Source organism: Columba livia, chromosome 3 (genome assembly GCF_036013475.1).
Source record: "Columba livia isolate bColLiv1 breed racing homer chromosome 3, bColLiv1.pat.W.v2, whole genome shotgun sequence".
NCBI lineage: Eukaryota > Metazoa > Chordata > Aves > Columbiformes > Columbidae > Columba > Columba livia.
The window spans coordinates 17,216,115-17,350,200 of record NC_088604.1 but is presented as its reverse complement, the minus strand read 5'-3'; the positions used below and the strand labels follow the sequence as shown (position 1 = coordinate 17,350,200).

Here is a 134,086-nt window from a genome sequence, read left to right as displayed (position 1 = left end):
TGTAGTAAAGCATTATAGGCAGAGACATAAAATTGTGATCTGACCATTTGTGGTCATTAGAGATTCCATGGTACTCTTTGTAAGATTAGGGGTTTTAATCTCAGTGTGCTGGCCAAATTCCAGCATGGGTAATTACATTCTCTCTACCTAAATTCTCTGCATTTTACCCAAGGTAGTTGCATTTCCATGGTGCATGAAGTATTCCTTGCACATGGATTTTAAAATTCTGTAATACCCGTTAGCATGAAAGGTGTTATACAAGATGTGATATCCTTGTTACAATTAAGTTAGAGCGCATTCATTCCAGAAAATAGAAAAAGCCATCTGTCAATCAACTACAACATTTAGTGTACTGATTAAAAACATCATTTCAGCTCAAGAGGCACTCCTGTATTGTGGTATGTTATAGTCTTTGCAGTCATAAATTCCATACCCACGTTAGCTACCACAGATGGAACATATTGAGAAGTTAAACATACAGCACTGGTGACTGAAGAGGATGTATACAACCACACTGCAAATCCACCCAGCTTGTCAGCCCCCAAACAGCACTACTACCACTCAAGCCAAAGCATCTGTCTTGCTTGAGACTAACAAAGAGATCTCCTCGAAGGAGTGCAGTCATCTAGCAGAGGGAGTTCTGAGACTGAAAACAAAGCCAGACAAAAGAAATGCATTTCTCCACACACAGCCACCGAAGCACCTCACAAGCGGGGTACCTGTCTACCTGCAGGTAGGCCGGAGGCCGAGTGCCTACCCAAGCGATATATGTCTTCCTAGGATGATTCAGGTAGTGCCTCCTACTTCAACACCTACTCATCCTCACTAGTAGGCAAAGACATATGGAAAGAGGGATGATGTACTGTGCAGCACTGAAAGATGGTTTTCCAGCCCAGAATGTCACCTCATGTATGCCTTGTGCCTATGATTTTGTCAGCCATTTGGGTTCGTCTTTCACAAAAATAAATGGACTGGAAGCAAAATTACAAAAGCAGTCATGAAAAATACTTCCAAGCTTTCCTTTCACCAGCATCTCTTTGCCACATTTTTGACACAGTCAGCTTTTCCAATAAGAGGTTTGATATTCCTCAAGCACAGAATGAAAACATTAAAGTAGATTTGAGTTTCATATACTTAATTCATCTGCTATGGAGTTAAAAAAAACCTTTCAGGATTGTTCTAATCATTGATCCAGTAAGTCATGGGCCAGGTCCAGAGATGCTCGCTCCAGCAGAATGGCATCTCCATTTGGACTGTCGCACTGAGACTAGTCATGTACAATTCAACATAACATCTCAGAGTCTAGCCTGGGGAAACCAGACTTAAATATATATATATGTTAAGTGCTTAATAGACAAATAACTTGCGTTGAGCAGTGCCATGTGCAATGACTGACACTAAGTGCAGCTGGAATCAGGAAAGCATTGATTTTCAATTGATATTTAAGGAGGAACTCATTTGCTATTGATGGTTATTAAGCACAGTTGTACTGAATTAGTCCAAAATAATCTGATAAAAAAAAAAGCCCCTTCCATTAATCGCGGTAATATTAAGTGAATTTAACTGCATAGTTTAAACACTTCCTTCTCATTTGTTTAAGCCTTCCACATCAATCTACACAGCCTCCTTACACAAGATACAGTTTGCTGCTAAGATTAATGTTGCTTTCTATGTTTACAAAAAGCTCATGTGTGGGCCCTCACATCAGAAAAAGACTTTATACAGAGGTTTCTGCTAAGAGGTTGATTGACAACTGACACCATGCAACTGCCACGGCCAACCCTTTTTCTCTCTAGAGAAAAGTAGAGGTATTTCAGACACAACATGTGATAATGATTTCAACAGCCTGCCTTTTTAATTTTGCTCTTCAGATTACCATACTATATCAATATCATTTTTGTTTTGATGTGGAATAGTACTCAACCTGGATATGGCTAACTTAGATACCACAACCAGTGCAGTGTCCAAGGTCAAGAGAATAGCTTCACCTTCAGATCACCCACAACCCAGATCTTTCAGACCTGACTCCAAATGCAGGCAACAAAGAGAAGTTAAATTAGGGTTGTGGAACTTGAACACTCCAAGACTGTATTCCCACTTATGCTTTCCATTGCACAGACACATTAAGATGTAACACAGGCATTTCTGTGAGGTATCCAGCTGGAATACAGTCACCCTTTGATCAGTGTCAATGAGGACGGAAAGACACCTCATGAGCACCACTCCAATTGCTTCAGACCTAAATCAAGTCTGAAGCTGCCAATCGCTTGATGAGGTAAGCCACATCCAAGACAAAAATCTCCTGGGGCTCATACACTGAACACATTAAAAGATGAATGAAATCAGAAATAAACTCTTCTGTCCACTGAGTATGAAGAAATGATACAGAAATGGTGAGTTGCCCAAAACCCCAATAGACACCTAAGGAAAACCAGCAGTGGTTCTCAGTTCTACTGAACACTGGTCTGGTATCTTACTTTTAAGATGCCTTCTTACCACGTGTGCTTGCAAAGATGCAGGATGCTCAATGTCTTGTTTATCTGGGGCTTCAATTTTAACAACACATTTGAGCAACAGAGGGAAAAAATATTTTTGATCTAGAATTTTAAACGAAAATATTCAGTAGGAGATTTTGCCTATTTTACTTCTGAGGAAAATGCTTGGCTGGATCTTCTAGCTTCAGAGAAAGGTCTGAGTTTAAAGCCAACTGATAAATTAGTTAATTAATGAATTGGCAGCTCCTGAAATGGCTGCCACATTTTCAGTTACCCACATCCAAACCCTGTCTTTTATCTCAGTTCTTCTTCCCCTTTCAGTGAAATTTCACATCACCTGTTCCTACCATATCATAGTATCAACCTCTGAATTTCCTTTATCTCAAGCAGTTCTCTTTTCTCAAAAAGGATATCCAATCTACTGTATTACAGACTCTCGAAACTACACCTTATGCAGTTTTATTCTTAACCAACTCGTCTTCACCTCTCCATCTTTTCTCCATCCCCAGATATTAGTCATCATTTTCCCTGGTTAAGCAACCCTCCTTTCCCAATACAAATCAGAGCACTAAAATCACTGCTCTGCTTGTTCTGTACCCGCTTATCTTCTTTTACAACTCCCCTCCCTCCCTCTATCATATCAGTCAAACAGCACAAGTTTCCCAACCTCTCCTCCCTCGTTCCAAGTTATCTCTAAAATGCCCCACGTGGATCCTCCTCCCATTCTCATCTTTCTGCCCCCTCTTTTGGGTTTTGCTCTCTCTTTTATTATTCACCAAGTTACTCTTCTCCTCATTTGTCATTCACTTGCATTGCATTTGTCCCACAAAGCTTCTTGATCACAATGCTACGGACATATTTTTAAATCTCCGTTAATAAGAAATGTGAATATTCAACCCATGTATTTCAAACAGCTCAGTATCTGTTGTGCCAAGGTTATTGTAGGCTCCATGGGGCAGCAGCACTTTCTCCCTCTCTTTCTGTATAATACCAAATTCTCTCACGGAGCTCAGCATATAATAAAACAGTTGTGTATCTTAAAGGAATGAGAAAACGCCATAATAATGACCATACGCATATGCAGTAACTTCTCCAGATGGACCCTAAAGCACTCTATACCATTTGCCAATTAACGGTACAAAATGAAGTATTTACATAGAAATCGTTTCACCCACGAACAATGGCATAACGCCAGCCATGCCTTAATTGCACGGAGTTACACAATACAAATTTAAGACAGGAAGTGAAGACTCACGTCATATTTCCAGAGAGAACTAAGGCTGGTGTATTACAACTACCAGAACTGCTTGTAAAATGAAAATAAATTCTCAATTAAAAATGTCACTTTTTGCCAGAATTTTGGAAACATTTGAATCATTTTTATCTGGTCAATGAAGAGAGCAGTGAAACACACCCCACACTGAACGCTTCCAAAGATTGACACATTTTAAAACAAACAAACAAACAAACAAAATAGGTTGGTGTACTCCTGAATAGCTTTAAAAATATTCAAAACTGGAAAGTAGCCAGGACCTGAGTTCCCTCTTTGACAATTGTCATAGGATTTTACTCATCATAAACTGGGACATCAGATGACAGGAGATACCATGTTGTGGAACTCTTAAAAAAAGCAGTTTAACTGAGCATGCACATATCCAGATTCAAATTACAGCTTAAATGAATTATATTAATAAAAGCTGAAGTAATTCCTGCTCATTGTTTTCTACACATCAACAAATTCACAGGCAAGCTTACCACTAATATTTAAACTGAAGCGCCATAAGTAAAAGCAACACTTAGTTCTCAAAACAGTTTTAATTAGCTGAAGTCTTGGCATCAGTCAAGTCATTCAGAACTTTTTCAGTAACTTAGTCAGTGTTTCACCCACCGTCCATGGGATGGAGGACTGAATAATGAAAAAATGTTTTGAATAAATTATTCACCAATTGCTCAAAATTTATGAATAATTTATCTGGAGAAAACTATCCAACTATACATAAAGCTGGTCAGAGAGGGGCAAATGTGTTTCTGAGTCAATTATTCAACAATTAATGGAAAAAACACTATTCACAAATGTCATTCAAATAGCTCTAGACTAGAGTAACTTGGTTTCCAGTTGACTCAGCATGTCTTTTAGAAAAGTGCCAGGTTTTCATGCACACTAAGCTTTCTTTCATTATTTGAGATGCTCTTGTTTCTATTTTTCCCTTTAGCCTAGCAAAATAACCTCTTTTTCCAGTACCACGGCTACCGTTGCAGGCCTGACTTGCTTTGACTGCAAGCCCAGTATGCAACTGCGGTCCTGGGCTTGAAACAACCTCTCCCATCGCCAAGAAGCCTGAAGCAAAGAAAAACGAGCATATATACGTTTGAATTTCCGAATATATACTAGGTGGGGAGCGGAGAGGAAATCCACCTCAGAACAACAGCATGAGTCAGAGGAAACGCAGAAGAGGTGAGACAAGAGTAGGTGGCCACATTCCTCCACAGCCCTTCTTCCACCCGCGTCCTGGAGGGACCCCGAGCACCAGCGCGCAGCCCCGGCGAACAACGTGATTCACCACAGCCACCGGCCAACTAGGTTGCTGTTGGAAAGAAATCCTGGCATTCAGTGTAATTACGCTTTATTAACTAATGTTAAGTGCAGGAAATCCATGTTGTTATCATGGTTTTTCCAACATGCATTTCAAATGTGGCATTGTGAACGCTGGCTGGTGTCGCTGCCTCTGTGGGATCTTCTCGGTGCCTTGAGCACAGCATCATGGAGTGCACCCGTCTTTCAACACCTTGACGCTCTTTTTTTCAAATGCAACTTAAACAATAAACGTCAGATTTAAAGACACAACAAGACAAACAGCTCAGGTTTACTTTTTTTTTCACTAGCATTTAATGAAGATTTCCAGGGTACTGTAAATCATCGACATTAAACAGAAATGAACTGCTAGATAGAATTTACCTGAAAAGGAGTGAGAGGTGGAAGAAGGGCTGTATGGTGCTCTGATAAATATGGAATCAATCCTCTTTGTATGCAAGGTGTGCAGAAATCAGTGACTTATTTCTTGTTTTCTGAATGAGAATAAAGGCAAAGTGAAGTGAGAGAAGCAGAAAAGACCAGAGTGCAAGGCTGTATAATAGATATTCTAAAGAAAAAAAAAAAAGCACCAGTATTTTTCATCCAAATCTGCTTTAAAATAATGACACATAGAACTAGGTACAATATTTTCTTAATTTAGAATTTTATAATACAATTTGATTTGGCATCTAGAATACATAATCATCACCAGAATATAAATGCTGTAATCCTCGTGACAACCTCTATTCTACCCACTCTTTCTGCTGCTATTTTGGCTTGAATCTAAGAAATTGTAACACATCAAGTATTACTTTCATTAATAAAGGTTAAGCATAGCTGAATACTGCTTAGCAAAATCTTGTTTACCTGAGTAAATAACTCCCTAGCAATGACGAAAACACACAGTAATGTGCACGCTTTCATTTCCACACAATATACATCTATCAACACCCACTGTGCAATATAAGTTATCAAAGAGCTATGTGCCCTGTATCAATTGAAAAAGATTTATTTAGCAGAGCATGATTTTAAAGGTAAGTACTTTTTGGATCCTTGGACTGTTGTTGGCTGTATCAGAGAAATGAGGTCTGGAGCTGGAAGGAAAATAAAAAGTGGGTGGTGTGGTTAATGGTGCAAGTCACTCCTCCGGTGGCATTTATCCATCTGAGCCACACCTGGAGCTGCACGGTGCCAAGGACAAGATACCACTGGAGGTGCTGCCTTGCGGAGGAGATGTACAGCCCGGTGTCAACCTACAAACCAGCAGAAGGATGAGGTCACGGCTGGAAAGGAAAGGTGGCAATTCGGGGAAGCCACCGATCACTGAACAGCCCCAGGGCTTCGCACGGGCTTGGCAGGATCTCTGATAGTCTGACTGCAAGATGAGAGAAGGGAGAAGACAGAAGGGGTTTGTAAGGAAGATAAAACAGCAACTGAATGCTGACAAAATCAACCTTCCTGAGACCCCTGTGTCTGATGTCAGCACTTAGTTTGTATTTTCACATTTAATTTGGACATTTCCGGACCAAAGTGTCCCGGGCACAACCAGTCACCACGCTGATTTCCAGAGTGTTGAAGCGGGATACAGTTGTCCTGCTGATTACGTTTTAAATTGCCATCATCTCCTCTTTATGCTTGTAGCATTACACCAAAATTACTTCTCAGCATTCATTTCAAGCAGCAGCCTCGCTACACGGAGCATCCAAGTTACTGACCATTTAACCACCCAACACTCTGAAAGAAAAAAAAGCCTTTTTGTTTTTCCCTCCCCTCCCCACTAGGTCAATGTGCAGGTCCCATCCACTCCCTATGGAAACGACCCCTCTGTAAATAACCTAATATTTACCACAGTGGTGCAGAGTCCAAAAGGTAAATTTGGAAAGAGGTGGTTTCAGCCCTCATAAACAACTAACCAAGAAATGCTTCGGGAACAGCAGCCACGTAGGATTCATTACCTGTAGCAATGCTACAACAGCCATCCACAACACCCTTGTTGACACTGCTTTACTTCTTCGGGACTTCATTTGCTAATAAAGCTGCAAAAGGAGTAACTAAGGAGTTTCACAGAAATCGCCACAAAATGCCTTAGCGTTTATAACCGTACTCTTGCTGCCCTGACACAGTCATATGCCTTTTCAAATCACCAGTTATTTGGAGCACATAAAGTTTCTTCCTAAAAAAGAAGAAAGGGGCAGAAGACAGAACGAATACACAGCAACCAACAAACCAATAACAAGAAATTGAATTTAAAACTTTCATAGAAAAATTAGAAAAGAATAATGGAAATTAATATACACATCAACAAAATAAACCATCCCTCTCAGGTGAGAAATTCCTGATGCTACCTTGCCCTTGTAAGCAGGGAGCAGGACGGCATCACGACCAGCTGGTTCGTAAAGTACCGAAACGCTTCCAGAACAGCAGTTTTTGTGTCATGACAGCTGCTGCAGCCTTCTATGTTCAAGTAGCAGAGTAAAACCAGATCTACTAAAATAAAGTTTGCATTTATCCTTCCATGGTAATGTATTTAAACTACAGTTCTTCCAAAAGAAGGCAGAAGCAGGGGTAATACCTCTAACCAGGGTACCTCGCAAGAACGTAACGGAGAAGAACCCTCACAATGGGCAGACACGTGATAAGTGCCAGGAATGAGCATCAAGTTTAGTCCCCACATTTCAGAGGGTTCCCCCTTTTCAGACTGGGGGTTATTCAGCCCATTGTTGCAGTAATGCGAAGGTATTTTGTAAGAGTTAAAGTCATCTGCAAGTGAAGAGTTTGCCTGAGCGAGGAGGCCAGGACTGGGCTCCCCTTTATATCCTCTGCTCCCGCTTCAAGCAAGCATTTTAGTGCATGATCCTACTACATTACACACCTCATTAAAAAAAAAAATAAAAATAAATAAATAAAAAACCCCTCTGTTTCATTTTGCTTTCATGAGCAATTTACATTTCATTTGTGATTTTTAAGCAAAAAACCTTTGGCAGTGAGTTTACAGACGACATACTGAAAAGGTTGAGGTTTTTTGTTGCCTTTTTTTTTAATCTTAAGGAAAACAGGATTAGAGGTAGAGGCTTTTATATTCCACCACTTCTGAGACATATGTTCTGCTCTCCCACCAGTTATGAAGTGATTACTGGAGTGGCACAAACAGATTTTTTTTAACAAAGTGAAGGTGTGATTTTCTCAGGTTCTGTGAGAACATGCACACTTATTTTTACCAACCCAATCTGTTTTCCAGTAGTTTAATGTCCGCAGGGTTTAGAAGGCTATCTTAGGTGTCAGATTCAGCGCAGCTTGCAGGGTGCTACCTGACTATGGAAGTTTAAAGAAAAAGACACAGAGAAAGCAGAAATGATGCAAGACTCAAAGTAATTTGGAGACCGATTTAAATATACAAAAAGACTGACCTTTTTTGCCACTTGCCCATATACAGTTCTCTAAAGCCTGAAGGCCCTCGTATCATAAATACTTTCTTCATTTTAGAAACCTCACTGAAGATCTATCCCTAAATAATTTACATATGCAGCCTGACTTTTAAAAGTATTATTTTTACTCTACAAAAAGGAATTTGATCTTATAAACACTTACTGCCAGGGACAGCGATTCCAATGGGGGAAATGGGACTTGATTTCTTGCACCTTGCCTATTTAAGCTGGCTGTAAAATGTCACCAAAGGAACAAGTGAAGAGATCTGATTTTATATCAGTTCACACCCATTTTTCAGGTATATAAAAATGAGACAAAGAGATTTCTCTACAAAGCAGTGTAGGGAAGGCGTTCGCACCTGAATTGGACTGCTCACCCATTCCAGATTCTCAGCCAAAAATCTATAAACACACCGACAGAAGAAAACACTTTGCCAAGAGACTCTTAGAGCTCAATTTTGGTCTGTTACACTGGGACAAATTTAGAATAACCACTTCAAATGCAGCGAAGTTACTCAGGACCAGAGGAAGTGAGAACGAAATTTGGCAAGGACTGTACAGGGAAGTAGTCAGTTAACATTTAATCCTTGGTGAAAATCCTCAGGTCTAGTGTCCGTACACAGAATTTACACTGGTTTAAAAAACAGTTTATCTGAAAACCCCTTCCTGGATGTATTCAAACTACTGATATATCATTTTAGCTCATAATTTAGCTACATAAGCTGAACTGTAGATTTCTAGTCTGGTTAAAATCCATACATTTGATCTCCTGCAAAGTTTTGAAGCAATTTTAACTATAGTACTTCTAAAAAAAATGCCTTTTGTTAAATTTTATAGGCAGACAAAAGCCTTACATAGGGCAATATGCTTTCAATATGTTTGTGCTCAGTGGCTCAGTGCTATTAAGACAAGAGGTCTGTAGGGTATTTTCTTGATGCAAGATTTTTCCAAGAACAGTCTTATCCTTACCTCTACGCTGAGGATCTCAGACAGTGAGGTCAAAGTCATTAGTCCCTGACAAAAGCCTTAGCAGGTCCCACTAAGCACGCTTGGTAGGATTTTTTATTATTGTTGCCTGTTATTTTGGATGAACAGTACCCACCTCCTTGCAAACCGGGATTTTCAGTGCAGCCTCATAGGATTTAATGTGGCCACACTTCCAGGAGCAGCACAGTCCTGTGTCCACAGCAGAGGTGGTGGAGACCCTTTGGGACAGGGGTCCAGGCACTTTGGACCCCCCAGAAACACAGCTTCCATGAAATCAGAGCTTTAACTGTAAAGCTGAAAGGAAAATGGAGACTGTGAAAAATTTGACACATCAAAACTTAGAGAAGGGATAATCCTTTTGTAGGAAGTATCTCAAGATAGCCTTGGTCATTTCATCTATAGACCTCTCACAATGCCAAAGGCACTTCTGACTTCAAAGTTGTTCTTACAGCTTTGTTTTTCCCTGCTTGCCTGGTGCAGTACTTCCTACTACTGAAACAGCTCCTTAGTGATGGAATCAGTGATGTTTCACTTTTTTTTTTCACATAAGCTCCCCATCCCCTCTTATCCCATTCCTTTCTTTCCTGTTGGCTTAACCAAAGTTGTATCAGACAAAGCTATGAACAAACAAACATTCTCCTTTTAAATTTACTATGTATTACTATTTATTTACTGTATTATCCTGTAACTATAAGATGGTCATCTCAAACATCTTGCATGAATTATAGCTAGTTATTCTTATTTATTTTTACTATCTGCTTATTACCATCTTTAAAAAATCACACAATAGAAATTAAAGTGCAATAATCTATGGCAATGCAAAATGTTAAGTATCTGCCTTAGATCCACAGAGGCAAGGAAATTAAAAGAGGCTTAAACTCTGAGCTAATGCTTCATCCCTAATTCATTCTCTTGTGCTCATATATTGAAGTCTCAGCACAATGAATCTGTGAAAGGACACATTAATGTGTTGTGGAACTGGTGTACAATAAATTGATAGGGAATTTAATGTAACTCTGATTGGAGACTGGGCCAGAGATTTCAGGGATGAGTAATACCAGGCGAAGAATTTGCATTTTAATTCAGGCTTTCCTTGAATTTTTGGCTTTAATTCATACTCCAAATATTTTGGGAAAGAAGGCTTCTGCTGAGGCATCCTAAACAAGGCAAGGAATTTCTGACAGCAGTTAGTACTTCATGATTTAATGGCATTGGTATTTCTTAGAAATAAGAGGTCATACGTCACAAAGCAACATCAGGGTCTGAAACTGTTCTCTTAAAGACTGCTAAATATTATTACGTTCCATTTACAACAGGAGGAGCATAAAAGTCCTAATATTGCAGAGTACATTTGCGTTCTCAAAAGGCTCCCAAGATCCATAATCCTATGTTCTAACAAAGCAAAAATATCTTACATGGTATTAACATCAAACCAAACAGAAACTCATGCTCCATGATAGATTTTTTCCAGAAGAAAAGCTTGCTTTTTAAAGTTCTTTCTGCCCCAAGCTTGCTTTTAAAAGCTGCTATGAAATGAAACAAGATTTTAAAGAGTGGAGATTCAAAAAAAAATACAGAACCAGTGTAATCTTTCCACTGTAAGTATCCATGCTGAAATGACAAAGGAAAGTAGAAGGTCTATGCAAAATCACTGCAAATAAATTGCTACATGTGCCGTATCTCGCAGAACTGCTGAACAGTTTTTATTACATTTTTGTTCGCTGGAGATTGCTACAGAGATCTCTGCATTGCAAGTAGCCACACCATTTCAGTGCGCTGCTGTTTCAGAAGAGCAGATTTTCTTGATTAATAACAAAAGGTTTTGTTGGGATCAGAGCTGTTTCCCACCATCTCTATGCAAACCCGGCAACACAAACTGTGTACATTAGCATTTCAAGGAGCCTCCTATTAATGATGGCAAGAAAAGCCCCTCTCGGTGGGTAAAATCCATTTTGTCCTCTCTTGTGACATCTGTTCTAACTTTTAAAGCCAGAAAGGAAACTAGATAATGCCAGAGAGTCTTTTGATTTACTGTATTGGCACTTGTGATGATGCTTCAGACTATAAAAGCATGTAACCCTAGTGGACATACATGACTGTGTAAATGTGAACATCTGCATATTCCCACAACATAGAGGGAACTGAAGAAGTAATTCCAAAGTTCTTTGTTAAACTTTTAACTAGCCTTTTTTTTTTTATTGAGAATTCATAATTATGCTTTCAATTGCTTCTATACCATACAAAATTCAACATTTTAAATTGTATTTTTATGTAAATGTTTACTGCTACATATGTTTTTTTTTTATTTAATTTCATTTCCCGAAAGCTTTTCCATTTTTTTTTTTACATTTTTTTGTGAGTAAAGACATTTAAGCAAATAGAGTTGGAGAAGCTGAAATATGGCTAAAAAAATAAAACCCCAAACAGTGTAGGATAAGAAAAAGTAAACTAAACCCTGCAGATTTCTTACCTCTTTACACCATCTGTGCAGTATTGCTCTTAGGCCTTTTACATTGGTCATCCTGGGAACAAAGCTGAAGGCAGATTCCAGCAGTTTTTCCATTCACTATTCATTCAGAGGTTCATCAGCTCCATATGGATCCAGCCAACTGCTGTGTTAAATCAGAGCCTTTTCCCAGAATTGACATGGTAATGAAGTCATGGTATTGCTCACAGAAAAGGCCTCCATAGGTATTTTCCTCTCTAACAAATCCAGCCTTTTCACCCCATTCACTCCCTAAAATTATCTCATAACGTTACAACATCTGTGAACTGGGTTTTCGCCTTTTAATGTCTAGCATGTTTTATTACATGACTATGCGTTACATACTGGTTAACAAGACTCCTACACAACCAAGGAAATAAACTTGCACTCTTCTCTTTCAACCTGAGATTGTTTTGTCCTCTTTTCTTTAAATTTATATCTACTATATTTATTTTTCTCCGGATAGAGCTGTCCAAAGTAGTGACGTACAAGATGAACTTCAATTTTTCTGATTTCTATCAGAAAGTGGTTTTAGGAATATTCCAGGACGAAAACTTGTTTTACCACAAAATGGTAAATCCATCAACACAATAATTTGCTAAAGAGAGATGATGTTAATGGCAACTATGTCGTAACAGTTTCCTTCAGTTCACCAGGTGTATGGACCTGAACACTGTTTTAACACAAATGGTTCAATATTTGTTAAAGAATAAATATGATACAGTTTATTTCTGTAATAGGCCATCTGCAATTAATCTTGATATGACATTACATTACGCTTTGATACGACAACACAAGGTAGCTTTATTGCAAAACTACGGCTTTCTCATAATAATAATAATAATGTACCTGAAGAAATATAATCTATAAAAACAGGTATCATTCTAAATGCATATGTCCAAGGTTAGTCATATACTGGCTAAGGAGAAGAGAATAGTAGGTCGTTTACAGCTAGTGTAGGTTTTTGAGATGGTTTGTGAATATATATTACACTTCTAGTCTGCATGATTCAACACCGTGTCCTGGTGGACTCTGTCGCTTTGGACTGGAAAGCGGGAAGAGATCTGGCACACACGACCTCCTCCTACACCCTCGCGTAACATCCACCCAACTCCGCACCTCAGAGGGAAGCGCTATGGCTTACAAATGGATCAGAGCTACAGCGGCTTTATGGGGCAAGTGACTTAAGCGTCTTCTTAGAGAAACTGTACGCCAAGTCTTGAGCGTTCTTTACAGTGCTGGTCCCGGCATCTCACAACAGAGTTATTGCATTTCCAGAGAATGGCAACTAAAACAATCCAAGGGATTGAGCAGTTGCTCTAAGAAAGAATGAGCAACTAAAAAAATATTAGGGCTCCTATTTGGAGAGGAGGTAGCTGAGAAAGGGAATGTAAGTGAGGTGTATAGAATCACAAAGGTGGTAGAAAAGCTGAAAGCAGAACTCTACAACAACTTTTGCAATACTAGAACTAAGGGTTACTTGATGAAACCAGCAGGAGATTGATTTAAAAGAGGTAAAAGTACTTCTTTACGCAGCACCTAGTCAATTCCTGGAACTTGATGATGCAGAAGGCTGTGGAGGGAGACTACATCTGCAGGATCATAAAAAGAAACAACTTGACGGACCAAGAGTCTATAAGCAGATACTGAAAGAGCTAAGCAGGGCTACAGTCTAACATCCCTAATAAAACTGTTCCGGGTGTCAGGGAAGTCAAGGTGAATGGACCGCAGAAAGCAGCCAGGCTAGAATGGCCTTCCTACCTCACATCTCCTGTTCCTGATCTTGCAGCCAGAACACCTAGGCTGCTGGACATTGGTTTGACACAGACAGTGCCATTCCCAAGATCTTTTTTACATCCTGTGAATGTCACTCAGCTATCACTCAGATCCTGGAGCTCAGTGTTCATTCTAGTTAAACAATGCCTGCAGGACTGCTCTGCCAAAACTGGTATCAAACTTGGACCTGCTGTTCAAACTAAAGCTGAGGGAGCATAAGTCCATGTCGTAGAGAATCAGGAACAGCTTTGGGGCAGAAACTGAGATTTCTTATTCTTCAAAGCAAATATTTCACAGTGTCTGCAGCAATAGGAGACACACTCTACCAGTGACTAACTACGGTTGTCTTATAGGAGTGCTCCAACTCGATAGAAGACAACCCCCTGGGAGATGTGGGACCACATATAGTCACTGATACCTCAACTACACGCTGCAATGTAACTAGTTGACAGCATCTGTGCTGTATTAGCTCCCAGGGAAAATTGTTCTTGTCTGTGCTTAGTGCGGTAAGGCACACCATCATGATTCTCGAGACGTATTTGTTACTCTTTTGGAAAAGGAGCAACAAAAAATACTGATAGGAGATGTGCTTCCCAAGGGCGAATTAACTCAGAAGTATCCATTATTAGTGGGGCCAGGCAAACAAACGTCTTTAATCCTAACATCTTTAAGTCTGTCATATTTAAGTACACAAAGGCTCATGTTTGAGGATGTTCATTCTTTTAATTCCAGAGGGCTAGACAGCTATAAGACACAGTGACAGCTCCACCAGCACGGTTATTCAGAAAAATTACCCTGGCTGCACCCAAGCCTGTCCTGGGATGCATGACAACAATCCTATGAAGAAAAAAGAGGCACTTGATGAGCATGTACAACATCCTAAAATACTTACAGCAATTTGGGGAAGAAAAAATCTATTTGTATAGAAATAGAGAGAAATGCAAGAAGAAGTAACATCTGCAAAGAAACATTGTGAAGAAAAAACATCTGGAACATCTATAGTGGATTATGCAAAAGAATACCCTTCCCACAATGACTTTGTTTTACCTATCCATGAAAAACAGCTGCTGAGTCAGTTAGAAGCAGCCCACTCCTTTTGTCCATGCTTTAGCTTTCAAGTTAACTAAAGCTTCTACCACACAACACAATGTCAACTGTTCAAGCAGGACGGACAGAGCAAAGACAAACACCACACTGCCTATGGGCCTCTCTGGTCTCTCTGAATTCAGAGAGGACCCCATCCTCTGAAGTGATACCGGGCCTTGACGCAATGACTGCTGCAGCAAAAATGTGGAACTGAGAGCAAAGCCCAGGCGAGTTTCAAGCCCTGCTTAGCAAGTCCTGCCATGGCAGGCCGTGGTGGCAGCCTCACACACCAGAGGGATGGTTTCTACCATGGTTTTCTGCGTGCCCTTTGGCACCCAGCAGTTACGAAGAGGAAATGTGATCACAGTTCTCAAGAAATCACACATGCCATCTCCACAGCATAGTCTGTCTCCTTCAGGCAGTGGTTTAAAGCCAAGCTCTCCTGCACAACAAAGAGCTGAGGTGCTGACTCGCCCCTCCGACAGTAGCAGAGGGCCAGGGGGTGGGGGGAAGGCAAATCCTCAGCTGGTGAGGAAGCTGCACTTGCTCCAAGAGTCTCTGAGGACAGATGCTAAAGAAGCTGGGCATTCTCTGTGTCTGGGACACCTACTGACAACCGATCTCATCCTTTCTTGGAAAGAGCTTTTTACCTATTCAAAGCACTTCAGACCTCTTTATTACCAACTCAGGCAGAATAGCTGGTTAAATACAGCCTGGGGCATGGATGTATGGCATTGTGTTGCAATTGCTTCCCCAATATTTGCAAAGAGATTGCTTATCTATTATCCAGGTATTAGGCATCTCCCCCGCTTGCTTCTTCCTATAGACTACTATGAAGAACAATGCAGTCGCACTCAAAAGTCTTTTAACCCACTATACAAATATTCACCTTCATGAGCAGCTCAAGGAAAGTATTTACAAAACCACTACACCTCATATTCTGAGATTGCAACGCAGCATCTCCCTGCCTGCCTCCCAGCTATCAGCCCTGGGAGATGTGTGCCAAAGGTAATGCTGATGGAGGGAAAATTCTGCCGGTATGAAATGGGATGCTGGCACCTGGTCAGCACGGTGTTTACTCCTTGGTCAGAGCAGCTCAGCCCTGCTCGCACGTAGCACTGCTGTAACCACGAGAGGGTGAGGAGGAACTAAAGAGGTAACTCTCTCTCCTCAGCCAACCAGACCAATACTTGCAGGTGGAAACCTGTATTCCAGCTTCTTGCATTCCTGTAGCAGTGCTTTTACTGCAACTTCTGTACTTGGGGTACGGGCTGTTTGATTTAATGACACCACACGAGATGGGAAAGAAGTCCCTCCCCCTTCTCCCAGGAGTTAGAGACACTTTGCTCCTCTATTACAGTTATTAGAGTTCTAATAAATGAAAGCAAATGAAAACATAATTTTGGTTGGAATCAGACTCAAAGGAATTTGTAAAGGAAGGCAGAATCCTTTACAGCCTTGCTGAGGGCATCCCACCCAGGGTGAAACGGCATCTACTTCACGTCTACTCAGGGATTTCGTACAAGTTACTCAGTTAATTCCAGTTCTACTAATGAGCCAGAAGAAAGTCTCCAACATGAAGAACAGTTTCACTAGCTCCTCAGAAGAGGACACAAGCTAACACTCACAGAGGTTAGAACATTTTCCCAGCTAGAAGTCACTGGGGTTTGAGGCACAAAAGCATGAAGTACAGAGACTATGCTGCTACTACCAATGAAGGAACAAGGAAAGTCCTGAAAATTTTCATAAGTATAAACACTCAGTTTAGAGAATGTAAAACATCATATAAATCACCTGTGTGAATGTAGGATCTCAAGACAGAAACATTGATTTTTTTTCTCTGTAGGTCTCAGAGGGTTTGGTTCTGCTCTGATTAAAACAGCAGAAATCTTTGTTTTTCAAAGGGCAGACACATTCTTTTACTTTCCCCTCAAAGAACCCTCTGACTTTCACCTCCATTGTTTTTAGTCCAGCTTTCAACAATAGTCACTTAGTGATTCTTGGAAATCAGCAGTAAGTGTACAGCACTTCTATTTTTTTATCTCATTTTAATCTGTCCTGCCTACTGCTAGTGGGTATTTTTCATTTCTAGGCAAGTGTTTCCAGCTTCCCCTCATCTGTTCCATTCTGGAGTTGCTGTCCTTGCTGCTTCTTCACATTCGTGCCTTCCACTTGACATTTGTGTTGAGGTACACCTCATCCACATCACTGTCTCAAATCCAACTACTACCTGAAGCTTTTGTTTGCACAGACCAACAGTTCCCTAACATTTGCTGTCTCTTCATTAAATCCATCACAGGCCACGAGAGACCTCTTTTTCCCTTGGTTGCCCAACCCTTGAAATGAAGATTGCAGATAATTTGTAGAATTATGATCAACGGATACATAAATCAATAAAGAAATTTAGCTCAATGACCACCAATACTTTCCAAGCTAAAAACCAAAACAAACCAAAACAAAGTAGTAAAATATTTCACTGTTTATTTCAGTGTTTATCTTCTAGGTGTCTTTTTTGGCTCTCCATAAGAGCACAAACAGTTCAGATAACCATTAGTGCACAGAACAAGAACGCATCCATAAAATAAGGTACTCATTAACAGTAAATTTCAGAGTCCAGATTCCTTACCAATATGCCAAGAAAATCGAGATGAAGGACTGGCAGGAATTTCAGGCCTGCTGTATATATTCTTTTGTAATTTCTTTAAAGACGAGGTGGGAGAAAATATGCTTAGTTGTTTCTAAGACTCTTCAGAAAAAAGCAAAGTTTGCTTTGAAGTTCACAAACTTGCGAAGATTTTAGCTTGTGGCTGTTATACTGAACTGCTTGTTAAGTGCAGCAGGAACAATCTGTTGCACTATTAATTTAAAATATCTATATACCTGCACTGCTAATGATGCTGCCATTAAGAGGGAGTGCTTCCTTTAAAAGTCCTGATCCTGCAGTGATCTTCGTGTTGGCAAGTTAGGCACCAATCTGGAACTCGCAGCTGATCAGGCACCAAGCCTCTGCCTTCCCTCTTCCTTACAGTTTGTTTCCATCTTTTGCAACTTGTGAATTTCATGTCACCTTAGACAGTTCAGTTGGTCTCCAACCGATCACCCAGCTAATAGTAAAGCACGTTAATGAGAAGATGGTTGAGTTCACTCCCGTTTAGCTGATTTAGCCACATTAACCGCAACCACAGCAGAGCCCAGGCACCTCTGCCAGGGCTGCTTACAAACAGCAGCAACACCAGAAGCAGATATACAGACAAAATGCTCCAAGTAAGCAAAATATTTGAGAGTCACGTGGCACAGGAGAGGGTGCACAGTTGGGTGTGCGCTGTTCTGTCTGCAGACCCAGGTCACAGATCTTCAGTTCAGTTCAGCACTTTCTCCTCGTGCTGGGTTCACAGGCCATTCCAGAGAGGCATGGTATAGCAAAGAAACCATCTGTAGGGTGGTAATTAGCTCCTGGAATAAGAGACATAATTTTAGTGTCTATCTGTAGGTGTCAATTTGTGAGTTAATGGTCAAAGGCTACAAGCCATTCAACTGGCTCAAAAGTAGACACGTGTTTGGGCAGCTGGTCAGAGGCTCCCTGGAGACTCCTCTGAGGGTACAGATCAGATGTCCACTGACTACAGCTGGTGCAGTTTGAGGTGCAGTTGGCTGTCTAAGAAATCCATGCAGACCTGCCAAGGATGGCATACCAAGTTTGGAACTTCTTTACTGACATGGAACAGCAGTTCAAGTCCGGATGGGAAACCTGAGCACTTCAGATAGTGCTGGACACTTACATGTGGGGCAATCAAATCAAGCCTCTGGTGACTTAATCTGTGAGCTGAATCCCATGCTTACTTACAATAAAATATATAAGAAGTTTTAGGGCACATTAAGTTTTGTGGGGCACAGCAGACCTCAGAAAGACAGCAGAAGAGTGACCATAAGTTTAGTGGGTTTGAGAGGGGTGAATGCTCAGTGTACAATTAACCTTTATGATTGTTTTATATTTTCAAGGGTCACTTTAGTAGGAAAAGAACTGGAAATATCTTTAAAAGAATCTGGAAAGCTTAAACACTTTGAGAAGCACACAAACACAGGGAGCTGACACATCTGCGTGATGTGTCTCATATGAACTCCAAAAGCATTGTTTCTGAACAAGTAACTCTGGAAGATTCCATTACAGTAATTCGGACTTTGTGAGAATGAAATATAAAAACACACTTCCTACCACTGACAAAGAGACACCCTGTGCAACCGTGTTGCAGGGGATGTTGCTGCAGAAGGTCTTATGAGTGTTTATGGAGCAGAGAAAGGTGCATTCTGGAAAATCAGACAAAAGCTGCAAACCAAATTTGCTGGTCTGTAAAGCCTACAACCCTGCCAGAGATACTCAGAAGTAAAAGCAACTTTTGAACTGTATGTTATATGCAAGGTTGGTGCTGACAAGACTCAAATGGGACGGCAGAGACAGATCAGGCAGCTTCTCTTCTAGCTAGAAAGGTACCTCAACTGCTTTTGGGCGAAAGAGATCCCCAGTTCTGTTTCTCATTGGAACTGACTCCTCACAATTAAGGCTGGTCCTTTATTTGATGTTTACTCAGTTTACTGCCTTTCTGCATTCAGCATTGTCCACATCTGGCTTTGCACTTTGTATTTATTCTAGCCAATGTACGTTTATTCATCAGCTGTGTTTGTTCTAGCTATGGTTGAGACGGCAATTTCATTCTAAGTCTCCGCATGCCTTGATGGATACCGTACCTTTCAGCTGAACTTTCTCAGGCTTGTTCTCAGGCCAGAACTTACATTTTTTTCTGCAAGTTAGAAGAAAACACATAGTTCTTTTCAAACCCCCTCAAATTTAGATGTGAGAACACAGTTTTTTAACAAAAACACCTTTTGATACGAAGTGCTCTTTTTTTTTCTGTTTTTGAGTCCTTCCATTTTAAAGCAACTTAAATTATAGGCACAAGTATTTCTTCTAATGTTATCACAAATGTGAAAAGGGCACAAGACTGTAAGGAAAGGTAAGGTTTGTAAGGAGGAGGAACACCACCACTCCTGTTTGTGCATGAACTCCAATGGGAGGGTAAAGCGTGTGACTGTGAGAATGTTTAATGAGTCACATTTGCATACAAATGGTTACAAAGCACTCAGATGAGTCATGAAAATTCACATCGTTTCTAAAAATGAGTGGATATGTTAATGCAATGGTAAGGTTGAGATTTCAACTGAAGATAAGCAAAAATATTTACTGTTCTGATTTCAAAAGAGACTTTAGCTTCTGCCCATTATTCCTACTTACTACAACAGTGGATCAGATCTTGCCAGTATTTATCTAGCTAGAGCTTTGAATTTTATTTTGTGAAGGGAGGGTGGATTTTTCTAGTGCAATCCAACATTATTTTTCTTGCATTAATAGCAAAGTGCATTACATCTATATCACTTTTTATTTTGTGGCCACGATATCTGCTGACTTTCTTATCCTCCCTTCTAGACACAACGCTTAAAACAGAACAATGCAGCATCCTGAAGGTTATCAGAAGTAGGGCATGGAGCAGTGTTAACCCACTGACTGCAGAAGGCACTGCAGAGACAAGACCCTTCTCTTGAAGCTTTACCTCCTGCCTGCAGGAACCACTGAGGTGATAAAGCTTTTCATCACAAGCACGCAGGCAGCCTGAAGCAAGCGCTCAGTCGGTATCGGTGTCAGCTGAAGGAGTAACCGGACAGGATTTCTGGAAGTAAAAAAATCAGATGGGCAAACAGAAAGCTGGAGCAGTCTGGGGCCTGGAGTAGACAGGACATATATTCATGAAGGACATGTGGCAAAGAGGTAATAGCGATAGCTTATCAACAAGTCATAAACTTAAATTCTGTGTCCTAGTAAAAACAGGCACTTAGACTAGGATGGTCTAATGTGCTTTTCAGGCAAGTAAGGAAGGTGTCAGAGAGCTGGGCTTTGTGCAAAGAGGAAGACAGGAAGGAGAAAGAGCTACCGTTTTTTGGAAGAAGGCTTGGGTGGTGTCTACCTGAAGAGCTGTGTCAGGCAGTATTAGAGGGTGCTTGAAAATGACTTAGGGTGAGTACAGTCATCTGTGGCTATAATGACAAGAATTAAAAATAATAAATTACAAAAGTCAGTGCTGTTCATGTCCAGGACCCAGGAGACAAAGCAGCGGGCTTACTACAGCTTGCAGAGCTCACTCTCCATTACAAAATGCTTTATAAAAGCTAAGGTAATGTAACAAACAGCAGAAAGGACGAAGGATTTTTCTTTCTCTAGTACTAAATGCAGCAGCTAAACAACTCAGAAAGATGATTCTCATTGACAACTCTGCTCCCAAAGCAGCTGCCATAAGCACCTATCCATGCCACGCAAAACACTTTTATTGCTCTGGGAGAAGACATCACGTGAGGATGACAGGAACTAAGTACTGCCCGACTTTTGCATCTGTCATCCTCGCAAACTGCCTGATTTTAAAGCACGAGCAAAAATGGGAAGATAACAGCTTGTGTTTGTTCTGTCATCCCCCCACTTCAAGACCCCTGACGCACTGAGAGACAGACTGCGGGTCAGGTTCTGCTCTGCCCTGTTCTTTCTGTAGTCATTTACACCTGTACAAACTGAGTGGAAAACATGCAAAATGGTACCATTTTGTTTTGATAGTGTTTTACCCTCACTTCACAGGGGTGAGAATGAATAGACAGGGTGCAAGGCAGTGGAGAATCAGGGATTCTGTATATTAAAAAACAGCGCAGGCAGCCACAGAAAGTGTCAAACACCATACAAAAGGACTGTTCATGCATTCATGCTCAGCATCTGTGATCCGGGCAGTACAAACAGAAGTCAGTATCTTTGTGCTATGTGGGGCTTATAGGGTTTTGTTTATATAATTTAAAAATCAGCAGACCTGCAAGGCTGAATGTTGCAGGGTGCTTCGCAAACAGCAATCTCACAGCATTTCAGAAGCCTCCAGAGCATACGCTGAGGAATTCCCTTATTGTTGGAAGATGGTGAAGGCTATTGTCAGATGACTGATACTGGCTCTCTGCCACATGATGCTGGAGCTTACAGTTTTAATTAAAAACCCTAAAACAATTTGAAGAATTGCCTGTCTGAAGCTCTGATTAGCCAGGATGCCTGCCCCTTCCATACACAGTCAGGCAAGGAATAGCAACTGGGAAGGAAACCTTTTTGCTACTCCGAAGGGTTAAGATCTGTGGCTACATATGCAAGAAAGCCACCCCCCCAAAAACGGACCTCTGAAGCTGGGAGCCAAGATGTGTTAACACACTCTGCATCAGTCCCTTGGCGAAGCAGGAGACCTAAAGTCACAGATGTTTAAGAGTCATGAAGAATGAAGCATGGTGGCTGAAAGAGAGGGAAGGTAAGAGCCAGTGGAGCTGAGAGCTGCTCTTATCTTTGTCAGCTTCCAATGACAGCTGGTGATTACTGAAACGGCATTATGGCCTTGTCCTCCGCAGCAGGAAAGGGCTTGATAGTAAAACCACAGCAGAAATCATGTGAGCGTGTTTCCACATAGGCTGCCTAGAAAACAATTTAACTTCCACTCTGCCTGGCTATTATCAGCAGTGCCCCGTAGGCACCAGGGTCGAAGTGCATCTTAAGGAGTGATTTGAAGGCGAACAGCTGGAGAGAATTTTCCAGACCTTTGTTTCACGCACGGAGGACAGGAGGCAGGAAAGCATGAAGATAGCTGGGTGGGAAAAGGACTCACGCACGGCAGAGGCCAGCACGGCTGCCAGAGCAAAGGTCATGTGCAGCAACGCGCTAAGTTAATAGAGCTGGAAAGAATGGCTAAAGAGAGTCCTAGGAAAGAGCAAGGTTGTTTTTTGCCTGGAGCACAGAGGATGTAACGTGAGGTTAGTGGCTCCAGGTGCAGGTTTTCCTCTCTTAACTATCCGGTTTGAGAATTGATGGCATTTTTTGTTGTCTGGAAGAAAATCCCATGAATTCTGGGATTTTGTTCTGGTCTCCTCATACTGTAAGTATGCTTGAGAGATACTAAGCCGAACAGCCACTAGTTAAGCAGTTAAAGTTGGGCTCTGACAGGCTTCCCAAGCTGCTTCTGAATGTATTTGGCAAATAAATTCCTCCTCGTCTGCTAATTTCAGACTTTTAAAATAATTTAGCTCTCAAGTACATAACATAAAGTGATTATCTTGTTCTTCTTCACAGTCTGAGGGCAGAATCTATTTAGAACCTGAGCAGGCTGGCTACGTGCAAGTGGAAAGCTTTAGATAAAATTCACTTGCCAACCCAGAGCAGTGAAACAAATTCTGCTCTCATGGGCAACTGCTGTATTAGCCAAACACCAGTTACGACCCTCGTATACATTCACAGACACACCTGAAGCTGGATCCAAAGCTGAGAAGCGGATAGAGTCATGCTGGGTTTCACTGGATTTGCATCAGGCCCTATGTGCATAAAGCATCAAGACTGTTGAGTCTTCATCAAAGGAGCTTCCACGGCCTGTTTCATGTCTTACCCACAGCCACCCCCATAACAGCTGATCCACGCAGACAGCCTGCTTATTCTATACACAAATGTACATTTGCAGCTTATACATATGTACTTAACTCCACAAAACACTAGCAAAACAGCAGAAAAGAGAGCAATTGGCATACTGCAGATTGCTCCCTAAGACAATCTGCAAGGTGTGTTGCTGCTCTCAGTACAGAGCAGAGAGTATCATCTCCCCAAATGGCAATGCCGGTGCCAGGTTTCAAAAAGGAACATCTACATTATGGCAAAAAACACCCAGACAACAAAAAAATTACCAAAAACTTTCCCATGACATTTGTTTTTCCTTGACAGAATCTATACGAACACTATTGAAAATAAAGCAGAAGCTCACATTAAAAAAAAAAAAAAAAGACAAAACCATAGAAACAGAACATGGCCACTCTGTACCATATAATTTCTGTAAACATATCCCCAAATATTCCACAGAATTTTAACATCAGATATGTCTTTAAAGTGATGCTGCATCCTGTGTAAAGATCCTGTACCCCACAAGACACGGAATGGATACAGGAAGAATTCTTTTTCCCACCTTGTGAAACTTTTGAGGATTTCAGCAGTCTTACTATCATGCTTCAGAAGAAAACCAAGAGTATTCTCATGAATATTTTCTCAGGAAATTCTCAGAAAAGTGGTCTGATGTTTAAAAAGGCTGTTGAAACCAAAGGCTTCATAACCCGTTCTTCTCAGTTCAGACTGCAACTCCAAATTTCCGTTGCACCAGGGGAATCTCCCAAATGACCACTTCTGGAGTCTCTCTTACGTGAGTGTTATAAGGACCTCATCACACCAGTCTTGAACCTCTATCTCCCATAAGCTAGGAAATATATCTAGTTAGGGCTAAAATCACTGCAGTTTACTTCACAAGTTGCCCTGTCTGCAACAGGAGACAGAACTAAAGGAAACTTCTTCAGAAGCATTCACTTTCTGGACAGCGTTGCTTATTTTGGTTTGTCATTTCAAATGAAAGAAACCTAAAGCAACAAACAGAGATCTGAAACTTGAATTCTCCCTCTCCCCTGTTCCCCTTTAATCCTTAGACTTCCTTGTTCCAGGGCTCCAAGTGCTCATCCAGCTGTAACTGGTACTTTCTCTGGTCCTCCAGCCCCATCATGCTCAAGCCAACCAAGCCAGCATTGCCTTTCTTCTTCCCCTCTCCCTCAGCAGCACCTGGTCCCTGACAGTCACCACTGGCTCTGCACCACCCTGCGAGTTCCCAGCTGGAGAGCAGCAGCTATAAGCAACCTATGGGTGCTGAAAAGTTTACTGGATAGGAGACTGGAATGTCCCTGATTACAATGAACTTCTGCCACCCAGAATAATTTCCCACACTTACTAGCATATACTCTGTCCTACCGTCAAAAGGGATATTCCCTTTTCAAGGAAAAGAAAAAATAAAATGATATTCACTTTAAACTAATGGTCATTTGTGAAGCAGCTGACCAGAAAATGTACTGGTTAATAACTCCAGTTCTAGCTGCCAAGCTTGTGATAGATGGGACCTGTTACTTCAGAGTGCTTGGCATTTTCATTACACTTTAGATATTTAAGAACAACTCCCATTGACTTCCCATGTGGTAAACAGCCTTCTGACGAAAAGTCTGCTTTAAATGACTTGTCCATCATCTCACAAAAACACTTTGTGGCAGAGGCAGGGCTTGAATTAAGTCCTCCACAGCAGAATTCAGCTGTTTTGTGGGGGCGCCTTGCCTCTTTCACAACCCTTGGCGTATCTTCTACAACAACTGAGGCCGGGCTCCCGCAGAGAGCAACCTCCCTCACTAGGTTAAGTCGCACCTGCGCAGCAAACGAGTAAGAGGTCCTGCAACCAAAGATTACCACTGAACTATAGCATAGAAATGCACAAAGCTTACAACTACGAGCCTAGCAGTGACACACTGCGGCCTGAAAATCCCCAGTACTCCACAAGACCACAGCCAGAACAACTTCTTGGTGAAAGTGTATTAGTCACTGCTCATTTCCTCACTGTTGTCAAGTGTTTTAATTAAAATGTGTCGAGTCACACAGAAAAAAAGCTTGAAGAATTGTTGAGAAAGTCTGATAACCAACCCTGCCAAAGACCATCCACACAGACGTCAGGATGTCCAGCTAAACCACATGCTGGCTGAGCTGAGGACAGATGGACTCACAAGTCAAGGGAGCATCAGCGTGGAGTTAGAGTCTGTCAGACATCTGTACCAGGAAGAAATAAGTCACCACAGAAGCAAAGATTTTTTTCAATTGGCTGTAAATGGAGTTTTGAAAGACAGGCCTAGCTGCAGACATCAAGCAGACACGTGCCTTAAGTCAAGTGAGGTGAACCCCATTTCCATAGCCAAGAGACCTGTAGAGCTGTGACACGGAAGTCTCACAAAACTATTGCTACTGAAGTGAAAACAAAGTGGAGTGAGAAGGCAGGAAATTAAGCAACTGCAAAAACTCCAAATTTGACTGTTCAATGGAGAACAACTGAGATCCTCAGCTAGGTATAAACCAGCTGTTTCGTTCTGGCCCAAAGTATCCTAAAAAGTTTGCACGTTCTTTCCATGTTTTCAGACCTCTTGTCTCTGCTGGAAACAATAGCTTAAGGCCTTAGGTAATTTAATTTTGAGTCCATTCCCAACTACTTTTATATTGCCAAATTTAAACATCTTGGGTGCACAAATAGTTTCAGTAAATTGATAAAATAAGTAGAAGGGTTTTTCTACCATGTGTTTTGGAATCATTGAAGGCATTCAGCTGTATGGAGCAACTGACGTGAACAATGTGGTGGAACAGTCTCCAATTGTATTTGTAGCTAATAACCCATCAGGAGAACATATTACTTTAATTTTGCCAAACTGGAGACTTACTGCCCACCACTGCCTCCACAATCTAAATTTTGCAAAACGACTGGACGCAAATCTTTGATGAACCTTGATGAATTTAACATTATAAAAACACACAGCGTGCCTTTTCTTGCAATTTGCAAAGAATATATGTGCACCAAACTCAGAGAAGCACAAAAAAGCCACTTGCACTCCTGTAATCTGATAAGAAGGCTGGGTGACCTTTTGCTAATCTCTGATGAAACAATGAGGTACATATTTAGGATTAATCATGTAGTACACCTCAGCACTACTCCCTGTCATAAAAAATGAAAAACCGTAGCTTTTTGAAACTGAAAATTACATGCTCATCTCTTCAGGGCTAGGATTAAAGATAACATTTTTAAAGGCATCCAACCCCCATTTTTAGAAGTTAGAGACAGGTTTTTCTGAGTATGCAAGTGCATAAAATGCAATGTACACTTCATTATATTTTCCACAGTACATAACTTGCATTGATTTAAATAAGGAGCCTTTCAGCTTTACGAAAATCCTAGTTGCAGCCTCTTCTCATCTTCAGACATTTTAATACATATTTTTATGCAACTGTCTCCTTTCTTAAAAATAGTTTGTAGTGCCTGTAGTGACCAAGACTATCCACAAATGAAGTTTGCATGATAACATGTAATAGTTCCACACTTTCAACTTTGAGACACCCAGTGCCAGGATTCACAAATTAGGAGCACACATGAGCTTTAGGCGGTGCAGGCTCAGAGAAAGAGACACAACATCCAAGGACAATTCACCCAGCTCTCCATCTCCAGTCTCCCGACAGAGGGAATGGGACATGGAGCACGGTACAGAGACAGAACTCAAATTGCAAACTTTGATTACACACCTGATTTTTTAAGGCTAAAATCGGGTATAATGAATGAGAAAAATTAGTCATCTACAGTGGAGTTCACCTCAGTTGGCATCTACAAGTCAGGCTTCTGGTCGAAATTCATTGTCTAGCTTCTGTCAAGAATTGATGGGAAGCGACCGCCCCCAGTGAAAAGATTGGTTCCATCCAGAGAGAGGTGTCAAACAGGGACAGAATGAGTCACCCTCTGCAGGTGTCCCGTGTTCTCCCTTCCCACTGACTACAGAGAGACCAAACCTCTAAATAGCCAAGATAAGGTGAGATGAACTTCACCCTCAAGAATGGGTGAGTCTGCCAGGCCCAGCGTTCAGGCTTCTTGCCATCCAGGAATGCCTTTACCCCTGAGCTACAGTGTCAGGCTCCCTCTTGTTCGTAATCACTCTGGCCCTCGGAAATTTGCATCTGTTTCTTTACCATGGCAAGCTTGAACAGGATGGGTGTGTGTCCTCCACCAGCCTTATCTTTACTCTGGTTGTTAGGAGTGCTTTGTGAGCAGGAGGGAGTTTATATCACCTCTGATGAGGAGAACATTGAATCTGAGTCTCTCACTTCCAGGGCAAGTGCTCTCACGAGAAAAATTGCTTATAAAAAAGCTGCACTTTTTTTTCCTTCTCTCCTCCTGAACTTTCCAGCAGCTACAGCTGCTGCACTTTGTGCTAAACTCCGTGCTGTCAATGTGCATTTAAGCATCATCTGAGCACACCTCCTGGACCAGGCCTCTCAGGAGATTTAGACACATACCTATTTTCTGATTCCCAGGTGGGTTTATGCAGGCGACGCTCACTAAAAAAGTCAGTTTAACCTAGATAACGCTCATCCGAGGCCTATAAAGAAGCAGTTTTAACAGCCTAGGAAACTTCACTGGAACTCATGTGGTTCAGCAAGACCTCTGAGGGTCCACTTGCCTTTGGGACGCAGTGCAGACATTTTACTAAGCTGCACTTTCAGTATCCAAACTCCAACTAGAATTAGGCGCTCCTGACCACTGAAAATTTTGCTCTATATATTAATTATTATTAAAAGGACTGAGAATGTTCTGGGTCCCGTCCTAATATAACCAATAACAATGGTTTTGGTAAGGCACTAGATCAGTATTGCCCATTTAACATTACAAGGCTTTCCATGACATAACTGAAGTATTCTGACTGAAGTGAACAGGAAGGTGAGATTATAGATTCACCAACAATTAGACACTAGTTTCAGTACAGACTCAATTTCTCCTCTGTGTTCACGGAACACTATCACTAGGCAAGAACACACAGAACATACTATAAAAACACATCTGTACTTGAAATTATCATAATTTCACAATTTAAAAGGGAAGAGTGTGTTTAAAACCATACCTGGAATAGATTTCCAAAATCTTCTCCTACCAAGACAATTCCCAATCCTGCCTTTCTCCAGAAAAATTAAGCCAAGCATTTTGCTATTATATTCCCACAAATCCATACCTAAAAATCAAAGTTTTGCCAAGCTGAGAGGCTGAGGGGAGCTGGGCCAGCCAGCCAGATAACTAACAAAAGAACAAGCCCTCAGTTTATTCCCTACCGCATGCCAGATATGGTCAGTAACCTCCTGCCTGGGCCCTCTCTGTTTTCTATTCTAAATGGATTTTCCACAGAATTGTTGGGAAGTGCAAAATTTGCAACATTTTAGACCTATACTAATTTAAAGGTATCACTAGAAAAGCTACGGCAGATAAAAACCATCTGCTACATAACCCATGCACTAAGAAGGGAACTTGTTTGATCCCAGGTTTTAGCACAACCATGTAAGTTAGAGAGCCACCTTACTGGTTCACTGTAAGTACTTCTAGAAGACATGCTACGTAATCTAATTAAAACACAGACATTACATTCGTAGCAATTATCCCATAGTTAAAGTTTTTTTAAAAAAAAAAAACAAACAACAAACATGTCTTTGCATTTGAGTAGAGAGGTAAGAGTTAATACATGGATTTAATACACCTCACACCAGTAACACTTACTATGCCTGAGAGATGCTGCGTTCAGGAAGATTTCATGGCAGTATTGTTCAAGTAGCATCAGGTACGCAACAGCCCTTTGCAGGTGGCAGTTTATGTAGAAAAGCCTTCAGGGCACTGGTCCTACTTACAGAAGTGAGAAATCCTGCAAAACAGTAGAAAACATTGGAACGGAAATGTCTGAATTTGGAGTTGATATAAATGTCCTGGCAAAATCACACAATTCATGTAGAAACACCCCTCTTTGCAGGGTGGTGCTGGAAAATATAGTTTGAGCAAAAGACATTCCTGTAGAAGAGCGGAGTTTGGGAGTGTGACCATAAAATGATAAGCATGTCAAAACTGAACCAGAACAAAGGCCTGTCAAACCTGTAGTCCAACACTTCTGGCCAAAAAGCAGAGTTTAGGAAAATGAGAAAATATATATGTTTCATCATAATACTTCCCAAGCCTCCAACAACACACAGCTTGGGAATCAAACAGCAGCAGATGAGGGGTGTTTAGAAGTGGGGATCGAGGGAACGATAACTGCACAAAAGTAGCGTTATTCAAAAGCATAGTGGGGGGAGAGAGATGAAAATGAGATCTTGCAGTTGGCAGATCTGTGGCATTTGAAGATAAGGCCCAGAAAAGAATGGGGTTTGGAAATGGGACTGGGAGAAGGTGCATCCATGTGTTCCTTGAAGAACACAGAGGGGTTCACAGTGTGGTGGGTTCAAAGCAACACTTATCCTCTTGGCCAAGTGAGGTACCTGGAAGTGGGGGGAGAAGTGCTGCCAGCCCTGCTGCCCTGAGAGGTGCCCCGAGAACCCTGCCATGGGCAGCACGGGGCGCTGGGAAGCAGGACTCCCAGCAGCACGGCTGTTCACAAAGAGCCCCGGGAGCACGGAGATGACGCCTTGCTGCTGCTCTGGGGCTGCCCACGCCTACAGGGCACTTCCCAGCACAGCAGTGGTGTCCCACGGCGGCTCCGTGCCACCAGGACCAGGCCAAACCATGGTTAGTGGTCACACACAGCCATATGCGACGGGCATGTGGCAGAGGGCCACAGCCATGTCCCTGTGAGCCTGTACTGCAGCAGCGGGGACAGGGGCAATAAGGAGGGCCTGCAGGGCACAGAGCTGAGCACTGAAGCAAGGGCAAGTGGAAATAAAATTAAAAAACAAAAAAAATCCCTTCCCCCAAGGCAGCTGCAGAGTGCGATGAAACCCCCTTTTAGGCACAATCAGCCCTGAGCATCTAGGCAAGGATGAGGTGGGTGCAAAGTGCACCGGGAGGAAATGTGTCAGCTGCAGCATCTGAGAGCAGCAGAGCAAACTCAGACGGGAAATGAGCTTGCAAAGTGCACCCAACAAGATGATCGCGGGGATAAGTTGCTTCTATGGAAACTGCAGCCCGATGAACCAAAAAACATTTTGATGGCAAAGTTTTAGCAGGAGCCGGCTCATGGCTGGTTTCAGCTACATTCCCCACCCCCTAAAGAAAAAAAAAGGAGAAAAAGCTGCACAATGTGTTTCTTGTTATGGACAAAAAAAAAAAAAAAAAAGGGACACAGGTTTTTTCCTGTATGGGCTACATCATATTAAGCTGTAAGTTTAGTTCTGGACAAACAATCTCTTGTTGCATCTCTGGGATGGAGGTTAATGAATTCCCACAGATGATGTTGGCCAAACAGTGGTCGGCTTGTGACTTGATTTCCAGCATCATGATGTGAGGGGATCAGTATAGAAAAGCACTTTGAAGGGAAGAGGCTGCCTACAGCAGGATTGTTTCTACAAGCTAATTGTACTGAGTGCAGCTGCACAAAGCTGGATCAACAGTAATAGAAGGCGGCGCAGACTTCCTGACGCCAGCCCCGCAGAGCTCCCACCAACAGCCTGGCAATTCCAGATTGTTTTCCAGACCTTATCTCTCCCCCAAGTTTTTTTTTTTTTTTTTTTGCTTCTCTTTCGCCCTTTTTTTTTTTTAATTTTGTGACCGGAACAAAAGTAACAGGAAAATCCTTTGTGAAAGTAGAAAATGCTGTTACAGATCGGTGCCTTTCGCAGAAGTTGTAACTAAATATTTTGCATGCATTACTCTCCCTCCCGCTCAAAAGAAAGAAAGAAAAAAAACCCACCACACCACCCAAACCCCAAACTTCTAAAACTTCTTTCTTTGAATGAATTGGAAACGTGAGGCAAACAAAAGGGGCCGACTAGTTAAAAACAACCGGGTTTAGCAAGGTATTTCACCTGGTACATTGAAAACTCCTGTATCTGAGCATATTCGGACACCCCACTCGGATAGGTTGGATGGTGTCAATGACTTGGAAACGGGCCAATTTTAACAGATTTTTTTTTTTTTTTAAAGTCGGGTTTGATGGCTTAAATACACGGCAATTAAAACCATTTACATTATTACTAGATGGTTTAGATAAATAAATTTAACTAGAGGCACGGGATAGGGCGCGCGTAGGAACTCGCCGGTCCCTGACGGTGGCGGGGGGGAACACAGCCCCCGGGCCCGGCCCGGAGCCCTGTTGGTCCCCCGTTTGTCACGCACCGGGAGCCCCGGCCCCAGGGACGGCTGCGTGGCCCCGGGACTGCTCTCAGGAGACCTCAAAAAGCCAGAGCGCAGGCAACCCCCATAAAAAGGGTGCTTTTTCCTATTTTTTTTTTTCTTTTGGGGGGGGAGGGTGAACACAGGACAGAAATTCCCCCTTTCTCTCCGCAGCGCACCCGGGGCAGCCCGGCGCGCTCATTCCCGCCCGGGTCGCGGCTCTCGGCCCCGCGGAGCAGCCCGGCGCGGGGCGAGCGGCGCTGGGATCTCTCCCGCGGACGCGCTCCCCCCCAGGTCCCGTTTTACTCTTTTGCCCGTTTCACTCTTTTCCTCCCCCCTTTCCCCGGGCGCCGTCACCACCACCCCCCCGCAAGCGGAGCGTCCGGCGGCGGCCCCCGCTGCAGGTGCGCCCGGGAGGGGGAAGCGGGGCCGGGCCGCCGCCTGCCGCCGCCGCGGGCGCAGCCCCGGTCGCCATGGCAGCCGCCTGAGCGGCGCCGCCGGGCCCGGGCGGCGCGGGCGGGGGGGGCGGCGGCGAGGGGCTGATGTCACGGGGCTGGCGCCGCGCAGTCCGGGCCGGCCCCGGGCGCGGGGCGGGGCGGGGCGCGGCGCCCGGGGCGCGGGGAGGGGGAGCGGGGGCGGCCGCGCACCCGCCGCCGCGCACCCGAGCGCTGCCGCGGGCTGGCGCCGGGGGCCCCCCACGGCGGGACGGCCCGCACCCCCCCGGAGCGGAGCCCTGGGTTTGTGGTTGGCGGCGGAGCTGGGGGTGTGTGGGGGTGCGGAGGAGAAAGCGGCACTTTGTGCATGGCGAGCGGCGACGGGTTCCGAGCAGATGTTTGCGCGGCGTTTCGGGGTTGGGAACCGGCTGTAAAATCCCGGCTGAAAACAAGAGGCGGACGCGGCTCCCTGAAGCACCCGCCATCCCGGGGGCCCGTCCCGCCTGGGACGAGCCCTGAGATCCCGGGGAAGAGCCCCGAGGAGCCGCTCGCAGCCCCGCTGATTTCGGGGGTCTCCCCAGCTGCCCGCGCGTCTCCCCGCCGGGGCGCGGGCAGCCGGGCTGCCGAGCCGGAGCAGTGGCATGTGTGAGAGCGGGGAGCCTGCAGAACCGGCGGGCCGCTGCCAAGGGTTCAAAGAGCAGAACCGAGGGAATGCCATGTCAGAAAAGACTCTTCGCCCCTTGCCGGGGGGAGCGGAGCTTGCTTACTCGCAGGCTATACTCTTCGTGAAAAACGCGCACATGACAACCGTTTGGTTACAGAAAAATAACCAGTTTAGCCTCTCCTCGCACAACTTCTCAGTGTCCTAAAAAGCATGTTAAGCCCTTAGTACGGAAAACCGAAACCACTTGCAAAGGGGTCCTCTGCAAAACCGGGACGGACGTTACTGTAAGCCTGCTGCGCTGTCCAAGAATGACAAATAATGACAGGAGAAGTCTCAACGTACTTGTTTACGTTGGCTATTATTATACCAAAAACAGTGTCAAAATTTCTTCCACTGGTGTATTCATGAGCCAGAAACCCAAGCTCGGTGAAGGACTAAAACCTGTGGCAGCAGACCAAGTACCAGTTGAGATTTTAATGATGTGAAGGACTTAAGTCGCTCTAAGTGATGATTTTAATCGAGTCATTAATTGACAGGGTGGGATTTTTTTTAATTATTTACTCTTTTTAACTGCACTTGAACAATGTGTTTGTCTTCCTATCAGACTGAATGTCGAGATTCACCCTTCGCATTTCAAACGCGTTGAATTGTGTTCCGGCCAGCCTGCCCACCGCCTACAGTCATCCCCCCTCCCCGAGAAAAGCCCCGGGGCAAACACCCCGGGGTGACAGTCGCCAAAATGTCCTGCTAGAGAATAGCCAACCACCAGCTCAGGAATGCCACGTTAATTGGAAAAAAATATTGATCCAGCTCTCCGCAGCTTTGTCTCCAAGTGTCTGCAACGTTCCTCCCCCACAGCCCCAGCTCCTTCAGTGTAGCTATGCAACAGCAGCGCAGATAAACCCAGTGTTGGTCTGCTTTTAATAGGTATGACTGACAGCACAGCCCTCACTGATTTTGTGGATCTATGCCGTTACTACGTTTTTGTTTGCAGTGAACACTGAAGTAGTTTAAGCATCCAGGTGGTTATTACAGAATTGCTGCGTTTTGTGTAGAATTCCATACATATCAATTGCATATGTAAGTCCACACTTCTCTAACTTTCCTCAAGGTAATATGTGAAAAGACGGGTGGAAGTTATGTCGGTATGTTATACAGCATAAGCAAACTATGGAAAAATATAATGGGGTTAAAGTTTAAAAAAATCCAAGTTGCTTCTCCAGCTAAATAAAAAAACCTCAACTTTTTCCTCTGGAGTGTTTCTGGAAGAGGTTTAATTGGCTGCAACCAAAAGCTGCAAAAAGTACAGCGGGTAGTAAGTATTTGCATTTGTCACCAGAAACAATCTATGCATAATTAATGACAGTACTGTGTCACAAGCACTGATAGGGTGCAGATGAGCAGCCGTTCAAGGGTAATACATGTAAATGCACTTCCAATATGCACATTTGCTTAATGATCTCCAATTAATAGCATCATCTAAAATAGCCCTGTCCTCGGGAAGCCGGGAGCGAACAGTGACGCCTGACTCCGGCAGGGCTCTGGGTGTCCTGTGCTCGGCAGGGCAGAAAGCTGCAGTTGGTTTTACAGTTTTATTTTATCGTTATTTTTGATGCTTACACGCCCTTGCTCACATCTGCAGCCCGAAGTGCTCCGCCGCTGACCCGGCCGTCCCCTTGCACTGCCGGTTTTTATTTTGAAAACCCGCTCGATGCTCTGCCTCACAGTGAGTTTTAGGAAGGCTCAGCCCCTCGCTACAGCCCGACCCGGTTGCCCCGCACTCCGCGCCCCTGGCTCCGGCACCGCCGGCCCTCACAGCTGCTGTGCGGGCTTTCAGCCGGCGGCGCTCCGTGCCCCTACAGAGAGGCGAGCAGCGGAGGGACACCCACCGCTCCATAGGAGAACGAGCGCGGACTAAAGCGCCAGAGCCGCGCTCCGGTCCCCGCACAGCGCTGCCCCCGAGGCCGCAGCCCCGCTCCCTCCCGGCAGACCCGACTCCACCGGGGCGGGGGGGGGGGCGGGGGCCGCCGACTATTTACTCCCTCAGCTGTGCGGCGCGGCCACGCCCCCAGTCGGGATTGGCTCTCCAGGCGGAAGGCCCGCGCAGCCCCCGCGCTGTCCGCCCCACCAGTGAGGGCGCCCCGGGGTGATGGACGTGCCGGCGGCCGCCAATGGCAGCGAGCGCGGGCCGGGCTCGGCGGCGGCGGCCGTATAAGAGGAGGCCGCGCAGCCCCGCGCCTCAGTGCGAGCTCCGGCAGTGCGCAGAGGGGAGGCAGCGCCAGCGCTCCGCAGGCTCCGCTCCCGTCCGTGGAACCGCGCTCTCCGCCCGCCTGCCAGCATGAAAGCCTTCAGCCCCGTGCGGTCCGTCCGGAAAAGCGGCCTCTCGGAGCACAACCTGGGCATCTCCCGCAGCAAAACGCCGGTGGATGACCCCATGAGCCTGCTTTACAACATGAACGACTGCTACTCCAAGCTGAAGGAGCTGGTGCCCAGCATCCCGCAGAACAAGAAAGTGAGCAAGATGGAAATCCTGCAGCACGTTATCGACTACATCCTGGACCTGCAGATCGCCTTGGACTCGCACCCCAGCATCGTTAGCCTCCACCACCAGAGACCCGGGCAGAACCCTTCCTCCAGAACTCCTCTGACCACCCTCAACACAGACATCAGCATCCTCTCGCTACAGGTAACCGCCGGCCCCTCTGCCCCCGGCGCTCCGCCGACCTCCAGCGTGGGGTTACAACTAGAAATAAATGTCTTTCCTCACGGCAGAGCGCGGTGGCCGCGGCGGGGACGGGGCGGGATGGGATGGGATGACCCGGCTCTGCAGACGCCGTGCGGCAGGGGGGAAGCGCCCCGGACGGTTCTGTCCCGCTTCCCCCGGTCCCGGGCCCCTCTCCTCACACCTGTGCTGTTTTTTCCTCGCAGGCGTCCGAGTTCCCCTCAGAGCTCATGTCAAGCGACAGCAAAGCACTTTGTGGCTGAATCGAACGGTGAGTGCAGTGCCTCTTCTTTCGAAACTTCGGAGGGAAAAATAATAAGTGTCTCCCTGGGGAAATGGGAGGCGTGATGGTCATTTCTAAAAATCGTCTTAAATTCATTAGGAGATGTCTTTATAATAAGAAACTAAACTAGTAATTAAGTCTTGCAGTCCAACGTGTATTTTGTTGCTAAGGTTCATTAGGCAGCACAGGCTGCTCTGATACTGCTCGCTCCTTAATGCAAATTCTCTTGTTATCTGTTCTTAGAGTCTTAACTTCCCAGGCCAAAGTAACTGATTAAGTTGGGAATCTTGGCACAATTCCTCAGATTCTGTGATGTGGGATTGTCTGCGCTATCAGTTAAATAAGTGACTGCTTTTAATCAAGTAATTTGCTGTAAGAGGCAGACTGGCGCCTCTGAGCATTGCGTTTACAGAGATCTAAATAGAGATTGGACTGAGAATCCTCTTTTTACCCTTTCCCTTGAGTGTAAGTTATTTTAATGTTCAGTTTGTGCTCTGGAGAGCGAGTGTGTGAGCGTGTATGTGTTGCATCTGGACGCCAGGGTTTGCCCAATCTCTGAGTGTTTGGTTAAATGTTCAAACTGTGGCTTCCTCTCTGGCGCCAGTCTGTCCGGATCTCTGCCCTGTTAGCATTCTCCTAAATATGCCTCTTTTCAATCTCTTGCAGGTGTTCCACTGATGAGATTTTTTTTTTTTTTTTTTTGCACAAGAAAATGGCTACATGATCTCTTTTTTTTTTGAGGTGCTGAATTTATTTTTCAGCTGTATCTGGAGGGGAAAATCCACATCTAACTAAAAGGACCTTTTAAAATTAATGAAGAAGAAAATATCAAGATTGATCTTTATCCTCTCCCCATTCTGCAACTTGGACTGAACCTAGTTATTTATGAAGAGACTCTTAAATACCCTTTCCCTAGTTGGAAGGCTTCCTTTATATACTATTCCCAACGTGGGGAGCGAAACAAAAATCTCACAAGGAGTTGCCCATTTTAAAGCAGACTTTGCCTTTTTTCCAAAGGTGGAGCGTGAGTACCAGAAGGATCCAGTGTTCAGTTTTTTTAGGAAAGTCTGTGGTCAAAATTACCTTTTTGACACAAACCTAGGACTGAATGCTGTGTATATATTTATATATAAATATATATATATATGAGTGAAACGTTGTGAACTCTTTAATTAGAGTTTTCTTGTATAGTGGCAGAAATTTACATTTCTGCAAAAAGTGTAATGATGTACTTAATCATGCTAAACTTTTTATAAAAGTTTAGTTGTAAACTTAACCCTTTTTATACAAAATAAATCAAGTGTGTTTATTGAACTGATTGCTTGCTTTATTCTTTGGGGACCAACTGTTTGCTGGCTTTGATTTATGTTGTGTTCTGTGGGTTGTTTTTTAAATACTTATTCATTCTGTTATGACTACAAAGTAAAAATTCAAGTATGTAGAGAACATAAAGAATAAAATTACCTGAATAATAACTCTTGTAACTTGCAAAATCTTATTTGAGTGTATATTCCAAACAAAGTGCTATGTCTGTGAACACTGTGAAAAGGAACAAGAAAAGTAATTTATGACAGAGGGGATGCTACTGACAAAGTGTTTGGAAACATACAGAAAAGCAGTTAATCCTGAGACATTTCCCATGGGCTGCTGACTTTCCCCCCCACCCTTATAGATTATTTTGTTCTCAGTAGTAACAGCTCAGATCTGTTAATTTGGTTTTAGAATAATCACTCAGAATTAAGGGCTGTGGGTGGTTATTAGTCCCCCAACTATTTTCTGTAGAAAGGCTTTGAATGTGAGAGTTGGTGATGCGTTAACATGGGATCTAGAATGATGAAGTGACTGTTGCCTTTCCACACTGGAATGTTCATGCTTCCATGCAATATTTCAATGAAATGGGGTTTCTAATCAGTTGCAGCTTCTCTAAGATACTGAGAACTGAGTTAAATCGCTGTTGTGTTACTGATTAAACTTTGGCTGCTCCTAAAGGGACTCTTTCTCCATAAGAATTAAATCAAGTTTGAAATAGGAGTCTAAATTCCTGAAAGCCAGTAACAGTCTCTTAATTCTCTTTTGCCCCCAGAAGCTCTGCAATATCACTTATTCAAGGGACACTCACCCTAGGAATGTACCCTATGAATCCACTGTAAGTACCACTGTTCATTAGCTCTGTTTAGTTGTCATAAGACAGTGGATGCAGGAACTATGCCTTATCAGATGATGTTCTAATTTAAGCTCACTTATGAACTTGCCTAAAATGGGAAGTTAAGCTTTGAGTCCTACATATGAATTGAAGAGAATCACTTGGAATGGGAATGAAGCGTCCTGATGCTGCGGGTGAGTGCAGGTCTCTGGCAGGCACTACGCTTTGGGCCTGAGAGCGCACATTCTGGGTTTCTGTGCTCTGGAGACTCTTAGAGTGAAAGGCAGGAGCCTCACCTGGGGCCACTAACACTTTCACCAGCAAACAGGTGCGTGGGTGGTGCTCTGGGGCAGCAGCAGCTGCCTTTCCTTGCCCTTGACACCAAATCCATCCATGTAGGCTGGGAGAAAGCCAGCTCTGATCTCTTAATACAGAAGCTGCCCTGCCCAAGCAGCAGCGCACCCTCACAGAGGATCAATGCGATCATAAGGCAAGAAGGGTTAGCGAAAGCGGGGGGAGGGTGGGACACAGGGCCAAGCTGATCTCCTGCTTCTCCCCGTGCCCCCAGCCCCGCAGAGATGAGAGAAATCTCTCCATGGAGCAGCACTGGCGGGGCCTCCTGCGGCCAAACCTTGCTACTGTCCCAACACCCAGCGCACAGGGGCTGTTCCAGCTCAGTGCGATGAACATTTAACCCTGACAGCCCAGTAGTAAAATATTTCATCGCTACAAATCAGTACACCTCGGTCCCTCAAGTACTCCTTTTTGCGTATATTTTACCTAATTCTGAACTGCAGCACACGCAGGGTTTTAATCACAGAATTGAGATCTTTGCTCTTCCAAACCAGTAATGATCTAATGTAATCGTTACCCCAGTTCTCCCCCAGAACTAACTTTTCATCCTGTTGTTGATTTTAGGGTGAGACCACAGTAAGCATCACTTTAAACCCCCAGTTTACTTTAAGACATTAAAGAACTGCAACAGTCAGATCATTGTAACTATTTTAGGATCAACCCCTTTAGAAACTAAAGCATCTGCACACTGATATTTCTTAGCTACAGGATGATTAACGCACTTGTAGAATGAAAACAATTTCCTTATCATACATAGCCAAAAGAGAAATTCACAATTTACAAGGCGTGGGGAGCTGAGCAGGAAAACAAACAAACATGTTTTAAAAAATGTAAATTAAGAAAAAAAAAAAATTTCCTCTTTCAGGATTAACTAATTCATTGTCTTGACAATGCATTCCTATGATTAGAACTAGGGGCTTAAGCTGGGTGCTCTACTTAGAGATTCACTCTGGTTTTGTTCTTAAGATTTTGCCATTCAAAGATAAACAGCAAGGTCAAAGCTGAATGGCCAAAGTCTTAATATTAATTCTTTAAGTTTCCTTGAAGATGTGTGATTTCTTGATTCGATAGCATTGTCTTTTTCTCTCCAGAATACACTAGAAAAATGTGTGGAGTTTTCACCACTTTCCCTGGCTCATTTACTCTGCCTCTGAACACCGTTGTTGCCAACAGTCCCGTTAACTGACTAGCTGAACACCGTATATCGAGAGGACCCATACTCAGCTACATGGTAATAAAATAGTTCTGGCAACAATCATATTTAAACACTGTAAAAATCTTATCAAGTAGTCGCAGCATGAAAGTTGCAAATGCACCTATAGACAACTCCCCACAGGAAAAATAAATAAATAAGAGATCGAAGGGGACTTTCCCCTCCAGAAGAGCCGTTTCCAAACCTGGCTTTGCACATGTATTGCCCTTAACAACACACAGACCTGCCCGAGCCGTGAATGTGCACCAAAATGTCTCATTTGGATTTTCAGGGAACACTTTTGTATCACAAAGCATGTGATGCACACGCAGTGCTGGTGACCTGTCCCACAGCAGCTCACACACCCGGGTGGTACAAGTCCCTCCGGTCCACCCCCAGCTACGGGAAACGCAGCGAGCAGACGCCTTGGTTTTGTTTACCCTCCCCTGGGAAAACAGCATTGTGTCTATTGCACTGAAAATATTCATAACCCACTTGAAGAGCCGGAGCCAATATTGTGACAGCCGCGCTCCGGGGCCGCTGCGGCAGCAGGTACCGGAGCCGCCCCCCGCCGGCGCCCCAGCGGCTGCGTGGAGAGCGACCGCCCCCTGCCGGCCCGGCCCCGAGCAGCACCCGCCGCTCCCCCGCGGGAGCGGCGCCCAGACGCGCTTTTAAAAGGGTAAATCGCTCGATTCTTTACGTTTTATGCATAACAATCAGGGCACGGGTCTTCCGCGGATTATTTAAAATCACATTGCACAGCTACATCTGGGAAATGATGTTTTAGCTAATTCAGCTCTGCTATAGAATTTCACTCAAGAAGTGAAGTGGTTTGTAAAAATCTGAAGAGAAAGTTGTATTGAAATAATAAATGCTTTGCTTGTACTGTTACGGGAAAAGCACCTCTTGATTAGCACTGGTTTGTATTTGACTCTGGAAAGTAAAACATGTTCACTAAACAATCTCGTATGTGCTTAGGATTCCCCTGTAAAACAGTTCTCTCTCTGGATCGATTCACACAATGTGGAAAAGATAAAATAACTTACTAATGAGAATTTTATTATTTGTGAGTAAGCATCTCATCTTGTTTACCACTGTCCTTGGTTACTTATGTGCAACAAGAACTGATTTGCAGAGCTTCTTCTGGCAGCTGTCAAGAAGAGGGATAACCGAATGCAACTGTCGCGTGACAAAAGACTAAGTGAACTATATAAATGATGGTATTGAATTTTGTTCAGAAAATGTTTTCGCAAATGTACTCTTTAAAACTATTGTTTTGCAAAAGGATCAGTATTTTCTGATTCTACAGATAAATGAGGATGTTTGATCTTTGAAATCCAATTTGTTTTATCCAGATTACCATTTTCCTCTCTATAGCAGCCATCTAAGTTATCGTCATTCTGAGGTGTAAGAGCCAAATACAAACACTATTTCAATAAAACAAAGCACAGCAATAGTCACTGATTGTGTGAGCCACTTGCTAGAGTAAATTGAAGGCGGAAACAAAACAGGAAACAAACAAATGCAATTACTTTTGGAGTCAATCATAGTAACTGAGACTACAATCAACTCCAAAAGTAGTGTTCCAGTTGGTTGCTTACCTTGAAAAAAACATTAAAAATGAGGGGACACGGAGCAAAGACTGTAAATAAGGGCAAACTGAGAAAAGTTAATTGCACAGAAAGTGCTGCAGTGGACTTACTGCTGCTAGCTGCCCTAGAAGACGGCCCTTTATTTGCTGTCTATACTCACAGGAATGTGATTAATGAGTAGATAATATGACATTATATGAACTTACAGGACCTATCCAGATTTGAAACAATTTAACTAACTACATTACTTGCCAAAAAGGAGTACATCGTTATAATTTCCAGTAAATATCCCCACAAATTACACCATGTCTGTGGCAAACAGTTTTATGAATAGGTCAGGTATTTCTACTTAAAACTAAGAGCCTGAGCCAGCTCTTAAGTTTTAGTACTGATGGCAGAACTTCAAAAGCTCACACAAAGCTTCTTTTTTTTTTCTTTTTTAATAGAACCGGATTGTAAATCCGCTGATTTTCTCTTTCATTTGGAAGAGAACAAAATATTTTGATACTTACCATCTTGTGTTTGACCAGCCACAGGACCAGCAGCATCTCCTCACGGAAGCCACCTCGAGCAGACTTCTGGCTGCAGCAGCTGCTGCCTGGGGAAGGGTGTGAGACCAGAGTTAGGTGGTGCTTCCTCCATGTACTCCCAGCATCTCCCCTTCTCCGAGAACAGCCTTCCTGATATTTTTTGCATGCAGATTCACTTTGTTGTACTGTTTTGTCAATACAGAACTTGAATATCCTGTAGGATATCCTATACCTGTCATCTGATTTTTTTTCTCATCCTGAGGAGAGGTGTAGTGCCCTGAAGGGGGAGAGAGAGGGCACGAAGAAAAGGTGAAGACAGAGACAATACAAGACTAAATATCTCCTGCATATTAGGCCAAGATCAAAGCAGCATATCTTGCCTTAGAAAGGCAATGAGGTTGAAGTTTGGGTTGTGTTTTCAGTTTTGGGCAAGTTTCTTTCACTTAGACTAGAGAGCTCAGCCTGACCATCTCACTCGAGCAGAAAGTTCCTTACAACCCACAGAACTGAACTGATTTAACTACATCTGACAGCAGCACCCCCGGGAAATGCAGTGTACTAGCCAGACTTTGGAAGTGTCCTTCAGCCACATCCTCCACAAGCTCTCTGTGATATTTCAGAAATTTGTGCAGTACTTGAAGAGAAGGACTCAATGATCTTACAGGTCTTTTCCAACCAAAATGATTCTATGATTACAGTCTACTGGAAAACAAGGTAGGGAAGAGAGAATCCAGGAAAGCTTGTGCTCACAACAGATGGTGGTGCTGAGATACTCGGCTGTAACATACTAATTCACATATAAACTCGTACAACATCAGAAAGGCACAGAGATTTACCCCATTGGAAACGGGAGAAAATTACACTCATGGACATTGTTATGCAGGAGGTTAACGGCAAGAGATGTGGAAGGTGACAGAAGACACCGAGCTTCCATTTGTAAAGGGAAGGAGAAATCTGCTCCCAAAGCAAGAGCATGCAAAGTAGGCCAAGAATATGAACATATAGATTTTTTTTAAAGTTCAGGTTCAGTGTCAACATGAGTTAATATACAGAAATAAAGTGATGGGAAGGGTATTTCAGAAAAAAATGGTTAAGCTACATTTCATAGCTTCTTGGAAAAGTATCTCACTTGTGCTTTCATATTTCTGCTCATAAGTATATATAAAAAAGTGCCACTGCTAGGGCTTTGCTTTCTTTTTAATTAAAAGGTTTGTGTAAAACACATTAAGTAAACCTTCCATTAGTACTTTTCAAAAGATGGAACACTTAGAAGGCTGAGTAAATTACATGCCAAATCTATAAACTCAGTCTAGCTCTTGTTAAAAGCTGGTTTATTGCACGCAGAAGTTTCCACCCACAGATATAAAGTAAGGTGCTACACATGTGGACACACACTGTTTACTGATCCTTACTGATTCTCATTTTGCTCAGATCATCCCATCGTTGCTCTTACAGAAAAACCTGGAAGTGTTGGTTGGATCTCATCCTGTAAGTACTAAAACTTTATGCTACTTATGAAATTAAATTTCTAAATTCCACTGTAAATCTGCTCTTCAGTCACTCAAAAATTTTAAGAGTTCCTTGGAGACTGGACTTTTTTACTGAATTAGTTTGATTCATGCACCTAACTATGGATCTTTCTATCCTTCCAATCTAAGTCTAATTTAGAAAAAAAGCCATGCTTAGAGGAAAAAAGCATGAGTGCTTAGAAGGTGGGCCCTTTGTAATAAATATATACATAAAAACTGTATGTTACGTATACGCCACATCCTACACGCAATTAGCAGTTTATTGACAGCATGACAAAAATTCTCATAATCTGAAAATCTGAAACAGATTGTCACTAATACTGAATGGTAAGTTAATTTATTGGCAGAGTTGAGTACTTACTATTATTTTTATTGCTATTTTAGGGGCTTCAAGTTCAGCAATACTGTCAAAAAAGATAAAAGAAAGGTGGATGAACCGACTTGTCAGGGGAAAGGAAAGAGAGAGATATCCAAAGGCAGAATCGTATACCTGGACTACGACAGACCTGGAGGAAAGCACATTTGTGAGTTATGAGCATAAAAAGAACTGACATTTTTCAAATGTAAAAAGAAACCCAGAAGCCAGGCATCTGAGTGAGATAATGAAGCAGTTACTTTAAGATTTATTGGAGTTCCACTGGAAAATGTGAAGTAGCAACAACCTGTCACAAAACAATGGAAATGTGACTGAAAGTCTAAGAACGAGACAAGAGGGATACATGGGGCAGAAAGGAGTGATATTGTACTCCTCCCCTCCAAAGAAAATCATCATGATTCTGCCAGGGAAAGGGAAGAAAAGCAGGTAGTGAAAATGTGGAAAACACAGTTATTGAGACAAAGAAGAACTGTCAGGTAAGGAAGAGGCGGAACAGAAAAAGGCATTTTCACAAAGCAGAAACTGAGTGCAGTCACAAGTTCTACAAGAAAAAAACAGACATAGCAGAACAAAGGTACGGAAAACTCACCTGTCCTATGAACTAAGGAAGGGAATGAACAGATTTATCCTCCAGCCTCACTAATGACAGATGAACACCCGCCTGCCCATGGAAATAGTGAATGAATCTCGTTTCGCTTTGCTTGTGTATGCAGCTTTTGCTTTACTTATTAAACTGTTTTTATCTCAACACGCAAGATTTTTCACTTCTACTGTCCTGATTCTCCCCTCCATCCCACTAAAGGAGAAGAGAGCAAATGACCATGTGGCACTTAGTTGCTGGCTGGGGTTAAACCACGGCACCAAATGCCACCAGACTACAGTACAGACATCCCCAAAAGCAAATGCTGGAGGGCTTCACTGGAGGTGTACTTGGAATGACATCAATTACTGGGTATCTGTCCTTATCGCTGAGACACTGTCACATGTTTAAATGTAAGACCTAAAGGTAAACGTAAGGTAACGGTGTGGCAAATTGATGTGAGTCACAACAGAAAAAGGTCTCTAAAAAGAACACTTGCAATGAGACCTTCAGATAAAGATGCCTCTGAGTATTTCACTGAGCAGGCATTTATAGACATTCTTCAGTTTCCTGGAGAGAAAAGCTTTATAAACATAATAAAGTTTAAAAAGAACAAGTTACTATCTCCTAATCTCTGAACTATTGCTGAAATGTATTTTTAAGTTTTTTGATCAACTGACAGCTTCCACACACTTCTTAAGCACTTAATTACAAGTCGGGAAAGAAAGTCCATTTCATTTGATGCCTATAAAGTTGATGAAAGATTTAAGATGCCCATGAAAACACTTAAAAGCTACAAACACTTCTTGCTTTTCCCTTCAAAGTTCTGGTGTTTAAGCAGCTCAATTTATCAGCTGCTGAAAGTGATGAAACAGGGCTTCACCCATGTGAGGGAAAATAATAATCTTGCGGTTAAGACATTGAACTGGGAGTTATGAGACATCGTTCGTATCCCAAATTTCCCACAGACTTTGTATGTGACTTCTGCAAGTCATTTCACTCCTTCATGTTTCTATGCATCTGCAGGAAATGGGAAATTCTGTTCTCTCTCTCTCTCAGGAATTCTTATGAACCAGCATGCCCAAAGCAGTATGATATTGGGCTAACTTTGTAATACTAAACAGTGGCAGCAGCATTCTTGGGCATTAAAATAGGTTATTTATCATATGAAATTGTACCTGCCATGCACTCAAGGAACAGTCAGTCATGACTTGGGAGTTATATGGCCTAGAAGTACTCCCAGATTATCCACTGCTTTTAGTATTATGTTCTAAAGAGAGATTATGAGTATTGATGAGGGAGGTTCCCTAGAAGTAGGCCAAAGAATGGTCATTATCCTGTTAATATAGTGCTAATGTAGATTCAAGCCCTCTAGTTCTATATTAAGTAAAAAAGAGACAGGCAGAAACTGTGTGCACTGGGTGCTCACACATCTCCCTGTAGGGAAGAAACCGCTTCTTTGGGCCTGATGTACATAAAGTAACATCACTTTATGGAGATTATAGCATCACTTTATGAAGATTATATTTTGCATAAACAAGCATGTTCTCTCTCCTTTCTTACTGCCCTCTAACAGTATTAAGGTTACTTACATCTAGCAGTCCCTTGAGGAATTGAATGACATAACATAAACAGTTCAGAGACAATTAAAGCAACAGCCTGAATGATACTGTGACAAAAGAGAGACAGGGCATTGGAAGTGCTAAATTACTCAAGAAGTGAAAAAGTAATCAGAAAATAATTTGACTTGGATTCTTCCAGGACACATACATTTTTATATGGATGTTAGTAACGTTGTAACATGGAAGCAGGTACCCAACATGGAGACAGCCTGGGTATAAGGTCACTGTGCAAAATACAGGAATCACTCTTGTGCCTGGAAGCCTTGCCATCAAGGGCATGAACAAGAAGCTCTTAATCAGACACAGAAAATATAATGGTTTGCTCCTCTGAGCTGGCAGCCACTGTCTCCCATACACCTGGGATGCTCTGGGGTTCCTCATTATTGTTGTCACTGCCTCTTTGCCCCCAACCAGGTCTGTGTCCCCAGCACTTTCTATTTAGAGTATAAAGTGTGACCTTTTATATTTGAACTTCTACTTTTGCCCTTCTGAGTGGTAATTTTGCAGCTCCTGCTCTTGCATGGGTATTTATATCCAGGCCTACTCCATCAGTTGATTTTCCAGGAAAACAAATGGTTTGGCACATACGGTTTTTCCTTTGGGAGTCCCATGGGTGGCGAATGCAGTCACAGCTGCTGCTTTAAACTAACTTCTGGGCATTTTGCTATGTAAAACCAAGAAGTGCAGACCAGAGGGGCAGAAAGTCATTTTATAATTATTATTGTTCATTTATATTACTCCCAAGTGCTCCCACTGAATTAAATTCCACAACTTCCCTGGTTAACACTGATACTAAATTACTAGAAAGCTTTTATTTTCAGAAAGTTGGTTGGTTGTTTTTTTTCCACCACAAGTTAGAAGCTGATTACTTCGTGCTCCACCCATGGAGCTTCTTATAATCTTTCTGTAGCAATATTTTACATATCAAGAATTTATGTCCATTCAGCCTTCCTTCTTTCAAACTCAACAAATCCAACTCTTTCAATATTACATATGTGTAAGTCATGTTTTCTATTTGTTTTTGGCATTCTCCTCCAGTTGCTTATTAAAGGTGCTCAGGTCTGGACACAGCACACCTTCAGCAGCAGGAAATAGCTCTCCTGGGTTATACGATACCCCTATTCATACACCCCTCAGAGGTTTCCTTTTCTTTCCCCGACCTTCTACAGTATTATCTTTTAGCTTAGCATTGGTTCACAAGCCACACTAAAACCCCATTGCCTTCTGCAGCATTTCAGTGGGTTATACTGCATTTTCACAGAACCACAGAATAGTGTGGGTTGGAAGGGACCTTCAAAGTTCATCTAGTCCAACCCCGCTCCAACAAGCAGGGACATCTTCGACTAGATCAGGTTGCTCAGAGGCCCATGGTCTAGTTGAAGATATCCCTGCATATATGTGCATTTGATTTCACTTTCATAAGCACAAGACTTTATACTTGCCTTTACTGAATGACATCATGGTAACTTACAGTCCTCTATGTATCAAGTAATTCTGTCCTTCAGGATAAGGCAGATTCATACAAAAGTAAACTTTGAAATTTCACCAATAAAGTTGCTATTAAAAATACTGAATGGACCAAATAGACGCTCATGTGACCCCACTTTGGCATGAGATAACTGATAATCACTCCAAGTCTACCTTTTCAAGCAGTCTGCTTTCACTGCATCATTTGCTCCAGTTTCAGTGACAAAAGCCTTACTGAAGTCAAACGTATCACACCTGCTGTATCAATCTTCTGCAGGCCAGTTACTCGGCCAAAGGAGGAAATGAGAGCAACCTGATAAGGGCCATTCCTGCAAACCCCATACTGACTTTCATACTTGAAGCTTAAACACCTGATGAATGATAAAAGCTTGAATAGAATTCTGGTAGATATCAAAGTAAAGATGACTTGTAACTCCACAGGCCCTTCCCTTTTTCCCTTAAATATGGTTCCAAGTAGTCCTCTCCTATCTTCTAACAGCTGTATCTCCATGATACAACCGTTCTGCTTTTCTCCAGGAAAACTGATCATAGTTTATAGATTGTTTTCACTGGATCTTTCACTTCAACATGAAGCAGAGCTAGGCCACACTGACTTGAGTCAGCCATTGAAAGAAAAACAAAACCACTTGAACTACTATTTGAAAGAAAACAAAACAAAACAACAACCTGTTGGTATGCTGGACAGGTCTAAGTGTTCAGAACCTCCTGTTTGCAATCTTGGAAGTTTTCTTTTTTTGGTAATTATTCATTTCTTAGGATTGTACAATTCCCCTGCGTAATTTACCTTTGTAAGATAATCGGAGAGCAGAAAAATATATTCAAAGGTAACCCCCTTGTGCTGCCCTTAAAGAAGTCAAACATTTATGTGGAGTTAACTTATTTTGAATTATTTTTCTGTTTCTGCCTAGTTTTCTTCAGAGAGCATTAAACAAAAAATCTTACAATAACTAAATATGAATGCATTTTTATGATGTTTTCTTAAGAGTATTTTCAAACCCAAATAATTCTAAGATATCTGAACTGAATACATTTCAGTGCTACACAGCATCAGTTTGGAAGATTTTCATGACTACCTTCAGTAATTTTTTTCTAAAATTTCTTTAGCAGCGATTTACTTTCTCAGAAGTATTGTTGATATATGTGGTAGTTGCATGTGCTCCCAGTTAAGAATTTTCAGCCTTTGTATCCATGGCACATGTTCACATCACATCCTCAGCTCCAACCCGAGATACAGGTGCTGTGTCATCTCAGTCCTGGCTCCACTGGAGAACTCCAGAGTTCCCAGACTTACCCTTTGGGGTAACACATGCATAGTTTTCTCCTCCATTTTAAAATGTCTGTTTAAACATCTCCATGCATTACTCTAGTCACCTGGAAAGGGGTGTCTAAGTCTTCATACTAAGACCAACAGATGAACCTTGACAAGCTCCAGTTAACTCCTAGATCCCTGTGTGAGGGCATAACTCCTGCTGAGTGTTGGCTCAAAGTCTGTTGGCTTCTGGTGATGGAAGAATGGCTTAGGTATGGGAGGCTACACGAAAAGTACATTCTCTAGTTAAAATAGAACCACTCAGGGAGAGGAGAAGCTATAGGACTTTATGGATGCCTTATCCAAAAAAGTGGAAGTGCCACAGAGAGCCCTAAGCATGAATTTCACCTGCTCTCCTGAACAATGTTACACCCTGGAAAGAAATGTGGTCATGGATGGCAATTCTGTCAAGTCCACTGAGGTTCTGCCCTGACATCCTAGTCCTGACCACTGCTCAGTTTGTTCCTGTTGGTCTTCCCGACTGCGAACAATTTAATTAAACCTCAAGAACCTTTGAGGGCACTGAATGAACACTGCAGTTGGTGCACCAAGATAACTCTGCCAAGTCAGTGTCGAGCAAACTATGGGATGGCTGAGCTTCTTTAGCTCCAACAGAAAGTCCAGACAGGCTGGACCTTCAGCCAAGAGAGAGAACAGACAGAAGGCTTTGCAGATAACGCACTCATAGAGCCCCTTATGCTCTTAAGAAGTATCTCTCCCATAGCACAGGAGCATCAGTACTCTAATACTAACAGACATCCAGCACTCACATTTAAAACAGAAAGCTGAGGATTAGGACAGGTAAAGAATTTTTCATCAGATCAGAAGGAGACACTATTTTGAGATTTGTTATTGACAGAGCAAAAAATTCTGACAATGTGATGAGAGAAATCCCAGAAACGTACATACTGAGTCCCTGTTCATAGACCTGGGAACACATTAAACAGGGCTTAAGCTTAAGGATGTTTTAGGAACAGAAAGCTCTGCTTCTTATATCAAAGACAAAAAATATATATCAAATCAGGATACACACAGCCACAGCAAATCAGGACAGAGAAATCAGGATTCTGTTCCCAATCATGACTCAAGTCATCCACCACATATTTAAAGCATTCAGGAGCGGAATTAATATGGTGCTTAATGCATCAAAATCAAAGACTTCTGGACTGTGAGGAGTGGACCTTGTACCACCCCACACATTGATGCAATACATCAGTTTGGTGTTGTCAGTTGTCACTTGAACACGCTTTCTCTTGATCTGAAAGAGAAATGCCCAGCACGTGTTTCAGACATGAGTTTTGAGACACTGATGAGCAGAATTTCCTCCTCTTCCATCTGAGCATATCTCTAAGAAGTTATATGTTATGGTCTTGTAATGAACATATGTAGAAAGAGACAGGGTGTTTGTTTTTTTTTTTTGCATAAAGTGGCTGAGTTTCACTATCATAGTCAGAGATTTCTCTGCTTCTAGAAGTATGCCATGGGATTACACAGTTCACCGCTAGACATCAAAACACATGCTGATATATATATGCATATATATACATATATATGTGTGTGTATGTATATATATATATATATATATATATATGTCCTCAGGTTGTTTTGCCAGGTATTACAGAAAGACTAGAAAGGAGTTCATCATAGGAGGATGAATATCTAAGTACTTTATCCAGCTTTTCACAGCCTGAAATAAACTCAGAGGAGAAAAAACTCTGATAGGTTTCTTCCCTTCCTGCCCTCCCTTGAACTCCAGGGGCTGTTTAAATACAGGTGACTGTCTACTGGACCATAAATTAAAAAACAAAAACAAAGAAACATACATACATGAAGTATTTTCTAGAATCTGAGCAGACTGGTCTTATGTTTTTAGACACCAGTCATTCAGGCAAAGGAGTCCTAGTCCACCTCAGATGAGCTATCATCACTATTGGGTCTGTGCTAAAAGACAACTAGGCCAAACAAAAGTAATTTCCGTTTTTTTCTGAAAGTCCACCTATTTTCAAGGACAAAAATAAACACTCCCCATCCTGTACTGGAAGGTAACAAGAGTGGGACTACTTTCCTGAATTTAAAGGCATAAATGCCTTCTCGTGAAAATCTAAGATGAATCACCATTGTACTTGCTGCTTGGAAGTAAAGTGTATGTACTGTAAATGCATAAAAGTGAGTTCTGTGGGTCCCAGTATTGCAAAGACCCTACCCGGTGCTTAAAGAAATTACTGTACAGAGCGGCCTGAAAGTTGATGTGAAGACTGAAGGACAAAAAAAAAAAAAAAACCAAACCTAAAGATAAAAGAAAATTATTGAACGTGGACCATAAAATTAAAGACTCTGGTTCATATTAGCATATAAAAAGATCTGATGAAGCTGAGCTAGTCTGTCATCAGATAGAAGAGAGGCAGAAGGTGGCACAGATGGTGAAAACAGAGGAAATTATTCATGGTTCCTCATCACACCTTGAAAGGAGCTACTGAAAAGATTATGTTGAAAATTAAGACCAGAAGGCATTCAGGAACAACAAAATCTCTAAACCCTCCTTTATATTCCAAAGGTGTAAATATGTCCTGAGGTTAAACAGGTTTATGGTTTTAGGATTTGTCTTTGATAGAAAATGAAAATTCAAGATTTCTTATTATGTTTCAGAGTAAAAATACCTGAACACCAAAGACAGGCTCTTGAGTCTTTAAACAAATGTAGGACCTCATAAATCCTGGCCTACTAGATCAACACTCATTAACATCAGTCTTTAAAGTTTGTCTATGTTCAGATTACTTCAAAGCAAGAGCTAAAATGTCCTCTACACATTTGCAGTGCCATTCAGATCTGCAGCATCAGGTATAACTTACAAAGGTCCATGAGGAAAATTAACCCTTCCTGGCTGCAGCCCTAAAGTTCTAGAATCGTAACAGACTATTTACATAGCAGAAGAGCTGACAACTGTGCTTAGCGTATGAGCAAGAACTGACTGATTATTTTTCAGGAATACTTGTAAGGAAGCCAAGCAGCATATTTTTCCCCCACTGCATAAAGTTTGACAGTTCTGTCCACTGGCAGATATAAACCAGTGCACTTTTTTTTTTTGCTGTGTCCATTACTGTCCACCACAAAGACATGAGATAAAATATATTTTAAAAGCAGCTTTGTGGACTCTGGATATGTATATCCTAGGAATTTCCAAGGCCATGAGGAAGAGGATGGAGAGAAGTCAGTAAAAAATTGATTGTAGAACTTAGACCCTACCTAGGTTGTAAAACCTTCCTAGGATAAAAAACCTCAAACAAAGAAAAAACCCAATGCAAGGAAAAAACATCACAACCACTGCGGCAGAATCAGATTTTCTGCCATTGCTGAAGTGGGAAAAATTGCAGTGCACAGCAGTTCTGATGTTATGATGAAGCTGAAGAGAAGGTAAGTTACACTCTCAGCAACCAAAGCCCCAGCTGGGCAGGGAGGCACAACTGAAGCAGTGACAAGTGCCCTACATGATGTACTCACACACTGAGTAAGAGCAGGGGAAAGCACATTTACTTAGTCCCCAATTACTGACATTCCAAAGATACTCAAAATCAGAATTTTTGCCAAAAAAGGAGGACCACAGGCTGCCAGGTTTGCAGTCAAAGAGGAAACATCAAGAGGAGGGGAAAAAAATTCTGAGTGATGACAGAAAGCTAACTTAATAGTAATATTCAGTTCAGACTTCAAGACTTCTCATGGTTTAAATTAACATAAAGAGGGCCTGGTATCACTAAAAGTCCAATTTTAGTGTGTGGCAGGTGCACTTCTCCACACCCTGCCAAAAGCACAAGAAACTTCTAGACCAAAGGACAACCATGGTCGTGCACACACCCCTTGGTGAACAGACAGGGCCCTTGGCCAGTGAAACACCTCGGCTGAGCGAAGTTTCTATCCCACTGACCACGTATGGCCACAGCTCAGATTCAACTAGGGTACAGATGGAGCCCACCAGAGACCCCCTTTGAGTTGGTCTCCTCGGAGCAGCAGGTCTGCAGCTGGGGACTCTCCCCTTAGGTCAGGACATCACCTACAGAAACTACTTGGGGTTGGGAGCCTCATCGTGTACAGATGAGTGATCGTGCAATTTGAGTCATCATGCCAGAATCTGGGGATCCCCTGAGTCAGCTGTGTAGTAATTGGATTCCCCTTGGTATCTCGAACCTGTGGTTTACTAAATGTTTGTCAAAACGTAAACTGATTTTGATTAAGAGGACATTTTATTCTTGATGTACCACTGGTTAAATGATTTTGTTTGAAAGAAGAAAAATAGATTCCCCTTCTGAGTTTGCTATCTGCCCGGATTTTTTGTGTGCCCCTGTGACAGACTGGCATATGAAAGCTCAGGTCTCAATTCTCGACTCTCCTAGAAAAATATGTATAACTCTGTATGCTACTGTTGATGAGGTGGGAAAGGATTATTCTGGTGTCCAAAATGAGGCTAGTAAAATTTTGCTGCCTCTCAAAAGTACTATGAGAAATTCAGAAAGATTTGAAGGTGCTTGGATATGTAAACAGATTCAAGAATATGTATTGCCTTTGGCCAAGCACAAACCATCACATTATTTCAGAAGAGAGAAATATTAAAAAAACAAAAAAGTTAAATCTCTGCTGATTGCTCCCCTGTAGTTTAATTAGTGAAGAAAGGCAGTAAGGCATCACAGAATTTCCATTTTAGTTTTACTGTTCCCCACAGTTAATATTTTATGTCTGTATCTTCACTTCTAGGTTCCAGGGACACACATACAAACCACTCAAACTTTGTTCTGTTATTTTCTAACATGAAAAGTCCTGGACACGAGTAAAATCTTACAATTGATCACTATTATTCTTCTCCTCGCCTTCTCTTTCATAAACGATAAACACACTGTACTCAAGGGTAAACAATCACTGTTTGGTCTACTTAAGAAGGTAATTCTCCAATCCAGGTTACTTCCACAAGAAGTAACAAAGATATGTGATAGCAGGACTTAGAAAGGAGAGTCGAAACATGAAAGAACCCTGTACACTGTACTATGTAATGGCAACACTAAGACTTCACATAACAAAAAGTATGCTCCGTTGCTAGAATTCTATCTGAAGAAACATACACGAACTCTCAAATACAACCTTTTGTTACACAACACCTCACACAACCTCTTATCTATTTTTTTTTCCTTCAAAAGACGATGTGCTTCTAAAATATTCTTCTAAAATATTCTTTCACTTCAGGTGACCTTAAGACATGATAAACTAAGAGAAGGAAATCAGTCAACAGCATTTCTTTTAGAAGTTTATCCAGTGTCACTATCATAACAAAATATGCTTTGGGGAAAGAAGAATACCTTTTAATGCTTTTTAAGGCCCAAACATTTGGTGTTGCGAGTATCAGTCTTATTAAGGAACTACAATCATGAGCGAGAAAACATTTCTAAAAGCCCTGCAGCGCCGAGTCTTTCTGTAAGACGGGGCATACATTTCTAAACCAAAACTTAAATACTAAGTGCATCACAGGAGGCAGACCTGCAAATGAAAATACAAATGCTAGACTCAAAGCTCAATAAAAGAAAAAAACCTCCTCTATCATTAGTCTTACGTTTTATCACAAAAGAACACAATCATTACCGTGCCAGAGGCTGTGCTAAGCTGCAGGGAATACACACCTCTGTTAGTGAATTCCACATGAAGACTTTTAACAAAGCAATCATAAACCACCTGACCATAAGATTATAGAATAGTTTGGGTTGGAAGGGACCTTCAAAGCTCATCTAGTCCAACCCCCCTGCAACGAACAGGGACATCTTCAACCAGATCAGGTTGCTCAGAGCCCCATCCAACCTGGCCTTGAATGTCTCCAGGGATGGGGCATCGACCACCTCTCTGGGCAACCTGGGCCAGTGTTCCACCACCCTCATGTCCAGCCTGAATCTCCCCTCTTCTCATTTAAAACCATCACCCCTTATCCTGCCCCAAAAGGCCCTGCTAAGAAGTCTGTCCCTATCTTTCTTATAGGCCCCTTTTAAGCACTGAAAGGCTACAATAAGGTCTCCCCAGAGCCTTCTCTTCTCCAGGCAGAACAATCCCAACTCTCTCAGCCTTTCTGCATAGGTGTTCCAGCCATCTAGTAATTTTTTGTGGCCTCCTCTGGCCCCTCTCCTCCATGTCTTTCCCATACTGAGGGCTCCAGAACTGAATGCAGGACTACCAGGGGGTCTCATCAGAGCGGAGCAGAGGGGTAGGATCAGCTCCCTTGACCTGCTGGCCACATTTCTTTCGACACAGCCCAAGATCAATGAACTAAAACAAGAAACACGCTACAGGAAAAAAAAAAAAAAAGCTTTTTACATCAGCTTTACATGGCATTGTGACTTTTATAACCTGCTTCCATTTGTTAACCAAAGGGCAGAACATGCTGCATACTCAGCTTGCACGACAGACAATCTGTAACGAAAATAAGCTATCTGGATCTTAAATAGCTAAAATAATCTTTTTAACACTGATAGGTCTCCATGTGCCAATTAGTCTTTACAAAATTTTAGCTCTGTTGGAAATATGGTTTGATATTGTCTAGACATTATTCGCAGTGCCATCATATCTATAATTACTAAAATTTTGAGCACCCAGTTCCCTTTTTTCTCCTTTTTGTTGGAATTCAGACCTGTGAGAACATGTGCAACTCACGAGACAGCCGTGCATTCTCACAGAGAAAGCAACAAATTCCCACAGATTCTAAGCAACATTATCCCCACTCCACCCTTATACTGATGAAGTGTGCCTTAATAAATATGACCAAAATCTAGAAAACATAATGCACAAGACTAACAGAAAACAGTGTGTAAGGTTAGCATGGTCTTCCCAGACTTCTCTGGTTAACTGGAATGTGAATTCTGCTCGAAGTTCTGCCCACTACAGCTATTACTTGGCACAAAAAAGACCAAAATCCTAACAGAATCTTTATCTTGCACTAATTAGCACATTTTATTTCTCTCGCGTGTCTGAAGGTTTACTCCTAGGTATTAACACTTCTATTTTACCATAACTGTGGCTTTCAGCTAAGCGACCTCAAATATCCAGGTATTGTTTTCTTTGGCAATTTCTCAGGTTTAAGTTTCTAAATACATTACTGTCACAGATGATAAAGCTACCTAGCACCAAGGCCAAACGGTGCAGCATGCTGGCCTACAGATAACAGATGCTACTGGGATCCTCTGCCTGTGCGTCTCGTGGCCATACAAAGAACCTGCCATATTCTTACCATGAGGTCCACACCACAAGAGTAACCACCTATTTTCACATACTGTATAAACCCATGCTAAGTGCGTCCCAGGAGAGTTTCCCAAAGGTTATATGAAGAACAAATAAGAGAAGAAACAACAACAAAAAAGGCAGTATTTGGAAAGAAAACTTAAGAAAGAAAACTAAGGATTGAAAACGTACTAACACCACGTATATATTCTGTTGCATGGGAAAAGTCATACAGGGTGATCAGATAGCTCAGACTGACTACAACAGGCACAAAATGGGAACCTTTTTCCAGAATCTTGAAGAATTTTACAAGTGCAAATTTTACAAGTGGGATTTAAGAATTTCCCTCTCCCCCTTTCTCAGAAACGGCAGCCCTGGAAAAGGTGGCAAATAGCCATGAGAGTCTCACATAAATCCTGGAATGTTACTTGTGTCCAACTTTCAAAATCAATTTATTTTCACCCTTGCAAACATATCCAGGCATCAGAATGAGAGGACAAGCCAAACTGTGCTCCTCAGGTTCAGTGAGGCTAAGAAGTCATGTTTTCAAGTTCCTGTAGTGTTGTCATCCAAAATTAAAGTGGAGATATAAACTATCATTACAAGAGTTCTGGAAAGTGGTGAGTACTAGAAATAAGTTTGCAGCTGTCTTTTTGTTTTATATTCTTCATTCATTCCCATCCTCCATGGAACTCTTGGGTTCCGTGATTCCCATAGTCACAGAGCTAACATTTAATATTTCAACACTGGAAATTATTTATGGTTTCTTGACTCCAAGAACTGTACAATAAACTAAGGAGGACAGTAACCATAGCAACAGCGGTACAGAAAAAACAAGTTTCAGCTATGAAACTGAAGCATATTTTTAATTCCTGCAAATGCTATTCTTTCATATTCTACATGTGAAAAAATCATTGAGCATGTACAGTAACTAATATATACATCTATTATATACTAAAAGACACTTCTTACTACTGTGCTGTATTAAGTACTCCATTTGTCTCTTCTGTCTCTCTCTTCCTTTCTCCCTTTATCACAGTACTATATTTTCTTCTGTTTGCTTAACACCTGTACAAAAAATTAAAATGATGCTTCAATAAGAAGAAAATGCACCTGTCTAGTCATTTTTATGCAAGCAGATTCTAAGTGTTATATTTACTGTCCTACTAACAGCTTTTGTAGCATGCTGTCCTTGAATTGGCTATGAAGCACTCTCATTTCACTGATTCTAGGAACTTCACTAGGAAGGCATTAAATGACAATCCCAGGAACACATCTGATTATTATATAAACTACAGCATGCACTACTACAGAATGCAGTTAAAAGCAATTAAAGGAACCAGGACTGAACCACTGTTTGGAGCTGAAATTACTTTAGGTACCTGCATCCTCTGCGGGGCATGGATCTACATCCCCAAAGAGAGTATTACACTAAGCTCTGCACAATCTCACACAGGCACTTTGCTTCTAACTATTGTTCTTTAGTGACAGTAAGCGATTACTCTGGTATTAATAAACACAAGACAGAAACACAGAAAAGTTTTCCACTCAATTGGCTATTTCAACCCAATTTTGGTATTTTAAGAATACTTGAGGGACAAAACTTTCAAGAAGAAAACGATCTCAAAACCATATGAAAAGTAAAAATTCGTCCATTTGGATTATTTAAGGACTTTGACAAAATGACCTGAAATAATTAGGATCTTTCATCAGTATTGTGAATATGTCAAAATGAGGAAGGCTACAGTTCTCTTCCTCTCTTACAAAACAATAAGCATCCTTCTGAAAAAAGCTTTTAAATCCCCAAAATTTCAGAAAGCAGAGTGATGTGCATTTTTTTTTTTTCAATAGGATGAACATGAACAAAAAAACGTTCCCAAAATGTCACGACAAAATATCACAGCAAACTATCATGAAGATACACAAGCTTTGAGGGTTTCTTATTTTGCTTTGGGAGGCTTTTTCATTAAACTAATATTTCTGATAGATAAAGATACGCGCACAAAAGTTTCTAGTCCTTCTGTAACACTCTGATGAATAAATTTAATTCAACCAAATAACGTACCAATTTAACAGAATCCAAAAATGCACAGCTCACATCTCCAGGCCTGCTAGTACAAGATATCCATGTAATGACAAAATAAAGAGCCTGGATAAAGCCAGTTTTTCTGAGTTGACTCTGGCATAGAAAAGCATTCTCTTGGTCTGGATAACAAAGGCCACGGCCACATGGTCCCACTGGAGGCATCTGGTTGGAGATGCACGAGGGCAGAACCAGAGCTGCGCAGAACCACCAGAACATGTCCATGGCCACAAATAGCAGGACGACTGCTCTGGGCTCATGGGAGGTGGCAACTCCATTTACCAAAAGTATTTTTACACTTGGTGCTCATTTAGTATTGTATTAATAACAATACTGGTTTAATGCATTCTTTTTTTAATAAAATTTGCAAAGTACTTTAACCAAAACAATGTGGATGTAACATTTCTATCAAGGGAAGAAACAAAATACCGCAATAAATAGAAATTTGGACACAAACCCAACATGCCAATTTATTTTTTATTTTCTTTGTACTACCAGAGTCTAGTTTGAACAATTCTTCCTCAAAAACATGCATATTTCACTGGACAGTACAAGTATTTGCTAAAATAACGTTCAGGCACATTATTTAGATGACATAAAAATCTCCAAACTTCAGAATAAAGAAGCTGGCATACAGCTCTGATGAGATTCCAAAAGGTATGCATGATTTTTAAAATGGCAAGCACTGCTTATTTTTCTTTCCCTAACCAAATGACAAACACTGTACCAAGGAAAGATCATGCACAGCAACAGATGCTCCATAACATCAGACGTCACGTTCATACTTTACCCTTATAATATTTTAATGTAGCTCGGGTGGTTGCATCTATTTAGACCACTGTCTGTAAAATTACATACCTATAATAAATAATGGATCCACTACATCAATGATAAGGTATTACCTTATAAATAACTGCCAATTCCAATGACACATGAAGACAATGTTCCTTACAAACCTGATCACCACTCTACCCAAAGTTCACAAAGTCAACAGCAATCACTGAACATACAGAGAGTAAAAGCACACACTTAGCCAAACAGGTATCTTAACACTCGGATTTCAACATATGTAATGTATGTTGCACACATTAATCCATTAATTACTGCAAAGTTTGATAAGGGTGTCAGAGGCTGCGATACTTAAACTTCTGACATCTCTTACGTCAAGTGGCAAAGATGCAGAGTCTTTACTTGCAAGCATGCAGATTTAACCGGAATGTTTAGAAGGGATAAGTAATACATATCCCAACAGAAGAGTATAATCACATCATAATTTCAATAATTTTAATAATCAAACCATACTTCTGTAACATCTGCCCCGACCAAACCTTTGCACAGTATCTTAACAAATAATTGGTTTTCCATGCTGACAAGTACTGCTTTTGTTTGGGGAGGGAAGGTCTGAAGTAATTTGCTTCTTGTTAAAATTACTTCTCTACAAGAAAATGACTGAAAATAATCTAGACTTTCTATTACAATACTGAAGCTTAAACTACAGAGCTTAATGTAACCACACACTGACAAAGAATTCCAAGCAAGCTACAATTCGTGGGCATACTCTGTTTTAACCTGGCTGCTTTTTACAGGATACTCTCTCTTTCCTCTCCGAAACTAGCCCCTTCTGAGGCAGTAACCGTGTGGAGCTCTGATGAATCTTTTGAAAGCCTGCTGTAATTTGAACGCTGGCTCCGCTTGTGAGCAACACTCTTCAGGTTCTCATTCTGAACGGCACTTGAATTGGAACCCGAGCCAGGGTGCAGGATAATTTGAGGTGAATCTCCCAAACCTTGTATTTCTTCAAAATTTTGATTAGCTCGATTATTTGGAGCACTGTTATTATTTAGGGTTACTGTACTAGGGGTTCTATTTAAATTATAGACTTTCTGGCATGCTGGCCAGTTCTCTTCTGGGCTACTTGCTATCAAGCTGCTTTCAGAAGGGCTTTTCTTATCTTCTGAGCAAATAGACATGCGAACCACAGCTGGATCTTGAAGGCCGCTAAGGCTGTGTGGAATTCCTCTCTTTCCACTATGACTGTCATCTTCAAGCTCAATGAGATTTGCCTTTTCAAGTTGTGAATCATCTGCTCCTTCATTATGGAGGGAATGATTTGGAGAACTTTCGTTGGATCTTACACCAGAATCAGATGAATCTTTTTTATCCAAAAGGGCATCTGTCAAATATTCCTTTGCTTTGATGAAGGTTCTAATAGGTTCAGATCCATGTTCTGGAGATTTGGGCTGCTTCTCTATTTTGCCATCTGTTTTCTTATCTTTACCTTCCTTAAGAAGTGGAGTATTATCCGATTCTTCAGTTCCTGACTCATCTTCATCACTTGGAAGTTTCTGATACCGGAGAGTAACTCCCTTAAGCTTTAAATCTGCAGCCTGGAAGATACTTGTTCTTTCCGAAGACTTCTTTCCTGGGAGAAGCTTGGAACCAGACTGATCAGATTTTTCATCTTCTTCGGTAATAGGATCCAAAGGAGATGCATCATTAGTAGAAACACCTGAAGTACTATAATCAACAACATCATTTCTTTTCAGCAAGAAGGACTTTCTTCCATCATCTTGTTTCTGTTCACCATCTTTTCCTTTTTCCTGTTCTGCACTAGAATGCAAGGAGCCCCCTGATGTACTCTGCCCCATATAGAAAGCACTTGAGCTGTGGGGGGAGGACCTACCGCTTACTGTAGTAGAATTGGCACCTCCTTCTAGCTGTGACATTTGAGCAATATACTCTCTATACGCATCTCTGTATTCTGCCTGGACCTTGTCAGTAAGCTTTGATATTTCAATACTAGAATCTTGAGAGTTAAGGCTTGAAAGACTTGGAGTTCTACGAGTTTGTGACTGAAAAGAAAAAAGAGAGAAAATAGTTAAATAAACTGTTTATTTTGACTTTTACTCTTATTTTTAAATTAAATAACTCAAAGCATAAAGTATATGATCTTTCTTCTTGTGAACTGATCATGCCAGTGAAATTGTCAATGCTATCATTAAAATATGGTTACTATAATCATACATGCAATCACACGCAAGTATTCTTACTGTTGGTCCCCACGGCCCCAATTTTCCACAAAACAATCATTTTAACCAGTGCATTTGAGGCTCTTTTTGAGCACATAACAATTACATTTGTATGTCAAGACAGGCTGTTCTAATATATTTTTACGCATTTACAAAATTAGCATTTTATATTAAAAAGACAGCAAGAGTTCACCTAAATGCTGAATATCTCTCAAAAACACTTTGAAAAGACCCCCATCCTACATACTTCAATGTATTCTGGCACAATTCCATTGCATATAGCCAATTTTAGAAAAACCAGTTCTCAGACCTATCTTTCTTTGCCACTACCTCTGCTCACTTTTAGTGTTCACACACAGAACTCCTTAAGCATAGAATGTCACAGTATCACAGTATGTTTGGGATTGGAAGGGACCTCAAAAGATCATCTAGTCCAATCCCCCTGCTGGAGCAGGAACGCCTAGGTGAGGTCACACAGGAACATGTCCAGGTGGGTTTTGAATGTCTCCAGAGAAGGAGACTCCACAACCCCCCCTGGGCAGCCTGTTCCAGTGTCTGTCACCCTTACTGAGAAGAAGTTTCTTCTCAAATTTAAGCGGAACCTCTTGTGTTCCAGCTTGATCCCATTACCCCTTGTCCTATCATTGTTTGCCACTGAGAAGAGCCTGGCTCCATCCTCATGGCACTCACCCTTTATATATTTATAAACATTAATAAGGTCACCCCTCAGTCTCCTCTTCTCCAAACTAAAGAGACCCAGCTCCCTCAGCCTTTCCTCATAAGGGAGGTGCTCCACTACCTTAATCATCTTTGTTGCCCTTCGCTGGACCCTCTCCAGCAGTTCCCTGTCCTTCTTGAACTGAGGGGCCCAGAACTGGACACAATATTCCAGATGTGGTGTGAGGCCATCTATTAAATTCTAGAACCAAGGTCTAGCAGACAGCTGAACAAGGTGAAGAGTGGATTGTGGCTGAACACGCAGTTCTGTGTCATGCGTATTACGGGTTGCTCACTAACATCAAACAAAAGATGTACAGTGCCCAGTGCATCAGAGCTGAGGCGCTGGCTTAAGCGGTACATACTTTAGGAAACCTACTCAACTTCACACTGAACAAGAGATTAGATTTTGAAAGACTTTTGAGGGATTATGGCTTATTTGGGGCAACACTGAAAATAAACCACGTGTCAAAAACCCACCCTTTTATAATACTGGAAAAAAATATTTTAAAAACCCCAAAAAACTAAAGAGCTCCAGTAATTTTAACAAGCTAAACATAAGCAGGAAAATTAATGCGTGGATTCAAACACTGCAAATCGCTTGATCATACAGATATATGCTCTTGGTCCATCCTTCTCTTTCTCGACCTCGATTTTTCTTTTCCCCTTTCCCTGCTCTTATACGCATCCTTCTTTTCTTGTTTCTGTTCATCATCTTTCTCTTTTTCTCATTCTGCACTGGAGTGCAATGCAAATCAACACGTTTCCTTCTCAGAAGATGCTCGTAATTCCCCATGCAAGCAATATACACAAGATCTGCAGGTTACCATTCTGTTATTTCCTTTGTATTACTAAACAAGTATTCCTGACAGCTTCCCACAAGCTCAATAATTTTGTATATAAACTAGAATACTGGGAAACAGCTAAACATGAGTAACTAAAGGAAAATGGTGTTTAAGTGATTTCTATCTGCTGTGACACCTAAGCAATTCAATGCCTAAAACAAAATGCAAGAATGTCAGAAATATTAACACTTGATTATTTATGCATATTCACTACTATTTACCTATACTCAGAGCAGTTATGCTTCCTCCCCAAAAAGAGAACTATTTGATTTTATTGTGCATTTCCAGAAGTATCCTTTTTTTACAGAGAAGCAGCAATATTCTTTTTTAATCAATATCGACTGTAAAAATTCCAATGGGCAAATTCTAATGTTTTCTTAAGGACAAACTACCTTTCTCATTCTTTTTATTTAACTTCAGATAACTACATGGGCACCAGAAGCACGATTTATTTAAACTTGCATTTTAAAGAGCATTTTAAAAAATATTTTCTTGTACTTCTTTCTGCGCTTTTGACACAAAAACAATGTAACAAATGTGAGTCATGCCACTTGGGTTTTGAAAAACAAACATTGATACTCCTCTGCTGGAAACAGGCAAGAAGGGTAACCGGGATCCTACAAACACAGCCAAGTGAGCATGCACACACACAGCACTATCTGGGACAGAAATCCATCTCTGGGATACACATCCCAAACCTCTTTTCAGCTACAATTCTAAATATGAATATCACCTATAGCTACTAATTTAGGGGGTCTTCCTATTTTGATGCATCTTCAAGACTCTCTACTTTAGTCTTCTAAAACCAGAGATTAAAAAGATGTAAATTTTATTTTATTTTTTTTATTCTATTCACTATTTAGATACCAACTGAATTGTCTTATTTCCTAAAAATGACAAAAGAAAATCACGCTTTTCAAGTGATTTCATTAGATACAAAAGAAAATTGACCATAACCTAAGGCAGAAACGGTAGTTAGAGAAAGACGTCAGCTCTCAAGTCTATGACTGCATTGTCAGGACAAGGCTCTGATGTCACGGAGCACTGCAGCTGCCCATCTGGAAAAAGCTAATAAATGTATCTGTAGCCCTTTGAATAGCATAACATCTGGCTAGCACATAGCTACAATATTTCAGCACGAAGTCTGAATATTATGATAAATACAAATCTTGCACGATGCCACCCTAAGCAAGGTGAGAAAAGCACGATAGCTTTGTTTTTTTCTTTTGAGGAGCGATTAGTGGAACAGATGAATAGTTTTCAGATGGCAAAGACTAAAGACTTCAACTCAGAGTGTGATTAGAGTTTACATCTCTACAAAACTGGTTTTTGACACAACTGAGAACTGAAAGTACATGAACTGTCACACAGTAGACTTGTTTCTTGACCTGTCTGTATCTAAGAATGGAACAAAACCTTTTACTGTACAGGTAACCAAGCAGAATACATTTCTCTATTAAATACCTGCCAACTTAAGTTACTATGGCGTGGAGGAGCTTCATCAAGACCAATTGTGTTGAGTTCTTCAAAGCTGAAGTTAAGTGTGTAGGGAGCTTGACCAGAAAGACCCGTGAGCTCAGTGTGAGGCAACTCAGTGTTATGCCCAGGACGACGAGTAAGTTCACTGTGAGGCATCGCAGCGGTAACGTGCTCAGCTGGTCCACGAGCATCTTCCTGAACAGCCTGGTTTTCTGAATTTCTCATTTCAAGTACCTTAACACAAAAAAGGGACAGTATGAACGTAATTATATAAATAGAAAAAGTTCTCAAAATTGTTAAAGAATTCTACTAAAAATTGGAGCAAGGAATTCACAACTGTAAAAATATACTTGCATATGTGGCTGTGGTCATCGAAAAGTGAAGAAAAATCTGTTCACAGATGTACTCCATTCACTCTCTTTACTGCAAATCATGTTTCAATATTAAAGATTTTTTTGTATTTCAAAATTATTCTTATTACTGCTCAGACCCTTAAAAGAATTCATATGCTACAAAATACTTCATGGAAAACAAGATCAGTGATAAATTCTGATTAAAAGCAAAACCAAACACTTCTATTTTATAGCTTAATCAACCAGAATCTAACAATAAATGTCACCTTTTAATTCTCAAGTGTTTTCAAGACTGATTTAGCAGTTGAGAGACATACTGTAATTTCAGAAAGAGAACAGGCAATATACTAAAATACTTAAGAGAAAACACAGTTCTGTGCTGCATAACCCTCACTGTAATACTGTCATTTACTCTCAAACTGGGAGGAGGGAAATGGGAGAAATGAGATATCTATACATATGCCCCAATAATAGTATGCAATGCAGCGTTCACAGAATCACAGAATGTCAGGGATTGGAAGGGACCTTGAAAGATCATCTAGTCCAATCCCCCTGCATGAGCAGGAACACCCAGATGAGGTTACACAGGAAGGTGTCCAGGCAGGTCTTGAATGTCTCCAGAGTAGGAGACTCCACAACCTCCCTGGGCAGCCTGTTCCAGTGTCTGTCACCCTCACTGAGAAGAAGTTTCTTCTCAAATTTAAGTGGAACCTTTTGTGTTCCAGTATGTACCCATTACCCCTTGTCCTATCATTGGTTGTCACCGAAAAGAGCCTGGTTCCATCCTCGTGACACTCACCCTATATATATCTGTAAACATGAATGAGGTCACCCCTCAGTCTCCTCCAAGCTAAAGAGCCCCAGCTCCCTCAGCCTTTCCTCATAAGGGAGATGCTCCACTCCCCCTTAATCATCTTTGTTGCCCTGCGCTGGACTCTCTCCAGCAGTTCCCTGTCCTTCTGGAACTGAGGGGCCCAGAACTGGACACAATATTCCAGATGTACATCCCCTTATTATTATGCATTCTCACATTATACAAGTATGTGTCAACCAAATAACGTACATTTACCTCATTGGCTTGATTTTTAGTTTAATTTTGTTTAAAATCATGCTAATGTAATTGTGCCATGCGTGTCTTAACAGCCTGGCTGTCCACTTACTCGCAGTAATACACAGGGTGTTTCAAAAAGATGGACCCAATTTGAAATCACTACTGCTTTGAAATTGGGTCCATCTTTTTGAAACACCCTGTACTTTGAACTCCCTGACTACCTTTTAACAGAAGGACAGAGGCTTCAAAGAAAATTAAGTTCTCCTAATTTCATTAACATAGGCAAATTTAAAAAGTGAAAATGGAAGCTATACAGAAAAAAGATCTTAGAAAAAGAGGCGGCAAAACTCCAGCGTTCACAATCAATGAAGGGGCAAATCCATCGACAACCAGTTCTTCATTACAATGCTCAAGACAAAAAGACAAAGTAACAAAACTAATGCATCCATGTTTTAAGATGATCCTGATAATCTTAAAGGTGATAATAACAAGAAAGCAACAGGGAAGAGAAAAATATAAGGTTCATAATGAAAAATATTAATTTATAACGACCTGGATACTGAAGCAAAAGTCTTACCATGCTCCTGAACAGATGCCAGTCACCAAAATTCATATTCATTTCTTTTTTCAGTTCATCGATGTTGCACTGAGCCAAGACACGACCATTTATATTTGCCTAAAACAATAAAACTAAATAATGTGAATTACCAATACAAGACTTATGGCATGGCAGTAACAGACTAAAAAGATAATTAAAATAAAATATATTGATGGGGACTACCAGTGAAATTCCCCAACATCACTCTTAAGTCCAATCTTATATAATAAACATGCATTTGTATAAAAGAATATTGATTCATGACGGACAGGAAGAATCTATGTGTCATGAAAAAATTGAAAATATTAAACCACATTCAGAAATGTGTATATGAAAGGCAATGAATGTGTTCTATAAGCAGACATAAGGAAACAATATATCAGTGGCAGAAAATTTCACAGACAATAAACCACATTCATCTGCCTGGATTTCTCAGACTCTGAACACAAACTGACTGCAGATGCCCAAGTGTCTGAAGACAATCAGACAATTAAGTCCAAGGCATCCTCTGACCCCTGGCTGGAGGCATCAAGTGCTACCTCCACCAAGTTCCCTCCCGGCATAAATACAGGCTGACTCAACTCCCACCATCAGAAACACCCGGGCACAGAAGACCAGACTTCTTGCCAATTTTCATCATCATTCAGAGATCAACCCAACCACGGTCTGTGTTCCAGGAAGGTGACTCCTTACGCTGGGCATGTTTATACAGCGCTCAACTTCCAACAGCACCAAAATTCAACCCAGAACCTTTTCCATTACATAACAATGAGAAGCTTTTGTTTTTATACCACGTGTCAGTGGATGGACAGAATGTAAAAGAGGAACCGTGTCTTAGGAGAGTAGCCACAAAACAGAAGACTCGAGTTGCAAGATCTGCTCAGTTTGAGGGATGTCAGTGGTTTTGTTCCCATATCCCAGCAGATGGTCACAATCAAACCAGGAAAAAGACCAGGCTGAGCCATTTTCTTTCCTCCTTTTTTACATTATATCATTTGTAGTAAGAAATGTAAGAATATAAATAAGAGGAATCTCATTAGAGATAACTGATGAGCACATTCTTTTAAGCACTCCAGAGCCACTGAAGCAACTGAAATTTTTTCTCTCAACTGCAATCTGACATCCTACTTATTGCTTTCAGTAACACTGCTGAAGCTTCCTATGATAAACCTGCCCCTTAACCCTTGAATCAACATCCTCCCTGTATTTTTTATTATATGATAGGTACAGGGACAATGCCAGCTCAGCAAAAACATTCACTAATGACAACCTTCAAATTTGCCCCTTCTTTCTTTGTAAAAGGAGCACACAGAGCGGTGAAAATAATTAACGAAGACAAAAATGATTTTGTGCTAATGTCTCAGAAAAAAGGCAGTAACAGAAAAATACACAGTGGCCTTTTTTCTGAAGCATATATATATATGATGTGATAAGAGTCAAATGGAACCATCTTCAGCACTCATTTAAAAGAGATGTGCCAGTTTTTTGGGGTGAAAAAAAAAGGGGGGGGGGGATGTTGCTACCTGGATATCAAACACATCTGCAACTCTTGTTCATCTACACATGGCACTTCTGGAAATATTTTTCTCACTTGTTTTCTCAAAATAACCAGTCTCATCATCATCATTTGTATTTCTGAGCCTGTTTTTCCTTTTTGAGAGAGAGTATTTTCTGCTGAAAAATACATGCTTGTATTAAAACATCCTCCAAACTTAGCATGCATAGAAGTTATGATGTTGTCTGGACATTTGATGAGTTTCAATAAACATCTTCAAGAAAAGAGGCAACTCAATATTTTCTTTTTCTCCTGTATCTCCGTGTTTAGGTACCAAATACATTAATGAAATTCAGCTGATACCTTTCTTATAGTTGCAGAGTACTGCGGCAGCATGCTCTGGTCCAGACCATCTATCTGTTTCAGCTTCTCACACACGGCTTCCACACTCATTGTGCTCAAAGACACGTGGGATGCTCCTGCGGCGGATCCTGCGCCTGCTCCCTGGAAGAAGGGAGAAAATGCGCACCTAAGATCTGCTCACATACTCAGTACACCCAGAATTTCACAATATACACTAACACAAATCAAGCAGTGTTCAACTACATTTTAAAATTAAGGGATGAGAATAAGAATGCACAGGCATTTTTAAGTACTAACAGAATATCTATATATAGGGAAATATTTATTATAGGTATTTATATGAGAAAAACCACAGCATCTTGAGTCTTGCCTATGTTATTTGAGAAAAGCAATATAAAATTCAGAAATATTAAGTACGGGTTAATCAATTTCAAATGCACCTCTACTCAGTTTCCCCCTGATTTTAGTAGTTAGTTTGGTTTGGGGTGGGTTTGCTTGTTTTTAAATAATGCAGATACAATTTAGATTTTATTGTCTTAAAAATTTTGGGTTTAGTATCAGAGAAAGATGGCCTGAAACATAACTCCTCAATTATTTGGATTCAATGGGCAATTTTAGCAACATTTGTCCATTTTCCAGAGGTTCACTCAGCTCCGTTTATGCAAGACCAGCCTAGGGGCTGTCACCACAGCGTGCAACACTGCCACTGCCCTCCAAGGCACTGTGAGGATGCCTCATATATCTCCAACTTTGGCAAGACTTAGGTAGAAATTATTCACAACTCAGATCTGTAACAAAGAAGTTGTCTGGTTAATGTTGTTGCCAGCTTTTGGAAAGTTCAAAGAAAGTGTGGAAAAACAAAACAAATGTACCTGCAGGCAGTCAGCACTAAGACAGTGTATGTTCTCGAAAAAACCCCACATTCCTCTCTTGGATGGGGACCTGTGCATTTAGTAGGACCAAAGTGCAAAGCTCTAAACCAGGGCTGTCAAACTCATTTTCACCAGGGGCCACATCAGCCTCGCAGTTGCCTTCCGAGGGCCGAATGTCATTTTAGGACTGTATAAATGTAACTACTCCTATATTTATACAGTCCAAATTCCTGAAAGCAAAATCAGGAGCAGTTTTATCAGCTATGAAATACTTGCACTCCCTCCTCCTGGGAGGGAGGCTGCCCCTTCCCCTTTTTCTGAATGTCAGGTTTTGGTTTCTGCGCTGTAGACCAAGCACCAAACAAAGCTCATTTCGAGAGCATGCAAAAGAGCTTCTAAAGCTTCAGAGCTCAGCATCGCATGCCTAAACCTGGGGATTAAAAGGGCATTTTGACTATCCAGAGTTCAGCTGATCAAGTTTGACTATATTCCTCAAATCACTAATGAAGATCAATTTTATAGTTGCAATACTTTTTTGGCATTTTTATTTAATTACTTCAAAGTTATTTAATCTTTCAGAATATAAGTTAATAGATCCAAATATAACGCTTATGAAAACCAAGGACTGTCACACAGAATGGCATTAACCATATCTGAATTATCTAAACCAGGATACTTAAGAAGAACTTATGTAACTATTAATTCCAAGGCGGCAATCCAAAACCCCATTATCAACTACCATTTCACCTTGGAGTCATTTCTAACTTACTGTCAACAGAGATACCCTGATCTGGGGAGGCAGGCATGCTCCCCACCCAAGCTATTCTGAGTTTCAAACTTCAGATGCTATCACATGTAAATCCCCCAGAGTTCTCTGCCAGATGTACTTGAAATGGACTTTAAACTGGCAAACTATCAACTTCACTCCAGAATATCACAGGAGGCTGGGGAAGGGGGGGTGGATATCTCAGTCTCACAATTCACACACATGCTTGGAAACAGAGCTGGGGCACTAATCTTCGTTCCTTTGGCCTTTTTTTTTTTTTTCATATGGTGTCAGCTGGACACTAAACAAAAGTTATACCCCATTTTGTGAGTAGATAGTCTACCTAAATTATTGCATAAAAATTAAGCATTTTAATTCCACCACAGTCTAGGCACCTAATGTCAGGGCTGGGTGTTCCTTCTGAGGACAAGACAGTTGCTTTTCAGATTCTGCAATGTCTCCCTAATTAGGTGCCTACAATATCTAATTAGTCATCATATTATGCATCTAAGGGAAGACATCTAGGTCTTAATGAAGTGTGATTTTTAGCACAGCTAAATTTTTTTCATGTTAAGGATATACACCAACCATCGAACTGGTGAAGATGACAGGAAAGAGCTTCATCCATAAACGATTTATCATATACTTTTATGTACATCTCTATTTTTCCTCCTTAAAAAAATCACTTTTTCTTCAGAACACCAGTTTTGTCCAGTATTTCTCCATAAACACACTATTTACTATTGATATGAGTTAGATGATACATCAACAAAGAAAGGGTATTAAGTAAATTCAAATCTTAACTTTTTTTTTTTTTTAAGAAAGTTTATCAATTAAAATAAAAAACTATTATAGCCAAAATTACATTGTGGCACTACTAAAATACACAGTCCCTAACCAATGTGTGTAAGCAATTGCCTTTGTTCTCTGCATTTATTCAATACGTTATCTCTCACACATCTACAAATAAATGAAGAAAAGTTTCAAACACTTCTTATTTAACAGCTATCCTCCAGATCAAAATATTTTTCAGCAATCAAGAACGAGTCATTCTTTCTGCATGCATTAAGAGTTAGTTTAGAAACTCTTCTTTCTGTGTATAAAAAAATATGGAAAAGCTTTAAAATATTTAGACTATTTTTGTTAAAGTGTGAACTGTTTGAAATAGCTGCACATTAATCCAAATCATTCTTTATAAAAAGCACTCTCTGAAGAATAAGTAATGCAATAGCTTTAGGGATATTGTAATCACGTAAGTGAATTAAAACTGTACTTAAACTGACACATTTTTCAGCCTTAGTGGTTTTGTTAGAGATGCTTAGAGAACATTAGTCTGAAAAGAAAGTATTTGCCATGCAAAAGCTAAAAGCAGCTTGTCAAAACAAACCTCAAGGCTAGTAATGAGCATTAGTTTACAGACAGCCCAGCGTGAAGCGCCAGTATGATAGCGTCTGGAATGACTCTGAAATAAGAGAATGATCATTGACAGAAAGTGGCTGTACCTGTCTGATTTTGCTTAACCCAGACTTACACGGCTTTGAGAACAGGACAAAAGAGAACGAAAAGAAACAACAGCTGAAAGTGACATCAGAAAGGTTGAACACACAGACAACATGCTTTGAGGTAAACGGAGAAGATCAGTGTTAGGACAGAAACAGCGTATTTTCATAATGTGATGGAACTTTTAAGACAGACCTTCAGAATATACATTGAGCATATGCTATACAAATACTATTCTCCTATGAGCAAACTACTCTGTTTTGCACTTGTAAAAAAGTGACACTTGCTGTATTTTGTTTGCATAAAAGTTTTGCATTTTTTTTCTGATGGAAAATCCTGCTTTTAACCAAACATTCTCCTGCCATTTCAAGATCACATTGTATCACCAACGCATCTCAACTGATATCTTGTATCTAAGCACACCCACCCCACTCCCAAAAAGCAAACCATCACCATCCACAGAACTGAAAAGGTGGTTCTTTTAAGAACAAACACTTGAACCAAAAAAATGCTACATAAAAGCACCTGGGAAATCCATATAAGAAAACTCTCATGCCACTCATTTTGATTCATGCTCAAACTTCTGAAAAGCACTCCCAGTTTCTTCAGGAGTATTGCAGGTTTATCCACACGACGTGCTCCAGGCCACGTTAGTTCTCACTCAAAGCACATGTACTACACCTTAAGGTGTTATCTTTTCAATGCAGTACAAAAATATGTATTTAAACAAAGTAATTATATTAGAACAAGCTGCATCCTAACAAGTCATATTTAGCAATGCAAACTAAAGCACACAGTTAAGTTTATGACAGATAACCACTGCTAATGCTGGTTTGATTTCCAAAAGAACAGGGGATACTATGGACAGATATTGGTAACTCCACAATCCAATGACAAGCTCTTCAAAAGAGCCCTCCAGAAGTTTTTGCAGTTCCTGTCAGAAATAATCATTTGCACAGTAAAATCAGCAGAAATGCATGTTTGCCTCCATCACAGATGTCCAACAGCTGATATATTAAGCCTATCTATCTTCATCAACAATTTAAGCCAATACCCTAAAATTTGCAATGCACTTTCATGTTGATACAACTACATAGATCGTATTCCGTTTAGTAAAGAACAGTCACCTACAGGCTGACATTGACAAGTTTTATCAGCAACACACTCCAAATATAAAAGGTGGCAGAAGTAAGAGTCTTGCTACAGACTGACTGCTCTCAAAATAGCACTGATTTCCACTAAGCTAACCTGGACTTACACTGATTTTACAAGACCGATGATGAGGATCTGAAACTTCAGAACTCTTGTCAACTCTAGTGTCAGACTGATAACATCCCAGGCCCTTAACCAGATCACGCAGCATCCTGTGAACACAACTCTGCCAACTCATGCAATGAGTAGCAATGATCCTCTGTGTCAAAAGAAGATACTCCCAAAGAAACTGGGGTTCGCCCTGTAAGGCTTAAAACATTCAAAATAATGACTATTCTTATTTTACACAAAGTAGAACCAGAACATTTCTGGCTCCTTGCCAGATACACATAAAAGGCAATTTTGATTCTGCATGGTCCTTTTGTTTTCAATGAAATCAATTACACATCTTGGTGTTCATTAACTACTTTGTACAGTTTTTTAGCTGATTTCATTACTTTGCATATACCAATCCACTTAATAAGTAAAAGCTGTGTCATTCATATAGTGCCAGCAACCCATCAGTTAGGAGCTACCTAAATAGCTGGAAGAAATTATTATACCCATCACCTCTGGATAACAGCAGTACCTAAAACAAGTATAATGCTGTTCCCTTTCAAAGAAACTTCAATGAAGTCTACAAAAGAAGGGTTTTTAGAAGAGATGAAACCCTGATGAGGCATCCTGCCAGACACACAGAATACCATATCCTGACTAACAACATTCTCATAAACCACCCAAAGGAGTTTTAAAAATCCAAAATTATAGATTTACACTGTAGGTTAAATATTTCCAAGTCTTTGAAAAGTGTATGATTTGATGCACTGTCCTACACAGATTCGCAGTTGTACAAATTAAATTCAAAAATAGGTCTAATAAAATCCTCTGTTATTGTTATTCCAAACAAAGTTTCTTTTTAATGCTCTAACTCCTGTATTTTCCTACCTACAGCCAAGAGACTACATAACTTACGTTCATCTTTTAAATTGCTGCTTGAAACTGCAGCCTGTGTGTGCTTACAATACACGCTGAGAGCAGCAAGCAGAGGAGCCATCAGGTCCAGGTCTGGAGCTCATTCACTGCTTTGCCCTGAGACTAAATCCCGCTTTTCCAGCCCTGTGTCCCTCCTCACACTCACAGATACACACACTCTGGCCATCGCCCTACCGTTTTCTCAAAAGTCCTTACATTTTCTCCTCGCACTGACAAGCTACAAAGGACTGGGAAAAGAATGGGATACTGAGATAAGGAATCAAACGCAGAGAAGGCATCACCAACTCCAAAAATATACTACAAGAAACGCTTACCCCAAAGTCACCCCTTCACACAAGGTAGCTGATGACCTGGGAGAGCAAACTTCAGGGTACATTTTCCCTCTCATCACCCATACATGGGTGCTCAGCAAAGGTTACGTGCAGTTCTGTAATTTGCGTGGGTTTGTTTCCTTTTTTTTCTTTTCCATTGCACAACAATGGCAAGCCATTTTTGCAGTGATTTATTAGAAGAGAAAATATCCAAGATCAAACTATAACTGTTGCCAACAACTATCAGCAGCAAGTATTAAGAGAATGATGCAATTATATCAACCTCTTTGGTCTGGTAATAAAGAATGTTTCTTTCATCAATTACCACAGTTACTGTTAAAACAGATACCTATAAAGATGACATTTTTGTGTGAATATTTAAGATAAAACAAATGGAAAAGGTACGTTAGCATTCTGACTCAAGAATAAGCTTTTTTTAAAAAAAAAAATATATATATATATCAAAAGTTGCTTTATGCTGTGTTAACTGCAATAGCTTTATGGCACCGACTAAAGAAGTAGGGATCAGGTGAGAGAGACGACTGAAGCGGGAAAAACAGTTACTCCATCCTAAAATCTAAGCACTGAATGACCAGCTGTCATTCTTTACTCTGTTCAGCTACCACAACACTGTTTTTACTGGAAGTTCACCACAGCTATGGAGAAAGGTAAGGGGAAAACTACAGGGAAAAATATAATAAATCTTATAAGTGAAATATTAGCTCTTAAATTCATTCACAAACTACATTAGTTTTCAACTATTCTATTTGCCCACCAAAGCCACTGATGCAGTGTTAGTGAACTGCAGTTACGATTAATGCAGACTCATTACTGCTGAAAAAGCAATGAGATGCTAAAATTTCCACACCACATGACTACTCGTTTACCATTGAGGGGTCTGTGGGTGAAGGAAGCCCCTCATCAGCATCCTCCTTGATAACATCCTAACAACAACAAAATATTACGGTTTGGGTAAAATGATCAAGGGCTCAACAAAAAATATGAAGTAAACAGTGAATGCGAATGATCTTGTAACAATATATAATTCAACAGAAACACATTTGGTTTTTTCATGTAATTAAAGATTTTACCACCTTTTAATAGCTTTGCCCATTGTATCAATATCTTAGAATAAACGTGATTGACAAGTGAGGCTTCTACTTTTTTTTAGCTTTCCTTAGTTCTTAATTCCATTTGAACAGCCATCTGCCAGTAAAACAAATACTGTTAAATAGGAATTTTATTATTCTATATGAAGCTAGAAAAGTCTGCTTGTTTTTCCTTTTCAATGGGTAAAGTTGAATTATATGTACTTGCAAAACCAAGCTACAACTGACGTATACTTAATGTAAAATGCATTTTGTTTTACTTAAATATTTAAACCATTCCTTTAAGCTTTTTACTTTGACCATTCAACAGCATTAAATGATGTAATTTTATCTTCTGCGCAGAATTCGTATGGTTAAAAAAATGTAAAGATACATTTACAAGTATTGCTCTTTTCCTTTAATATTATAGTATATCCATATTTTTACTACATTACAGTTGACATTTTCACTAAAATATTTTCCTGCCAGTATTACAGGTCATAGTCCTCTAATCTTGATATCTGAACATCAGAAGAGGTTTTCCTCTGTCTGGAATTTCTGAAGTTAAAACAAAATACATTTTACATTATATGTTAATAACTCCTTTGCTTAAAATATTTATAATACAGAGCTTGTACTTATCTAATAGTGAATCATCATTAATAACCTTCATTTTCATTACTTGTATATTTTTTTTGTCTAGGTTAGTATTTGAATTACCCTTCAAAATACTTACTAGGCCATTGTTCTGATCTCTGGACAAACTCGTTTTTAGTGGTGGACGTGAGATGAGATGAGAACTGCCAGGGTAATACCTTGGCATGTAAAGATATGGGGCAAAGAATGGCTATGGAAAAAAAAACGTAACAAAAAAGGGACAAACAATTACACAAATCAAAATGTAATAACAAAATAAAAATTATTTCAACAAAACACATCCTGTAGTTGAGTCTAATAAAGTGAAAATAACAATTACTAATAGGTGTCTTTACTTTTTGCATTGAATAGAATTCAGTCAAAAGCTCTGGAGTGAGTTCTTCAAACTCCCTGATCCCCTTCTGGTTCCCCTAGAGCCAAGGGGCGCTCTGGTGGGTTTTCTGGAGGAGCAGAGTTGCGCTGGTTTGGTAGCTACACTCTAACATCTGTTTTGAATGTGGGAAAAGGATAATTTATGGATCATTCTGGTAATTTCACTCTCCCTGACCTGCTAAATTCAAAATCGCATGCTCAGTAAAACTTAAAGTTTCATAATACCCAAGACAACTGTACCAAAAAAAAAAAAATGTGTGATACATAACAGCACCGCTGGAACTTCCCATATTTGTGGTAAGCATCCAAAGGCTTCCACAAATCCTACATTTTATAAATCAATAAATGGATTTTTATAGCAGACAGCATTTGAGCTTTGTTTTGTTGGAAATATGTTAATGCATGTTGCTCAATACAAATAACATTTTAAAGGACAATTGTTATAAAACAAGTAGAAAAAATATTACTCTTTTTTTCTTTTTTTGCACAAATATCAGTTAATTCTAACCATGGTTTTTGCAAACAGGTTCCAAGCCTAACAAATTTCAACAAATTTTACCAACAGATTTCAAGAAAACAAACACTACCCAAGTTTCCCAAGTCTTATCAGTGTGAAGGGCCCAAATGAGAACGCAGGCTTTTAATGCAGTCACTTCTAGAGGAGACTGAGATCTCCAAATTACAAACATGCTTCCATTGGAACAAATGACGCCTTATAGATCCAATCTTCCAAGTGCTAAAATCAAGTGTGTGTGTGTAGACAGATGAGTGTGCATTTGAGAGTTATGACGCTTACAAAAGGTAACCCAGGTAAGAAGTACAGACCGCTTTTCTAATATTGTGAAATTTTGCTTTGACCTATCTGTGAATTTGAATTTGGTTTGGAAACAAAGATTTTCATTTCCTTATCAAGTCTCGTTTAAGGCAATGTACTGGAAAGCAATACAGTGTTTTAGATTTCTCCAAACAACGGCTATATAACAGATTTCTGATGTTTCTATACACAGCATTCTCAAAATTGTATTATGTAGCTATTTAACAAAACAGAACTTATTATTTGGTTTGTGTTTCTGCACATGACAAGATTCTGATTCGTCTACTGCACCAAATTCAGTATAAATAATTCTATGACTCAAGGGTCAACTGGCGAGGGAGGAGTAAGATTTGTTGAAATATTCCACTTTGGATTTGTCAGTAAGGACTAAAAAAAACCTCTCCATTCAGGAGCAGCTGTAAATGCACTGAGAAATTCAAGTTTAATTCCTGCATACATCAATTACCTAGACGGCATATGCTACAACTTTGGGTGATTTATGAAAAATAAAAATGGTTCCATATTCTTAGCTGCTAGAGGCAGTCTCCATACATTCTTTCACACAAATAAGACCAAAATTTCCTATGTTCTTCCAACATATGAAGCTGCATGATATGCATTGTAACCATTAGTCTAAATAGGGAATTTGGTTTGTTTCGTTTTAAACAGGTAGGAGAACCAATACCTTGCCTTTGTCTTACGTTTTTTGGTTAGTACAAAATTATTCAGAAAATCGACTGACTTGAAAATATTTCACCATAAGGCACAATTTCTCTGGCATTTTCTGGAAATGAAACTCTCTTGAAAAAGAGTTCATGTTATTCCTAACATAATTAAATGCCTCAGTTTTCCACTAACAGCTTAAACCATGTGGAAAACCCCCAAGCATGAAATGCTTAATGATTGTACAGCATTCAAGTGCCAAGTTTTCACTGCAGAGACCATCCTCTGAAACACATAGGGAGCGCTTGTTTGTTGGTTGCAAGTCATCAAACTGCAAAGCAATGAAAAGCTGGTCCAATAAGGCAATTATCCCTCATTTTTTTCATAATTTCTAATTACGCCTTCAGCCCAATTCAACTACTCCACTGCTTCCCAACTGTGGGATCTGTTATAGGCTGGAACTCTATAGACTCAAGCTTCCTTTGAAGTACAGTAAGAACAATACTGTGAAAATGTGAGATCAATATAAGCCCACGTTGGGCCTCAACCAGCATAGAGCTGTTCTCCAAGTTTGCAGATAGCTTATAAAGCATAAGCATGATGTTTGTTATTTTTCTAAGATATCTAAGAATTTGCCACTGTGTTGCAAAAAAAGAGATGTCTTCACATACCACAATTTCTAGTTCCGACTTGAGAAATCTCAATTAGACTGGACTACTGCTCCGACCTTCCCCATAACAAAAATGATCTCCACAATGATCCATGATTGCAGTGATACTGGGAAGCAGAACCTGAACCCAACTTGCAGCCAGGCCATCAGACAGTGGTAAAATGTAAATGTCCAGCATAGTCCTATACTGAGAGCTATACACCCAAGTTGAAGAGCTGCTAAATGGGACTGTAATATTTCCTTTACAGTTATACAGAGAGACAATGGGGTTTTAAACCAAAAGTGAATAGATTATGTCACTGGAAGTTCAAGGTCCATAACCTAGAAACATACATAATAAAGAATTCACATTTCCTAAAAATAAACAACCTGATTTTTTTTCCCATTCACAAATGAGTACCTAAAGACAATAGGACACAAAATATTTAATAGTCAGAGTAAGGCATCTATCCCTAGAATTTAGGGTGGTTTTGCATAAAATTCAGGCATTTCCATAGAAGCATCTGAACCCATTGTGTTGTGTCATACAGGTATCCAAGATCTCTCTCAGGAACTTCTACTGGGGAGAGCCTGGTCTTCTACTGCTGTTCTTTTTTTAAACACCATTTTTACAAAAACCTGAGAAGTGAAATATAATTGAACATGCTGAAGGAAATCACCTTTCAGTCTGAGTTTTCTACTAGTAGGTTCTCATTACTTATCTCAGTATGTGGTGTTCATGACGTACCCTTATTACTCCATGGAGGAAAGTAATGAATACAGCCCTTTGTCAATATTTGAAAGTGTGGAACACTAAAACCAATTATACCTTGGAAGAACAGTATAAAATTCCAGAAAGGCCAAAACTGAAGTGTTATAGTCTTCAGTAGGCAAAAAGGAAAAAACAAGCACGCCTCTAAGTCTGTGTATGCACATAATACAAATGAACAAATACAGTCATTGTATGAATGGCTTATGACTCACCAGTAATTGCTTTTGTAACGCTTATTAGAGCCACAAAAACATGCAAGTGTCAACTGTGTATCACCCCATACTTTAAACCTTGTCATGTACAGTAACACAGACACAAAACCAGGGTTTCCAATTAAACACCCACTTTAACAAAGCTGAGTTAGTATCAGCATGAAGATTCATGTGACAAGCATTTAACAGTGTTGGGCTACTTCAAAGTATATGTCACTTTAAGTTATTTTTAACAAAACAGTATATCGTCCCTGTATAGAGGGTATACAGTTTTGTGCTACATGTATTCTTTTCTGCCTTGGTTAACAAACAATGATTTAGGAATAACCCAATTTTCTTTCCAGCTTACTAGCCTGAACATTTACCCGCTGTCAAATCTACTTGAAGTTGAGGTCACTTCTCGTATATAGAAGTAAGCTATGACCGTATCAGCTTTCTACTCTTTATCATCATAGTACTGCAGAAAAAAAAAGTGAAAAGTTCAAAAATCCTGAATACATCCCACAAAAAGAGAAAGTTTAGACTTGATCCGACTATACGGTAAAGTACTTCATTCAATTGTCAAGTAAGCCACGTCCAGGTCTGTGTTTCTTGAGGCCCACAAATAGCTCAAAAATGCATATTTTATGCAGTTTATGTTAATTTCTTTAAACTAGTGCAACACTGGTTTAGGGAAAAGATCCCAGAAAAACTTTAAAAAGAGACAAAGGGGAAGACAGACACAGATCCTTGTGATGTAGCTCCCCACTTGAGGTTCTGTATGTTTTAACCCAAGACGTCAAGAAAAAGCTGGGATCCCTTCCAGTGTCTGTGAGCAAGTGTGTAACGATTGAGCATAGTTTACCCCATAAAAGTAAAAATAAAAAGAAAAAAGAACCTGCAATATCCTACAATTGAACAGTGTCTCAAAATCACTGACCTTTTTTTACCCCTTGTGTAATTTGTTTTTCTGATGCAATTTACCAGACTACAGGGACCAAACATTACTGTGAAATGTACTGACTTTTAGACTTTTCTCCATTCCTAAATAAAATTTGCATGGGTCGTTTAATATTTTATAGATGACATCTGCAATATTACCAGATTAAATATGAAGAGTGTTAATTGGTTCTCGATTATTTACCCGATTGTAAAACGGATGCTGAGGTCCTGTCATACCGCTATAGTAACTGCTGTGAGGCTGCGGTGATAAAACTCCGCTATTGAAAGGTCCGTTGAAAGAGGTGGTAGAAGAGCAAGCTGATGAAGGCTGACTGAATAGAGATGTTGCTCTGGCAGGTGCCTCATGTAAAGGCAGTGTGGGATAAGGAAGGCCTCCCATATTCATCTGATCTCTTGCAGCACGAACATCTGAAAAATAAAAAGGTAAAACAGAATGAGATTTTGCTTGAAATATTTGAAGAAGTGTTGATTTGTTTACCACCTCCTTACAGTACATTTTTGTGTATTTAACTCCAATCAAAACTCACCAAGTAGAACGTCAAATGTCACTTTCAGCTGCATTCAGTTGACCTATTGAGGATCATATATACACAGGGGTCTCTGGGAAAGTTAGGAAAATGTATTGCATAAATTTACATAGCATATTAAACACCTCTCAACATTCTCTCCCAGAGATAACAAGTTATGAATTCCAACACAAATGAGAAGAAATGCAGGAACACATCACGCCAAGTATGTGTCTGACGGTGAGCACGTCTGATGTGACAGTCAGACCTGCGCTATTTCTGAAGAGATTAAAGAGACAAAGCTTGGAAACAATGTCAGGCCATCCCACTGTGGCTATCAAGCGCAGAGAAGGAAGTTTCACAAGTAGGAACAAAAAGGGTTCCAGTTGAGGTCTGAAGAAAAGTGTCACAACAGAAAAGACAAGCAAAAAGAACTATTAACACCTGAATTCCATTCCCACCTAGAATACTGTCATACCAAAGACTCATAAGGATCCTAGTTTAAGTTTAAAGTTCTGGTTTTCTTCAAAGCTTTAGCATGTCTTAACAGGTGGAAATGTCAGGATGCCTTAGCCCTACTCCAGAGCCACCGGCAATCCCTAAAACTGGACAAGAAGCTCCACACCGTGTGCCACAGCAACCCACAGCAGCAGCGAGCAGGCAGAACACTTAATGTTTCTTTCAGAAGAGAACATACCTGAACCCAACTGCATCTTTTGAGACCACAAGCAAGTGAAGAGAACTGCTTAACAGCCACACCACATACACAATAATCCCTCTAGGATGAATTTAAATATCATACTAGAGCAGACTAAAAAGTAACTCACAGGTACCAGCTGCACAGGTATCCAGTGAGGTGTACATCAAATGGAGATGTTCTGCTTTGTTTCACTGGTTTCAGTTCTACAGGATCTTACTGATGTTATTCAAAATTACGGAATCACAGAATGTCAGGGACTGGAAGGGACCTCAAAAGATCATCCGGTCCAATCCCCCCGCTGGAGCAGGAACACCTAGATGAGGTTACACAGGAAGGCGTCCAGGCGGGTTTTGAATGTCTCCAGAGAAGGAGACTCCACAACCCCCCTGGGCAGCCTGTTCCAGCGCTCTGGCACCCTCACTGAGAAGAAGCTTCTTCTCATATTTAAGTGGAATCTCCTGTGTTCCAGTTTGTATCCACTGCCCCTTGACTTATCATTGGGTGCCACCAAGAAGAGCCTGGCTCCATCCTCATGGCACTCACCCTTTACATATTTATAAACATTAATGAGGTCACCCCTCAGTCTCCTCTTCTCCAAAACTAAGGAGACCCAGCTCCCTCAGCCTTTCCTCATAAAAGAAATGCTCCACTCCCTTAATCATCTTTGTTGCCCTGCATTGGACTCTCTCCAGCAGTTCCCTGTCCTTCTGGAACTGAGGGGCCCAGAACTGGACACAATATTCCAGATGTGGTCTCACCAGGGCAGACTAGAGGGGAAGGAAAACCTCTCTGGACCTACTAACCACCCCACTTCTAATACACCCCAGGATGCCATTGGCCTTCCTGGCCACAAGGGCACAGTGCTGGCTCATGGTCATCCTGCTGCCCACCAGGACCCCCAGGTCCCTTTCCCCTACACTGCTCTCTAAGAGGTCATTCCCAACTTGTACTGGAACCTGGGGTTGTTCCTGCCCAGATGCAAGACTCTGCACTTGCCATTAAAATTGTTAACAAAGATCTGGAAGACAACTTCCATGTCTACTAAAATGTCATTGTGTGTATTGGTCTCCCCTATCTGCTAACAGTCTTCAAACCAAGAACAGCGCATTCCCCCCTTCAAAAGAGATACTTCAGTCTAGTACGATCTGGCCATTACAGCAAAGCTACCAAGTGAAACTGAATGGCCTGCTACTGAAGTTAAATGAGACAATCTAAAGGTCTGATTCGATGAACAAATAATGATTCTAGATAACATGCAAAGTAGCATGAAAATAAATACTATAATTGCCATTTTCCATTTATTTGAAAGCATACTCACCTGCAATGATTTCTCGTAGCTTGGGATCTAAGTTTACAGTACATGGCAAAAAGGTTCTTACATCACGTGCAACAAGAACAGGTGTCCGTGAAGATAAAAATACTTCAAAGTTCCGTATGTCTCCATCAATTTCAAGTAGAGGTTCAACATCTTTAGTTGTAGGAATATTCTTTGAAATTCTAGGAGAAAAAAAATTGGATAAATTTTAAACCATATTTATTATACTACATTGTCCATTTGCATAGTGATATTCAAGGGTGAAATACCAGTACACTTGCATCCACTCTCCCCGTTCTCTGGAAAACAAAAAGAACCCATAAAGACCTGCACTGTCTGCAGAGAGAAAAAAATTAATATTTCCTAATATGCAAGAAATCTCAAACTGCTACGTAATCTGATCTAATTATATGCTTTCGAGAAACCTCAAGGGAGTCAAACAGAAGACTGAAATCAGATGAGGAATCTATAGATCAGTAGTATCAAATAAAAAGTAAGGGGAACTCAACATTCGTCACCATTAACTTCAAATATCCACTCAAGTTCTGGTACTCTAAGCAGGAATTCCATGGTTAAAAATCTCCTTTTAAACTAAAATTTCTTGTAACAGGAACACTCGGGCATCTTAGACACTGATCAAAACTCAACAGCACATGATTTCATGGTAAAAAGTGGAAAAACAGCTGCCTGCTTTCAAATAATTCACCTTCTATGACAAGAAGCCACAAACAGAGAGGAACAAAACTCTGTGACATGATCAATATAAGGGACTGCTGCTGCATCGTGACTATTGTCAAAGAATGGCGTGGCGTTTGGTAGTTTTTGGGTTTTTTTTTTTTTTTTTTGTAAGCATTAGTATCAAGGAGAGTTTTAGGAAGGAACAAGGAGAAGGAATAAATGCTAGCCTTGTGGAAGTTTATGAAAAGTTTCTACCAAATGCAAGCAAGTGATGGAGGCAAGTGATGGGTCAGATGGACCTATCTTATTTGACATCTCATCTCACAGAATCATGACTGGTATCTCATCCAATGCCAAATGAGATATGATAATGTAAATGATGCAGGGATGGGAAGGGAGGAAGGAGCCCTCCTGTGCACTCAGTAACCTATCAAAGTGCAACCAAGAATCTCTTACATTAAATAAATACACACTCATGTGTCCACAAAGAGAAAAGAACATAACACTTAAAAATCTGGTTGGAATTGAATTTTTAATACAGCTCATTAACTAGGTCTATCATTAGCTGAACAACCTTACCTTATTTCACAATTTGTAAGCTTTTTAAAAGCAATGATCTTCTTTCATCTTTAGTTTTAAATTCTCCATAAGAAGTAGATTTTTATGTACCAAGGAATTATTCTAGAGACAACAGTAGCAGATTTACACGGAATATTTAGCATTTAATATTAAGAGGAAAAAAAGAAATCAAAGATCAATGCTAGATGCTTGAAGTAAGTGCAACTCTTTTACATTAAAGATGTATTTTAACTGTGTGTTAATCTTACAATCTGATCTTGTAGCACAGTCTTGTCCTATACTAAAAGTAGAATTAAAATATTCCTATAAACTCTACCAGAAAACATCTGAATGGTCCATGTACCTAAAAGATGAAGAATACTGCCACACCATGCTGTCACAAGCAGTATCTACAAATTATTTTATTCACAGTGAGATCTTACAACTGCAGCACAAGAAAGTGTAGCAAATATAAGAGCAAGTCTAGCCTATTCTAACAAGGGTTCTGATCCTGTAAATCATTATGAGCAGTCACCTGGATGTCAGTGGGACTATACGCTTTAGGGAAGTTCACTGCACATAAGGCTTCACAGGCTCCAGCCTTAAAACAATCAAAAGCAATGCTTCTGTAAGAGAAACTTGACACCCAGAAGTAGGTTACCGTTTCAAAGAATGGAAATAGTTCATTCTCTAAGAGTGTTTAAAGAAATCTAATAGGAGCAAGAAGTGGTCCTCACTTCAAAGAAAAAAAAAAAGAGAACATTCACAGTCTCGAAGTAAAACATACATGCAATAAAATCGGAGAAATGTATATTATACACTAATATCTAGCTACTACTTTCGGTTATTCTATTTTGCCTTATATAAAATTACAACTAAACTGACTGTAAATGTATGTCTTTATTCAAATGTATGTCTTTATTCAAAGACATCAGAAACTAAAACAAATAATAAAAAAATAAATAAACCCACTAACTTACATACATTTACTATGAGTATTCTAAACAAGAGTTCAACACTGGCAAAATGTAAATTAAGTCACTTTTTAAGCCAGGGATTGAAGAGTTAAAGAGTGGCCTACTTCAACACTTACATCTACAAAACAAGAAGCCAAAAGAGAATGTGACATAGATTTAAATAAAACACACAGCTGATGAATCACATGAAACAAATTAGCTGAATTTTAATGCCAGCTCTACTTAAGTCTGAATGCGAACAGTGTTCTGAATGTGATGAACAAAGCTACTGTTCAGCAGCCAACAGCTCACTGCTGGTGTGCAGATTGAAGTCTCCAATCGAACCTCCTGAGCTCAGTATCTTAAACTACGCCTTTGAAAGAAATATTTATGTAAACGATAATCTTTTGGCAAAGAGCCACAAAAATTGCATGTGCCTGTACTTCTCAGATAAAAAATAAAAGGTTAGCATGTAAAGCACTTCAGGAGTTACTTTTTCTAAAACATAAGCGTACAAAGCTAAAACTAAAGTGCTGTGAACATCCTATTCTCATTTTGGGGCTAGATTTTCCTGAGGCAGAAGAACTATTGTTTAAATCGGAAACCTCAAAAACTGTTAGTGTTAGAGAGTGTTTCCACAAGCAACTACTTGAATTTAAAAGGAATGAGCCCAAACCAGGATATTACTTTGACAGAAGAGAACCTTAAAAATTGAGGACACTATTCTGCATGTGTCCTTTCCATGTACAGCTAAAATTTTAAATTGCTTTCATTGTGGATTAAGTTATATTCCAACAACAATGGATTATTTCCCTTTTTTCCCTCAAACAGAAACATTCACTGCAAATACACATAGGTAAGTCATCTTCTCTTCCATTCAAAAGACTGTGAATTTGTTCCAAATTTTTTCTAGTCTATATTCACCTTGCACTTCCATTACTGACGTGGAAAACAAGGCCCATGGTGGGTCCAACACTGCACGTTGTTTTGCTCTGAAGTTATTTATCCTGTTCTTCTCCTGTCTGGTCAGTAGAGTGTCAGTGTATCTTTATGCTTAGGGGTGTACTTTTTCCTGGATTAAAAGCTCTCACACAAAACACTCCAGAAAATTTGCAGTACTGTCAACATATCGAGAATAGTGCTGCAAATATTGTTTCAAACTGAAATTCACAACAGGTTATTCTGGACACTGAAAGAAGAGCATTTGCTCATATACACACTTGTATAAAGGCAGGAATAAAAAGTCGTAACACGCTCAAAACATAAGAGAAACAATCTTTTAGCTTAATACAGACTGCAAAAAAAGGAAAGCTATAGTTTGATATATCCATCTTGACAAAAATTATAAACCCCTCAGTGCATATTAAGCAGTACAGAGACTTCACTGAACAGATGCAATAGCTATTTAAAAACTCCTGTTACTGTAGGTATTCAGGAAAGCTTGCTCTGCAAAACCAATTCTCACCATGCAATTCAAGTAACAGCAAATAAACCATCTCTTCTGAGTGTTCCAGGTTTTGACCATTCCAGAAAGAAAAAAAAACATTTTGTTCCTTAAAAAAATGCTATTTATTAAACTAATCTCCCACACCCAGTATAATGCACTGTCACCGGTTCACATTAAAAAGGTCTAATTTTAATACAACTCTCCTGAACATACCCTACACCAACACTCTTCATAATTAAAGTGGTAATACAGTTATAAATGCCTGGATTTATTCACAGCTTTGCAGTGCTACTTGAATTACAGAAGGCAAAATAATTTTTTTTAAAAATCAATGTATTTATTACACAGATGGAAAAGCAGCTAAACAGTGTAGCACAGAAGAATCTAAGACTGCTACTCTGTAAACAGAAGTAATCATGGCTCACTAACTGCCAAGTCCAATCAGATCACTCGCACAAGTGAAATACAAGAATACTGTATTAACCTGGTTTGGGTATTTTTCACTGCTGAACATCAGTTACAAAGGTACTTCATGGCTTTATGCAGAGACTCTTTTATTCAATACCTCCACCTGGAGGACTTCAGAAACGCAGTAAATACTGGCAGGTCCCCTAGCATTAGAGACGCCCGTGGTTCATCCCAGTCTCCAGCACAAGATTCCTTTCCAGGGCTGGGTTCTAGCACACAGCTAAACCTCAGGACCAGGCAAAAGGAGACTTCTTCTCCAAAAGTCTATGGCAAATGCTTCCCTGACAGAACCACGAATTCCATTTCTCAGAATAACCCAAAGACTAATCTATCAGTCTGTTGCAAATGCTACCCAGAAATGGAAGGTAAAAAAAGTACGATTGCTATACTACATTAACTTTGATAGGTTAATAACCAAAATCCAAGTCAACCAGGACCAAAGGCATATTACTTCCTTCATACAGCATTTGGATTATCTGATCTGTTCCTTATCTTGCCCTTCTGAAGCAGGTTCTTATGACAGAGTTGACGTAATGAAGCAAATTTATCATGTGGGCATATGAGCAAATCATTACAAGGAAAAACTGGAGCATCAGCTTTTGAAGAACATGACAGCCCACACTATTGCTCCACGGTCAGCTTTTACAGCAATATGAGACACAAGTCTTTTCTGAATATGAAGCAAGTGTTTTATCTCCTCTTTTTTCCTAAGAGACAGATTAGGTCATATCTAAGAGCCAGGACGTGGGCCACTGCAGTGTGTAGTTAAAAGATGCATTTCCAGATTATCATCTTGCCTCACAATGTTCTCCCAGGCTCTCAGGTTTTGAATAAATATCCTGATTTCAACAAAAAGGCTCAGCAGACAAAAAAAAGCCATCATCTCCAATTTTATTACCCAACTTCATCAGTTCTTCCAGAAGTACAGAATACTCATGAATTGACTTACACAGGTTTTTAAAAAAAAAATTCTTTTGTGAAATTGTTTCTCCTGTTGCTAAAATGAAGGCTTCTGTGTTCCACTGTAAACTAGTATCGATCAGTGGTGCTTGGGGGATCTGAAATATACAGAGGAGCATTTTTGAGAGATGTCACTAATGCACGTTAACCACACTGTAAGCATTTAAACTTACCTGGAAAATGTTTTAGAAATATGACTGATTATTCTATATTACAAAGGTAACTAAAAAAGCTAAAAATATTCCTCCATCTTGTTCCGATTAGCTTTTGCTCCAGATCTTGTTCTCTCCCCACTACCTTGCCACCCGAACTTCCTTCTTACTTGTCACATCCTCTCTTTAATTCTCCTTTGTGCCTTGATTCCTGTGGGGCAACAACCACCAGCTTTTAACACTGAGACCACACTATTAGAGCAATAAGAAATATAATAAGTTTATGTGCCCTGCGTTTTAAATAGGAGGCAGTAAAAGGAAACGGAAAAATAAAAAGCAGGTTAAATATTTAGAAGCAATGCCTCACTGCGAGGTCTACGAGGATATTTATTTGTCTACTTAAGGAAGTGATTTACTTAAACCTGGCCTGGGCAAAAGATGATTGCAGAGAACATTATAACCAGAGTGATGAATTTTGGCACCTTCCGTAGCTTTTTCATTTTAAAATTTCTATAATCACTAAAAAGCTACATTTCTTAAATTAATACATCAATAAATTTCACACAACTCGCAAATCCCTCAAAAGTTCATTTCACCCTTTTTATTAAAAGGTATTTAAACAGTGTCGAAACTGGAATTAGCATAATAACCTTCCAGAAAAGTTGCATTTCAAATGATCTTGCTCTAGCATTGCTAGAGATTTGCTGAAAACATGCAACATACTTTTTAAAAGAATAATTTAATAGATACTTGTCTAAAGCACTGCAAGGAAAAGCAGTCAGATAATGCTTATCTTCAGTTTGTATTTTACTTCTTTTCTTCTTACTTATGTATATTAACAAAAAACCCTCAAATGATTTAGACAAAAGCTTTTAGCTCAACACGTAATTGCAACAAAATTACAATAATTGTACCAATTAAAATAATCCTGAATGAACAGTTTGTCATCTTAATGTTCCAATGGTTTATAGAAGGATCTACTTAATTAGCTGAAATTGCTTTCCAATGTTAGTATCAAATGTCATTTGTTAAAAGTTGAACGATTTCGAAAATAATTTAACAAAGCAATTTTACAAAACACCAAGAACCAACATTTTCTTTCCAGCTGAATAAAGCAAGCAGATGTGTCATCAAATTGCTATAAAAATAAATGAGCCTTTATATGGGGAAAAATAAATTTTACTACTAGTGCTACAGAATAGTATTTTTTGATTTTTTTATGAAATCAATTTCTTTAATAAAATAATTTCATACCATTTATATCTTGATGGTATTTTTAGTATGCTGTAAATACACTTTCTTAAACTGAAGTAGTAAATAATGAAGTAGAAATATTCGACTCCATGTGAAACACAAAAATGTTTTAACCTGCCTAAGTGTTTCCTAATTTGATTCACATGAGCGTATCACACAAAATTATCAGTAGAACACAGCACCAATGAAACCACACTACAGAACTCCAAACCTACAGTAATCAACTGCTGCTCCACTTATAACTAAATTAGTTTTTACCAGTTTAATCTGAAGAAAAGGGAAAAAAAGACAGAGGATAAGTTGTCTAGTAACCTGAAATGAAGCATTTCTCTGGTTACTTCCAAAAAGAGGTAACTGGGGAAAAAGCACAAGTAAAACCCTAAAACGGTGCTGAAACTGTCAAGACACACAGAACTGAAGAAATGAAGAAACACCAACACTTTCCATTATTAATAAATCAGACAGAGCAGATGTCTTCCACAAATTATTCCTGAGAATAGAGTAAGAGTTGCAAAAGTACTTTAAAAAGTAATAAATGAGCTACGGCTGGCTTAGGTCCTTTAGTTCCACACACACAAAAAGAATCCTTAATAAAAGCAAGTTAGTATACTATTCTTCTAAATTCAGTGTGTTCTGCTGTGGCACATCGTTTTCCAGTCCAATTTGACTTCTACCATAGGTACGCAGACACATGTGCAAGAACATTTGCAGAGAGAAATTCAGCCCAAGTGATGGATGAATTATATGTTGTTAAGTTTTAAATAATGGTTACTCACAACTCTGAGGAAAGCACTACCATTTTCTCATCCTGGAAGATACATCTCTTTTTTTCAAAAATCAAAGATTTTAGATTCTTGATTTCCATGGTTTCATTCAGCTTCCCAAAAAGCATGTTTTCAAGGCAATTAAGCAAGGGTGGAGATTCTTATCTCAACAGATGGCTCATGAGAGTTTCTTCTATCCTGAGCCAAGCCCTCATGTTCTAATATTTTGAATGAATAGATAAGAATAACCATGCCACAGAAATTCAGTGACCAGCAACTATTTGCCGATATCCTCACAAAGATTTATAAGCCCTGTCTTAACACCTCAGCTTGAGCAAAGCCTGGGCAAAGAGTGACAGGTAGAACTGTCCCTCGTGACATCAGGCATGACAAGCAAAGTAACATCAAAATCAGCCAGTAGGAAGCACTTGAATAGCTTGTGTGATTATGTGAATTCTGTACCATTAAGCAAAATGTAAATTCAGCTCCGGGGACAAGGACTCTCCTCTCCCCAGTATCTTTAAGCACTGAGAGTGAGTCATGGTCTCTCTTAGGACTATCTTCCTAGATACACTGGTCTTAGGTTTCTCAGTTGCACCACGTGATGGCTAGAACTATATTCACAAAGATATGGAGTCTAGATTCTAACCACATGAGAGGCAAATACCACGGATCTGTCAAGCTCCTGGGTAAATGTTCTACCCCAATGGCATCCAAACATAACCATGAGGAAATTCTCATGGACCATTATCAACTTCATACTGACTTTTTTCTCCTTCCAAAGGGGCCCTTCACAGCAAGTAGGTCACTAAATTGTTCTGGTAGCCTGAGGTACGTTCCCTGCCGTCTTCTTTTCAAAGGTCAACTGGCACTTTACTACCATGCCAGCGCTTGCCTGGACAACTCCGCATGTTCACTGAGACCAGAAGGTCTCTGCAACTGGTTGTATAGTTTGCCCCAGCATCTTAAATACTGTAAGTGCATAATATTACATAAAATAGGTATTGCCACTCCCCCTCTTCCACATTATTTCTGAATTAAAGTTGCCTTAGCTGCTGTGTTTTGTGCTGAATTTAACCTTTTCCTCCTGTTGCAAACATGCTCACGCCACATTTATTTGTCCAGGCTTTTTGAGGGCTGCAGCTACTGACTCTGCAGGATCCTGAATAGGCTCCAGATGCAAGGCAAAGCACCACAAGACTCAGCTTAGGCCTCACATCAGCAATTCTGAGCCATCACACCAGTGGAACTGTAGATGTTGCAGGAACTTCAGGGGTAAAAATTTAGACATCTATGTTTTTTAAAGTGTTTACAAGTTTAGTCATTTTCTGAATTGGATGCTTGAACTCAAGGGGCATATACAAGCCTGAAGTTTCACTCTCAACTGTATAAACCTTAACACATGGAAGAGGCTTTAATCACCAAAGACAGCCCAGCTATTAACCTCTTTAAGAAGTGACTGACTGGTAAATCTGCCATATCTAGAAGAGAACTGGTTGGCTCATAGTTGCAGAAACTCTCCCTAACATCTGCAGATTTCAGCTGGAGAATGGCCTACAGGCAAGAAGGTTATGAAATTACTTTAGTGACTTCTAGGAACATCTTCCACTAGACAAACTACCACAGACTTTGGATCCTGCCATAAGAAGGATACAAAGAGAGAAAATTCATTCAGCAGATTATCTCACTTAACAAGTAAACTGAATGAGGAGAGGGACTGAGAAGACATTCCCTCCCATGCAATCAGCTTTAATAGTGTGATTTTTAATCAATAAGGTGGCAATATCGAATTGCTACCATCTACAGACTTAAGCAGTAGAAAATATCAAGAAACAAAGTAAGATGACTATAACTCAGAGCCTTAAACTGAAATGAAAAACTAAGGTCTTTGGGGAAAAGAAAGAAATTACTCAAATTTCTAAGACTGAGGAAGACTTGCGAATCCAAAAAAAAAAAAAAAAGATTGGAGAAAGTATTCAAGCAAAACTGGGATTCCTCGCTGCATAGGAAGTAGGACAGCGATGAACCTGACAGCAAAATCTGAAGTGAGACTAGGGCTCTCCTCATCCTCTATAATATCTATTCTACTTTGGTACAACCTTTTTGAAATGTGATGACTAGTGTCTCACAGTGTTCAGGATTTAGATACATCACAGATTTGTATAATACACCACCTTTCTTCTTTCCATTGCTTTGCTAATAACTCCTAAATACTTTGTTTCATTTTCCACCTCCTGCTGAGGACTGAACATATTTTTTCAGAGAAGTCAGCTATGATTTGTGAATGTCCTTCCCCAATGCAGATTTACAGCCAATTACTATGTTAGCAGGATTATAGATTAAATTATTTTCCCCGGTATGCTATGACACCTGTATCCACAATGACTTTGATCTGCAATTTCCTCATAGCTACTTCCACAACTCTCTGTGAAACGGCTGTCCTCGTTAGAGCCCCACATTTCATCTTCTCCCTCTGCCAGACCATTTACAGGTATGTCAAAGATTACAAGTGTTATCTCTGGAAACTTTATCTACAAGTTTCTCACAAGACTCTTACTCCTGCCTTTCATTTCCATCTTTCGTCTTCCTGAGGCAATCTTGCCTGTTATGACCTTAAATTTTAATACATTTAAATGTTCTCATATGAAGATCTTACTTAAAATTTCTTAAATTTCCAAATGTTATATTGTCTTCTTCACGTGTTTTTTGACTCTGTTGAGAATTCAGTTTCCTGGAACACATCTTCTCTCTACAAAAGCCGCAGGGACTTTTCCCAGTGTATCATTTATTTAGATCTGGCACTGACATTCATTCTGGTGTCATGGATGTTTCATTTAGTCTTCACAAGAGAACACATTCCCATAGCTGGCTAATTTACAAATCTGAGAAGTATCAGTTTCCAACACTCAACAGAAACTTGCTTTAATCTGACAACTTAAATCTCTTACAATTCATTTAAAGAAAGCACATGTATTTTATTTTACTTTGGGGCTTTAAAAATTTGCTTTCTGCAACTTCTGCAAACCATTTTGGCATTTCACAAAACTGGCATTAGTAAGACCTTACAGCAACACAGAGGAGAATACAGCACAACATAAATATTAACCGTAAGTCACAATTATAAATAAAATGGTAAAAATAATTTAAACAGACCAGGATAGAGAGGTGGGTAATGACAACAGCTGGCTTGACCACAGAACAACCTAAACACTTAAGGGGCAGAAAACATGATAGACAAGAACTCAGAATTAGGAGCTTAACCTGCCAATGAGAGAGACTACAAGAAATTCTGGTGATAAGAGATGACTTGAAAAGGTACCATACAAACTCAAAGGAGTAAATACTGGTACTAATAAAATATATCAACTGGAAAGCAAAACCAAGCAAAGATCCAGACCAGAAAAGAGAGAGGCTGGAAGTGAGAGGATACAGTATAACGAAGTAAAAAGAGTAAAGATTTTTTTTTCTCCAGAATCTGGACTGGAAGCCAACAATGCAGACTTGGCACTATTTTAGTTTCAAAGTTTGACCCAAAGCATGAGCTGGTTCTCCTATACAAAAGATTTACAAAATATAGCATCTCTACCTGTTACTAGGACAGAAGTTCAAGTGACTCCAATCCATAAATACTGTTCACAAAAGATGTGCCTACAACACAAATTGAAGCCTTTTTTTCTTTTCTTTAAAACCCTGGGAAAATGTTGTCAATATAACATTCAACAGGTTTTCCCATCTCTGCATAGTTTGCCACAGTAAAGATGCACTACTACTAACAAAACTGGTTTCATACTCATCAATATAGTTTTCCATATTCATAGTATCTATAGATAAAATTTACTCACAAATTTACTTTCGCCAACAATCATTCACAATAAGAATATATTTATTAGGTTTTTTCTTTTTTTCCTTTTTTTAATAACGAATTGAAGCAGAGAGATATAGCTATATCTTTCAGTAACCAAACTGAAATGCCTGTTTTCTTTCAGAGTACTGCACGTACTGAAACCAGAGCTCCCACTACCTTCAGCTATAGCCCCAAACACTAGAATGAGCCTACCAAACCATAAGCTGTATACAACACCTCCCAACAGAGGCATAAATACTATCCAAGTGAAAGGTTTGACAGTCCAATATCACACAAACTCTGATGAATAGTTCTAGAGCAGATTTCAGTTATCTTAGTTTTCCTATGGCATTCTTTTTAACGACAACAGATAGCACTGAGATGTGACAGAAAATGGCCCTCCCCTTTACTATGCAGCCTGTCTATACAGTTTGCAAAATTAAATTCTGAACAAGACAGGAATCTTATGGGGGCAAAATAGCATATGATCACATACATCACATGTAATAATGCATATATAGATGAGAACTAACTGCAGACTATTCTTTAATTTCTTAATGCTTGACTACCTGATTCTTTTAATTTTACTATACCTTTTGTTGTGAATGTGTTGCTTATTCTTTGAAACACCGAGATCCAAAACACCAAGTGAAAAAGATTGCTAATGTTAAATACCAATACAGAATACACTAAGACAAGCATGCAAACAGACACTGTTGGAGCTACGCGGGCCAGACGCAGTTGTTCTGCTGGTGCCACCTGCCGACACAGCACCACCAGGCACAGGGACCACAGCTCACTCCTGCAGCATCAGCTGTACTGAGAGCAGAACTGGTTCTAACGTGCCTCCAAAGACACAGCGCTAAGACAACACAGGTTTTATTACCACTTGTCATACCCTTGCTGCACACGCAAAACATCTACCGTAACTCTTCAGTTGAAGACACCTGTAAGAGACCAATGTGTCGTGTTAACCCCCTGCCCCACACAACCAGCAGCCAAGAGGAAGGCAAGGGAAGCTCTCACTCCAAGGGAATTTTGGCAATTCACAACCTTTTTAACACATGTTAACTTAAAAGTTGGAAAAGTTACTCTAATATCAAAGGATTCTCCTTATATGGAGAACTTGATCAAGTGTGAACCCCTACACCTAACAGGGAACCTAAGATGGCCAAGCAGAACCCTTTCCCCACACACTTAAGAGTTCAGAAATGCAGCAAAACCAAGGAAGAATTTGCATTGTCACAATAAAAAGTAGTTTGACACAAGCTATTCAATGCTAGGAAAATTATATTCTTGCTCCTCTTCTAAAGTACCAAAATATTTTCTAAAACACCCTTGCAGAATAAGAGGCAGGAACAAAGTAACAAACTCAGAACAGGAACAGAGGCTATACAAGTATCGAAATTCAGTATCTATTAGTGAGATTCCAAATGGGAAAGCTCTTTTATAAACTAGAAAACCTTAGAAAACAGAAATTAAATTTTTTTTGAAGGAACTAAAGTAAATACTCTACTTCAAACTGATACAGACATTCAAGCCAAGTGACTTTAAACAATTGTAGATAAAAAAGACCACTGCAGAAAGGATTATTTTGGCTAAAACAGAATTTTGAGAGCATTAGCTTATCCCCGAGAGGAGTTCACAGACCTTTTCACACTCAGCATACAGTAATGATGAGTCCCCAAGTTGCCAGACAGATATCTCAGCTTTGTCACTACATCAGCAAAGTTATACATTTAATTCCTTGCAGAAGTTCAACAGAAGTGGCTGAGAGGTCAACTCTCTTCCTGAGCATGCGGCAACTTTGCTACTACTCTTATGAACCCGTTTTTTTAAATAGTTAAATAGTCAAAGAATCTCAGCCTTGTAGCTTTATCGTTTTCATATCAAATAATCCTGTTGGTAAGTTTTGCTAAAGACAGAATCCTGAACGTTGGTCCTCTTTTCCCTTTCCTTATTTTCCTGGTATTGCAGTAGGACACAAACAGCTTTACTTAAAAGAAGATCATCACCTTCCTTTTTCCAGTATATGGTACAGGGTTCTTTTCTGTTTCGTCATATTAGAGATCCTAGTTTTATACACTATAAATTTATTTATACATTTATAACTGTCAATTATTAGTTGGCACTCTACTTAAGTAGTTATATTACTTCCAAATACAACCTACACAGCGAGTGGCAAAACAGCATAGCGGGAATCACGACTCTCCTCCACACCTGAACTAATAAACCCTGACACACTACAGCTGGCACTGAATATCAACAGCTCAAGTGACTGTAACTAACAACAAATAATTCAGAACTCAAATAAGTCATTCACATTCAATGGTGACTGTCCTTCTCACACTGGGTTACTACAGATGTAAATTAGCTCATACCAGAATTACTAGTACCCATGTAGGAGAACAATTCAAGTCTCTAGTACCTCCTCTGGTTTATCAGAAAACATAAACACTGTTATGTCTTGAACACAACTTTGGACATTGATCACTCCAAAGTGGTTTATTACCGTCAGTGCTAATAATTGAAAGACTGTAATGAGTTTGCTGGATAAATACTGAAAATAAGCTTATGAAACATGCCGTACCGCAAATCTAAATAAAGATAAGTTGGGTATTTCTGCAACAGAAGTACTGGAAAGCACGACAGGAGAGGGAATCCCTGATGATTCTGAATTACTGTACTTACCTGGTCACACCAGCCACGTGAACCCACAATGGAGAGGTGGGTTCCCATTACTTTATTGATTTCACAGCTATCTTAAACTCACAAAAGAAACCCAAAACCCAGAAAGTGGATCCATTCTCTAGAGGAAAGTGTTTTCTAATAATGCATTTATTTACCTCTGCAGTTTGATATTACAATAACAACCTCCCAACTTGAAGCCACTCCAGTCTACTGCTTGCCTTCTTTCCCTCCAATCCTCAGCCTCATCACGCCCACTCCAACCCTGTCCCTCTGCTTTCTGGGTTCAGATCTTAACATTACTTCATACTTCAACTTTCATAATACAACCCACTCCAGTCATCTCTTCCAATCGATCAGCTCAACTTCTTCAATACTTCAATCACTTTCAGTGCAGCCCAGCCCCTCAGCCAGTCCAACTTATCCCATTCCTTGAGTTTTAGCACAGGGCACCTCCCCAGAATTTTCTTTCCAAGTTCATTCTCCTCTCCATTCTTTCCCTGGACCCTGCAGTGTCTCTAGATTTTCTAGCAACTTGTTCAGTAAGTCCCTGTCTTCCCTCTTTACCTCAGCTGTTCTTTTCATCTGCTCTGTTATTTCTTACACAAGTCAAACCCTTCTTTCCTCCCACTGACTTCCATTCTCAGATTTGGCTTTTCTCCTATAGTCACATTCATTCTCTTCCATTCCTCTCGCTGTCATCAGGTCACTTGTCACAAACCACAAGTCCTTCCTTACAAGCATCTGGGTTCTGGAAAGGCATGTTCACTGGCAACATAGGCAACATTCAGTCTCACTTGCAATACCAGACAGCTCTGTTGAACAGCAACTTGCAGCAGCAATGGAGAAAGTCACACTTCGCTTTGTATTCCTTAACTGCAGCACAAGGCACTGCTGTACCCCCAAGCTCACTTGCTAAGCTCCAAACCTTCAGAGAGTTTTTGCAGAGCTTAGTTCAGATTTCTAACTACAGAAAGAAAAAAAAAAAAAAGGGCAAAAGACCAAACTTCTGGCGTGGCCAAGGCAGAGATGAAAATTATATCAAGAGACAGAAGAGCAGCTGTGAAAGAATTCCAGTATAATTCTCTTTTTTTTTTTTTTTTAAATACAAAATACACTCATACATGGTACATTAAGTAGCAATGAAAGTCATTCAAAAGTTTCCAAAAATTAACAAAAGAGATTAAGATTGTGGGAATTTTAGATTTTTTTATTTTAGATTACAACTTGGTAGCTCGTTGAAAGCCATGTTATTCTAATAATCATTAATAACAATCACCATTGTAATAATTGAAAGTGCATACCATTACCAGAATAACACCTACCTCTCATAGATGGTTTTTAAAGTCAGCTGATCTGGAACACCTTCAGTCTCTTCAAGATGCAGAATGAGCCAAGATGTTCTATACGGCCACTGCTCTGTGAGATTGATCCAACTTGCCAGTCTATCCCAATTGAATGTGATCTGGTTAGCTCTCAATAAACGACCTAATATAGCACGAAAGGAGGGAAGAAACACAGGGGATTTTTTCCCTTTTTGAAAGATATCTTTGGCCTTTGAAATAACAGGTACGTAAGTCCTTTAACCTATGAACTTTCTGGTATTATATTTTTAGCTCAGAAAGTTCAAAACCATCTCAAGTTGCATCAAAAAATATAATTTAACAACCTAATAAAAATTCTTGCAAATACTGGTCAGAGCATGAGAATCTCCAAAACTGTCAACTTCAGCTCCAAGTTAAATGCTAATTACTATAATCTTGTTACAGGTGAATCTTAAGTTATGTTAACAAAACTCAATAGAGAAATCCACACAGAATTTTCTCAATCTAAACACAAAAATCGTGCTAATACTGTGAAAGATATTCTGTGCATTGGCATATGAAATCTGGTCAAAACAAGTTAAGTACACTACTGCCACCTTCAATAGCCAATAAAGTAAAAGTCAAAGCTATAATAAAAAAAAACTGTTTAAAGTTAATAACGAGAGGTAGGAATTACAAATGAAGTTAATTTAAAAAAACCCAGAAAAAGTTAATGCTACAGTTACACATTTCAAGTTGTAGCAAATTTTCTAGAATTGCATTATTAGTATTGATGATGATGTATAACTTATACTCTGAAGGCTCTGCTCATGAAGCTCTTCATTAAATCACCATATATAACCACAGATTATAGTACACTAAAAGTGTTCTTGCAGGGCTTTGTTTGTTTGTTTTTACAACTAACAGCTTGTGATTTTGTTATACATTCACATCTGCACCATAATTTGCCAAAACCAGACATTTCATGCTATAAATTGTAATGATCACGCTAAGATCCTGCACATTAATTTAAAAGATTAGCTCAGATTTTTAGGTCTGTTGTCACATATAAATGATCACTAAAAAAGGAAAAAAGCAGGGAAAAATAGGGAAAGTTACATATGAACCATCTTCTATTAACTATACTAGTGTTAAGTTAATGGAACAGAAAATAAGCCACAGGTTATTTTACTTAATTTAGAACAGCATTTACATTTAATTCTTCATAACCTGAGTGAAGGTAAATTAGGACAATCCTACGCAAGCACTGCGAATGAACCAACCGCTCTGTGTTACCCAGGTTGGTTCGACAGAGCTGAACCTCAGCTCAGAAACACACAACTGTGTCCTCAGGCCAGACTTCCTACTGCCATGATCACCCCACACTGCACCAGACTGAACCAGCTCCACCTACTTGTGACCTGCTGGAAAGACCTTCTCCCAAATGCAACGAGAAGCTGCAGCACAGATACTGCTGTAGCAGGTTTTGTAACCAAATGGATCAGCAGGAATTAGTTCAGTTTTGGCCTGGATTATTATTACTCTGTGCATCTATTTGTAAAGCAGAGAGCTTAAGCGAGAATTGAGATGGCTGCAACAAGTTTCCAAGCTCCAGTTATCTTCTCTGCAATATAGATGGGCTGATTTCTGATTCCATAGCAATATGGCTACATTCACCTGATGCAGAACTTAATGCTGATTCTGTTGAACTCATCCTTCACATGCTTGCAGGTAACTGCAATATGTCTATATCTGTAAAGATTTTATTCCTAAAATCCTCTCTCTCAAATGATCCAGCCCTCATTAAAAAACTAAGAGAATTTTCTACTTAAGCATTAAATGTTATCACAGAAAGACAGAGGTCATATTTCTAGAAATAACAGAGGTCATTTAACATAATCTTTTATTGCTAGTATTACTGGTAGAATTGTACTGTAGTCTTCCTGGCAATCAAATTTTATTAGGCTCACTGAAATCAGAAGTATTAGAGATGCTATTTTCATTAACATAACCCAGAGCTTGTGATAATTCGATTAATGTTGAACTAGCTAAGAACAAGAGCAGAACTCTTCTCCTTCAAAATGAAGTAATATTCACTTTATTCTCCATTTGTACAGTGTAGTACTACTCATCATTTAGTGGGATCCTTTATCAGAAAATCAGAAACTCAGACTAAAGGAGTTCAAGTGGCATAAAAAACAATTAATATGTTTTATTCAGGGTAAGAGTTCTACAGCACAGGAGCTGTAGAGAATAGGATTAATGTCATCTTCTAAGACCCTCTTTAAAGTGTAATGTAGGTAGCTGTAACTAGGATCAATTTGTTAGGGAAGAGCTTAAAGATACACCACCGTTACACTGTTACTGTTTACAGTACACAAATATGCCACACTGACCTGTCACTGAAACAATATTGAGCAACCTTCTCATGGTCTGAGGACTGATGTCACTGAACCAATCTTCTGTAACCAGCAGCTTGGTCAAATCAAAAGACATTTGGCGTGTAATGGTACGTTGCATCTGGCGTCTTCGGTAAGTATCCTGATATTGATACAATAAAGGAATACCGATTAGTATCAAAAACTTTTCTGTATTTCAAATACTTCAATTCTACTTGATTATAAAGTTCGAATCTTTGTGAATATGCATCTGTGAGGCTGACATGAAACATCATAAAAATATTTACCAGAATTTAATACTGATTTAGCTATGTAACAGTTGAACACAATTTCCACATAAGCCAAGAACCAGAAAGAGTTACACATTTTAATTCCACGTCAATTCTAAGAGGATGAAATAGTGACACAGTGAGGTATTTTGTAAAAACTGAGGGCACTGCCCTCATGGTTTCCTGCTGTTTCTACAAAAAGTTAATGCCATGCATTTACTAATTACATTTTAAAATTAAAGTGAACATCAGGTTCCTCTGCTACAAAACTCCCAACTCTCTACCTGTGGCAGTTCAAAAACCTCAGAATCCTCAGACTCTGCATGGCTTTTCACTACTTCCTAAACACCTTTTATTCAACCACTTTCTGCTTTTATGTAAAAATTGTAAAACAAGAGAAAGCACGACAAAGTCTGGTGGACGTGTTGCAGTAAAATCTAGTGTTATAATATTCTAAATTAGCTGATTTGCTCAATTACTGACCCTTGTTGCAATATCCTGTGAACAAGTGATACCAGGCGTACACACGAAAATCCAAAATATACACACATAGCTCATATCTGCTACCAGTATGCTGTATCATCGCAGCATTCCCAGAGAGCTGAATTTAAGTACTCGTGGAAAAGAACACTTCGGTAAGCAAACTTTTTCCTCTTTGACAGACCATCAGTATACTCACTTAAGAATGTACTCTTTAAGAATGTACGGACCGTTTATATCAATTTTGTAAGAATGGTTTGCTAAGTCTTCCAAGTTGACATTAACAATGTGAAAGAAAAAACAAAAGAATAGAAAAGAAAAAAGGTATTACCAGTATATCCATTTAGCCTAAAAATCTTTCTCACCCGCCTATTGAGAGCAGTTTTGCTACCAAATTTGGCCATGTCTCCAAGACTGTTCTGAGAAACTCTCCTGTCAACCTCTTCATGCAATCCTATAGAAAGAAAAACAAAAAGCAGGCATTTTCTCCATTCACATACATTTGACTGACCTATAAAATAAAACTAGTGATCTGCCAATTATTTAAATACTTTGCTCCAAAAACCAGATTTTCGGAACACTGGTTTTGGAACTTTCGGATCATCCTCCTGCACGACCTCACCTGCATTATCTGTATAAGGAATATCCCCATTGGTTGTTGAAGCTACCATCAGCTTTTTTGCATTACTAAGCCCTCGGCTATTCAGAAAAACAGGCAAGTGGACAATGTTTCGCATGTAATCGTGTCCATTTATGTTCGAATCACGTAGAACACTGTTGAGATTCTGGTTAATAGCCTTTATAATAATGTGTGGGTCACTTGCAAAAATAGCAATAAATGGGCCTTTTGAAAACAAGACTCGTACCTGCAAAAAGAGTAGACAGTACATCTTGTTAATTCACAGTAACTGTGGATCATTTGAAAATTTGACTCAGCATCTTATATTCATTCTGTCTGAGCTAAACTTGAGAGGACGAGAGATATAGAGAAGTCAGTTCCTGCCATCTGAGATATGTTACAGTGGAACTCATCACCAAGAAGGTATCATTCAGTCATGTCCTAACACCCATAAAAATTTGGCATTTAAGTATTTTTCATATAAAGTACCTCAAAAGTAAGTATAAAAAACCCCTCCATTGCAAGTTTCTTTCAACAGGATACTAATTATTAATAACTGACATCTGATTATTTGAAAACTTTTCACAAGCATTAAGACGTACAGTCTTGCTGGAATTTAATTTTCAGCTTTTAAAAACCATCGCTTTTAGTACTACAGCTATGCCAAGGTACACAAATGTTAAAAGACTACAACACACAGAACTATACATGCTTGCTTCCCACAGAAAATACACACTAACTGTAGATATCTGAGCTCATCTATGGAAGAGATGATGCAGAGAACACATTTACAAAATGACCCAACTCACAGTATCAAGCATCTGTAAAACTTTGTCCTGCTCACAAGCATCCAATCCATCAATAATTACAACAAGCCTTGTCTGGTTCTGAGTGAAGCCATCAATGGTTTTTGCCATTTTGGCCATTAGTTCCACTTCACATTTCAAAACCTATAAAAATGAAAAGCAAATAAGGAAAAGACATGTCTAGAATACTTAAAACTCACAAAAATGCATATAATTTCCAAAATTTTAATTTCCTATTTGCACAAAAACGTACAGCAGAACTGCATATTCCACTTTAATGTAACAAACTTTCCTTATTTAAATTCCATTACAATGTTATTTTAAAAGAAAGTAATATGTTTGTACTGTAAATCAGTATTTCTAGAGTAAACAAAAGAGTATTTATAGCTTCAGCTAATCCTCAAAAGTTGCTGTGCATAAAGTCTACACTAAAAAGTTCAATCTGCCTTCTAGTCAAATAGACTATCCTATTACTCTAAGGCTCAGTCATTCCTATTCAGGATACACATTCTGAAAACTTAAAAGATGAGGTTTTCAACATCAAGTTACACATTTAACAACTACTCTTAATATAGAAACAAAAGAGGAATTAAGTTGCCCTAATTTCAGCAAGTAACAGGCAGACGTTAAAATACCATCTATTCACCACTAGAATCAGACGACCCAAGTCATATGAGTAACTGTCCAGAAATACCCACTTCTCTCCTTCCATTTCAAAGGGTGAGACTAACTCCTAAATGCTGGAAGTTATGCCAGATAAATACCACTCAAAAAAAATTGTCAGGAAACACAGTGACAAGACACAGATAAGGTCTTCTGTGCTACAAAAAATATTTGCACAACATTTTCTTCTGCTATGATCTACAGGAGTAACCATCATGATGCTAAAGTTTATCTTCAAATAGGAGCATACAGGATATTCGCTGACAGCCTGAAGGGCACATTTTTTACCAGGTTACATAAAATTCAGCCAAACAACAGTATTTTCTATCCTTTTTGATTAAATATGTGAAGTGTTTTGGAATGGTTTTTCAGTGCTATCATTCCTTTCTTGCACACAGCCAAAGTTAGACTTGGTTTTTCACCTCTAGAATATTTTAAAAGTTGTTCTTTCTAATCTTATGAGCTAAACTAAGCTTTTACTAAATACTGACCATTTAGAACAACTGTTTTACTAGTACATTCCTTCCATCAAAAAAAACAGACAGTTAGAAACTGAAAATTTAATCCAAATTTAACATTCCTGGTTGAGCAACAGATCTCTAAGCAAAATTACCAGTGGAACAGAAGTGTTCCCTTCAGTAAAAACTCACCAAGGCTCATTCTAATGCTGTGAGACTTGGCCTGATTAAATAAACGCCACTCCATCTTAAGAATGCTACAGGTTTGAGGTTTAGTTCCAGTTCTTTTAACAGCCAGTTCCTATAAATGCTTACCTTCATGAATCCCTCACTTTTCAACTTGTGAAGCTTGGAGGCAGCGTTGTGAAGGCGTTTTCTTTGAGAATTCAAAACTGAATCCATAACTTGCCACCAGGTGCGACAATTCAAGACAAAGGCCAAACCAACAACACAGGTAACTGATATAAGGATAACATTCACTGTCATGTTGGCTGGTTCTACATTAAAAATTGCCAGCAGGGCAATCGCAGAAACAACGCAAGACAATATGAAGAGGAAAATCACGAAGGATGGGAGACAGCAAGTTTTCTTCCATTTCTTTTTACCTAGGAAACAAGTATCTGCTGTTAAAATGAATGTAAATTGTAGCTACAGCTGAGTACCAAGTCTGTAATTTGCATACTTTCCATAAAACACTAACTTGCACAAAAGGTTACTGCAGTGTTACCATCCAGTAACAAAAGTGAAAAAAAATCATCTAAACTTGCCAAAATTCTTGGAAATCATGAAGCAGGGATATTCCTTTAACCTTCCGTTTATTTCCCTTGTTTCAAGAAATCCACAATAGATGGAAATGACCTTTATTAAATATCATATTAGTATCATCCCTTCTGCAAACATCTCAGCAAATTGTACTTATGCAAGTAAATCTTAGGAAAACAGTACGGAAACTACTCTGTTTTAAACCAAAACAGGATATTTACATAGTCTAATAGTAACGGTGCCATTGGAGAACTGTATCAAAATTGCAAGCTCCAACCCAAGACGATCCTTTCTTAAACATTAAAACGCACCCAAACCAGGGATGACAGGAGTGTGCACGGTTTGGGCAGATCACAAGAGCCTCAGAAGAGAACAGAAACCACCTGACTTCAACTGGATTGCCAAGGAAGAAACAATGGAATATTGCAGTTGGAGGTTAGCACGGCTAAAGCAATGACCAAAGAAATAGCTTTTTTCCAAAGGAGCAGCCTCTGCCTTCGGAATCTGTACAGCAGAGAAATTCAACACTTAATCAGTGCCAAAGAACACAGCATAGGAATAATCTGATGCAAAATGATGACAGCTAAAAATCAACATTTGAAGTGGAATGGAAAAATCAAATTTTAAATATGCTAGGTGGAAAGCATATCCAAGTTTTATACGCAGCCTGTGTTTGATATTATTGACTGGGGTATGAGCCACAAAGGTCCTTCACATTACTGACATATGTGACAGAAAGGATTGCGATGCAAGACAAAGCAACAGCAATGCACAATGACGGCAGTGAGGGGCAAGAAGAGAAAAATATCAACTCAGTTATAATTACATCCAGTTCTCGACATTTTGAAGTAGAGATGTAAGCTCCTCTAGCTAGAAACAGAGAGAACTGGATTAGAGAGAGACTTAGGAATCATCAACAATGAAATGGCAATTGTCTGCAAGCTTACAGACCTAAGTAAAATTGAAGGAGGCTAAAAAGAAGCCTGTATGGAATTTCTATTAACATCTAGATACAAAAGAAAAAACCCTATGACCCTAAACCTACAAACATCTAGAGACAACCAGAAGATATGCAAGATTATCCAGAAGACACTACAGCAACAACAAAAGAAAAAGAGAGGATGAATGCTGGAAGGCAACAGAACTGTTAAGGAAGTTTATAAGGAACAGAAGCTAAGGTTACAAAGGAAGGGGAAACATGATTACTGCAAATAATCACAAGAAGGCAGCACTACACTGCCATTCTCTAAGTCAAGCCTTACTTTAGGAGGAACTACAGCATCAACAAAGCTGTTCCACTGAGGTTAAGGAAAAGAACTGGAGAACGTCCAATATGGAAATAAGGGTGACAGACTCCACATATCACTTTCATAAATAACAGTGAATCTGAGAAAGAACAATGAAGAGTAAGCTGTGTTCAGCACATGGAATGTTTTTTTCACCCTCTGCAAGACAAGAGAGACTAAACATCTTACTTTGTGAGAGGAGACAGCATCTAACAGATTCCTCAATCTGTGGTCAAGGTCAAAAAGAAATGAGAAAGAACTGACTGAAACTGAGCTCAAAGTAGAATTAAGTCCTCAATAACTGTCTTTCTTTACAATATCATACTCTGTTCTGCGTATTTTTTCATAAATCTGCAGATGTGACAAGAGAAAAATTTGTTCCATTTGGATCAAGTCAGAGTATTTTGTTCTGTCTCACTAGCACTGATCAAAGCCATTTATGAGTTCAGACCAACACGTTCCAAACATTTATTATTTCCAAGAATAAATAATGGTCACTCATAAAAGCTCTGAATAAAAACCTACTGAATGAAACAGAAACTGCTCTTCCCAGGACATAAAAGGATACTTTTCCTTTAACTGACTTGGACAAAATGACTTAATTGCTATTAAAAAAAATACAATGCTACATGTAAAAAAAACCACTTCCATTGACACTTCTGAAAACTACACTTCACAGAAGACACTCCTTTATAATACTAAAAAAAAAAAAAAAAAAAAAAAAACAAGATGAGCAAAGAAAACAGGGCATTTTTCTCTCCAAAAAATGGAAAAAGGTCTGCCCTTCTGTATGAATTTCTGCATGGCTCCCAGTTTCTAAAAAGAGCTTATAACTTGAAAAACAGAACCTTGCATGTTCCTAGGGATGGGGCATCTACCACCCCTGATAACAGTGCATTGAAATGGAATAATCGGAAATGTCATTTAGGTAATAAAAACCTTGTGTATCTTCTGTCTTGAAAACTCGAAATAGCCTTGTTGCTAAGAAACCAAATTCCCTTTCACATGCATCAGACAGGGTAGCAATCATCTCAGCCAATGAAGTTTCTCCACCTACACTGGACAGTCTATTGTAGTCCGTAAACAAAAATCTGAAAGAGAAAAAAATATATATATTTTTATACTTTAGAAAGTTTTAAATTCTGCAGATGAAAGTTTTTTCAAGTGGCACAAAATGTAAAACACTTAAATATTTATTTTTTTTTTAACTCTACATGGAATTTAGGTATTTCTTGCTTTATTTCTTCTCCTGTTATCAATCTCTTCTTTGCCCCACCTCCTATTCTAAAACTTGATTTCTTAAAAATGATCACATCACTAATGGCACCTCAGATAGCAGTAAAAACCTAAAAATATCTTTCTGATGCCGAAACATTATACTGAGAATACATTTTTTTAAAATGTATTCTGAGCCATTTTCAAATATTTATGGAGGATAAAAAAAAAAATACAGAAGAACAAGACCACATAAAATCACCGTGAGGCTCAAATACAAGTCTCTGAACAACAAGAGTAAACAAAATCATAAAACACATGGCATAAATTTTCTTGCTTTCAGGTAAACTAGAAGCTCTGGCAGTCTGATGCTTTGCTTACAGGGGCAGGGGAAGACAACCAAGAAAAGAGACCTTAACAGAAGTAATCAGTGAAACAAGCATTAAACGTAATGCACAGTAACTATACCAGAAAAGTAAATTCTTCCTTTGTCTGTTACTGATTTTTAGTAGTATGATAGCCAAAACCCCTAATATTAAAAAGTAGTAACTTCATCAAATTTGGCACAGAATTTTTCTTGAAAATAATACCTACTTCACACTGAAAAATTTCACACCATCTTCTAGGGATACTGTTTTTCAAACAGGAATCTCAACAGCTTTTCATAGGAAGATAAACATGCACATAACAGGCAGAGTTTAAGTATCAGAGTGAATCTGAATTACTAAATCAAGAGTACACAAACGAAATAACTAACCTGACAGGTAAAGCTTTAGTGGTTTGCTCTGGCAATTCTGGTGGGTTCACAAACATGAGTTTCAGAAGCAACTCTAAATATCCAATATGTCTTGCCAACCTCGTACTTAATACCCAGGCCCAGTTCCAGCTCTCACCTTCTCTTCGGCCACCAAAGTAAATTACAGCTAAAAAATGAAAAATGAAAATGGATGTTATAGCTATATTTTAGTCAATGTTCACAACTGCAAGAACCATTAAGTTTGAACACATAAGGCACAGAGTTGCATAAAAGGAGTTGGATGAGAATTTTTCACAGCTACAGTTAAAAATGGAAATGGTAAGAATAACATAATTAATTTAAAATATAAAATTCTTCTTTGCTTTCAAGAATGACCTCTCACAAATGACATGCAAAATACAAGGAAAGGGTTTGAAGGGTTCCTATTTTTTTCCAAAACCACTTAGTATTTTTTCCTGAATCAGAAAGAACGCCTACAAAACAATACTGAATTCCAAAAATAGATAAAAACCTCCACAAATGTCATATACAACTTACTAAAGAAAATGTAGAGAACTGCTAATAAGCTGAGTGACACTGCTATTCCAAGCTTTGCATCCACTGTGAAAGCGAGCAATAAACCCAAACCTCCGCACAGCAAGAGCGTGAGGAACACGATAAGCCAGGAGAACTGAAACAGAGGTTCGATTTGCTGTCCTGCGAAAGTCTTCATTTCATCTAAAACAAAAGGACAAAGAGCAGTTAACGTGGTAAATCATTCTAGAACAGAAAGCAAAAAAGCTACTATTAGTGATCCTCATCTTTGAAAATAAACACTTTTTGACTAGACTGTTTAACTTTCCATATTACGGATTCAATAAGACAATGATGATTGAATTCTTCTTCAAGCATTAGTGTAAAACCCTAAGCTTTTGTCCATGCAATGAATGAAACCATTTAAATACAAAATACTAGCACCGTTTGCTGCCAATCACCTACTTTTGAAGGCATATTAAAAACCATGCCATTCCCTACCCTCTTTCAAAAGTTAAAACATGTTTTATCATGCCAAGTAAAATAAACCCACTGTATCTGTCAAAAAAACCCCAGCCCCAAAAACTTCCATCATTGAAATCTGGACCATGTTACTCAAATAGTCAGATACAAAAGTGAAATGTAAAGGCTTCAGTATTCATTTCTGTTTGTTGCTTTGTATTTCCTCAAACAGAAAGCCCTGAAGAAATTTATTTAGTATCTGTTGAATAAAAAACATTAAATACACAATCCAGAATAAAAAGATCAATGAGGAACAGAAGAAAATACTGAAAAAGCCATGCAAAAACATAAGAGTTCATCAACAATAAATATCACAGCCAAAAATACACCCTGCTTTTTATATCATGGGGCATGAGGTGAACAAAATGAATGCAGAGACATCACATTTTAACCAATACAGCTTTTCAAAAGATAGAAATCACAGAAAGTAAGAAATAACAAGATTGGTAAACATATTTTTGAATTATACTGAAACATCTCAGGAAAACACCCTTTGTTAGAAAAATCTAAAACTGTAAATAAGATGCCTATTTCCACTGCAAAAAATAATGACTCTCCTCATACACTGCATTTGCTTTCCTATGTCATTTCAGAAAGTTCAAAACGCTCAAAGTAAATAAGGGGAACGGGGAAGAAAACCAGGTGCAGAGAAAATGCACTACTGAAAAAAAGAATGTTAACAGCCTCAAATTTGTTCTCAAACTTACAAACAAACAAACAAACAAAAAGACAGGTAGGATGACTGCAGCAAAAGAGTGACTTGCCACAAACCCCCCTGGCAAGGGGCATTTCAGCAGCACCTGAAGGGAGGATTCACAGCTGCAGGACACAGGACAACATAGAGCAACGTTTAAAGATCGTCTTGACATTGTATAAATGAACAAAGCAACCTACAGATGAACAGACCATGCTGAAATTTAAATCCTACACTACACGGACCAACAGATGTCGCAAAAGCCAGCAATTCCCATGTGACACTTTTCATAGGTGGATTTGAACCTACAGAAAAGGCTAAACCAAATTTTACCTTCCAGTTTCTTGAGCAGGAAAGATTTTCCACTTCCCCACTGTGCATATAAGCCCACACAGATTGGCGGCTGCATGGTTGGTTCACTCAGAATATCAGCCAAAGCGCTGCTGTACAGGTCATAACCCAGCATGTCGCCGTCAGATTCCGTGGGAGACAAGTGCCCTGTAATACAAATACCATGTTACAGAACTTTGCTTTAAGAAATCTTTTCAATATGGCAACTTTCATACCTAAAATTATGATGGGCTCACCTATTTATACATATTCCTTTCATATAATAGTTGTTATTATTGGTACGTTCTTGTTCAAAGGTAAATAAACCACATAAATGTTGGGTAATTATCCAGACTATGAGAACTTACCACAAGAGACTTAAAATCCAAAATCACAGCAGGTTAAAGAAAATAATCACTACATAAGCAAGATCTAAATAAAAACAAACGGTCAACAGAAGTTGCACAGTATCCAATGTCAACGGGTAAAGGTCAAAAATAAAAGGTATGTTTGACCTTTATTGGTATTTTAGAATAACGAATTTTTTTGCCAACATGCATTTTTAAATCTTTCCCATTAGTTGCAATGTTAAACTAAACAGTTACGACTTTCTGACACAGAATTGAATAAACTCGATTCTCAATATGCAAGTGATTAAAAACAATATAGGAGATTATTCAATTAATCATTCATCTCATTAAAAAAAATGCTCAGTTTTCATCAGTCTGGGTTCAAATCTGAGGAAAATATAAATACTTATACTTACTGGCTCCAAATATCTGTGTTAAAATACTCTTCTGGTGGCTACAGTCAATATTGTAAGGTGTTTCTCCTGCTTTGTTGGGTCTATAAAGCAATCTACCATCCTTTGGGTTTCTTAAGAGCAGCTCGGCAAGTTTACGGCTTCTTCCACGAATGGCGATATGAAGAGGAGTATCTCCTTTCTGCAATTAAGCAACAAACCAGTAATATCTAACATGAATTCCAACTATTATGAACAGACAATATGTTCCAAATTGTTTCAGATGCACTGTTTACTTTAAATATATCTTAAGGTATTCTCAACAACGTTAATGCCGTCTAGCAAGTGTTTTTTTCCACCAGAGGAGCATTACAAAGGTTTCAGAAAAGACACGTGAAAGGCAGTTCTTATAATGCTAAATCCAAGGTACTACCTTCTTTCTTAAACATTTATTTCAAGGTTCACGAAAAATGTAGTTTCTATTTATAAATGTCTACTGGCAAATTCAGGGACTTGTTCAGAATAAGAGATACTCCGTGTTAGAATTATTTCAGTGTCTGCTCAGACTTCTCCAAAAAGCTTTCTGTTAGAAGTTTCCTTATTATATCAACATTATCACTTATTTGCCCTAAATATGATACTAAAAGGTTAAAAAAGTATCAAATAAATATTCCTGTATTTAAAAGGTTTACTATAAAAGTAGGTAATGTGTAAGAGAACAGCAACAAACCGTTGTGTTTGTCTTTGGCACTGCTTAGTTTAATGGTTATTAATCAAAACCAAACATCAGCGACAAATAACAACCATTCTCTACACTCTTTTCCAAGTGTATTAAGAATCACTATTTTTATCTGTGGAATTCTTATTCCTCACCTAGAATTTCCTCTTTTCATATTACTGAAAGCAGTCTAATACAAACAAAAAACCAAAATATTAACAGTGGGAATAAACTTACATTTAAGTATTCTGATCTATTTAATTATGAAGCATATGGGAAATTAAGCATTTAAGTATTCTGTCTATTTGACGATTAATCATATGAGAAACTCTCTTCCTGTTTTAGCCTTGACAGCTCACTACAAAATTCTGCTGCAAAACTAAAATTATTAAATATACTGAAGTAAACAAAGAAATACTATTTACCTTGTCTACAGCAGAGACTTTAGCTCCCTTGTCCAGAAGAAGCTCTACTATTTCAATATTTCTCATCTTGGTTGCCTTTATAAGTGGTGTTTCTCCATCCTAAAAAAAAGAAAAGTAGGCCTAATAATAAAAATCTTCCTGGTATACTCAGAACCAAGCAAACACAAGTGATATTGTTATGAAACAAATTCCAAACTTTAAAAGAGAATTTTCATTTCTGTGCAAGTAGCAACACTTCAGTGCACAGGTTCTTGAAAAAATATCACAGACCCTGTATTCTAGATCAATTATAATCACGGAGCAAAATACATTTCTGTTAATGACATGAGAGAAAATTCAGATATAATACAAGGTATCTGAGAAGAGTCTCAGACTAATTCACTGCTGTACATACTACTTCCTCGGTTTTATTTAATTCCCACAATGCAAAAGAACCCCGAGAACTGGAGGTCTCAACTTAGCAATATCAGAAGCCTCTTCCCTCATTTCCAGTAGCAGCCACTCTCTACTCCATATTGCTGGTCATGTCAATGTCCACACACTCTCTGCTACTAAGTTTTAGTATGATAATAGGTGATACTTATCAATAAAGGTAACATTACAATTGCTGAAAAATATATCTGTATTTCAGAAAAAAAATGAGGGGGTTTTTAATGTGGGTTTGGGTTTCTTTGGTGAGGTTTCTTGTTTTGTTGTAGTCGGTTAAATTTTTTGGTTTGTGGAGTCTTTTGGGTTTGTTACTTTGTTCTGGTTTGGCTTTTGGTTTGTTTGTTTTTACAGCATGCAAAGTATCCACACTTCAAAAAAGCAGAATTCGCTATTCCGTTCTTAATGTCACATCCAGACATTAAACAAAGCAAATTATGTCCTCAACGACATTCTAAGAGTTACCTTAGTACATGTTTCAGTATCAGGGTTGCACTGCAAGATATCCCTCACCATTGTAGCATTTCCTTTCTCAACTGCCCAATATAAAGCAGTTTTATTATCCTAAAAAACAAAAAAAAAAAAGTATCACATGTTAAAAGTACTTTCACTCCATCAGATTAACTTCAAAAACTGTATATAAAATACAACCACTATATTGAAAACAGCACACAATACAGCAAATACAGTTCAGGGCAAAGGAGGGAAGTGCTACCCAATCTAAGTAGTACACAAGCAGTAGACAGCCAGAATCTTCCTCTGATGGTGCTCACTCTTGCTGCGCCAACAAGGCCACAAACGTGTTCTGTAGATTAACCCCAGCGAATGGCTGGACAGATTGGCTCACACTGCCGCAAGTCACAAACCTCCCTGTCCCTGAGGAGGTTGGGTCCCCCCGCTGTTTCTGTATTGCCCCGGTCATACCAAGATGGCAAAACACTCCAGGTTTTCAGACCCATGTCAGCAAGAAGCTGAGACACACAATTCCAGGTTTCCGACAGCAGGTTAGAGGAAGAGATCCAAATGCTACTCTTTCTCCAAACTAAAAGCTTCTTGGCTTCTCTAAGAGGCTCTGCATGGACAGCAGGCACTGAACCTTTGCAGCTCTCAGTGACTAGTTGTGTTCACACTCGGCAGAACATATGGGTCTGCTAGCAGAGTGATTTGAATAGCTTCAAGAAAAAGAAACCAAGCTGAATGTAACAATAAAAATAAGTACTGTGCTGAGTAACAGAGCTTTCAGTAGAAGAATAAAAACAATACCTTAATCAAAGGACAAAAAAAGAAAGAAGGTGTAGGTAGAAAAATATGGAAAACACTGACAAGACCGTTTAAGGCAAGAAGGAAAGAAGAACCAACCAAGCACACTGACAGAACTGACAACAGATATTATCTCAGGGGTAATGTATTTTAATATATTGATATCAAGTTTAAAATAATATTAAGGAGTTTTAAAAGTATTTCATCTTTTTAAATTCACATCCTTTGCTTCTCAACCATTACACAAATTAACTGAAAAAAAAAATGCTGCTTTAACAAGTAATTACAATTACACATGTCTTATATCTTAAAAACTGCACAGCAACATGATATAGTTGTATTGTTTGATGGGAATCTGACTTTCCCACAGAGTAGACTGAGCAAGTTTTTAAAGCCCTGTTTTCAGAAACATGGTACAACTGTTTGGTATTCAAATTCACATCCTATACTCTAACACTTACATTGTTGAACTTACCTGACCTCTGATGTCTATATCAGCGTATTTATGGAGCAGGGCCCTCACAATTTCTACATGACCTCCTCTAACAGCCCCGATCAGTACCGTATCTCCACTCTAGAAAAATTATGAAAGAAAACTAAAGATGAATTAATAGCGAAAAGAAATGCAGCAGAGAATAAATTACATCCTCTAAATATATATTATGCCTATTTACATTCAGTAATCTGTACTCATTTTAAAGACAGATAAAAAAATAGTTCTCTCTCTGCAAATGACGGCTATACAGAAGAAACAATACTGCACTTTTTTTTTTTTGCAAGGAGGCAAAATATTATAAATGTATGGTAAAACAAACACCTCAAAATTATGTCCGGCTTAAACCACGATCTTGAAAAAAAAACAAAAAACAGCACAAGTTAATAATGGATATGAAAAAATGCAGCTGTTCTCTATGTTCACAGGAGGACCAACCACTCACACTAATAACCTCTTTACAATCAGACAAGAATGTTGGCTGTCCCCTTTAGATGTTTCACAGCTGACAAAAGAACTTCAATAATTCTGAAGTATTTTATCCTTCTTTTTGATTCCTGTTCACATACACTATGTTGTTATAAAGAAGTGAAGCAAAAGGCCCCTTTTATCTCAAACTGATCGAAAGAAAAAATATTTTGCTGCGGTAAATGGAGTTGTATATCCGTAAAATAAAGTTACAATTCTGCATAAGGTTTCTGAATTTAACACACTTAAGGATATGCCAGAATTTCAGAAAATGAAATCCTGAAATTACCTAATACTTTTTTTTTATGATGAAACAGGAAAAACAAATAGACATGTAGTTAAATCACAGCTGTGGAATTCAGTTTGAAATCTCAGTAGCAGTAGATCCCCTGTCAGTCATAGTCACAGTATCACAGTATGTTTGGGATTGGAAGGGACCTCAAAAGATTATCTAGTCCAATCCCCCAGATCATCTAGTCCAATCCCCCAATAGTCATTACATACCTGGCTGCAAAACAAGATATTTTCCTTATCAAAGCCTACTCTAGCACCTGAAGCTAAGAGTACTCCTTGTTTGATGTGGTTTTGGAATACAGTCAGCTGTACTGAAAACTGTAATTTATCCTTCCTAAATCCACAGGGATGCAGACAGTTGTAGAATTTTGTGACAGGAGAAGTCGGAAGGGGGACTGAAATGTATTTTCTTAAACATTTAAAGTTTTACTTTGATACGTGCCCCAAGATTAAATTTGTTGTCACATGCAACACTGCAGCTCAGTACATAACTATCTAAGAAATGTACTAGGTTGACACCTGAAATATAGGAAAATGCATCCTAAATTCTTTTAAAATTATGAGGCAAATACTAGGAGGTTTTCCTCTCTTCTTTGCAAACCCAAGCAACTTAATTTAGGGAATGGGAATTCAGCCTCAAAACCGTATTAGTGCTCTAAACTAAAACACTGATCTTGACCAAGGGACCTAAGTTTAGTTATCAATACCTAACAACCTGCAGCCCCAAGGGTGCAGTGCTGGCATTTCACAGAATCACAGAATGGTTGGTGTCAGAGGGGACCTCTGGAGATCATCTAGTCCAACCCACCTGCTAAAGCAGGTTCACCCAAAGCAGATTGCACAGAATGTGTCCAGGCAGGTCTTGAATGTCTCCAGAGAAGGAAACTCCCCAGCCTCTCTGGGCAGCCTGTTCCACTCCTCTGGCACCCTCACTGCGAAGTTCCTCCTCATATTCAGACGGAACCTCCTACGCTTCAGTCTGTGCCTGCTGCCCCTCATCCCATTGTTGGGCACCACTGAAAGGAGTCTGGTCCCATCCTCTCGACATCCACCATTCATAAAAAATATTTATAAAAAAATCCCCTGACTTTCAGAAAAACCTGACTATCAAGAGGACACCGCAGACAGTCCAAGGTACCTATAAAAGCTACCAAATAAATCTCTGCATAGGCGGCAAGCAGATTCACAGGCTGGTCACTGCCCATACTGGGTATAGGCCTCTCCCCAACAAGGCAACCACAGCTGGGGTACAGCGCACACCTTTCACCCGTTACAACCACGTCTGCACCCAGAGCTGGAGCCGCCCTCTAATATGTGCACCTTCCCTAGTAAAAGTTTCACTGTAAAAGATAAAGACAGCCACTGAATGAAATATGCTTTTTTATAGTATCGATTCTTTACAATTTTAACAGCACTATCCCAAGTATTAATATAAAAAACCCAGCCCAAACCTCTAAGTTAGTTAACTATGTTACAGATTAACAAATAAACAACCATAAATCATTTCCGTGCCCTATGGAAACTCACAAGTCAAGAATCTCAAACGAAAAAAAAGTAGTTTCTGTAGTTTACCTTCATGCAGCAACATTTGCCACTTAACATACTTGTAAAATAGCAACACATAAAAATACCCCTGGGTGGCAGAAAAGTTAGAAAGCCAGAAAAATCATGTACCAGCAAATTTGCATACACTGGTATATATTTCTAATATATAATTATTTTATATATATAACCACAATAATGATGAAAATTTACTCACTCTATCAGGAATGTTCACATAAGTTCCAGCATCAAGAAGATCCTGCACGATTTCAGTATGTCCCTCCTTCGACGCAATCATCAAAGCTGTGTTTCCATCTTTATCTGTTAAGTTTACATTTGGGTTCCTTTTCAGTATTTCTTTTACTGAGTCAGTATAGCCACCCTTCACTGCTACAATAAGTGCAGTCATAGAATTCTTTAAACAAAAACAACAGATTTTTTTGTACAGAGGATATAGAAATCATCATTTTATCAGCAGTTTAAATAACAAAAGAACACTCACTGACACAACTTTCTTAACCATGTAAATATTACTTCAGCTTTATGTTCTAAAGTGCACTACTTGTTATACTTTTTTTAAAAAAGAAAGAAATGAAATTCTACAGTAGAGAACACTTCAAATGCAAACAGTGAAGCTCAGATCAGGTTATTTTAACTCCTGAATGTCACACACATGGTAAAATAATTTTCTTGTGATATGGGAATACAGTACTATCAGAGCACCCAAGTCTGCCAGTCCTGCTCACAAGGAGGTTTTCTGAAGAACTCCTGAAATAATTGGATGAATACAAAAAGTTGTCGTCTTTATTTTACTTTGACAAGCATTTTAAGTGGTTTATGCAACAACACCACCACAAATCAGTTTTATTCAAAACCAATATGCAGCTGAAAACGTCTAAAAAATTTCCAACTTCTGAAAAGGCGCAACAGCCGTTATTATTTGCAAAAGATGCTTTGTATTTTATTTACTTTTCTAACAGCACTGAGCAAAGAGTTGTTTGATGTATTGTTTTAGGTACGGAATGAATTTTGATAGTATTAACCTTCAGATAAAAATAACCTGAATTCACTTACGTTCATTAAAATTTACACTTTACATACCAGTGTGTCAACTGTCAATACAACTCCCTAGTTATGTAATATTTTTATTAAAAGGCATAAAGAAGTTTAAATAATCCTCACGTGTCATTTGCAAATGCCTGAAAAGTGATATGCTAAAACATGAACATTTAATCTTTTTTCACGTATTTCTTGGTATTTGTATTATAAACAAAACAGGACACACATATATCTACCCACACTTTATCACTGAAAAATGAAGTTACTTACAGCTCCTTCTTGATCAACGTCAGCCCCCATTTGCAGCAGGTATTTCACACACTCCAAATGACCTTTCCTTGCTGCCCAAACCAGTGGGGTGGTTCCATACTGCAAAAGCATTTACAATATTCTGTCATACTGCCCTCTCTACCTGGTATTCCCTACAATCTAGTATTCACACTGTGCTTTATTACATTAGTTTTTACAAAGATATAGGGATAGCTTTAAGAATTATTTTTCCATGCAACCCAGGATAGCAAGATTTCCAATAGCTTAGAAAACAGAAATATTCTCCACTGAAATAAATGTTCATGACCATCTTCAGCACAGTATGGAAAAACCTCTTGCAAGTATAAGGACTTACTCCAGCACACCAAGACTAATCTCACAGGCAAAATATAAAAGTGGGTGTTTTTCCAATCAAAAACTCCTTGATTTTAATTTTTTTAATAAAACTCACTTTTACAATAAATGTATCAACAATTAAATGAATTAAATATTATATAAATATAACTTACTTTGTCAGAGCAGTTCACTTTAGCTCCATATTGCAGTAAGAGATGTACTATGTCTGAGTGGCCCCGGCCTGCTGCCCAAATAATTGGATAAACGCTGTATTGCTTAGAATGAGGGAAAAAGAAAATAAAGGAGACATAAAATCAGACTCTTAATTATTTTTCGTTAATAATTGGTCATGATGCTTCAAAGGACAATAAACATATAAAAGAAAGAACATACCGAAATAAATCTAACTATGCATCAATTGTTGCCTAACACACTGTCTAGGTGATCTCTAGGAAGACATCTACTTGTTTTGAATCAATTTTGTTTTACAACTCCTTATACACAGTTTAAAAATTCACATCCTCATCTTGATACAAACATTTGTAATGTAAGAGAGAAGCAACTGACAGCTATGCAATATCCCTAAGTAATTTGGACCATAGATCAATCACATCACGCGTGCAGAAGCTTCATAAGCAGACCAGATGAAATCCACAGTCAGAGCGGTAAGTCACTGGTGTTCCCTGACTGTTCACTCTTGCCTCAAACACCAAAGAGCTGACAGTATAAACAAATTGCTCACTCCAGTTTCAAAATGCCTGTACTTGAATAGAAAATGCTTATAAAGTCAAATATATCTCAAAATCTTAGGTTTTTAATTCTCTCTCACATGCAGGGTACGTATTTATATGATCTAGCCCAGGGGTGTCAAACTTATTTTCAGCAGGGGCCACATCAGCCTCACAGTTGCCTTCCAAAGGCCAAATATAATTTTAGGAATGTATAGCAAATGTTATACCCCTGATCTAGCCCATTCAATAACTATTATGAAACAATTAAATTGTTTCTAAATTGCACATATTAGTTACTTCATTAATTTCTACAGGCACAGAAAAATGACAATTGTTACACAAACAGCATTAGATACACTATTTATCTCTTCTATTATTTCCTCTACTGCTAATTTGAATCTTATTAAGAGCTATACTCATTTGCTTTAATTAATAATAAAACTAATGAAAAAAGTGACTGTCATACAGATTATTAAAGCACTCCCTTCATAAATATAGTGACTGATGTTATATTGAAAAAATGCAAAATATTTCATCAAGATAATAAGACGAGTGCACAATTCAGGACTTTACACATTTGGGAGTGCGAGGGCAGGGCATTTAAGACTAAAACTTACCATTCCCGTGATGTTTGGATTTGCTCCTTTCTCAAGTAGCAATTTAGCTACTTCGGTTCGGCCTTTATATGATGCCCACATCAGGGCAGTCCATCCTCCCTGGCAAGCACAATTCAAAGAAATGTAAAAAATGAAAAATAATCTCTAGAAACCTAATTAGTGACTTTTATTTCATTTTGAATTTGTCCTAGGACTGTTTTGTAAGCCCAAAACATAGTAAGGATTGATTACACAATGTTGTAATCCTACTTACGTAGGATGAATAATAAGTACACGTATGAAAGTACTGATTTCTTTCTGTATGCAAAACTTGGGAGAATATAGTCACAGAATCAGAGAATGTTAGGGATTGGAAGGGACCTCGAAAGATCATTTAGTCCAGTCCCTCCACTGGAGCAGGAACACCTAGATGAGGTTACACAGGAAGGCATCCAGGCGGGTTTTCCATACTCAAGCAGAACAAAATTAGTCCTTGCAAGTACCCAGTTCCCTCTCCAGTCAATGGAGAGAAGTCTGCAGCTCTTCAGAGGTGTCTAGCCTCCTAATAGTGTGAGCAACAGCGGTGGCTCTTTAGGTGAACTGGACTAGAGCACCCTCTTTCCTATACAAAAAATTGGACAGCATGAATGAAAACAAATTCCAGGATACTGAGAACAAGGACTGCTCTATGAATAATCACAGTTGACCAGAGAAAAAGTACATATGGACATGTATCTTCTGGGGAAACATAACATCTATTTTACCAGAACACTTCTTTTTAAAAAAGGCCATCACCACAAAAAACAAACACACAAAAACAACCAGCCAACCTCCCCACGCCCAGAAAAAAAAAAATAAACCAATCAGTTTAGCTTGTTGCAAACCAAGTCAAGAGGACAAAAACAGCCCTAGAAACAAGTTGCCCTTATTAACACTAAAGCAACCGTTTCACAGCTGCAAAACCAATATTTAAATATACATTCTTTTCCATTTTAACAGCCTGGAGTACATAATTTAAGAAAAAAATATCTTTGATTTGTTTACATTACTGAAAATCTCCAACTCCTAAAATTGTTGTTCTTGCTAAAAAAAGGAAACCGATTTTATTTTTACACTAGGACAACACATACCAAATCCCGATGCTCCAAACTGACATTGTAATTGAGTAGCTCTGACACAATAGCTGCATGTCCTTCTTTAGCTGCTGAAATAAGAGCTGTCCAGTTATCCTAGAAAAAGGAAAAAGTGATATTTAAGTGATATTCAATATTTCACTACAATTACCTTGTTTTTCAAGTGTTTAACCCACATTAGGACATCCACAGCTCCTTAAAATAGCTGTCCTTTAAAATAAAAAAAGTAGTTATAAACTCACAGATAACCTGCCAGTTATACACATAAAAATACAGAAGACCAACAACTACTCCAAATCTCCCCTCCAGTTATCTCCTCTCCTACCCAACATCCATCACTCTACAACTCCTTAGTTCATTGCAGGTTAACTTCTTAAAAACATTATGGAGAAAACAATATCTACAAAGGGTTAGAGAATGAGGTCAAGACATTGAGAACTTCTTGGTGAGGACAAGATGGCAACAAAGGCCACAACAAACGGCAGAGGTCTGTCTCCACACACAGTGGGTGACAGCACCCAATGGGTTCATAACACACGGGAATTTGGGCCACAGCTCCTTAGATTCATGACCACTTCATGAGAGACACATTTCCTTTTGCGTTACACTTACCTTCCATCCACTGCTCAAACCAGGTGTGCTATACGCATATAAATATAGGAGCATTTTATGGCAAATGTTCTTCCCATAAGTATAGGAACTGTAACATTTGCAGCAGATGTAATCAGATGTTTCCAAAAATAGAGACATTTGCTTTCTCTCTTTTATTTTTAACTCTCTCTTTTTTTTTTTTTCTTAATGACAGATTTCATACCTTATTTTTCCTGCATGTCTATACTGCCAGAATTAAATGAAGGAAAAAACAAAACAAAAAGCACACAACAAACAAACAAACCCACATGAAACAACCTTTTCCTGTTTATCACTCTTCATTGGAATGTACAGACCTTTCAAAACTTTAGCAATACCTCCGTCCTATTCACCCTTTCTGGGCATCCCTCACCTAGAATCAACCTTTTTCGCAAAGACAGGAAGACAGCTCATAACTCTGAAACCCTCCTCTGCTGCTGTTCTGACTTTGACCCAAAATAATCCTTTAACCTAAAGTCTCTCTCTATATTCATTGAAAAAAAAACCAAAAACATAAAAATCAAGGAAAAAAACCCTGCATACCACAACATCACCGAGATAAACAAAAATCACTTGGACTCATCTTTGATGCTGTATTTCTCTATTCTGCCAATCTTTTCACAGCAACTACTGCCAATCCTATTATTACAGCTCCCTAGTACTAACTTCCCAGGAGAAACAGCAGCAGCATACAGCAGAGACCCTCAGACATTTAAAACATCTTAAATACCCCCATTCTTTATGAGGAATTGAATCAAAGGAAGGCAGAGCGAAGCAATTTTACATAAGATTTCTCTTATATGTCAGCATTTTCCATCTTTTTTTTTTTCTCCTACCCTCAACACTAAACTAAACACCTTTTATTTGCCTACATCTTGATATTTTTTCTTCCTCCATTGTTAGTTATCACATAAAGCACTAATACTTACAGCATCTTCCAAGTTGCAATTGGCTCCCTTCTTGAGAAGCTCCTGGACAATTTCTAAATTGCCCTGTTCAGCAGCCAACATGAGTGGAGTCTGGCCATTCTGAAATCAAAATGACAGGAAAAGTGATGCACTGGGATATAATGCAAGCAACGCACATACACCAACAATAAAAGGCCAAACGCTGCAGAGGAACGTTGTTTCCAGTTTTTAATTGCCTACGAGGAGGATTGTTTTCAAACCACATAGTAAACTTGCAATAAAAATGGAGAACATATTAAAACCTGTTCCATAAGAGATTAAAAAAACAATGCAAAACAAAAACAAAACAAACAAACAAAAAAATCAGGCCTTAAAAATGGTTACAAAAAAAAAAAAAGTCACATTGTTAAATATCTTTCTTTCTGAATCATTTGCCCACTGAAGACATCTCTAATACAGCCTGTTACATCTTTAAATCTTGAAGTACCTCAGTCACACTGTTTAGAAATGAATAAATATATAAATATAGTATAGGAACCCCAATGGCCATTAAAACAGTTAAGACTTCTTGTTGAAGTCTTGGAAATAATAGTCAAGTATATACTACAGTTTCATCTGACAGTATACCAAATATAGACATCATTCTTGTCCTGTGCAACACAGGTTCTGAACTGGCAGCCTCATCTCAGGGAAGATGAAAGGCAGAAAAGTTGGTTTATTTGCATTCAAGAACGTTTTAACAGTCAGGTACAATCTGTCACCCTTTGATCAGTTTATTTTTGTGTCAGGAAACTTCTCTTCAGAGCTACTCACAAAGAGAAGAAAATCCTTAGATACAACTGCTCAGCATGCTGAAAAATAAAATTTACTAAATTTGACAGTAAATCTGTTATCTCAACAAATTTAACAAATTAAGATAATTTTTCCTGACCTTTCTTGTGTCTTTTCTCTGTAAAAAACCACAAATTACCTAGTCTACAAATAATACAGAAGCTACATGTTAGAAATTATATACCAGCAATCTCCCTGAAAATAATAAAAATAAAATCAGAATATGGTAAGGTCACTAATCTTTATTAGTAAAATAATAAACAGTAAGATTAATAAAGATATTTGATGAGTTCTTTCCACTCTCTATGTTAAAATTAAAAAAAAATAAAATAAAGCACTGATTCTTTCAAAAAAGCTTTCTGGTCCATCAGTTATTCTCTAACTGGTCTTCACAGAATCTTCCCTATGACATTATGGATAACCAACAATATTACTAGTGAGAGGATATAACCCAATACCTAACAATGCAATTATTTTAAGAAGGCTGTGACAAGTGGCACCACATCCAGCTAGAGGCCAGTCACTAGTGCAGCACCACAGGGGTTTAACCCCTTCAGTAAGGGCCTGGGCAATGGGACTGAGTGCACTCCCAGCAACTTCGCAGCTCATACAAAATTGAGAGGAGCAGCTGATGCACCAGATGCTTGTGCTGCCATCCAGAGGGACCTCGACAGGCCAGAGAAATGAGTGAACAGGAACCTCATCATATCGGGTGTAGGTGTCCAGGTTTCTGTATCAAGGTCTTTGTGAAGAGAGGCTGGGAGTGCCCCATGCAGTTGCAGAGAGGCTCTGGTATTCTCAGACAGATGTAAAACTTTTATATTATAGCAATGAAAACATCAGTCCCTTCTTGCTAGGAGATTCTCAAATATAGCTTCAATTTTTTAGCAGATCATGGAGATTTCACCAAAGAAACAAAAGGTAACTACTTAACTACGGTGCCTGTGGCATCCAAGTTAACTCAAAAGTTGTCCAAGAATCTAGAAACCCCAGAAGAACTAAATGCTCGTATTTCTCACAAGCACATCAAGTACTGTTTATCTGTACACCACAGCTAAGCCTAGGTATTGGAATATCCAAATTATAAAGGGACACACCTGTACCTTTTTAGGTAAGTCATTCAGTAGTGATATCGTACAGATTAGCTCTCTCCTGTAGTCCATGAGAGAACAGAAGACTCTGAATTGAAGATGCAGAAGGTACTTCAGTATCAAGAGTAAAAGGAAAGGCACATCAAAGGAAATTGTAGGTTTTTAGGATCAAAATGTATCACACAAGTCAAGCATCTATCATTAGCTGTTAAGTAAACAAGGTATCTGCTATTAGAGAGAGAATGCACAGGGAGAAAGGACATGCAGGGGAATGGCAGAGAGACTGAGACTTGCTCCACTTAACTAGAACTCCCAGTGCTCCTCCAACAAAGCCATCCATACACAAGTTGACTGGAACATCCCAGCTTTTCCGGGAACTGATCACAGTCCAAATACAATGGGCTGGTAATAACATGGGTGATCCCAACACTGGACAAGTCACTGCAGCCCGGGAGGTCCTGGCACTAACCAACCTCAGCTTGCCAGCAATGTTTTTAGACATACTCTGCTGGCACTCAAGCTCCCGTTCTGGTATTTTGTCTTCACCCGAGAAAAGATGTCTTGGCAGGTTCAAAACTGGAAACAGAATTGCACTCAATGCCAGTAAATTCCAATGGAGAGCAAATACTTAAACAAAACTCCTATTATTGATACATATAAACAGCCTCACCCCATCATGGGTTTAAAATGGATGCAAACCATACATGTCTCCAGAAATTACCTTCTCCAATGCAATATACCAGAAGACTGAAAAAATCAGCTATCAGGGAAATGATCTCTGCAAAAAAGGCAGCTACTGAAAGCCAGGAGTGCACTAAGTCTCACTAAGAACTGGAGAAAAATTTAGAAAAGAAGGTGAAGGCAGCGACATTGCTGATAAATTTAACACAGACTGTCAGATCTCAGCCATGTTATTGAGAGGAATTATCAGCAGAGGGAAGAGACTATTCCTCTTCTCAGATACACTACATGCCAGGTAGTGAGGTTCATGTGTATGCTTTGAAACTTAAAAATTCTCTCAACTATCTCAGCATATGTGCATACACAACACGAAGTGAATGTGCTGACAATGACAGAAAACTGTCCTAAGTGAAACCAGATCTAATAACTACAGTAAGGCTAAATTATGTAGATGGTTTTCACATTTGCATTATGTTTTCTGGTTTTGAGTAATATCTTGCTTTCTCCAATTCTTGCCAAAAACACTGTTTCCATCTTGGGCAGGTTTTTAAAAAAATAATGCAATAGAACAGGCATTTTCTCAGACTTACTTTAAAAAAAATATTAATTGCAAAGTCAGTTTTCCATATGCTACAAGGCGAGTAAAAAACTGCTTGGACTGTCAAACTCAATGGGTAAAGGTCAACTGTTCACAGTAACTAGTGCTCAGTTGAGAGGGTTTGATTTGGGGCTAACATCGTAGCATCTTCATCAACAGCCAGAACCATGAAACAGAACCTGCTCATAGCAAGCAGACGGACTGCCCCAACCTCAGGAGAGCGGTCATTATGCTCGAGGATGGGGATGCTGTTCAGAAGGAATCAAATAGGCTGGAAAAATGGGCTGACAACCCTCCTGCAGTTCAACAAGGCAAACACAGAGTCTGGGATGGGCTGACTCCATACAACAGTCCTGGCTGGGGACCCCATGCTGCAGGAATGGGCACGTGGTTCCAATGGGCAATGAGGACCAGGAGTCAGCTGTGCACCCTGAGGCAAGGAAGGCAAACCAAATCCTGGGTTGCACAAGTAAGAGCACAGCTGGACCTCTGCTCAACACAGGCGAGGCTAAACCCAGAATACACCGCCCCAGGTTGGGCTCCTAACAGAGAAAATCCCAACAGAGAGATCAACAAACTGCAGAGTGAAGCAACAGGGTCACTCAGGTGGTTATGAGACTGGAGTAAAAGACATGCAAGCAGAAACTAAGAGCTAGATTTTTTCAGCCTGGAAACAGAAGATTAAGAGGAGAATCAACATCAGCCTCACACTACCTAAAGGGAAGAAGATTTTTAGAAGACAAAGGCAGATTCTTCTCAGAGATGCACAGCAAAAAGACGAAAAAATAACAGTCACAAGATACAGCAAAGGATAATCCAATGAAACATAAGGAAAATGTTTTGAAACAAAGAATATTTAAGCACTGGAGCACTGCCCAGAGAGGCTGCAGGATCTACATGCTTGAAGGTTTTCAAATTTTCATTGGGTAAGTCCTTGAGCAACCTGATGTAACCATGAAGTTAGCCCTGCAATTAGGAGGAGACTGAATCCAGTGACCTCCAGAGGATTCTTCTATTCTGAATTTTTCTATAAACCTGATTCTCTGAATATGCTGTTTAAATCAACAGGGTTCCAGTTCTACAGCACTGTTTAGGAAATCAGAACTAAAAAAAAAAAAAAAATATAAAAATATTAAAAAATATGCTGTACATTCAAAAATAAGCAGTACATTCAGACGAAAGAAAAATCCATGTGCCTACAAATCAGAACATCTACTACAGAAGATTGAATTAGTCAAATCATCTAAGCTTATCTGTAAAATACACAAAAGACATAACTGTGTACCAAAGTAACCTGAATTTTAAACATTGTGCAAACCAATGTGGACATTCACTAGCAACGAACATTTGCATGAATCAAAACCTCCCAGGAAACTCTTGGGAAGCTTTAGTGCACTATAATGACCACACATTTGCTTAACTTGCTGGTGGTGATATGCTCAAATCAGACTAAATGAGATGGCAAAGCAGCAGCTAATGATTATCACACTATCCCAGGACTCCAAATAATCCACATTCCAACGCCCTACTGAGTAGCAAGACTTCTTGTGTAATTCTGGTAAAGTCATTTAATATTCCCTGTTAAGTCTAGACTTACCTTTTGGATACATCTGTTGTCATCCACATGAGCACCTGCTCAGAGCAAATTGCAATATATGCTCCTATTTGGATCACATAACAAAGTTTCTCCTGCTTGGAAACCAGGATGTGGGAGAAGAGTTGTTATCCCAGGTTTCACCCCAAAATGGACAGGGCAAGAATGCACATGCAGCTGAATTTGTGAGCAAAGAAACAACTCCTAGCCGCATAAATGCAGATATAATCTCCATCCACAAAGTAAGAACAGAGCTGCAGTTCCAGCTCAGAACACTCAGAAAACAAATACAATTAAAAGTGATGAGATGCTGACAGAGACTGAACCCTGTGTGTTTGGTCTGTGCAAAGGTAAGGAATCAGTTGAAAATAAAACTGAAATTTGTATCTTAAATAACCAGTGTGATCTCAATATTATTCATTCTGTAGCTAACAAGCTGAAATACGACACTGACCTTTCTGAAAAAAAATCATCTTACCTCATTTCTCTCATCTACATCCCTGCATTTCTCAAGAAGCGCTTTCAGAGCAGGAACATTTCCTTCTTCTACATAGGTCAACAGACTCTGACTCATCAGACTTGCCATCTTTGTACAGTATTTAAAATGCTTCTATAACAAAGTTATCTGTATTTCAGAGAAGGAAAAAAGAAAAACAGAGCATAAGTAAAGGCTATGAGAGTTAACTTGAACATTAAAAAGCAGGAATTGTACATGCCAACAAGTTATTGGTTGGGTACTAATACCCACCATTCTCAACAAAAAGTTGTGGAGACATGGGCATTGAACTGCAATAAACAATGAAAAGCCAGTTGCTTTATTTTTCTAGGTCTTAGAAAATCACACAAATTATTCTGATTTTTAGGTATTGTCTAAATATGTATTTTGAATTGAATGCACAGTAGTCATTCATTTGCATATTCTTCTGCATATATAACATTATAGAAATACCTGTGTATTTTACATACTTCATATACGCTATTTATCTACAATACAACCGTTATGCTTTATATACGTAAGCAGAACATTGAGACTATTCAACAGTATGAATTTGCAGCCTTATGGAACTCTGAGAAAAAGCATTTATTAAATCAGTTATCACCACCTTTACCCAGACATGCCTGCATGTGATGGCACGTTGTTAACTTGCCAGTCAAACTTAATGTAGCTTCTGTTGACTGATCATGTGTTTTTAACCTCTAGTATGTAAGACAGGAAAGGTTTTTCTTGGTTAAGGCAGTCCATTAAGAATTGTTTAAGCTTTCTAAAAGAGCTGTTCAGATAAAGAGCAGTAAAACTGCACCACATTTATCTGAATATGGCTCCAGGGGCTGAATTATTCACTGCACCTAAATTAAGTTTCACAGGATACAGAACAAGCTGTGGGGCTAAACACAAGACACCACCCACCCCATACCACCTTTCTCCTCACCAGCAGATGACATGGTTGCTCGCTTTCTGGATTTTTCTTGCATGATAGCAGCATAACAGCACGGAAAAAACTCCAGCTTAGTGTTAGCTACATCCCAATGGTCAGTCTGTTCCCCACCAGGAAGAAGCCAAAGATCAGTGGCTTTCCCAGGCAACGGTTCTAACTTTTATTCTCACATAAGAGCAGCCAGTGAATTTTTCTGCACTCCCAACTGAAGCAGGAAATTAGCCAAGAAATGACAAGAGGAAGCCAGCTGGATCTTCCCTACACTTAGCATGGATAAGTTAGTTTAGATTTAGAGATATAAATAAAACAAACAATCTAGCTCTGCCTTAAATTGCTTGCACAGATTGTTAACAGTATCACACCATCCTTTCTCCCTCAGCAAGTAAGTACATATAGATAAACACACTGCTGTCGGGATATGTTAGACACAACCTGAGCTTGCCTATAGCACCACAGCCATCAGGCGACCCACATACAGAAATGCCTTGGGTGTAAAAATGTCAGCAAAGAAGCCAACAAGCCCGGTTCAGTTAACATGACAGCAGCTCTGGGTACACGTAGAAGAACTTTAGGCACACACAAATGTCTAAAAACAATGGAAACCATAAACTACATATTTTAAGTATGTAAGCAAGAGAACATGAGAGGGAGAAGAGTGAAGAAGGAGGGACTATGAATCTCACTGTTAGACTTGGGCTTAAAACTGAGGTTGCACTGAGGCTGAGGGACAAATTACAAAGAGGATTTAGGCATCTGAATTCTTCATACTCCAAACGTCCACATACCATCAAAAAATACACAAATCAAATTGTATCATTCATATGTTATTTAAACCCAAACCTAAAATCAGTTTAAAAAAAAAAATATTTCAAATACAAAGCCCAGCAACAATTTTACTGGGCACTGTACAAATAGCCAGTCTCTCCTACAAGTTATAAATAAACTAAGAACACAAAAGGTCTGTCACGTTCACCATACAGTTAGAGTACCAGCCTGCAAAGGGGGGTGAACAGTATAACGGCGTCATATAATTGTCGTTATTTTTTTTCAGTAGGAGGAAGAGCTAATTGAGAGGTTGCAAACTTAAAAAAACCCAAATAACACCAAAAATGAGAAGTTGAAAAGAAACAGTGATTGTAGTGACTCAGTGCCCACACATAGGCTCCTACTGCCATTTCAGAAACAAAAATACCAGAAAAGTCAGCATCTAGCCTGGCAGCGCAGAGCAGCACGCCTCCCTTAGGGCCTGCGCCAGGACCTCACAGCCCTATGCAGATGTCTCGAATATTGTTGGGCACCTAAAACAACATTAGACTTTCCCATGCAGGCACCTCAATCCCTACCATATTTTTTTACATATTCCAACAGAAATGCACAAACCGTGACTTGCCACTGGCTCCACTGCTCCCACTGACATTTTCTCAGCTCCCTGTGCAGTGTCCCAGCTTCTCTCCTGTAGCTGTACCTTAAACCCCCATCCTATTTTCCATACCAGATACTAAACTGAAAACTGTATTAAAAATCATAAGCAAAGCGTGACTACAGTGTCTCACCAAATGAATTATACTCTGTGGTTACTATCAAAATTTTACCAATTAATTCTTGGCTAGTGTGAAAAGGAAAAAAGTATTCAGCATCACTTCCTCCTCAAAGGGAGGTTCTTCCCTTGATGTTCCCCACAGCCGTATTTCAAAAAGCCCAAGGCAGCCCTGCTGCACTGTAGATAAATATCCTGCTTCAGAAATCATGACTTGAACTCCCAGTTATCGAGAGAGAGCAGGTCCTGCCTTAATGTAGATCTGAGTCCTTAGAGGCAACTTAAACCTTTGACTAACAGCAAAATACCTGAAGCTAAGGAACAAATCTAGAGCTGCATTTATAAAGTCCGTGTTAATGTTACTTTTCTAAAATAACAAAAGCTTTGCAGGTGTGAACCATCTCCAAGTATATTTGTCACCTATACTTCACTGTCATGTAATATCCCCTTCTTAGAATTAATAACAGTCTATTTCATAAAAACAAGAACAACAAAATCAAATATTATAATGATGAATTTTATATCCTCATGCTTTCATTTGCCACTTTCCAGACAAGCTTCTTAGGGCATCCAAAAGATTAACATCACTGGAGGGCTTTAGGAAAGCACTGTTTAGACAGTCAGTAACTGACATTTCCATTTAAAATGCAATCTGAATTCACCAGGTTAATCTATGCATTAGTATTCTTCTCATCCTTAAACAAACACAGCAAATAAAGGAAAAAAAAAAAACACACCCAAAAACAAAAACAGAAAAAACACCCCAAGCAAACAAACAAACAAATCGAAAAAACCCACCACCCTGCCACCAAATATACATTAAAAAGGTGATGGTTGTTAGGATTTTTTTATTCCCCCCCCAAACACGCCTGAAGTAAGGCTGAAGTCAATTCACCATGCTTTCAATCATGACAGCAAGTCATTATAAATTGAGCACAGCCACAGCCAGTCCACCTTTTCATTAATTAAGGTTGATGCTTTATGTTATTAACATTAAGCTCTGTACTCAAAGTTCATGTTGGTTCTGGATAATAAGGTGTGGTTTCCTCCAAAGCTTAAGATTTCTTTTAATTTAAATGCATCAAACCAAGACTTTGAGGTACAGTCTCTACATACATAAGTGGCTCTATTCTGACCCCAACAGAAAAAGTTCCTGAAATGTATATTCATGCATGTGGGGGAAAAAACAAACCACCCCCCCCCAACGCACACCACCTAGAACAAACAAACAAACAAACAAATCACACATAAAACCAAACACACACAAAAACCCACCACACACCTCAACATCTTATCCTTTACCAAAATAAAGGATGAGCTTAATCCCCGCCTATTTTCATAAATCTAGTGCAAAACCAGCACAATTCAAGACCACTGAATACATATAGAGCCCTTAATTGTTCAGTTAACAGTATTTACTTTATTGTTTAACTCAGTAGAAGTATTTTTATAATCTATAGCAAACCTTTCAGTTAAAACTAGAGCCCATTTAGACACTAATCCCATTTCCAATGTGGATTAATGCTGTTTTGTTTGTTTTTTTCCACCAACATAAACCAATTCCCAGTCCACAAACCAGCTCTTCATCCACAATCCAAACTTCCAGGCTTGGAAATCTCACAATGCCCTCAAGCAGCAAACGCTGGTATTTTATAAGACTAACAGCCCAGCAACAACTATGAAAAGATATATTAAGGGCACAACTGCTCAGGTGAAGGTAACATTTACACAAGGATTAACCTGGTTTTGTAAGGCGCTCCTCCTGAGCTGAAACACATGTTATCAGTGTTTTGGAAAGACTGCAAAAATTTGCTGATGTATAAAACTTTTGTTTCTTTCAACTGCATCAATACTGACTGCAGAGGTCCAGATAACTCAAATCTGCAGATATTTAATGTATTGTCAGAATCTTGTATCAGTTTCTAACTACATACAAATAACACACTATTACACACCAAATTTTCCAAATAGCACCATTTTTTTGTAGCTCGCCTCCATATTTTTTTTTCAGTTGTGTGTGTGAGCTCTGATCATTCATGAATAAACAGCAAAATTGGTCAAACACTAGTGTTATTGATAACACTTTATCTTCTTGATTTGTTTTCAATAAGTAAAGGTTGTAGTGACAACAGAAAATTCATATTTTCTATCATATGATGAAAAAAATTGTTGCCCTCTTTATAACGCGTTTCCTTCTGTTTCCAGATACCGAAGTCACCTTCCCAACACACAATGCTGTGGCAGATCTTTCAGTTAACTGTAAAGGGAAATAATTACAGTACTGCTGATATCTGGGCGTCTACAAATCAGATACGGAAAGATGCAGTTTTTAGCCCTTAAGGACTGGAAATACCATCTTTTCCAATTAGAATTTAAAGAAATGTGGAATACAGAAGATTTGGACATATAATAATGAGACTACTATAAGTTGGTTTCATATTCTTACACATTGTTACACTTTATGATGGCATGAAAACAGAAAAACAAGTTGGAACATCGCCGTTACTCATGCTGCATGGAATCTCACTAATACAAGCATTACCCATCCTTTATGACACTTTATTGTAATTACTTGCTAAATGGATATACTTCATAAACATTAAGATATCACAAGCCAGGCATTACATGAAACAGTTAATATTTTTAACTATTATATTTCAGTAGGGACTGAGTCAAGCAAGATTCTGGTTAAAGAACAAACTTTCAAAACAGTTGAAATAAGTCTCTAAAATATTAATTTCTGGTATTCAGCAGCAGAAAGAAAGAATAAATCTAAGTTTCTGTAAGTATCTTGCACCCACATCTCTAACACCTGAAGTTCAATTATGACTAACGATCTTCCGATGATTTTCAGCTTTTCCTTATTTACCTGGGAACATTTATTCTACTTCTTTTACCCAAACTCCTGTAAACCAGATGAAAACCATTCTAATAGATTACATGATTCTTTGTTACTTTGTATCAAAGAACAAATAAGTGCAACTAGAAAACACTAAAAGACACAAAAAGATAACTAGAGACACAGACATTCTTCTTATTTTTAAACCTGTAACAAATAGAACAAAAAAAAGTTTGCACAAAAGGAGGTCCCTACAGATGTAACCATTACTACAGTACATTGTAAGAAATGCAGAAAACGGGAGATATGCAAGTAATTTTTTTTCCATTTCAGGCACTCAATGCAAAAGCCATTTCCAAAAATTGTAGTGTTTATGGGTTTTTTTTTAATAAAACAATTGAGGCCAGAAATTACATCCAAAATACCGGAAAGACGCAAACATGTATTTAAACAAAAAGCCACCGTTGTCATCTGACAGCAACTATCAGACATGTCTATGTTCTGTCCTGGTTAAAACGATTAGTTAAAAGAAAGGTTTTTTGAAGTGTCTGACAATGGGATTTAAGCTTTATCAGAGAAACTACCCTTAAGATAGAATTTAAATATTGCCAATGAATATATGAATTCCAAGAGAAAATTTAACTCCTGTACAAAATACAAAACACACAGTCCTACAAAATATAATGTCGGGTTTCAAATATTTCAAATGAAAGTAAACAGAAACAGGTATCAACAGCAAGCTTTTCAAGACATTATACCAACCAATATAAATCAGTTCTGTCAAAATCTGTACAAAACACAAAACTACAGCAAGAAAATCTACACCACCATCTTACACTGTCCCACAAAGCAAACACATTTCTCTGTATCATAAGATCGAGGGTTTGTTAGTCACGGCCACAAGGCGTATGACAAAATCTAACTTCTGCAGTATTTCCACTTACAGAAAAAGTCAGTTGTGATGAAGATTTTTTTTTTTTTGCTAAATATTTAAAAATAATTAAAGCCATATTTAGGAAGCTATTGTCACAAAGAATTTCAAGTAGATTTAAATTTCTTTATAATGAAGTTACTTTAAATAGCCACCATTTCAGAAGAATAAACATTTATTCAATAGACAAATATGTGGGGTTTTTTATGTATTCTGCCCTGATAAAAACCTCCTTTTAATTTTTCCATTTCTTTATTATTTGAACGGGGATGGGGAGGAGAGAGGAGGATGTCTCAGATTACTCCCATACTTCAAACACTTTTCCAGCAAAAAACATATTACTGTATTACTTCAGCATCAGTCCTTCGTCAAAAGTTACAGACCAGAAAACACCTTCCCGGACTAATTTTTTAGCATGTACAAGAAGTAGCAAAGCCCTGCCCTTACGGGATTTCCCTACTCGAAGTCAACTTCTTCAGCCGTGCCCGGTGACAGGACCAGGGGCGATGGGCACAGACTGAACCCCGGGAGGTGCCGCCTGAGCAGCTGGAAACTTTGTGGCTGTGAGGGTGACCCAGCGCTGGCGCAGGTTGCCCAGAGGTTGATTCTCCACCCTTGGAGATGCCCAAACGCCACCTGGACATGGACCCGGACAACACGGTCCGGGTGACCCTGCTCGAGCAGGGGCTGGGCCGGGTGACCTCCCGAGGTCCCTTCCAGTCTCAACCACTCCGTGCTTCTCCACCTTGGACATGACACCAGACTCTTCCGCCGGCTCCAGCTCCTGTTTGTCTCCCCAGCAGGTGCAAAAGGCTCCCGCACCCCCGGGGCGGCGCGGACAGAGGTACCCGACCGTGCCTGTGTCCCCCACGGCCGGTTCGATGCCCGGTGAGGTGTCCCCGCCACCCACGACCTATGGCCCTGCCCGCCCGGCGCTGCCGGAGCCCCCGGGGGCGGGACGGGCCGGGCGGAGCGGCCCCGACAACATCCAGCCCGGTCCAGGGCCTGGCCAACACGCCGCCCCTGACCATTAATCCCCCTCCCGCAGCGCGTCCCCTCGCCCCGCCGCTCTCAGGCGGCACCGGCGACAGGGGGCCCCGCGGCGCCCTTTGTTTGCAAGCGGGAGCGCCCCCTCCCCCGTGCCCTTCCCCTGTCCTTCCGCGCCCGACCCGCGCTGTCTCCGCTCCCCGCCTTCCCCTCACCACTCACCTCACAGCCGGCGGGACTCGGCCCCTGCGGGCGGCTCCCCAAAGCCGGCCGGAGCGCTGACAAGGAGGGAGCAACGCCGAGCGCTCCTCATTTCCTCAGGGCGGCGGCGGCGGCGGCCATCTTGTGTCGCTCCGCCCTCTTCCCCACCCGGCTGGTCACGTGGGCTGGGGCGGCACCGCCGTGGGGCAGGGCGGCCGCTGCCGGGCCCTGTCAGCGCGCCGGGAAGCCCTGAGGGCCGGCGCGCTAATTACCGTGCATAAGCAGCTAATAACGGGAATTAAACAAAAAACCACAAACAACCCTGCCCGGCAGCGAGTCACCGCCTCAGGAGGAGGCGCTGACTGAGCGGGTCCGGGCGGCGGCACAGCCGTGGGGAGCGCCCCAGCATTCACCCGGGGCTGCTTTCTGAAAGAAAAGGGGGGCAGTTTTTATTAACCGTAACAGGTCACTTCCATCTTC

General features: G+C 39.6%; 2 protein-coding genes and 1 long non-coding RNA gene across 5 annotated transcripts; 1 reads left to right on the top strand and 2 right to left on the bottom strand.

Annotated features, from left to right (window-relative positions):
* Nucleotides 1-17,292: 17,292 nt before the first annotated feature.
* LOC110362102 (uncharacterized) lies at nt 17,293-42,294 on the bottom strand. Its single transcript, XR_002419155.2, has 5 exons — nt 41,507-42,294; nt 29,073-29,214; nt 20,430-20,546; nt 19,570-19,622; nt 17,293-18,279 (listed from the first exon to the last, which is right to left on the bottom strand). It is a non-coding gene; the product is annotated as an uncharacterized LOC110362102 (long non-coding RNA).
* ID2 (inhibitor of DNA binding 2) lies at nt 34,929-37,188 on the top strand. Its single transcript, XM_005506815.4, has 3 exons — nt 34,929-35,394; nt 35,637-35,701; nt 36,380-37,188. Exons 1-2 carry the CDS (start codon nt 35,047-35,049, stop codon nt 35,691-35,693), a joined length of 405 nt encoding a protein of 134 aa, XP_005506872.1. The 5' UTR covers nt 34,929-35,046; the 3' UTR covers nt 35,694-35,701; nt 36,380-37,188.
* Nucleotides 42,295-58,213: 15,919 nt separating the features above from the next.
* KIDINS220 (kinase D interacting substrate 220) lies at nt 58,214-133,793 on the bottom strand. Of its 3 annotated transcripts, XM_005506817.3 has the most exons (30): nt 133,628-133,793; nt 126,154-126,300; nt 120,902-121,000; nt 119,340-119,438; nt 118,231-118,329; nt 117,056-117,157; nt 116,547-116,645; nt 115,435-115,632; nt 112,896-112,994; nt 111,626-111,724; nt 110,735-110,833; nt 109,616-109,793; nt 108,853-109,017; nt 107,328-107,507; nt 106,791-106,956; nt 105,758-105,909; nt 103,086-103,375; nt 101,653-101,793; nt 100,847-101,090; nt 100,590-100,678; nt 99,473-99,617; nt 97,098-97,260; nt 82,007-82,185; nt 79,664-79,890; nt 75,138-75,248; nt 74,201-74,257; nt 67,681-67,821; nt 65,802-65,900; nt 63,806-64,054; nt 58,214-60,602 (listed from the first exon to the last, which is right to left on the bottom strand). In XM_005506817.3, exons 2-30 carry the CDS (start codon nt 126,259-126,261, stop codon nt 59,331-59,333), a joined length of 5,349 nt encoding a protein of 1,782 aa, XP_005506874.1. In that variant the 5' UTR covers nt 126,262-126,300; nt 133,628-133,793; the 3' UTR covers nt 58,214-59,330. The 3 variants fall into 3 exon arrangements, with proteins under 3 accessions (XP_005506874.1, XP_064915616.1, XP_064915617.1); XM_065059544.1 differs by lacking the exon at nt 74,201-74,257; XM_065059545.1 differs by lacking the exons at nt 74,201-74,257; nt 75,138-75,248.
* Nucleotides 133,794-134,086: the final 293 nt, after the last annotated feature.

Coding starts and splice junctions, on each gene's coding strand:
- ID2 (XM_005506815.4), top strand. CDS start 35,047: ATGAAAGCCTTCAGCCCCGTGCGGTCCGTCCGGAAAAGCGGCCTCTCG. Junction 35,395..35,636: donor TCAGCATCCTCTCGCTACAG/GTAACCGCCGGC, acceptor TTTTCCTCGCAG/GCGTCCGAGTTCCCCTCAGA.
- KIDINS220 (XM_005506817.3), bottom strand. CDS start 126,261: ATGGCAAGTCTGATGAGTCAGAGTCTGTTGACCTATGTAGAAGAAGGA. Junction 116,646..117,055: donor AAGTGAACTGCTCTGACAAA/GTAAGTTATATT, acceptor ATGCTTTTGCAG/TATGGAACCACCCCACTGGT. Junction 60,603..63,805: donor ATAGTAACTTAAGTTGGCAG/GTATTTAATAGA, acceptor TTTTCTTTTCAG/TCACAAACTCGTAGAACTCC.